At 39.8% G+C, this 144,179-nt stretch overlaps 1 pseudogene across 1 annotated transcript; it reads left to right on the forward strand.

The window, feature by feature from the left end:
• The first annotated feature begins 34,942 nt into the window (after positions 1-34,942).
• LOC308240153 (regulatory solute carrier protein family 1 member 1-like) lies at positions 34,943-110,998 on the forward strand (annotated as a pseudogene). Its single transcript has 2 exons — positions 34,943-35,106; positions 109,772-110,998. The product of its transcript is annotated as a regulatory solute carrier protein family 1 member 1-like (transcript).
• Positions 110,999-144,179: the final 33,181 nt, after the last annotated feature.

The following is a 144,179-nucleotide window of genomic DNA, read 5'->3' on the forward strand; positions in this document are numbered from 1 at the left end:
TCAGAAAGATTCTAAAAATCTCAATAGGCTGATAACTATGGAAGAAAATGAAGCCGTTATCAAAAAGCTTCCAGCAAACAAAAGCCTGGGGCCAGACGGCTTCACAGGGGAGTTTTACCAAACACTCAAGAAAGAACTAAAACCTATCCTCTTCAAACTCTTCCAAAAAATTCAAGACACAGGAATACTTCCAAGCTCATTCTATGAAGCCAGCATTACCCTAATACCAAAACCAGATAAAGCAACACAATGAAAGAGAATTACAGACCAATATCCCTCATGAACATAAATGCCAAAATCCTCAACAAAATTCTAGCAAATCGGATCCAGTATTACATCAGGAAGATCATATACCGTGACCAAGTAGGATTTATTCCGGGGATGCAAGGATGGTACAATATCTGCAAACCAATAAATGTGATACATCACATAAACAAACTGAGAGACAAAAATCACATAATCATATCAATTGATGCAGAAAAAGATTTAGAGAAAATCCAACACCATTTCTTGATAAAAACCCTCAGCAAAATGGGAATAGAGGGACCATACCTCAACATAATAAAAGCCTTATATGACAAACCTACAGCCAACATCATACTCAATGGGCAAAAACTAAAACCATTTCATCTAAGAACAGGAATGAGACAGGGATGCTCACTGTCACCACTCCTGTTTGACATAGTTCTGGAAGTGCTTTCCATAGCAATTAGACAAGAAGAAGAAATAAAAGGTATCCAAATTGGAAGAGACGTAAAACTCTTATATTCACAGATGACATGATACTGTGCATAGAAAACACTAAAGACTCCATCAAAAAATTATTAGACTTAATAAATGAATTCGGCAATGTAGCAGGATACAAAATTAATGCTAAGACATCAATGGCATTTCTATACACCAATAGTGAACTTACAGAAAGAGAGATTAAAAAAAAAATCCCATTTACCATTGCACCAAAAAAATTAAGATACCTAACTTAAATAAGGAGGTAAAAGACCTGTACTCAGAAAACTACAGGACACTGAAAAAAGAGACAGAGGAAGATATAAACAAATGGAAGAACATACCATGTTCATGGATTGGTAGAATCAACATCATTAAAATGTCTATACTACCAAAAGCAATCTATAGATTCAATGCACTCACCATTAAAATACCAAAGGCATATTCCACAGACCTAGAACACACTGCACAAAAATTCAGCTGTAATAAAAAAAGACCCTGAATAGCTGCAGCAATCCTGAAAAGAAGAACAAAGTAGGAGGGATCTCAATACCAGATATCAAGCTGTATTACAAAGCCACTGTTTTCAAAACTGCCTGGTACTGGCACAAGAACAGACATATAGATCAATGGAATAGAATAGAGAACCCAGAAATCGACCCAAACCACTATGCTCAATTAATATTTGACAAAGGAGGCAAGACATACAATGGAGACAAGACAGTCTCTTCAATAAATGGTCTTGGGAAAATTGGACAGATACTTGCAAAAAAAAAAAATGAAACTAGACCACCAACTTACACCACATACAAAAATATACTCAATATGGATAAAGTACTTAAACATAAGATGGGAAATCATAAAAATATTAGAGTAATCCACTGGCAGCAAAATCTCAGAAATGTCGAAGCAATTGCTTTACCGATACAGTTCCTAGGGCAATGGAAACTAAAGAGAAAATAAACAAATGGGACTACCTCAAAATAAAAAGCTTTTGTACAGCAAAAGAAACCATCAACAAAACAACAAGAAAGCCTACTGCATGGGAGAACATATTTGCCAATGTTATCACCGACAAGGGTTTAATCTCCAACATTTACAGGGAACTCATACAACTTAACAATAGGAAGATAAACAACCCAATCAAAAAATGGGCAATGGACCTAAACAGATACTTTTCGAAAGAAGACAGAAGGAAGGCCAAGAGACATATGAAAACATGCTCAAAGTCACTAATCATCGGAGAAATGCAAATCAAAACAACAATGAGGTACCATTTCACACCTGTCAGAATGGTTGTCATCAATTCAACAAAGGACAAGTGCTGGTGAGGATGTGGAGAAAAAGGAACCTTCATGCACTCCTGGTGGGAATGCAGACTGTTGCAACCACTTTGGAGAAAAGTATGGAATTTCCTCAAAAAACTAAAAATGGAACTCCCATTTAACCCAGTAATACCACTTCTAGCAATATATCCCAAGAAACTAGAAACACCAATCAGAAAGGACATATGCACCCCTATGTTCATAGCAGCACAATTCACCATAGCTAAGATTTGGAAACAGCCTAAATACCCATCAGCAGATAAGTGGATTAAAAAAACTGTGGTATAACTACACAATGGAATACTACGCTGCGGTAAAAAAAGAAGGAATTCTTACCATTTGCAACATCATGGATGGAACTGGAGAGCATTATGCTAAGTGAAATAAGCCAGTCAGAGAAAGATAAATATCACATGATCTCACTCATTTTTGGAAATAATTAACAACATAAACTGATGAACAAAAACAGACCCAGAGACAGAGAAGCATGGATCAGACCATCAAACCTCAGAGGGAAGGTAGGGGATGGTGGGGGTAAGGGGGAGAGATCAACCAAAGGACTTGCGTGCATGCATGTAAGCCTAACCAATGAACACAGACAACAGGGGGTGGTGGGGTCATGAGTGGTGGGCTTGGGGGGATAATGGATGGATAAGTACACAGATGTAATACCTTAATCAATAAAGAAATTAAAAAATAGTAAAAAAAATAAAAAGTCTTTAAAAAAAAGAAAGTAAATGAAATCAGTATGTTGAAGAAATATCTCCATTCCTGTGTTCTTTACAGCATTTTTCACCATAGCTAAGATATGGTTGTAATCTAAATGTCTGTCAATGTGTGAATTGATAAAAAATGCTTTTATGTATAACATATAAATAGAATATTATTCAAGCTATTAAAAATTAGGATGTCCTGCCTTTGTGACAATGTGAATGAGAGCCTGGAGGATATTGTGCTAAATGAAGTAAAACAAATGCAGAAAGATAAGTACTGCATGATCTCGTTATAAGTGCAATCCTAAAATAGTCAAAATCACAGAAACAGAGAGTAGAATTGTGTTTACTTGGGACTGGAGGGAGGGTTTTATAGGGATATGTTGGTCAAGAGGAACTAAGTTTCAGTTATTTTGATTAATAAGTACTGGAGATCTAATGTACAATAGTGACTATAATTAACAATACTCTCTTGTATACTTGAATTTTTCTAAGAGAATACATCTTAAGTGTTCTCACCACAAAAAAGTGGTACATATGTAAAAAGATGGATATGGTAATTAGTTTGAATGTGGTGATAATATAATAATGCATATGTACATTAAATCATCAAATTGGATATAATTCTTAACTGTCAAATATACCTCAATTTAAAAAACTAAATAAAAAAAATTGAAATATTTTTGTGTCTGACTTTGAGAGGCTTGATGTTTGCAGTTATTTTCCACCTATTGCAAGAAATTTATCTCCCCTTTATGCAATAGTGTTTTCAAATAAAGGATCTCTTTATCTAAGCCTGGATTTGTTTTGTTTTGTTTTGTTTTGGTGATAGTTACATGTTTCATTAAGGAACTGGCTTTCAGTGATTACCACTATAGCATCTGTTTAAAAGCAAAAAATTTAGTCAACCCTGCAATAGCCCAGGCTTCCCATCATTTTGATAAGCTACACTTTCTCCTTAAACTGTCTATCTGGAACAAAACTGGTTCTTCAGTCAGGTTCCTGTGAAGAGAAATAGCCTATTATTAAGGACTTGGCTCAACTTATATAAGTATGGCAGAGTGGTTTTAATAATAGTAAAACTATTGCTGGTAGAGGCCTAGATGAAACCACACAAAAATAAATATTCTGGTTTTCAGGTGAAAAATGTATAGTTGGTTTTATGCTTTTTGTTTTTCTTCTATATGATAAAATTCTTATTTTTCTACTTTAATACTGTCTAATTATCTTATGAAGCAATATTCTTATGAAGAAATGGATTACTTAAGAAAAATATTGTGATAACTTGAATGACCCAATTGTTTAGAACTGCGGATTTCTTTATTTATAGTGTACAGCAAGCTTTCAACATTATTTTAGTACTAGAGGCCCGGTGCATGAAAATTCATGCTCTGTAGGGGGTGCCCCTCAGCCTGGCCTGCCCTCTCTCACATTCTGGGAGCCCTCAGGGGTGGGAGGCGACCAGGCGATCAGGGGAAGGCGATGCCCCCATCACACTTCTGCTGCTGCCGCTGCCGGCAGCACAAGCCTTGGCCGGTTTTGGTTACCTGAGCCTCGGGTGGCCCTGGGCAGCTGTGCAGCTGCCATCCAAGGCTTGTCTGCGCCTCAGGGCATTGGCTGGGCAGCTGACATCCGAGGCTTGCCTGTGCCTCGGGCTGGCCCTAGGCACCTGGGGGGCTGAGGGCAGGTCCGGCCACACCCACACTGTGCGCCTGCCGCCCCCCCAGCTGGGCTGAAAGGACTGTGGGACTCTGGAGGCAGGCGCAAGGAGCAGCCGGACCTGCCTGAGGGCCGGTATGGCTGCACCGTGCGCCTGCCACACCCCCAGCAGGGCTGAAAGGACTGGGGGACACTGGTGGGGCTGAGGGGACTGGGTGCTGCCATCTCTGTGGGAATATTATCTAATAAATACATTTATATATGCTTTTTTCTTTTGAGTGTCCAGAATTTTATCATATTCTCAAAAACACAAGTGACTCAAAAGTACAGAAAGCACTACCATATAGGAATTTGGCTTGTATCCAAAATATCTCTCAATGTTTTGTCCAGCATCAATTATTTAATTATTAGACTAGATTCTAGCCACTAGAACACTGGAAATAAACCCTACCGAGAAATTTTCAGAATATATTATGGCAATTCACATAGGAAAATGAGTTGTGGCCTACAATCAATAATGATAGGGAAACCATTGCAGAACTATATTAAATTACCAGTTTCCCCAGAGGAAACTATTTTACAACTTCTTTTTTTTTTCACTTTGACACAGCTAACAAAATAACTATCTAGGAGAAAAAACAATTTCTTAGTGATAACTAAATGCTAAGATTCCTTAGTATAGTTAGGACAAACAGGAAGAGGACATATGCTTGCATACATCAGAAGGAAGGGCCAAAGAACAAATCAAATTAACAGCAGTGAACCTAGGCTTCTAGTTTCTACTCTAATATGTAAATATCTAGGAAGCCATCCCCTTTTTCTAGAAAACAAGAAAAAAACTCACAAACAAAAAAAAATTCACTTTTCTTGGAACCATACAAAAACTGAGTTTACTAGTATAGGGCAAACTGCCACTTTGAATTACTGAGAAAAATGCTCATCTAGAGAGATAAAGCATCTAAGCCTTTGCTTACCTAGAACATAAGTTTCTAAGAGTCATCATCAGTGACCACTTACTTGACTAGTAATTGTGATTAATTCCTGGAGATTGATTGTTAGATTAGAAGAGAGTGAGAAAATAATCTCAACAGGTTCCACAACTCCAGTACTTTTCCAGACATTTCCCTTCAAGAACCTCACCAGTTTCTCACTGTAAAAATCAGAGAAAGATCTGCTTAGGGCCCTGGCAGAGGGTGTGGGAGAGTATCCGTTGTGAAAGCTTACTAGATCATTCCCTGTAACAAAAGCCTACCCTCCAGAAAAGACTTCCATAGAGTGCAATACTAAACCTTTTTTTCCCCCACATGGGGTCAGGGAATTCCTCACAATTCTAGTATAAACTTCCCAATTGAGATGCAAAGACAAAAAAAGGCTTAAGAATAAAAATGAGAAAAAAAATCCCACAGAACATCTAAGAACTGGGGACAGCATCAAAGGTGTAATATATGTCTAATTGAATAAGAAGAAAGAGAGAACTGTGACAAAGAAATATTTAAAGCCAAATAATCTTAATCAGTTTTTTAAAAGCCCTAGTCATTTCTTTTGTCCATTCATTTATTATTTTATCAATTAATTTAACATATATATTAATCACTATGTGTTGACACTGGTGAAACGAGTAAAGAAGATATACACTATTTTCAGGAACAGTAACAAAACATGTCAAAAATGAAATAAAAGAAACTCAAGGTGTAAATAATGTGACATAAAGGAATCTAACAAGGCAATAAAGTAGAGAGAAGAGTGAAGAAAATATTTTATTTTGAGTGATTAGAAAAGACTCATCAGAATATCTGACTTTTAGCTGAGATTTGAAGGATAAGATGGAGCTACCGGTAGTTGGATGGAGCATGGTAGAATGGAACATAAAAATTCTAAGTGTTCATTAGTATCAATTATGCTAGGTTAAATCTTCACCGGATACAAGTCAAATTCCTATATGGTAGTGCTTTCTGTACTTTTGAGTCACTTGTGTTTTTGAGAATATGATAAAAGTTCTGGGCACAAAAAAAAGCATATATAAATGTCTATAAAGTTTGATTTCTGATACAAATACAGATACAATATCCTAGGTCATCAGTTGTTATGGACTGACTATCTGTGGTCCTCCAAAATCCACATGTTGAGACTCTACTCCCCAAATGTGATGACATTTGGAGATGACAACTTTCGGAAGTAATCAGTGTTAGATGATGATGGGGCCTCAGTACAATGGGATTATTGCCCCTAAAAGAAGACACACCAGAGAGCTTTCTGTGTGCATGTATGTATGCATGTGTTATGTGAAGTCATAGCAAAAACATGGCCATCTGAAAGCCAAGAAGAGGGACCTCATCTGAAATTGAATTGGCCAGCACCTTGATGTTGTACCTCTCAGCTTCTGAAACTGTAAGAAAATACATTTCTGTTGATTAAGCCACCCAGTCTATGATATTTTTGTTATGGCAGCGCAAACTGACTAATACACGAGTCAAACTTTCTAGTAGAAGAAATCTTAGGGAGAAAGAGAGAATGCATTCTAGGTATAATTTGTCACCTTAAAATATTGAGGACTAGTACATAGCCTTTCAAAAATTACTTGTATTTCTACCACAATTATTTTGATATAGCTATTTAGAAACCATACAAATTATCATTACAACTAAAAAATATTGAGAATATACTTTTAAATGACTATTCTCTAACGGTATGTTTGTTTTTCCCATCCCATGAGGAGGCAATATTTTACCTCTCTTACCCTCATTGACTAAATATGTTTGAACAATAATGACAAATAACCAGTTATTTTCCCTCATTTGTATCTTGAATTTTCATGATTCACTGCCTATTCAAAGGCTATTTATCCTGCCTATATTGAATTCCCCTCTATTCTTTACTTGAAGAATCCTACTTATTTTTGAAAGTCCAGCAAATGCCAACTTTAGTGTGAGATCTTCATTAGGTCTGCTTCAGTCAGAATTAACTAACCTTTCTTTTTATTTCCACAATAATTTCCTTATTCCTCTGCTGTAGTACCTACATTAGGCTTTGGTTTACAGTAATTTGATGTTCTTTTACTATACTGTAAACATTATGCCTCCATTCTTTTTCAATCCCCAGTGGATACAGTAATGCATTGTAATGAAGTGAGCGAAAAATAAATGCTTGCTGAATGAATGTACCTATGTACATATGGATGAATGAAGAAATATGCTACATATAAATTACTGAAAATAACAAATTTCCATGTAAAGTATTTGTTTTCCTATTTTTTAATAATTTATGCTTGAATTATTTAAAACAGCAGGCTATTATGTTTATAATCAATAAGACATTGCTCTCCATTAGTATCTCAAAAATAGCTTCTTAGTTTTTATAACTTGGGTACAGGTAAATGTTTTTTTGTTGTTTTTTTGTTTTTGTTTTTTTTTTTTGTTAATCTTCACCCAAGGGTATTTTTTCCCCATTGATTTTTAGAGGGAGTGTAAGGGAGGGAGAGAGAGAGAAACATCTATGTGAGAGAGACACATCAATTGGTTGCCTCCCAAACACACCCCAGATAAGGGGAAGAACCTGCAACCCAGTTATGTGCCTTTGATCAGGAATGAAACCTACAAGCCTTCATTGCACTGACTGACTCTCTAACCACTTAGCAACACTGTGCAGGGCAGGTAAATATTTTAACAAGCCTAATTAATACCATTTTAAGGGAAAAACAGAGAGTACAGGTTATTTTCATGGTCATGTTCAAACATATGTACTTCCTAAAGAAAATTTTTATTCCAAAATAGTTATATCATTTTTCTGCTCTCACTGTCTTGGCCTTAAATATTATAAAAAGAAAAAATTAGGTAAATAAAACAAATTAAAATCTGTTTGTTATTCAGAAATGAAAGGTTTATATCTTTAAGGGAATTCAGACTTCAGATTTCACAATTAGCTAATTACATTTTCTAACTGCTGAATTTGGCATGTGCAGTAAGTCAGTATATTATTTTTTACAGCTTTGATACTATTCAAGAACATTTTATATATAGAACAGTTTAAACTTCTCCCATTTAATGTGTTTTAACCACATAGCTTGATCATAAGTTAGTCAGGAGGGTCTATCAGATAATTCTGTGATGCAAACAAAGTTCTACCAGGCATTGGAGTGAGACTACCAATTCACATTACTTAGTCTCTGAATAATTAACATCATGATATGATTTACTAAGGATATGACTCTGGGCATCACCGCATACAAATGTGCTCAGCAGATGATTTGCCATATGACTTTGTCTTTTTCCACAATGAATAATGTCCATATGAATCATCAGAAGTCATAGAAGCAGCTCATATTTAATCAATCCTCACTAAATGAATAATATGCAGTCTTTAACTATAGCCAGTTTTCCATTAGTCATCTTCAAAAAGAAATAGAAATGCACGAACCCATCATTTTGCATGTATTTTATTAGCTATAGCCATGTATAGGTGACATGACTTTAAAAAATATATTAGCTTCTAATAAATTATCTATAAATGGTGGTAGTTACAGTTTAATTAAGCAGAGCCTTGTCACTGCTCTGCCTAATAAAGTCTTAAGAACCATTTACAAATATACATTAAAAATTGAAATGAAATATTTTTTGAATGAAAACCTGCTGAGTGGGCTAAAGCAATAAAGAAAACAAAGCAAAACCACCACTTTACATTTGCATTAATTAAAAATCAAATAATAAAACCATCCATGTGTCAATTAAAATACTTTTAAAAATTGCTTCAACATAAAAACATTAAAAATTATTTTCAAAATATAACGTAAAAAGCAAAATATAACTTAAAAAGCAAACTTTACTTTTAAAGTTTTACCTTGTAAAAGTAAAATAAAATATAAAGTAAAAATAAAATAACTTCTTGCTCTACTATCTAATACTAGAGGCCCGGTGCATGAAATTCATGCATGGGGGGGGGGGAGGATGATATAGATAGATAGATATCACGCATAGACATGGACAACAGTGTGGTGATAACCAGAGGAAAAGGGGGTTGGGAGTCAATGGAGCCAGACAAAGGTGGGGTAAATGGGGATGGAGAAATACTTTGCTTTGCCTGATGACTGCATTATGCAGTATGAAGATGTTGTTTTATTGAGGTGTAAACTTAAAACCTGTATGGTTTTGTGAACCAATGTTACCCAAGTAAATTCAATTAAAAAACCAATAATAATAATAAATAAATAACTTAATCTATTGATATAAAAATTTTACTACTTTTAGTAAAATATGGAAATATTTTCAGTTAGGTTCCTTTATCCTCCCCACTTTTAAATATCATTGAGTAGATATGATTTTTATAATTCATGATAAAACCAATAATTCATTTATTTATCTACTAGAGGCCCAGTGCACAATTTCATGCATGAGTAGGGTCCCAAGGGGGGTGGGGAGAAGGACTTGATTGGCCCTCTGGGTGGGCAGTGAGATGCCCTTGCAGGCCTGGGATCCAGATCCGTCTCACAGACATTCCTGCCAGTTGTCAGAAGCCACCTGGCAGCCGCTTTTTTTTTTTTGACACTTCAACTGTTTATTCCATAATCAGAAATGGATCTACATTACCACAGAGGATGAAACCCCACTGTAAATAGATTGAAAGCAGAAAATAGGTAATTTCACACAATGTCCCAGGTATCAACCCAGATGGGTGCACAGGTACAATAACACATGAATGAGGGAAATCTAACAGGCTGAGGGGTTCAAGATGAATGTCACATGGTAACAAAATCTAAGTGCTCTAGAAACCAACACCAGGCCTGCCACAGGCCGCACTTCACAGGATGGCCCTAACATGCACGGGGTAGTGGGCTCTATAATTGTTGTGTATCTTTCTGTGTAGTTGTCTGTGGGCCAACTGTTCTCTTCCTCCTCTCTTAGGGCGAGCAGCATGTGAGGGCAGAGCGTGCTGTCATGGAATGCAGAGGGCTGCCTGGAGCTGAGGGGAGTGGCCGGGCCCATGGGGTGAGAAGTGGACACAGAGGACGCTATCTCATCCAACTGTGGGGAGGGCTGGCCAGCCTTCATCTGCCTGACCTCACCCAGCGAGGGACTGAGCAAGGTGTCTCACCTCATGGTGACTGATCGCTTGGTCATCACAGTAATCATGGACACTGGCTTTTTATATATAAAGCTATTTCCTCTCTTTCAATTGTTCCTGATGCTCCAAAATTATAACTTTTATCATCTCCTCTCTATTTGACACACTTTCTTTAGCTTTTAAGGGTAGGTATAGTAGAGACAATTTATTTTAGTTTTCTTTAATATGATGTTTTTATTTCTCCTTCATCCACAAAGAATAGTTTCATTGAATATGGAATTCAGAATTAACAGTTTTTTTCTTTTTTTTTTTTAATATATTTTATTGATATTTTACAGAGAGGAAGGGAGAGGGATAGAGAGCTAGAAACATCGATGAGAGAGAAACATCGATCAGCTGCCTCCTGCACACCTCCCACTGGGGATGTGCCCGCAACCAAGGTACATGCCCTTGACCGGAATTGAACCCGGGACCCTTCAGTCCGCAGGCCGACGCTCTATCCACTGAGCCAAACCGGTTTCGGCAACAGTTTTTTTCTTTATAAATGTTTTTATTTTATATATATTTAAATGTATAAATATATACATGTGTATAGAGATATAAAATAGAAAATTTGTATATATTTAAATAAATATAAAATATATTTTTAAATTAATATATAGTTCATATATAATATTCTTCAGTTGTTCAATATAGTGATTCATCATTTATGTCTTATGATGTGTCCATCACACTAAATCTAGTAACAATCTGTCACCTTGCAAAGCTATCACACTTTTATTGACTATATTCCCCCTTCACCTTTTCACCCATCCTTCTATGCCATCTCCCTGGCAAGCATCAGTTTGTTCTTTGTTTTTATGAGTCTGGTTTTGTTTCATTTGGCTTGGTTGTTTGTTTTGATTTTTTAATTCCACATATAAGTGAAATTTTGTGGTAATTGTTTTGCTCTGTTAATACCCTGTAAGTCCATACATCTTGTCATGAATGACAGGATTTCATTCTTTTTTATTGCTGAGTAATATTCTACTGTGTATATATACCACATCTTCTCTATCCATTTATCTATTGATGGATACCTGCATTGCTTCCATATCTTGGCTATTATAAATAATGCTGCATTGAACATAGTGGTGTATATATATTTTTGAATTTGTGTTTTCATTTTATTCAGATAAAAACCCAGAATTGGAATTGCTCAGTTGTAGGGAAGTTCTATTTTAAAATATTTTAGAAATCCCCATATTGTTTTCTGTGGCTGCACCAGTTTTAAGTCCCACCAACAGTGCATGAGGGTTCCCTTTTATTCACGTCCTCATCAACACTTATTATTTGTTAACTATTTAATAATTCTGATAGGTGTGTGCTTTTTTTTTCAGAACTTCAAGACAGTTGTGACACTTTACTTTTTGCCTTCATGATTTATGATGAGAAATCCACTGTCATTAGCATTGGTGTTCTCCTATCAGTAATGATTTTTTTTTTTCTGGCTGCTTTCAAGGTATCTTTTAGCTTTAGTTCTCTTTCATTTTCAGAAGTTTAATTATTATATGTGGATTTTTGGACATTATCCTATTAGAGTTCAGTCATCCTCTTGAATCTGTAAGTTCCTCTAACGGTGATTTTTAAAGCCATTATATCTATACACACTCTTTCAGCATCACATTTTCCCAGTTTGGGGGACCCAAATGATATAAATATTGGATCTTTCTTTTTTCCCCACAGGGCACTGATGTTATGTTATATTTTTCAGTCTGTTTTCTATTTTTCATAAAGGTGAATTCTATTTACCTATTCTTAAGTTTACTGACTCCTTCATAAAGTCTATCCAAAGAGTTTTTCTCTGTCATTATATATTTTTTCTGTTCTACAATTTCTATTTTGCTTTTCAGGACTTCTATTTCTTTTAAAAAATATTCTATTTTTCATGTTTCAAGAGAATTTTTAATTTACTGTTGAAGTATTTTTATGACTGTCAAAAATTGTCAGATAGCTTAATAATTATCAGTGGCTAATGCATCTCAATGTTGGCATTAGTTGATTGTCTTTTCTCATTCAAGTTGTAATTTTTTTGATTCTTAGTATGAATAGTGATTTTCAATTGGATATTACTTCTATATGATAACAGTGGCTTTAGGAATGGCCACACACTGTGGTTCGGTCCTTCTTGAGGGCTGTGTTGGCCTGCCAGCTTGTCTCCCAGCAGGGGAAGGCAGTTTCAGGCCTGTAGGGCAGTATCTCTAGTTCAGTTCTTATTTTAAGAAGGATCTTCTTTGCTTGGGGACACTGAAGAAAGTGTCCAGCGCCAGGCTACTTGATATACTGGGATCCTCTACCTGTGTCCCATAGTTTTCTTGGTTTCCCTAAGAAAGTAATGGGAATCTCAGACACAAAGGGACAGAGAGACTTTCTGGATTGAAGCACTGGTTTTTGCAGGGTTCCTCTAACCTGTGTCTCTTAAGTATCTTTCAGTGGGGGAAACTAATTCCAGAACACTTCCCTGAGCTGCTTATTATTGGCAGGTTGCCAATCTATTCCCCTTGCTGCTGTTGGCAGGCTCACCTTATCTTGGATGGAGCAATTAGCCTATCTGAACTGCTTTTTATTAGTAGGTCTGGGGTTGAGAAATGTTGGTTCTAGGTCACCTTCTTCTGTAGTGTTGTTGGAGGCAAGATGACTTGCTGTTGTGTTGTTCTTCTAGTCTTTGGGTCTCAAACCAATACACCTTCTTACCACCTTTTCAGAGTTCTTTGGTTGCCTCTCACACCATGTCCATAGTTTATATTAGGACTTAGTAAAAGAAAAGCAAGAAAAATATGGATTTACACCATCTTATCTAGACTGGAAGTTGGTGTCATAATATTTTAATTTACATTTCTTCAGTAAAATTAAAATTACATATGTGTGCATATGCATTTCTTTTTCTCATTTGTATCTCTTTGTGAACTGTTTGCCACTATTAGGCACCATTCCTGTGAGCTTGTATCCCTATCATAGCCCTTGATTATACTATTTTGTAATTTGCAAATTATTTCTTTGAATTTTCTACTAATACTCTAATTGGCAGAAAACATATCTATTTTTCTTTTGAGGTTAAACCTAGATCTTAGACTACTTTCTGTATATAATATGCACTCATTAATTATTTTGTCAATGAATCAATGAATGAATGAATGGTGATTTGTTCTTGTTTTAATGACTGTAATGTGAGGACATTTTTTAACACATGTAAAAAAAAATTAATAAAGAAGACCTCAACCAAGTTTGGGATCAAGAGGACCTGCATGGGGAGCTCTCACATATACATCAACTGTAAAGCCCTATAGGCATAACTCTTTTTTTAAATTAATATTTAAGTGATGTAAAGCAAGGGACTGAATCCAAGAATCCTCATTCAGCAAGGCTATCATTCAAAATTGAAGGGGAAATAAGAAGCTTCACTGACAAAAAAAAAAAAAAAAAAGGCTAAGGAAATTTATCACTACCAAGCCAGCAATGCAAGAAATGCTAAAGGGACTGGTGTAAAAAGAAGAAATAAAAAGGTAAGAAAGAACACAGGCACACAAAAAAAATGGCTACAAATAATTCCCTTTCAATAATAACTTTAAACTTAAACGGACTAAATGCTCCAATCAAAAGACATCGAGTGAGTGAATGGATAAAAAAAAAAAAACATATATGCTGTCTACAAGAGACCCACCTCAGAACAAGAGACTCACACCGACTGAAGGTGAAGAGATGGAAAAATATATTTCAGGCAAAAGGAAATGAAAAGAAAAAAAAAAGCTGGGTAGCAATACTTATATCTGACAAAATAGACATCAAAGTGAAAGCCATAACAAGAGATACAGAAGGCCATTTCATAATACTAAAGGGATTGATACAACAAGAGGATATAACCCTGATAAACATATATGCACCCAATACAGGAGCACCCAAATACATAAAAAACTCCTGGAAGATATCAAGGGAGAGATCGACAATAATACAATCATAGTAGGGGACTTTAATACACCACTGACATCACTGGATATATCCTCTAGACCAGCCTTGGGCAAACTACGGCCCGCGGGCCAGATCCGGCTGTTCTATCTGGTTCTCTTGATCTCCCCTCTGCTCCTTTACTTTGAATTTATATTAGTTCACACAAACACTCCATCCATGCTTTTGTTCTGGCCCTCTGGTCCAATTTAAGAACCCATTGTGGCCCTCGAGTTAAAAAGTTTGCCCACCCCAGCTCTAGACAAAAAATCAACAAAGAAACAGCAATCCTAAATGACTCCCTAGATCAATGGAATTAATTGACAACTTCAGAACATTTCACGCCAAATCCACGAAATATATGTTCCTCTCAAGTGCACATTGGGCATTTTCAAAAATAGACCACATATTGGGTCAGAAGCAAAGTCTCCTAAATTCAAGAAGATTGAAATCATATCAAGCATTTTCTCAGACCACAATGGCATAATATTACAAATAAACTACAATAAAAACAGCCCAAAAAATTCAAACACTTAGAAGCTGAATAGCATGCTATTAAACAGTGATTGGGTTACCAAAGAGATCGAGGAAGGAATTAAAAACATCCTGGAAACTAATAACAATAAAAACAAAAAAATCCAAAATCTATGGGATACAATGAAAGCAGTCCTGAGAGGGAAGTTTATAGCGTTATAGGCCTACCTCAAAAAAAAAGAAAAAAATGGTAATAAATCATCTAACTCAACAACTCAAACAATTAGAAAGAGAGCAACAAGAAAAGCCCAGAGTGAGCAAAATGAAGGTGATGATAAAGATCAGAGCAGAAGTAAATGACACAGAGACCAAAAACTATACAAAAGGTCAACAAAACCAAGAGCTGGTTTTTTGAAAGGATAAACAAGATTGTTAAACCTCTAGCCAGGCTCACCAAGAAGCAAAAAGAGAGGACCCAAATAAACAAAATCAGAAATGAAAGAGGAAAAATAACAACAGACCCCACAGAAATACAAAGGATTGTTAAAAATACTATGAACAACTCTATTCGAACAAACTGGACAACCTGGAGGAAATGGATATATTCCTAGAAAAATACAACCTTCCAAATTCAATCAGGAAGAATCTAAACATCTCAATAGGCTGATACTTATGGGAAAAAATGAAGGAGACATCCAAAAGCTTCCAGCAAAGAAAAGCCCGGGGCCAGACCGCTTCACAGGGGAGTTTTACCAAACATTCAAGGAAGAACTAAAACCTATCCTCCTCAGACTATTCAAAAAAATTCAAGAGGAAGGGATACTTCCAACCTCATTCTATGAGCCAGCATCACCCTAATATCAAAACCAGATAAAGACAACACAATGAAAGAGAATTACAGGCCAATATCCCTCATGAATATAGATGCCAAAATCCTCAACAAAATTATAGCAAATCGGATCCAGCAGTACATCAGAAAGATCATCCACCATGACCAAGTAGGATTAATCTTGTGGATGCAAAGATGGTACAATATCTGCAAATCAATAAACGTGATACATCAAATAAAAAAATTGAGAGATAAAAATCATATAGTAATATCAATTGACACAGAAAAGCATTTGACAAATCCCAAAACCCTTTCTTCATAAAAACTCTCAGCAAGGTGGGAATAGAAGGATCATACCTCAACATAATAAAAGCCATTTACGACAAACCCACAGCCAACATCATACTCAATGGGCAAAAACTAAAAACACTTCCCCTAAAAACAGTAACAAGACAGGGATGCCCACTCTCACCACTCCTGTTCAACATAGTACTGGAAGTACTAGCCATTGTGATTAGACAAGAAGAAGAAATAAAAGTCATCCAAATTGGAAAAGAAGAAGTAAAACTGTCCCTATTCGCAGATGACATGATATTGTATATAGAAAACCCTAAAGACTCCATCAAAACATTGTTAGACTTAATAAATGAATTCAGCAATGTAGCAGGATACAAAATTAACGACAAGAAATATATGGCATTTCTATACATCAATAATGAACTTACAGAAAGAGAGACTAAAAAAGCAATCCCATTTACCATCGGACCAAAAAAATTAAGATACCTATGAATAAACTTAAATAAGGAGGTAAAAGACCTATACGTGGGAAACTACATGACACTGAAAAAAGAGATAGAGGAAGACATAAATAGATGGAAGAACATACTCTGTTCATGGATTGGTAGAATCAACATCATTAAAATGTCTGTACTACCCAAGCAATCTATAGATTCAATGCACTCCCCATTAAAATACCAACAGCATGTTTTACAGACCTAGAATGAACTCTCCAAAAATTGATCTGGGATTAAAAAAAAAATCCCTAATAGCTGAAGCGTTCCTGAGAAAGAATAAAAAAGTAGGAGGGATCTCAAGATCAGATATCAAGATGTTTTACAAAGCCACTGTTCTCAAAACTGCCTGGTACTGGCACAAGAACAGACATATAGACCAATGGAATAGAATAGAGAACTGCAATATCAACCCAAACCACTATGCCCAATTAACATTTGACAAAGGACGCAAGAACATACAATGAAGTCAAGACAGTCTCTTAAATAAATCAACCTGGGAAATTTGGTCAGAAACATGCAAGAAAATAAAACTAGACCACCAACCTACACCATACACAAAAATAAACTCAAAATAGATGAAGTACTTAAGCATAAGATGGGAAACCATAAAAATATTAGAGGAATCCACAGGCAGCAAAATCTCAGACATTTGCCAAAGCAGTTTCTTTACTGATACAGCTCCTCGGGCAATGGAAACTAAAGAGAAAATAAACAAGTGGTACTACATCAAAATAAAAAGCTTTTTCACAGCAAAAGAAACCATCAGCAAAACAACAAGAAAGCCCACTGCATGGGACAACATATTTGCCAATGTTATCACCGATAAGGGTTTAATCTCCAACATTTACAGAGAACTCACACAACTTATCAAAAGGAAGATAAACAGCCCAATCAAAAAATTGGCAAGGACCTAAACAGATACTTAAAGAAGACAGAAGGAAGGCCAAGAGGCATATGAAAACATGCTCAAAGTCACTAATTATCTGACAGATGCAAATCAAAACGACAATGCGGTAGCATCTCACACCTGTCAGAATGGCTATCATCAACAAATCAAAAAACGACAAGAGCTGGTGAGGATGCAGAGAAAAAGGAACCTCCTGCACTCTTGGTGGGAATGCAGACTGGTTCAGCCACTGTAGAAAACAGTATGGTGTTTCCTCACAAAACTAAAAATGGAACTCCCATTTGACCCAGTGATCCCACTTCTAGGAATATATCCCAAGAAACTAGAAACACCAATTAGAAAGGATATATGCACCCCTATGTTCATAGCAGAATAATTTACAATAGCTAAGATTTGGAAACAGCCTAAGTGCCCATCAGCAAATGAGTGGATTAAAACCTGTGATACATCTACACAATGGAATACTAAGCTGCGGTAAAAAAGAAGTTCTTACCATTTGCAACAGCATGGATGGGACTGGAGAGCATTATGCTAAGTGAAATAAGCCAGTCAGAGAAAGATAAATATCACATGATGTCAATATAATGAACAATATAAACTGATGAACAAAAACAGATCCAGAGACAGAGAAACATCGATCAGACCATAAAACCTCAGAAGGAAGGTAGGGGAAGGTGGGGGTACGTGGAAGAGATCAACCAAAGTCCATTGGTTAGGCTTATATGCATGTATGCATGCATATAAGCCTAACCAATGGACACAGACAACAGGAAGGTGAGGGCATGAGTGGGGGGGGGGATGGGGGAGGTAATGGGGGAATAAGGACACATATGTAACACCTTAATCAATAAAGAAATTAAAAAAAAATAATAAAAAGATTTATAACCCCCACAAATATAAATAAAATTAATTTTATTGTTGAGATTATTACATATGTCCCTCTTTTTTTCCTCCCATAGCTCACCTCCACATGGTTCCCACCCCACCCCAGGCCCTCGCCACCCTATTATCTGTGTCCATAAGTAATGCATACATGTATATATAATAAGATATTTATCTAATATCTTCCTGCCCCCCACACACACTCCCTTTCCTCTGAGAATCATCAATCTATTCAATTTCCATGCCCCTGATTCTATTCCATTCACCAGTTTATTCTGTTCATCAGATTGTTTATTCATTTGATTTTTAGATATACTTGTTGGTAGATATCTATTGGTTGTTCATATTTTTTATCTTTACATTTTCTTCCTCTTCCTCTTCTTAAAAATACCCTACAGCATTTCATATAATACTGGTTTGGAGACAGGGGCACAAGATGGTGGCGAGCAGGACAGAGGTGAGGGAGACGATGTGAGTGAGGGCGTGAAAGGAGAGTGTGTGGATGTGTGGTGTGTGTGAGAGAGTGAGTGAGGAACAGTTTAATCCGGCAGGAGTAGCAGAGGCTGGCAGACCAGGCCCTCCTGGACAGGGAGCACCTACCACCACTGTGGACACTGCCCGGGCTGCGGGACTCAGGCACGGAGCCCATGCCATTTTGAAGGGGAGAAGAGCCTCTTCTAGGAACTCATCAACACCACCACCCAGACAGGCCTTGGACACTGCCTGTGACCTGGCAGGCACTCTAGCCAAAATCCTGCTGCCCCACCCACAGACCCACGGACCCTGGGACCTCCACCTCCAAGGGTGCATGCTCCTGCAGCAGTAAGGGCAACTTCCCCCCTCCCCAGCGGCAGAACTCTGGACACCACAGTGACAATCACGTTTCCAGAGCGTAGGCCTCCTGAGGCCATCACTCCACAGACTGCTCTTGGGTGCTGATGTTAGCCCCTGCTGGGTGCATTCCTATACAAACAAGGACACATTGCCCCGGCAGTAGAAATTCTGAATTCCCTCTTCCTGGATACCTGCCCACAGACACCTCGGTCATGCGACTTCAGTGCCAGGGCACCTCAGAGTGTGTCAGTGCGCCATGCTGGCAAAGGCACCACCACAGTTGTGCTTTCCCAGATCGCAGGCCTCCTGAGCCCATGGTTCCACAGGCCACTCTTCGGTGCCGCTGTGAGCCCCCACTGGGCATACTCTTGAGCTCCCTGAGCCCACTGCCCCAGCAATAAAAATTGAGAATTCCCTCTTCCAGGATACCTGCCCACAGACACCTCGGTCACATAGCTTCAACGCCAGGGCGCTTCAGAGTGCATCAGTGCGCCACACTGGCAAATGCACCACGGGTGCCCCTGTGAGCCACCACTGGGCGCAGGCATATCCCACCATGGATGCAGCAGCAAAAACTGAGTCTCCTCACCCCATAGCTGCAGAACTCTGGACACCACAGTAACACTTTTCCAGCATGCAGGCCTCTTGAGCCCACCGCTCCACAGGCAGCTCTTGGGTGCCGCTGTGAGCCCCCGCTGGGTGCGCTCTTATACAAACAAGGACATACTGCCCTGACAGTAGAAATTCTGAATTCCTTCTTCCTGGATACCTGCCCACAGACACCTCGGTCATGCGCCTTCAGCACCAGAGCCCCTCAGAGTGGATCAGTGCACCCCGCTGGCAAACACTCTGCTGGTGCCCCTGTGAGTCAACACTGGGGGCGCACGTATCCAACCACAGATGTAGCAGTAAAAATTGAGTCTTCCCACCCCACAGCTACAGAACTCTGGACACCACAGTCATGCCTTTCCAGAGCGCAGGCCTCCTGAGCCCCACCACCCTGACAGACAGCTCTGAGGTGCCTCTGTGAGGCCTTGCTGGGCACACGCAATTTCAACCAAGTGTGCAAGGCAGCAAAAATTGGGACAACCCCATCTCTGGCTGCTGACTTCTGGACACCGCAGTTGCACCTTTCCAGCATGCAGGCCTACTGAGCCTGCTGTCCCTATAGGCAGCTCCTTGGTGCCTCCTTGAGCCCAGGCTGGATGTGCTCATATCCAAACAAAGGTGCATGGCCCAGGCAGTAGAAATTTGAATTTTCCTCTTCCCGGCTGCCTACTACAGTCATGTGGTTTCAGCACGCTGGCCCCCTGAGGCCACTGGCTCTGCAGGTGACTCCTGGGTGCCCCTGTGAGCTTCCACTAGATGCACTCGTATCCAACCAAGGGCTCAAGGCCCCGGCAGCAGAAACTCGGACTTCCTCCTCCTCAACTGCCGACCTCTGGTCACTGAATCCTGCGCACAAGCCCCCTGAGCCCGCTGTCCCTGCAGGTGGCCCCAGTATGCTTCTCTGAGCCACTGCAAGGCACAACTCGGGCCGCAGGCATCCAGTCCCTGCAGTAGCGTCACTCCAGCACAAGAGCCCCCTGAGCCCACTGCCAAAGCAGAGGGCTCCTGGGCACATCTGTAAGCAGCCATTGAGCATGCATATCCAACTAAGGGTGCACATCCCCCAAAGCAGAAACTGGGACTTCTCCCTCCATGGGCCAGTGGCACACCACAATCACCCCAATGCAGCATGTGAGTCCTACGAGCAAACACCCCTTGAAGACAGTTCCTGGGCCCCTCTGTGTGCTGCCACTGGGCATGTGCCTCTCCAACCAAGGACACAGGGCTCTCTCAGTAGGATCCACAACATCCCACTCCTGGCTACCTACCTCTGACCAGCCTGCTGCTGGATCCTGAACCCCTTCATGATTTAGAAAGGGAAATCACTTTGGCCAGAGTGCCACTGCCTCAACCACAGACTACAAGACACTTGCCCCTCACTGTTATAGGCCCGGGCCCCTCATAGTGAGTTGCAGAGTGACGCCAACCCAGCAAGAGTCACACCACACCAGACAAAGTCACAGTTCCTAAGTCCCAGGCCCCAAGATTACTTCCTCCCAGGCCGTGGACTCTGGGAACCCATAGTGAGCACATACCACTGAGACCTCAGACAACCTTTTCCATAAGAGCTGGAACCACAATAATATCCTGTTGGGAGCGACCTCAGTTGACAAAGTCCTGAGAGGGCAGGCTTCACAAAGTGGCCTGCCTGTTCCCAAGGTTAGTCATGCATCCTGCCCCCCTTAGGCTTAGAGACCCTTAAGCACAATAGTTTAGTAATCACACATTCTGCCCCCTAGAGCTTAGTTAATCTTCAAGCACAGTTTACATATAAGCGTAATTATCCTTTAGCAAGAAGCATAGCTAGATTATCTCATGGAAAGGAACTTAGGTGGCGTCAAAGGTGTATGTACAGGTATAGCCATTGGAATCTTAGCCAAGATAAGGAACTTTGTGTAAAGGTCAGTAGGAAACCTAAAACAAAGGGGTATAATTATGTTTACCACATAACAGGAATGATGTATTGTATGGAATGTAACTGACCCTGTATAAATGTATGGTGAAAAATAAACTCGGGACTGTAAGCGGGAAGTGCTACAGTCCTCCCGATCTTATTCTGTTTTCTGTCTGTCTTTTCTCATCCTCTCCCCCACTTGCAGGTACTGTTCGACTGATGCCGGCAGGCTCCGGCATTTTCTGGCACCCAAACAGGAGATCTGATATAGGGGGAAACGGTGAAGGACACTGCAATTTAAGAAGAAGGTGCACCGAGTAAGGTAAGTGGAGCAGTGAGTTTATAGTCGGGAGAGATAAATTATGGGACAAAGTAATAGTAAAGAGTTGTTTGTACATGTGCTTAAAAATATGCTTCGCGCTTGGGGAACTAGGGTAGGGCATAAACAGCTTGAGCGTTTTCTGGCTTTTGTGGTAGAAGTTTGTCCTTGGTTTCCAGAAGAAGGGACTGTGAATCTTGAGACCTGGATTAGGGTTGGAAAAAGAATACAAGATTATTATTCTGCTCATGGCCCGAAGAAGGTGCCTGTGGATACATTTTCTTTGTGGAATCTTATTCGGGATTGTCTTGACCCCCACCATGAAGGGAAAAGGTGGAATGAGGGAATGAGGCAAAGAAGTCCATCATGTCCTAGTCTAGAGAGGCTGTCTTTAAAAGACAAGAACCTTTCTTGCCCCAGCCTAGAAAAGTTATCCCTTCCTGAAGTGTTTAATAAATCTCCTGAGCCTTCAGCACCGCTAGAATGGCTGCTGTCTGAAAACCCTCACTTAAAATCAGAGAATAAAGAGCAGGAAGTGCTGCTAGCACAGAAAGAGGAAAACCCTTAGGATGATGAGCCTTGGGATCTTCTTCCTCCTGAGGAAGAAGAGGCTTTAGAAGATGCAGCCGCTCATTATCATGATAATGATAACGGTTGGCTCTTCTTTCAGAGGGTGTTGGCAACAGTAACTGAACCAGCCCCCAGTCGTATGGAGAAAATTGAGGAGGAATTAGCTGAGATAAAAAGGGAATTAACACGGCTAAACTGTTCAGAGAAATTGGGAGAAGAGGTAGAAATGAAAGAGGGACTTAAAGAAATTAAGGAAGAACTGTTACGACTGGCCTCCAAGCTAAAGAATTGTGAGTTAATGTCACCACCTGAGGAAAAAACAATTAAGCTGCAAAGTAGATGTCCTACGCCTTCCTCTGGCAGAGGAACGCCTCAGGAGCCCTCCGTCCTAAAAGTAGAAAAACCGGATGAAGGGGAACCGCGCCCAATATGGGTCCCTCCATCAGAAAATAAAGAGCTATCCTGGGGACCTAGCAAGCTAGGTTTAAATTCCCCTCTGCAGCAGACGTTACAGAGAGCAGCAGAAAAGGATGAGGACACAGGAGGATTTCATATGGCGTTTCCCATACTGGAACGGCCAGATGATCAGGGGCAAATGCAGAGATATCACTCTCCCATTCCATTTAAACAACTAAAGAAACTTAAAGTAGCTTGTTCCCAGTATGGGCCAACAGCACCTTTTACTGAGGCGCTGCTGGACACTTTAGCTACAGATGCTCTGCCTCCTAATGATTGGAAGAACATGGCAAGAGCTTGCTTGGGAGGAGGAGATTATCTGTTGTGGAAATCAGAATTTATAGAACAGTGTCAAGCTACAGCAGAAATAAACAGAGGCCAAAATATTCCTTTTACTTTTGAGATGCTAGCAGGAGAAGGACCTTATGGAGGACTGAACAACCAACTTCAGTATCCTCCTGGGGCTTATGCTCAGGTCAATGCAGCTGCCACTAAGGCATGGAGAAAATTGCCTTCTACAGGAAGGCAAACAGAGGACTTATCTAAAATCAGGCAAGGACCTGATGAGCCTTTTCAGGATTTTGTATCCCGCCTGCTGCAAACAGCAGGACGGCTCATTGGTGATGGAGAATCAGGAATGTTACTGGTAAAACAACTGGCATTTGAGAATGCTAACATGGCCTGCCAGGCTGCGATAAGACCTTTTAGGAAGAAAGGGAATTTATCAGGTTACATCCGGTTGTGCTCAGACATAGGACCATCCTATGTTCAAGGCTTAACTATAGCCACAGCACTCCAAGGAAAAACTTTAAAGGATGTCCTCTTCCAACAAGGAAAGGCAGGGAGTCGTAATGCTCCCAGTAAAAAGGGAAGTTGTTTTGGATGTGGACAAATGGGCCATCAAATTAAACAGTGCCCTCAGAGGCAAGGGAATTCCAGACAGCCAGGTTTATGTCCCAGGTGTAAAAGAGGAAATCACTGGGCCAAGGAATGCAAATCTAAGAAAGATATTCAAGGGAACATGCTGCCTCCCCAGCAGGGAAACGGGAGGTGCGGCCAGCCCCAGGCCCCTCAACAATGCTTTGGGGCACTGCAGAGCGGACCCAACCAACAACAGGGAAATCCGTTCAGGACTTATACAGAGCAACCTCAGGGAGCGCAGGACTGGACCTCTGTGCCGCCTCCTACACAGTATTAACACCTGAAATGGGAGTACAGCTCTGCCTACAGGGGTTCATGGGCCTTTGCCTCCAGGTACTATGGGACTAATTCTGGGACGCAGTAGCTCTACCATAAAGGGTTTATTCATAGCACCTGGAGTCATAGATGAAGACTATACAAGAGAAATAAAAATCATGACTCATTCACCATCTACTATTTCTGTGATACAATCCGGACAAAGGATTGCTCAATTAATTCTATTGCCCTATGTCAGGACAGGTCATACAGCCACTAGCACCCAGAGAGGAACAGAGGGTTTCGGATCCTCTGACTTATACTGGGTTCAAGCTATTAAGGCTCAACGCCCAGAGTTAACACTTACAGTTAATGGAAGAAAATTAACAGGGGTACTGGATACTGGAGCAGATGTTTCGGTTATTACCCAAGAACAATGGCCTTTATCCTGGCCAAAGCAGCCTGCTCTTACACAACTTCAAGGCATTGGCCAAGCTACTAGTCCAGAACAAAGTAGTAATCAATTACATTGGCAGGATAATGAAGGTCACAAGGGAATATTTCAACCATATGTTATTCCTAAGCTCCCTGTGAACTTATGGGGTAGAGATGTTATGCAAGAAATGGGAGTTTATATTTATAGTCCCAGCGCCCCAGTAACTAAGCAAATGCTTAATCAAGGACTGCTGCCAGGCCAGGGGTTAGGAAAAGAGGGCCAAGGAAAAATAGAACCAATCATGCCAGAGCCCAGACCTCTTAGAGCAGGGTTAGGGTATTTTTAGGGGGGGCCTTTGATTATCCTGCAACCCATGCATGTCCAATTCAATGGAAATCAGATAATCCAGTATGGGTTGATCAATGGCCCCTAGCATCTGAAAAAATACAGGCCGCCGAGCAGCTGGTGCAGGAACAGCTGGACAAAGGCCACATTGCACCCTCTAACTCCCCCTGGAATTCTCCTATATTTGTCATCAAGAAAAAATCAGGAAAGTGGAGATTACTACAGGACTTAAGAAAGGTTAATGAGACAATGGAACTTATGGGAGCCTTACAATCAGGACTTCCCTCACCTTCTGCCATTCCAGCAGGTACTTACTGTTGTAGAGCGAACGCGAGTAAAGACCACTGGAGTCCAGACCAAATTAAAATTTAGGGAGCCTTTATTGCCGGCCGGCGACTGTCCCCTCTCCACTCAGGGAGATCAGAGAGCAGCCCCGACCCTTTGTGTCCGACCGTATTTAAACCCACTCACTACATCCTGTTTGTTTTTTTTTTTTGCAGAGCAAACAGTCTAAAACAATTTAAAACAAAGCAGTTTTCCTTAATTAAAGAGCCAGCCCTATGTGTGCTTAGTGGTTATCTCGCTGCTGGCCTTGAAAACAACACAGTTCTATCCAATTAAAAAATGCACCTGGCATGGCATTGAGAGTATGGGCATCTCTAGCCTCTGGCCTACAAGGTCAGACAGCTAAGTTTATCTTCCTCATTATTCAAGCAGGCTAGAAAGCAAAGTTATTTTTTAGAATAAGAGTTCGTCTAAAAAAACAGCAGAGAATTCCAAACAGTAGTTTTACAAAATAGGCATTAGCCTTCTCACTAGGAGGAAGCATGCTCAAAAATTCCCACTCTCCAACATTCCCCACTGGTTTTATGTACATGAGTCAAATCATTGACTCTTTGGGGTCCTTGTTGGTGAGGGAGTTATATTGACCCATTAGGACTGTAAGCTTGATCTTAAGCCAGGTGTGTTGAAGCCATGTCGGGATCCTGTGGACCTTGGCTGCTGTGGAGGTGGTCCTTTCCAGGTAGGAGTCAGTCCTTGTGTGGCAAATTTCTTTACCCAAACAGAGTCACCAGGGTGAAAGGAATGAACCGGATCAGAAGTTGGTATAGGCAGAGCGTCTCAGATGTGCTTCTGGATTGCTTCCTGGGTAGACTGTAAAGCCTGTAAGAACTTGAATAAAGACTGGTTATGGATTTCAGCTTTTCTAGATTAGGTAGATCAGGTTCTGGAAGAGTCACTAGAATCTGTAGAGGCCCCACTGGTTTTAGGGCAGCCTCCTGGGCAGCTTCATCTGTGGCCCAGTTCCCTCTTGCTTCTGTGGAGAACCCTTACCTTGTAAATGCGTACCTGCTATCAGTATAAATTGTTACTGATTTTCTTTTGTCTACCAGAGAGCCTGAAACTGGGTGACTCGAGTGTTTGACATCCAGTGCTCTAGTGTGTTCTAGAGTAAAACCTCGACCTCATGTGGGGCAGTTAGGATTAGTTACTGCCCTAGGGTTAACTTATTTGCTTTTTCAATAAGCATAGCTGTGGCTGCTACCACCTGGAAGCAAGTATGTCACCCAAATGCAAAGGGGTCAAGTTTTTTTTTGGACAAATAGGCTACCAGCCTTTTCTAGGGGCTGAGACTTTGGTGAGTACCTCTTTGCCTATGCCCCTTGTCTCACATACGTAGAGGTGGAAAGACTTAGTTACATCCTATAGCGCTAGTTGGCCCATCGTCCTTGCTCTGCTCATGTCTGTCTAACTGCCTAATATATTACCTCAAGGATCCTGGCTCTGAATTCTTTTAGGGAAAATGGACGTTGAATTTCTTCTGTAGCTGCTTCGTGCTGAAGAGGGATGGAGTTTTATCTCAGAGCCAAGAGATCCTTGCTATCTGTCAAGGGACGATGAGGCCTGGGCCCAGAAGGAGGTGGGCTTGTGACCTGGCAGAGACAAACTGTAACAAATGGTCCAGTGGAAGGGAAAGAAAACATTTCAGTTTTAATGACCTCTATTGAAATAGAATTTTTCTCCTCAAAATTACCTCTATGTTTATCAAAAGAGCCAGCTAAAGACTAATTTACCTATTGTATTTAATTTGGCCTGATTGTTTGCATAAACACAACAAGAATGATAACTGACTACCTTTGCTGGAATTTCATGATTGAATCATATTGTGCCCCGTAGGGCCAGGAAGCCACGCCAATCAGCTGCCATCAGGCCTGCCTGTAGTATCCGCTGAGTTAGGTGAATCCCTCACCTGTAGTTGCTCTACCCGGGCCCATGCCCTAGGCTTCAAGGCCCATCTCAGCTCTCCTACTCATCACGGCTCAGAGTGCGTGGGGGTCCCGCAGGGACGCAGAGGCGCCCTTATTGCTCCCCTTGTACTCTGACCAACTGCCAGTGATGGTAGGGCATGGGCCTGATGCTCTAGCACCAGGTATTTTCAGGGCTACCAAGCAGGATACCAGACTTTCTCCTTGGCACTCTTATTGGCTTCAAGTCTTCAGAGTTCAGGCAGGGCTCTTTAAAACATGATACTCCAGTCAAAGTTTCTGGTTAATAAAACTACTATTAGAAACCAGTCTTATTGAATTTATGTAAAGAAATGTATTGCCATGATTTATTAAACATTGCCAAATTTCAGAGGAATTATATAGGAGAAAAATATACTTCTGATTTTCCTTGTCAGTCCTTTCTATGGATTCTTCAGAGTAATATAACTGTCTTCAAATGACAAGGAGAAATTTAAAATGTGTCTATATTCAAGTAGACAATTATAGCTTTTCTTGTAGTAGGGTTCCCCCTACTTGACTTGTCCTTAAAATCTTATATGGTCTCTCGGGGGTGGGGGGGTGACATGCCCTCTCAGAAAGGACTAAGGGAGCTTTATTCCTTTACAGGGTCTCACATGTCACAGGACCTCACGGGGTCTGTAATTCCTGTAACAAAGGACTGGTACTCACCACTTCCCTCTGTTCCAAACAGGCCTTCCCTAGTTTCCTAAAGTTGAGGTTTGTGCCACAACTGACATGGGCATGGTCACACAGGCCTGCAAGACAGTATACAGGCTGCCAACTGTCTTTTAATAGAGACCAAAACCAGATGGGTATTTTCCTTGCCCATTTGGGTACCTGCCCTTTTGGCAACTGCATTCAAATCTGTAAGGTTAATGCAATATTATTAACACAATGAAGTACAATATTGGCACTGTGGCCACCTTAGGTAGCCAAATCTTCTGCTACCATATATGATACATGGTAGGGCTATACAAATACCTTAGGGAGGTGACTAAAGTCTATTATTGACCTTTGCACACAAAGCAAAATTGTCCTTGTCTTTCTCTAGTCATGTCCATGAAGACGCAGGCATCATCTAAGTCTATTATACAGTTTTCTGCAGGCCACTGTCAGGGCTGTGCATGGTAGCCAGTTCTTCTTTCTAGCCACAAACACAGCCTGTCTAATTTCCCTAAAATTTATTCTGGCACGGGAGAAAGTTGTTTTTTTGTAAACAGGCAGCTTAACCCCTACATAACTGGGCTTGGACATCTGCCTAGAAAGCCGAAATTTATAAGTTTAACATGTGGCCTTAGGTCCTTCCAACCCAGCAGGGTCTCTGCCATCCCTCAGTCAGACTCCTCCTCTCTTGGAGAATCTCAAAGTCCTGAAGGCTCCCCGGTCCAGGGAGAGTGCCTTTCCTTTGCTCTTTGACTTTAAACTGCCAGTCCAAAACAGCCAGAGTTGCAGTTAGAAACAGCTCTGCATACTGCAAAGCGCTTCTGTGGCAGTGGCTTGGGTATTAGACCCCTTGTCTTCCCGCCAGTCCCCTTTGTGACAGAGCAGGGACCAGGCCTCTCCCAAGGTAGTGCACTGCAAGGGGATCTCAGCCCCTCCTCTTCCAGCAGCAACAGGTACTGAACCCTTTCAGTACATTTGCAAACAGGGAGCTTTCACTAGCTCTATCTGCTGCTTTACAGATCCCGGGCTCGCTGCTCTATTCCTGGGGCTGCAGGAAGGCCAGTAGCAGTCACTGGCTCTGGTTTAACTGCTGTAGCCAGCAAGCCAAAGGCCTAAGTCTTGTATTGCTTGTTGTAAAACACTCATTACTCACTGGGCAGCAGCAGGGTAGCTCTAGTGTCAGGTAAATGTCTGCTGTCTCCCGCTTTTCTCACTGCTGCGGCTTCTTCTAGGGCCACTGCAGGCAGCTCCGGCATCCAGCCCCCCTTCTTTCACCTGGCTCTCGGGGGCTGAGTCTGCCTAGCAACCAGTTTTAAATCACCAGGGCAGCTGCGGACTTCAGCTCCGTTTCTCCTCCGCTTGGCTCCTGGGAATTTAGTTTTTTTAATGTATTAATTATACTTGCAGAAAACTTGCGACCTTGAATCTAGTGAAGTTCTGATAAGACACCTGGACCAGACCCCTACGCCACCAGAGCGGTCTGCAGCCAGTAAAAATCAACAAAAACCTATCTCTCCCTGCTTCATAATTAACTGCTGACCCCCCCCTTTTTTTCCGCATTAACAACTTACTCTGTCCTGAAACAAGGCAAATGGTCTGAGATCCTGTATATTTAGGCTTTTTACATTTAAGGATACTTTTTTCTTTCTGTAACTGTTGTTTTCCCTCATAGATTTTTCCTTTTTACCTTAAGCCCCTAGAGCAGGGGTGGGCAAACTTTTTGACTCGAGGGCCACAATGGGTTCTTAAACTGGACCGGAGGGCCGGAACAAAAGCATGGATGGAGTGTTTGTGTGAACTAATAAAAATTCAAAGTAAAGGAGCGGAGGGGAGACCAAGAGAACCGGATAGAACAGCCGGCCCGCAGGCCGTAGTTTGCCCACGGCTGCCCTAGAGGATCTTAAATCCTCCTCCTTTACCATTCTTGATTTCTCCGACCATCCCCTCCCCACCCCGTCCAGTCCCCAGTCCAGTTGCTTGTCGCTCTTTCCAATTGTGAGTCAGAGGAAGACAATTCCTACAGAGGGGAGAAATAGAAACAGTGGGAGTTTCAGAGAAAACTACAGACTACCGCTGTAGCTAGCAGTCCTCCCTTTCGAAGATTGAGGCCCAACCTGTGGGGAAAAATGACTCTTAGCCTGGAAAGATAGGGAGGAGGAAGATAAGGGTGTGTAGGGAGATTTCTTGCGAACTGAAAGCCTGGATGGCCTCCTGAAAGAAAAGATCTTTAATGCAGTTACAGATGCTATTAGAATCAGGATGAGAGAGGAAGGGAAACCCAGGTTATGTCCTCTATGAGGATCCTAATAACTGAAAACAGCAAGTCAAACAAATGTTGGACTATGATGCCACAGGCAGGGACAGAGCCTGTAAATCTCTCCGCCCCGCGGAGCTGTAAGCCCTGCCCCTGGAAGTCTCCAACCACCAAAAGAGGTAAGAAAGCCATAAATAAAAGTTCTTTGCTCTTTGAAATATCATAAATTTATACCTTTAAATTAACCCTATGACTTTAAAATTTCAATTTAATACAGCAAATTCACAAATCAGAGCAAACTGATACCCTTACTTATACAAACAGAGAGAAAATTTTTTATTAGTTAAATGGGCTGATTCCCTCCTACTGTGATAGAGAGCAAACATCTCTGAGAAAAATAACTCAGCAGCGCTGCTTAAGACGTTTGCAGACCATCACAGCGGGTCCGCCCTATCTTTAACAAATTAAACAATAGAAAGATATAACAAATACTCTCCTGTGTACAGCCAGAAGGCACAAAGTGGCTTTTGCTTCACACAGACCAGTTAATGAGCAGATAATTATATCAAGACAGACAAACATCCATACTCACACTCTCTCAGTAGACTAGCCCAGACTGGAGCTGAGCAGATAAACGAAACAATGCCCAACTCCCCAGACGGGAATGGGGGCACTCCCGGCACCCGTGCCCCAGAACAGAATTCTCGACCATCGACCACCGTCTTGGTGAGAACCTACCGGAGGAGCTAAGACTGTGTCCAGTCCCCCTTCTCTTTAGCAAATTGGCTAGTCCCCCACAAACAAACAGCAGAGTGAACTCATAATTCCTACATTCACCTCCAGAGTCCCACATTTATATACTAGCTAGTCCGAGTTTTTTTACTTCTACCAGATATTTGCTCAGAGTTTAAACAGTCCACCTGATTCCTGATTAATTTGCCTGAGGAAGCCACATGGCTTCCAGGGAGGTGATCAAGCTCCCCCTTCCACTCACTGGGATATGGGGAAGTTGGCCATTCTTGCTCACAAAATTTCTGTAAATCAAAAGCATTAACGGAGGCTCCGTAATCATCTGCTCGCCGCTTGAATTCCTGAAAATTTTTCAAAAGACATTGCAGGGGAGTACAGACAGAAGCACATGAAGCAGACTGACCCATTCTAATGCTAGAGACAATTAGACCAGAACAACAAAGACAAAGACAACTGACTGAGGATCGCCGGGCACCATCGTGCACCGGGATCTGGTCTCGGAAGTAGCGCTGCGTCCAGCCTTCCAGAGACCCCAGGGGCGCCCACAGAACAGAACCAGAACCAGAAATAAGTTTCTTACCGGTAAGAACCAGGTCCAGGTGGCTCCAATCGGAGTCAATCAGGAAATTTAGCAGGCGGGGTCTCCGACCTCTACCAGTCCCGGGGCTGAGGAACGTCTCTCAGAGATCTCCCCCTGGGATGAGAGTCCGGGGACCCCGGTGGGCTCCGGTCACAGGACCAGGCAAAGGCTGGTGATCTCGCTGGGGCCTCCAAATGTTGTAGAGCGAACGCGAGTAAAGACCACTGGAGTCCAGACCAAATTAAAATTTAGGGAGCCTTTATTGCCGGCCGGCGACTGTCCCCTCTCCACTCAGGGAGATCAGAGAGCAGCCCCGACCCTTTGTGTCCGACCGTATTTAAACCCACTCACTACATCCTGTTTTTTTTTTTTTTTTTTTGCAGAGCAAACAGTCTAAAACAATTTAAAACAAAGCAGTTTTCCTTAATTAAAGAGCCAGCCCTATGTGTGCTTAGTGGTTATCTCGCTGCTGGCCTTGAAAACAACACAGTTCTATCCAATTAAAAAATGCACCTGGCATGGCATTGAGAGTATGGGCATCTCTAGCCTCTGGCCTACAAGGTCAGACAGCTAAGTTTATCTTCCTCATTATTCAAGCAGGCTAGAAAGCAAAGTTATTTTTTAGAATAAGAGTTCGTCTAAAAAAACAGCAGAGAATTCCAAACAGTAGTTTTACAAAATAAGCGTTAGCCTTCTCACTAGGAGGAAGCATGCTCAAAAATTCCCACTCTCCAACACTTACAAAATAATTCTTGATCTTAAGGACTGTTTTTATACTATTCCCCTAGCACCTCAAGATTGTAAAAGATTTGCTTTTAGTATACCATCCACTAATTTTCAGGAACCTATGAGGAGATATCGTTGGCTAGTTCTCCCCCAAGGGATGGCCAATAGTCCCATATTATGTCAAAAGTTTGTTGCTCAAGCTCTTATTAGTACTAGAAAGAAATTTCCTCAAGTTTATATTATACATTATATGGATGATATTCTGTTAGCTTATCAGAATGAAGGCATATTGCTAGCTGCATATGCTCAACTGCAAGAAGGGCTTAAAGAAAAGGGACTGGTCATTGCCCCTGAGAAAGTACAGAGACAGTCTCCTTTCTCTTACTTGGGATATACTTTACATCAGAATTGTATTACCCCTCAGAAAATACAGCTAAGAAAGGATGGGTTAAAAACACTTAATGATTTTCAGAAACCACTAGGAGACATTAATTGGCTAAGACCTTATCTTAAAATCACCACAGGACAACTTAAGCCTCTTTTTGAAGTCCTCAAGGGAGATTCTAATCCTAACTCTCCCAGAGAGCTATCAGAAGAAGCCAGACAGGCTTTACAGATAGTAGAAACAGCTATTGGTCAACAGCAGGTTTCATATTTAGACTATTCTCAGCCATGGGGAGCTTACATTCTTGCTACTCAACACACCCCCATGGCAGTATTATGGCAGGAAGGCCCTTTATTATGGATTCACCTACCTGTATCGCCTGCAGAAGTACTTACACCTTACTATGATCAAGTAGCTACTCTTATCCACATGGTAAGGACTGAAGCTTGCAAATTAATTGGACGTGGGCCGCCTTATATCTGTCTTCCTTACTCTAAACAGCAAGTAGATTGGTTGTTACAACATAGTAACAACTGGGGAGCGGCTATGGCTAATTACCCTGGTCAAACAGATAATCATTACCCTCACAATAAACTTTTACAGTTTGCAAGCCAGCATGCTTTTGTATTCCCAAAATAGTACAAAAAGAACCTGTTACAGAGGCTTTGTTAATTTTTACTGATGGTTCATCTAATGGTAATGCAGCCTACAGTATTCAGGGTAAAGTAACAACTTTTCAAACTACCTATACATCTGCGCAGGTAGTAGAACTGTGTGCCATCTTAGCAGTATTACAATGTGTTCCAAATCAAGCATTTAACCTGTATTCAGACAGTCAGAATGTAGTAAAAGCAATGGAAGTAATTGAAACTGTTCCCTTTATTGGGACAACTCATTCCATAGTAGAAAGTATATTTAGAGACATACAGCACGCCCTACAGCAGCGCATCCAGCCATGTTTCTTTGGTCATCTCAGAGCTCATACTGGACTATCTGGACCGTTATCAAAAGGGAATGAACAGGTAGACATTGCGACTAGAATAATATTATATACCCAGGAACAATTGGCTGAGCAATCTCACGCGCTGCATCATCAAAATAGTAATAGTCTCAGGCAGCAATTTAAAATTACCAGGGAAGCTGCCAGACAAATAGTGAAACAATGTACAAATTGTCCTACTACTCAATCAGTGCCTCATTATGGGGTTAACCCAAGGGGACTAAAAGCTAATCATTTGTGGCAAATGGATGTGACTCATATCTCCAGTTTTGGGCAGGTAAAGTATGTACATGTCACTGTAGATACTTTTTCTGGCTTTATTATGGCTACAGCTCAGACTGGTGAAGCAAGTAAGCACTGTATAGCCCACTGTTTAAAGTGTTTTGCAGTTATAGGACAGCCAAAATGTATTAAAACTGACAATGGCACAGGCTATACTGGAAAAAGTTTTCAACAGTTTTGCCAGAAGCTAAATATGACCCATAAAACAGGAATTCCATATAATCCCCAAGGACAGGGGATAGTAGAAAGAGCTCATAGCACTCTAAAGCTACAATTACAAAAAATAAAAAGGGGGGAGTTATATCCCCTGACACCACAGAACTTATTACATCATACTCTATTTATTCTTAATTTTTTAATTTTGGATGTGCATGGGCGATCAGCTGCACAGCGTTTCTGGAATACAGGAACTGCATCCACCTATGCTCAGGTCAGGTGGAAGGACCCTTTAACTGGACAATGGCATGGACCAGACCCGGTGCTCATTTGGGGACGAGGGCATGTTTGTGTTTTTCCCCAGGATGCCGAAAGTGCGAGGTGGCTTCCAGAGAGGCTTGTGCGCTTCGCAGGAGATGGGCGAGCTGGTCAAGGGAGTTCGACAACTGACTCTCCAAGAGCAACCCTACAACCTGGCTCAGATGACGCGGACAGCAGCGGTGCCCACCTGGGGACAGATAAAGAAGTTGGCGGTTGAAGCAGAACAGACGCTGATACAGACTTCTACTTCAAAGACAGGAGTCTCAATGTTCCTGGCAATGATGGCTATCCTAAGCTGCCAAGTACCTAGCGTCTGAGGAGACATCCACTGGGCCTACATTCCTGACCCTCCTTTACTTCATCCAGCTGAATGGGGCGGACCATCAGTTCCGGTATATGTGAATGACACTCACACCCTGGGGATACCTTCTAATGGACATATACGACCAGAACTACATGTGGGTTTTGACTATTTTGGACAAGGGAATGGAATGCCTATTTGTTAGTCATTAGAGGGTGATGTAACGGGATGTCTACAAATGGACTCTGTAGCAATGGCATCTCCCGGCTGGACAGTGTTTCTTAAAGGACTGAGCGGAAAGAAGGGAAAGGTAATCAACATCACTCCACCCCAGGACTTGCCCCCTTGTGAAAAAGAATCCCTGACTGCCAAGTACGCTGTGCCATGGAAACGCTGTCATGGTACTCAGGCAGTACAGTATGTACTCCCAGGAACTAATTTTTCCATTTATGACTGGTCTCAACCCAATAGGACAGACTCCTTAGAACTGGGAATGTATAAAGGAATATGGGGATTAAGTAATGGGAAATTCCAATATGGGTTATGGAAATTAGGAGCAAGTATGGGTACTCCTCTGATTCAGAAAGATAATAAGGACATCTATTTCCTACCTTATGCGTAGAGTAGGTAAAGGCATTCTTGCATTGCGCACTGGGCTACATGAACTAAAATTAAAAGCCCAACCTACTTAATTTTTTAAGGAGGGGGGAATTGTTGGGAGCGACCTCAGTTGACAAAGTCCTGAGAGGGCAGGCTTCACAAAGTGGCCTGCCTGTTCCTACGGTTAGTCATGCATCCTGCCCCCCTTAGGCTTAGAGACCCTTAAGCACAATAGTTTAGTAATCACACATTCTGCCCCCTAGAGCTTAGTTAACCTTCAAGCACAGTTTATGTATAAGCGTAATTATCCTTTAGCAAGAAGCATAGCTAGATTATCTCATGGAAAGGAACATAGGTGGCGTCAAAGGTGTATGTACAGGTATAGTCGTTGGAATCTTAGCCAAGATAAGGAACTTTGTGTAAAGGTCAGTAGGAAACCTAAAACAAAGGGGTATAATTATGTTTACCACATAATAGGAATGATGTATTGTATGGAATGTAACTGACCCTGTATAAATGTATGGTGAAAAATAAACTCAGGACTGTAAGTGGGTAGTGCTACAGTCCTCCCGATCCCATTCTGTTTTCTGTCTGTCTTTTCTCATCCTCTCCCCCCGTTGTAGGCACTGTTCGACTGATGCTGGCAGGCTCCGGCAATATCCAAAACAGCTTGCACAACAAAGTTATAGGTGAGTCACATTGCTAACCCAAGATGAGACTTCATCCACGAATAAGAAACTTATATTCAAGATACAACTACATCAAGATAACCCAAATAGCACAAGGAGGGAGCAGTGCTGGATCACCAAGCCCAGGAGAGCTGAGAGATCACACCAGTAGCAACACCCCCAAAAGAACCTGGGTAGCAAAGCAGTTGGATCTGGGACACAGAAACAATTAAAACATTACAGCAAAACATGGGGAGACAAAAAAAGCAATCCCCAAAGGAAGAAAAAAGAGGAATCACAAGAAAGGGAGTTAAATGAAATGGAGGCAAGGAACATGTCACTGAAAGAATTCAGAGTAATGGTTATAAGGATGCTCAAACAGCTGGATGACACATACACACAACTCAATGACAAATACACACAACTCAGTGAGAATTATAAGGAGCTGAATGAGAATGTCACCAACACGAAAATGAACCAAGAGTAAATGAAGAATGACATAGCTGCAATAAAGAACACAATGGAAGGCTTAAACAGTAGACTAGCACAGGCTGAGGACCGCATCAGTGAATCAGAAGACAAGATAGGAAAAAAACACACAAACACAGCAGCAACTGGAAAGAAAACTTTAAAAGCAAGAGGAGAGCCTAAGTGAGCTTTGGGACAACACAAAATGAACAACATCCACATAATAGGGGTACCAGAAGGAGAGGAAGCAAAATAAGGAATAGAAAACCTGTTTGAAGAAATAATGACAGTAAACTTCCCTGATATTAGCAACAATAAAAAAAAAAACTTTGCAAGTCCAAGAAGCACATAGAGTCCCAAACAAGATAAAACCAAAAGACCAACACCAAGACACATCATAATTAAATTGGCAAACATCAATGACAAAGTAAGAATCTTAAAGGCTGCCAGAGAGAGACAGAAATTTATCTATAAGGGAACTCCCATTAGAATATCAACTGATGTCTCAACAGAAACACACCAGGCCCGAAAAGAATGGAATGACATATACAAAATGATGCAAAGCAGGGGTCTGAATCCAAGAATACAATACCCAGCAAGGCTATCATTCAAAATTGAAGGTGGAATCAGGAGCTTGACAGACAAAAAGAGGCTAAGAGAGTTTATTACCACCAAGCCAGCAATGCAAGAAAAGCTAAAGTAAATGCTGTAAAAAGAAGAAAGAGAAAGGCAAGAAGAAACAAAAACATTAAGAATAAAAATGAGGACAAACCACTAGTTATAAATAATATTAAATGTAAATTGATTAAATGCTCCAATCAAAAGACACAAGTAGCTCTTTTGAGTGGATAAGAAAATATGACCCATATATTTGCTGTCTGGAAGAGACCCACCTCAGAACAAAGGATTCACAAAGACTGATAGTGAAGGGATGGAAAAAAAAATTTTTCAGGCAAATGGAAATGAGAAAAAAGCTGGGGTTGCAATACTTATATCTGACAAAATAGATTTCATAGTAAAGACCATAAAAAGAGATAAGGAAGGCCACTACATAATACTAAAGGGAGCAATTCAACAAGAGGATATAACTCTGGTAAACATGTTTGCACCCAATACAGTAGCACCCAAATACATAAAACAACTTCTGGAAGATACCAAGGGAGAGATTGATAGCAATACAGTCATAGTAGGGGAATTTAATACCCCACTGACACCACTGGATAAATCCTCTAAACAAAAAATCAGCAAAGAAACAGCAATCCTAACTGACTCACTAGATCAGATGGGCTTAATTGACATCTTTGGGGTGACATTTCACCCCAAAGCTACAGAATATACATTCTTCTCCAGTGCACATAGGACATTTTCAAAGATAGGCCACATATTGGGACACAGGCAAAGTTTCTTCAAATTCAAGAGGATAGAAATCATAACAGGCATCTTCTCAGATCACAATGGCATAAACCTAGAAACCAACTGCAAAATAAACATTGAAAAAAATCAAACACTTGGAGGTTAAATAGCATACTATTAAACAATGACTGCATTACCAAAGAGCTCAAAGAAGAAATAAAAAGGATCCTAGAAACAAATGACAATGAAAATGCAACAATCCAAAATCTATGGGAAACAGTGAATGCAGTCCTGAGAGGGAAGTTCATAGCCCTACAGGCCTACCTCAAAAATCAAGAAAAAAAGTAATAAATTATCTAACCATACAACTCAAAGAGTTAAAAAGAGAGCAACAAGAAAAACCCAGCATAAGTGGAAGGAAGGAAATGATAAAGATCAGAGTGGAAATAAACAACATAGAAACCAAAAACACAACACAAAAGATCAATGAAACTAAGATGTGGTTCTTTGAAAGGATAAACAAGATTGATGAACCTCTAGCCAAGCTTACAAAGAAGCAAAGAGAGAGGACCCAAATAAACAAAATCAAAAATGAAAGAGGTGAAGTAACAACTGACCCCACAGATATAAAAAGGATTGTAAAATTAATACTGTGAACAACTCTACTACAACATACTGGACAACCTTGATGAAATGGACACATTCCTAGAAAAATACAAGCTTCCAAAACTCAATCAGCAAGAATAAAGAAACCTGAATAGGCCAATAACTACTGATGAAATAGAAGTAGTAATAAAAATGTTTCCAGCAAACAAAAGCCCTGAACTAGATGGCTTCACATGGGAGTTTTACCGAACATTCAAAGAACTAAAACCAATCTTTCTCAAACTATTCCAAAAAAATTCAAGAGGAGGCACACTTACAAGCTCTTTCCATGAAGCCAGCATTACCCTAATCCCAAAACCAGATAAAGACACCACAAAGAAAGAATTACAGGCCAATATTCCTCATGAACATAGATGCAAAATACTCAACAAAATTCTAGTAAACCAGATCCAGCATTGCATTAGAAAGATCATACACTGTGACCAAGTGCGATTTCTTCCAGGGATGCAAGGCTGGTAAAATATCTGCAAATCAACAAATGCGATACATCACATAAACAAATTGAGAGACAAAAAAAATCACATAGTCATATCAATTGATGCAGAAAAGACTTTTGATAAAGTCCTATACTCTTTTCTGATAAAAACGCTCAGGAAAGTGGGAATAGAAAGATCATGCCTCAACAAAATAAAATCCTTATATGACAAACCCACAGCCAACAGCATACTCAATGGGCAAAAAATAAAACCATTTCCCTTAAGAACAGGAACAAGACAGGGATGCCTGCTTTCACCACTCCTGTTCAATAGTACTGGAACTGCTAGCCACAGTGATCAGACAAAAAGGAGAAATAAGAGGCTTCCCAATTGGAAAAGACGAAGTAAAATTGTCCTTATTCACAGATGACATGATATTGTACATAGAAAACCCTAAAGACTCCATCAAAAATTGTTAGACTTAATAAATGAATTCGGCAATGTAGCAGGATACAAAATTAACGCCAATAAATCTATGGCATTTTAATACACCAATAGTGAACTTATAGAAAGATAGATTAAAAAAACAATCCCATTTACCATTGAACAACAAAAAAAAATTAAGATACCTAGGAATAAACTTAATTGAGGAGGTAAAAGACCTCAGAAAACTACAGGACATTGAAAAAATAGATAGAGGAAGATATAAATAGATGGAAAAACATACCGTGTTCATGGATTGGTAGAATCAACATTTTTAAATGTATATACTACCAAAAGCAATCTATAGATTGAATGCACTCCACATTAAAATACCAACAGCATATTTCACAGACCTAGAATGAACTCTCCAAAAATTCATCTAGAATAAAAAAAGACCCAAATAGCTACAGCGATCCTGAGAAAGAAGAACAAAGTAGGGGGGATCTCAATGCCAGATATCAAGCTGTATTACAAAGCCACTATTCTCAAAACTGCCTGGTACTGGCACTAAAACAGACATATAGACCAATGGAATAGAATAAAGAACCCAGAAATCAACCCAAACCACTATGCCGAATTATAATTTGAAAAAGGAGGCAAGAGCATACAATGGAGACAAGACAGTCTCTTCAATAAATGGTGTTGGGAAAATTGGACAGATACATGCAAAAAAATGAAACTAGACCATCAACTTACACCATACACAAAAATAAACTCAAAATGGATAAAGGACTTAAACATTAAGACAGGGAACCATAAAAATATTAGAGGAATCCACAGGCAGCAAAATTTCAGACATTTGCCAAAGCAATTTCTTCACCGATACAGCTCCTAAGGCAGTGATTGGCAAACTCATTAGTCAACAAAGCCAAATATCAACATTACAACAATTGAAATTTCTTTTGAGAGCCAAATTTTTTAAACTTAAACTTCTTCTAATGCCACTTCTTCAAAATAGACTCACCCAGGCCGTGGTATTTTGTGGAAGAGCCACACTCAAGGGGCCAAAGAGTCGCATGTGGCTCGTGTGCCGCAGTTTGCCAACCACGTTCCTAGGGCAATGGAAACTAAACAGAAAACAAACAAATGGGACTGACTACATCAAAATCAAAAGCTTTTTCACAGCAAAAGAAACCATCAACAAAACAACAAGAAAGCCCACTGCATGGAAGAACATATTTGCCAATTTTATCTCTGATAAGGGTTTAATCAACATTTCCAGGAAACTCATACAACTTAACAAAAGGAAAATAAACAAACGAATCAAAAAATGGGAAATGGACCTAAATAGATACTTTTCAAAAGAAGACTTAAGGAAGGCCAAGAGACATATGAAAACATGCTCAAAATAAAAAATCACCTGAGAGATGCAATGAGTTACCATTTCACACCTGTCAGAATGGCTATCATCAACAAATCAAGGAATGACAAGTGGTAGTGAAGATGCAGAGAAAAAGGAACCCTCGTCCAATGTTGGTGCAAATGCAGACTGGTGCAGCCAGTGTGGGGTTTCCTCAAAAAACTAAAAATGGAACTTCTATTTGACCCAGTGATCCCACTTCTAGGAATATATCCCAAGAAACTAGAAACACCAATCAGAAAGAATATCCACCCACATGTTCATAGCAGCACAATTTACAATAGCTAAAATTTAGAAACAGCCTAAATGCTTATCAGCAGATGAGTGGATTAAAAAACTGTGGTACATCTACACAATGGAATACTATGCTGCGGTAAAAAAGAAGTAACTCCTACCATTTGCAGCAGCATGGATGGAGCTGGAGAGCATTATGTCAAGCGAAGTAAGTCAGTCAGAGAAAGATAAATATCACATGATCTCACTCATTTGTGAAATATAATGATCAACATAAACTGATGAACAAAAATAGATCCAGAGACAGAGAAGCATTGATCAGGTGCTCAAAATGAGAGGGAAGGTAGGTGAGGGTGGGGATAACGGGAGAGATCAACCAAATGACTTGTATGCATGCATATAAGCATAACCATTGGACGCAGACAACAGGGGCTGAGGGTGAGGGCATGATTTTTGAGGTGGGGGGTAATGGTGGGATAACGACACTTATGTAATACCTTAATCAATGAAAAAAAAGTACTGGTTTGGTGGTGATGAACTCCTTTAGCTTTTTCTTGTCTGTGAATCTCTTTATCTGACCTTCAATTCTAAATGATAGCTTTGCTGGGTAGAGTATTCTTTGTTGTAGGTTTTTGCTATTCATCACTTTGAATATTTGTTGCCACTCCCTTCTGGTCTGCATAGTTTTTGTTGAGAAATCAGCTGACAGTCATATGGGCATTCCCTTGTAGGTAACTAACTGTTTTTCTCTTGCTGCTCTTAAGATTCTCTCTTTGTCTTTTGCCCTTGGCATTTTAATTATGATGTGTCTTGGTGTGGTCCTCTTTGGACTCCTCTTGTTTGGGGTTCTCTGTACTTCCTGGACTTGAAAGTCTATTTCTTTCACCAGGTGGGGGAAGTTTTCTTTCATTATTTCTTCAAATAGGTTTTCAGTATCTTGCTCTCTCTCTTCTTCTGTCACCCCCATAATTTGTATGTTGGTATGCTTAAAGTTCTCCCAGAGGCTGCTTACACTATCTTCATATTTTTTGGATTCTTTTTTCTTTTTGCTCTTATGGTTGGGTGTTTTTTGCTTCCTCATGTTTCAAATCATTGATTTGATTCTCGGGATTCTCTAATCTACTGTTGAATTCCTGTAAATTATTCTTTATTTCAATCAGTGTATGCTTAATTTCTAACTGGACCTTTTCTATTTTTTGGGGGGCATTCTCACTAAGATCCTTGAAAGTCTCACTATGTTCCTCAGAGGTTTCTAGAAGATTCTTGAGTAACCTTATAATCGTGGTTTTGAACTCTATATTCAGTAGTTTGCTTTCTTCCATTTCTTTCATTTGTGACATGTTTCTTTGTCTCCACATTTTGGCTGCTTCCCTGTGTTTGTTTATATGAATTGGGTAGCTTCTACGTCTCCTTGAGTTGATAGAATGGCCTTGTGTAGTAGGTGTCCTATAGGGCCCAGTGGTTCAGCCTCCCCAATCACCTGAGGTGGACACTCTTTGTGCACCCCTTTGTGGGCTGTGTGCACAGTTTTGTTGCAGTTGAGCCTTGATTGCTGTTGGTGTCACTGGGCGGAATTAACCTCCAGGCCAATTGACTGTGGGGACCAGCTGAGACTGCAGTGGGAGAGTTGCTGTGCAGGAGACACCCTTAAAAAGCAGGACTTGCTTCAGTGTGGCTCTGGTGCACACTGAGTCTGCCCTTTGAGTGTGTCGCTTATGGATGTAGAGTTGTAATCTGATAAGGTCTCACACTGACCACTGGTACATTGGCTCTTGGGTCTCCAGGGCGGTGCAAAGTCAGCCCCTGCCTGGGGCCACCCAGCAGGAGCTACAGAGAAATCTGCAGGTTCCTCCTCTTTGTATCAGGTTTGGAAGTGCCCAGATGAGGCCCAGCTGTGAAGCAAGGCAGGGTGTTGCTGGTTTTTGGGCCTTTTATTGACAGTTTTGTGGTGACCTGACCCAGCTGCAGCTTGTTTGACAGGTTTTACCCTGAGAAAGGACAGACAATACATATGCAAAAGCCGCTGCACACAGTTTGGGTGGGGTTGTAAATTGGCTGTGGGGGGGATCTGAGGGAATCACCAGGGAAGAGCAAACAGAAATGGCTGCCAGTCAGCCCTGCACTGGGAAGGTACCAGCACAGGATCAATGACTGCTGCAAGCACCTCTGTCTGGTAGAAAGCTGCCCCCGTGCTCCTGCCCCGATGCCAGAAAGTCCAGTTTCTCCCCATATGTGTTTTGGTCCCCCAGAGCCTTGCCTGGCACTGGAGCGCAGAGGAAGTGGGAGCTTGTAAATTCAGTTCATGGTGCTGGCCTTTTAAGAGGAGTTGCTGGGTCTCTGACAGCCTGTGTGTCACTCAGCCCCAATCCACACTAGTTTTTACAGTCCATAGTTCTTATGGCCCATAGGGATTTCTTTCTCCAGCTCTGGAACCCTGGACTGGGGGTCTGGCGTGGGGCTGGGACTCCTTGCTCCTCCAGGCAGCCTCCAAAGAGGCAATCTCCCTGTTGATTAAAAAAGCAGCACACTCGGGTGCAGGACCAGTCCGTTCCGTGCCTCTGCACCTCCTACCAGTCTCAGTGTGCTTTCTACTTTACCTCTCTAGTTGTAGTACTTCCACTCAGCCAGCTTTCCCATGGTTCTGGATGATAGTTGGTTTTTCCTCCAAGAACTCTTTTTATAACAACCTTCTTAACATCCTGTTCCCCTCTACTAGTATACAATAATTTCCTTTTCTATGTTCTAACAAACTTGCATGTGGCTCACCTTAATTGTATATTCCAGATCACAATTCTTTTTCTCAAACCCTTTGTGTTGAAATATCTAGTTGAGTTTTTATTTAATGTCAACACACTACTTGGTGCCCTGTATTATGGCGATAAGAATTATTTTACCAAAATGTATGCCAACAAAATAAAAAGGATCATTAATTATTTTTCTTTCAAAATAAAAGGAAAAGCAAAGCTTGTACCTTCATTCTATGGCCATTACAATAAAACTTATAATAGTACATTGCATATTTATGTAATATCCATGATGTTTACTTGATGAACACATGTTTAGTAGCAAGTTGAAGAACAAGAAGTCCCATTCTTATAAAGCAGGGGTGGGGAACATCTGGCCTGTGGGCCATACCAGGCCCACGAAATCTTTTGGTCTGGCCCTGCTTTAGGGGTAAGTTCATTAAATGTTTGACCAAATATAGCAGGCTAATTTTTAACTTGATAACTTTGTGTGGCCCGCAAATGATGTTATAAATATCCAAATGGCCCTTGGGAGAGAAAAAGGTCCCCCACCCCTGTTCTAAAGGCTAAATTATCACATATATTGACTCCCACTGTGACAACATGAGGAGGTCAGAGGACTCACTTTCCAGTGAATCTAAAAAAAAAACATATTTTGAAAACACTTGCAACCATTTAAAGCTTCTGGAAATGTTCCTAAGAGTAAACAGTAAATAAAGGTTCATTTATTCAAGAAAATCTATGTAATATAATTATAATGATAAGAGTCTGTAGTTTTTATTCACAATGGCTTCCTCCTGCCTACTCACCCCTAAGTGAGGCAGACACTCTCCTCCAGACCACTGCAGCCATGAACACAGGGCTATCTCTTCCCCAGGTCCCATCTCAGACATTTTTTCTAGGAAGGAAGAGAATGCCAGCATTTCTTATCCTGTCCCAACTGCTGGTTGCTGAGGTTAATCCCTGGGTGAGTTAATTCAAAAGGTAGGGATTCCCTTCACCTACTGGTGAAATGGAGCCTTGGGTGTGGCATGTTAGCTCTTCCCCAACTGGTGAGACAATAGTTTCACACCAATAGAAGCAAACCAAGAGTATCTCAGGCTACTGCTCCTTTCTCCACTGAGCCCTTAGCTCCTAAAGTGGAGGTCTCACTCAGAGAAAAGTTAAACTTATCCTCACTCCCAGATTCAGAACTTTGGTTCAGTGATTTTTCCTGGGGGGAGAAGCATGATGTAAAATAGGTAGTTCCTCATCTTTTCTCTAAGACTAACCTCATTTGCAACAGAGTTTGGAGAAGTTTAAACCTACAGGTGATCTCAAAAACAGGAGAGGTTTTGGTGAAAAACAATTAAGTGCAGACTCATGGATTTATTGATTTAAAAAAAATAAAAAGAAAGTGTAATAACAATTTTGCATCAAATAAAGAATATCAGTAAAGAAATAGGTATTAACAAAAATTACCAATAAAAATTATAGAGTAGAAAAGCACAATAAATATTCACTCAGAGGAAAGAAAATCAATAAAGGAGAATAAGAGAAAAACAAAAAATGGGACACATAGAAAACAAAAAGTAAAATGCCAGATGTAAATCCAATTATATTAATGATAACATAAAATGTAAATAAAATAAATAATCCAATCAAAAGGGAGAGATTGTAATTGAGATTAAAATTATTAACTAACTATACATAAAACACTTTGTATTAAAAGGTATGAAGAAACTGAAAGTAAAATCATGGAAACAAATATACAATAGCAAACACAAGAAAGCTGGAGTGAGTATACTATTATCAAGAAAAAATACATTTTAAAACACTCTACCAAACAACAAAATAGAAATTTACCTTTTTCTTCTGAGTTTTATATTTTTGCTGTTACATTTAGAGTTTGATGTATTTTGAGTTATTTTTTGTGGTATGAATTAAGGGTCGAACTTCATTCTTTTACCTGTAGCTACCCAATTGTACTAGCACTGTTAACTTAAAAGATGATTCCCTATTGAACAATCTTGACACTCATTAAATATCAGTCTATCACAAAATATGGGTTTATTTCTGAACACTCAGTTATTATATTAATTTATATGACTATCCTTATGCCAGTACCACTGCTTTGTGTTAAGTTTTGAAATATAAGAGTGAATCATCTTATTTTTTTTTCTTTATTCTAGGATTGGTGATTCTAGATCCCTTGAAATTGCATATGAATTTTAGAATCAACTTGTCAATTCCTACAAAGAAGTCAACTGAGATTCTGATTGCTTTGAATCTGTAGATCATTTGGGGAGCATTGCCACCTTAACAACATTGATTTTTTATAGTTTTCGGAGTAAATTTTGCATTTCTTTTTTTAAATGTACTCCTAAGTATTTTATAATTTTTGGTGCTTTAGTGATTTTTTTCTCAAATTCACTTCAGATTATTCATTGCAAGTATATAGAAATAAAATTGATTTTTGCATTATTATCTTGAAATCCAAATTATTTAGGACTTTAACTGCTATCTGTTAATAGAGATACCGTAGTTCTGCCTTTCCAATCTGGACTCATTTTCTTTCTTTTCCCCACTTAATTTCCTTGGCTCAAACCTTCATTAAAATGTTGAAGAGAAGGTTGTTGCAATGAACAGTTATTCCATTTTTCTTAAGGAATCAGCTGAAGTTACTGGGAAGAGAAACCACTTTAAAAAAAATAATGAAAAACCTTAAAGTAAAAAATAGAGATAGTTAGGGAACAATATCAAATATACATTTATATACATATTATATCTACATCATAGATTTCCATGATATTCAAAGATGGCAAAATTCCTATTACAACTTTTAGTGATAAAAAGTAAATGATTAATAAATAAATAACTAAACAAGAGAGTAAACAGATTGAAATGAATAGTTATTTAATCATTTTACATATATGGAAAATCTAAGAAGAATTTTTTGAATCTAGTTTTAAAAATTATTCAGTGAGCATACTAAATAATTAAATGACCATAATCTCTATATATAAAAGGCTAATTTGCAAAGTGTCCCCTCGGGAGTTTGACTGGGAGAACAGGAGTCTGATCACTAACTATGACATGCACTGACCACCAGGGGGAAGTGTGGAACATGGCAGGTGACCAGTGGCAGCAGTGGGGTGCTGAGGGAGCTAGGGAAGGAGGAGGTGGGGAGGCAGGGAGGTGGGGGAAACCATGCAGTGGTGGTGTGTGGGTGGTGAGGGAAGGAGGAGGTAGGGAAGTTGGGAGGCAGGGAGGTGGAGAACCTTATTGGCCCTGATTGCCGGCCAAGCCTAGGGACCCTACCCGTGCATGGATTTCTTGCACCAGGCCTCTAGTTAATAATAAGAATTTGTAGCTTATTTGAAAATTACTGCAAGTTTATGCAGTAAGAAATAATCATTAACAACAAATTAAATGTAATTAAATCAATGTTTGATATTCAGTATAATCCCACAATAGCTTTGGAATGTTGTTATCCTATATAATAAAAGCCTAGTATGCAAATAGGCCAAACAGCAGAACAACCAGCGGAATGACCAGTTGCTATGATGCACACTGACCACCAGGGGGCAGACACTCAACACAGGAGCTGCCCCTAGCCCGCAGGCCCCAGGCCAGCCAAGGAGGGTGTGAGCAGGGGCCCCTGATCGCCCCACCAGTGGCCCCACAGAGGGAGGTGACCTGGCGGTGGCAGCGAAGGGGCAGGGCCAGCGAACAGGTGGCACCAGGCAGGCCAAGGCAGGTGCCAGCAGGGGGCCCCCCATTGCCCTGCCAGTCACCACACAGATTGGCCCTGATAGCCAGCCAGGCCTAAGGACCTTACCTGTGCAAGAATTTTGTGCACCGGGCCTGTAGTTATAAATAAAAGTTAAATACAAAGTGTTCTCTGATATTTCCCTTTTCCTTACTCCTTTTCAGAAAAAAACACCACCACCATAATTATTTTATGTTATTCAGAGAATTACAACAATATTATCTAGTCATCAAGCCCTCCTGATTTTTTTTCAAAGTATCTCTCAGGTTTCCTTTCATTGTTATTCTACTAGTAATACTTTATATCAGACTTCCAGCATTTCTTTAGGAGTCTCCTGACTATTCTTTCTTCCTACTAACTTCTTTTCACCCTAATTCCTATAATTCACCCTGGAGAATACCAGCATAAATACAATTTTATTATGCAACACACACTATAATTCTTCCATTGCTTCTTGTTGTCTTTTAGAAAACATGTAAACTCTTTACTGTCACATCCTAGATTCTCTATGATTTCTCCCAATTTTTATTCTATTTGAACATTCCCTTTCCCTGCATTTCTCAAAATGTCTTAATCATTCTCTTTCTCCAAATCATACCACCTCCTGCAAGGGTCACATGCATTTGAAAGTGGAGTAGTACAAATGTGTTGGACTATTCCATAGCTGAACTAATAAAAACACAAAAGGATCATATAGAAGGAAAATGGGTTTTGGAGTCAGGAAGACGAACACTTCCACTTACTGTTTGGCTTTGGGGTACAGATGGCCAAGAGACATGAAAAATGCTCAAAGTCATTAATCATCAGAAAGATGGCAAAGCAAAACGACAATGAGGTATCAACTCACAGCTTCAGAATGGCTATCATCAACAAATCAACAAATGATAAGTGCTGGTGAGAAAGTGAAGAAAGGGAAACCTTAGACAAGCTGGTGAGAATGCAGACTGATGCAGCCATTGTGGAAAACAGTATGGAATTTCCTCAAAAAATTAACAATGAAACTGCCATTTGACCCAGTGATCCCACTTCTAGAAATATGTTCTAAGAAACCCAAAACACCAATCAGAAAGAATATATGCACCCTTACATTCATAGCAGTGCAATTTATAATAGCTAAGATCTGGAAAACAGCCCAAGTGCCCATCAGTAGATCAGTGGATAAAAAAACTATGGTACATTTACACCATGGAATATTATGCAGCAGCAAAAAAAAGAAGAATATCTTACCCTTTGAGACAGCATGGAGGGACCTGGAGAGTATTATATTAAGTGAAATAAGTCAGTCAGAGAAAGACAAGTATCATATAATCTCACCCATAAGTGGAATCTAATGAAGAAAACAGATCCAGAGACATAGAAGCATGGAACAGACTGTTGAATCTCAGAGGGAAGAGGGGTGGGTGAGTGAGTGGGAAGAAATCAACCAAAAAACTTGTATGCATATATTCATAACCCATGGACACAGACAAAAGGGTACTGAAGGCTTGGAGCAGGGGGCAGCTGTGGGCTAGAAGGGGTCAATGGGGGAAAATAGGGGACATATGTAATACTTTCAACAATAAAGATTTAAAAATGATCTAATTTCTCAGAGTTTCCATGTCACCAACTACAAAATTGGCATGATAATAATACCTACCTTTGCATGAAAGTTGTGAGGATTAAATAAAATAAGTAAATGTGCCTACTACACAGTATCCATCTAGTAAATGTCAGTGGCTGCTGATATTATTATTAGCATTAGTATTAATAAAAGAGGTTTTAATTAATAAGTTTCATCCTTAAAGTGTTTAAAATTTTACAATCTAGATACTAAGTACAGGGCTCTTGACATTAGAGAAATCAGAGAAAGACAGAAACAAAACAGACTGGGTGAGTGTGAATGTTGGGTCTTAATTCCATTCTTCTGAGGTATCTACTTTAAGAGCAATCATGCTTTGAGGCTTGGGATCAGAATCTAAGAACTAGGTGCACATTATGATTTTCATTTTTTTAATTCAAGTAATTCTCTTTTTAGATGATTGTAATAAAAACTGAAATGCATAATTGACCAAGTATTAACAGTATTGTCAATTAATGGTGTGCATTGTTATTTGACTTGAAGCATTTTACCAAGTCAGCTGTATTGAAACTCCTTGAGCACATGAACAATGTCTTCTATGCACCCACATAACTCAGTATCTCATTTGACTGTGGCATTTGCTCTCTAAAAGCCTTATTTATCAAAAGTTATCTCTTGTGGGCTTATTTGAAAGCTTTTATAGCTAACTAAAATTATCATGATTATGTTTGTCTACTTTTTAACAGTTTATGACCCCCCCCCCAATAGTTCCAATTTCTTACTCTTTATGCTTAATGATACATTTGATAATTTTATGTGCATTTTACTTTAACTCACTAATTTTGTCGTCTTATAAACAAATAATAAAATATAAAAATAAAACAAACGTTTTACATAAAATTTTCAATCCATCTAGTTTTTCACAGTAATTATTTAAGCTGGTGAAATATTATGCTTAATTTTATTTATTTTTTAAAATATATTTTATTGATTTCAGAGAGGAAGGGAGAGGGAGAGAGAGATAGAAACATCAATGATGAGAGAGAATCATTGATCGGCTGCTTCCTGTGTGCCCCCAACTGGGGATCAAGCCCGCAACCCGGACATGTGACCTTGGCTGGAATCAAACCTGGGACCCTTCAGTCTGCAGTCCAACGCTCTATCCACTGAGCAAAACCAGCTAGGGCTATGCTTAATTTTAAATAAAAGTTATTGGTTTGGTAATTGATTGAGCAAATGATTTATAGATGGCATTTCACATTTTCCTCTTGTCAAATCACCCCTTCCACCGGCCTATAGTAGAGAATATGAGGGACTTTGTTGGTTTTCTACTTTATGTTTGAATCATATTTCTTTTCATCCTATATAATAAAAGCCTAATATGCAAATTGTCCCCTTGAATGGAGTTCCTCTGGGAGTTCGACCGCTGGACCAGTCGCTATGATGTGCACTGATCACCAGGGGGCAGATGCTCCAACCAATAGGTTAGCTTGCTGTGGGCACTGGTGGGCTGGACTGGAAAGTGAGGTGTGAGGTGAGAGTCATCAGGAAGTTCCCAGGGTTTGGCCTGAGCCCCCAGCGGAGGCAGGCAGGGGTGGGAGCCAAGCGGGACTGGGTGGTGTGGGAGGCTGCTACATATGAACTGAGACCCAAGGGCTGGGCAGCCCTCTACAGCCTGTGGCGTTCTCAGTGAACAATTTATAATCTTCAGAACTGCTTTTTATTTGTTAAGTTTCACTAACAACTCCAGGAGAGTGGGTAACACCATTACGGGGAGGGGGGCAGTCCAGGTGTGCAGGCCCAAGGCCGAGGGCAGCCACGGGCTCCTGGGGATGCAGCAGAGAGGGGGGGTGGGGCTGAGTCAGAGAAACTGAGTCCAAAACTTGAAAGGACGTAGGAGGCAGTGAGAGGCGGAAGGTGACAGCTGCACAGGGGCCTAGAAAAGCTGCTGGGCGGGGGCAGCCAAGGAGCCCGGTGCCTATCCCATGGGACAAGGCTCCATGCTCTCCCTCCTCCTCCCTGTGACCTGTCACCCCAGCTCTCCTCGGAGGCCCTGCCTGGGCTCCCCCCACACAGCTCTGCACAGCAGCACGGCCCACACAGCCCTGCCTGCACTACCTCACCTGCACAGTCTCACCCGCCCTGCACAACCTGTCCCGCCCACACTGCCTCACCTAGCACAGCCCTGCCCCACCCTGCAAGCCTTTGGGGAGCTCTGCCCCTGGAGGAGAAAGGGGGAGGCTGCAGACAGGAGGTCGCAGGAGGGAGAAGAGCAGGGCCCACCAAGTTAGAATGAGGGGAGAGAGAGAGAGACCCCACAGGACTGGAGACAGAGATGGGTGGGGAAGGATGACCATGAGGAAGCTCACCCTTGGTTGAAGTAGAAATCTTGACCCCATTTTACAGACCCCAGCAGAGTGTGTGTGTGGCGGGGGTGAAGACAAAAGAGGGTGGAGGGGACTGGGTGGATGGAGAGCAGCAATGTTTGATTCATGGCCTATTTCTTCTTATTTTTGTTAATATATTTTTATTGATTTCAGAGAGGAAGGCAGAGGGAGATAGAGATAGAAACACCAATGATGAGAGAGAATCGATCTGCTGCCTCCCACACGCCCCCTACTGGGGTTTGAGCCTGCAACCCAGGAATGTGCCCACGACCAAAATCAAACCCAGGATGCTTGAGTCCAAAGGCTGGGGTTCTATCCACTGAGCCAAACCATCTAGGGCAACACATGGCCTATTTAAAACCACTGAAGTAGGCTGAGCAGGCGTCTTACCACCATGGTGTTACCTGATAGTGAGGGTGTCTCTCCTTATGTTGAGGTTATCAGAACTACATTGAAGTAAAGATACACTCATGGTGCCTGCAAAGGGTTTCCACACACAGGATGCAATTTACTTTGTGTGACAGCTGAAGAGGGTGAGCAGAGCCTTGGAAGGACATGAGGTCTCCAAGACCAGGGGCTGGAGGCAAAGTGCGTGCCATGCATTCTGTGCCATGAGTTATAATCTATAGATATAAAAGTCTAATATGCTAAGTGTCTAACTGAGTGGTTGATCAACCAGTTGCTATGATGTGCACTGACCACCAGGGGGCAAATGCTCCCACTGGTAGGTTAGCTTGCTGCTGGGGTCTGGCTGATCAGACTGGGCAAGACAGTGCTAGACATGCCATGGAGAGCTCCTGTGGTCCCTCCTGCAGTCCCTCCCCAGCCACCAGCACCGAACCGCCCTGATCAGGACTGGGTGAGATAGCCCTGATTGGCCCCAATCGCCGGCCAGGCAGGGGGTACCCAGCTGTGCATATATTATATGCACTGGGCCTCTAGTATATACATATGAACTTAATTTATTTTCCAGTAATCTATACTAATAAAAGCCTAGGTGGCCCTCACGTGCGACGTCATCACAAGATGGCCACCATAAGATGGCCGCGCGCACAGTGGAGTTGGGGCCCAGCAGTCACTCCGTGCAGTGTGGCCTGGGGATCCCACAGAGGAGGCCCGTCCCAGTGTCTCTGCCCCCTCACGTGGAGGAGGTGGGTCCTGGCAGAGAAGGTGGGTTGCAGCAGGGGAGGGCAGTTGGGGGAATCAGACTGGCAGGGGAGGGAAGTTGGGGGTGATGGGGCTGGAAGGGGAGCAGTTAGGCGTCAATCAGGCCAGCAGGGGAGCGATTAGGGGATGATCAAGCTGGCAGGCAGAAGAAGTTAGGGGCAATCAGGCAGGCAGGCAGGCAAGTGGTTAAGAGCCAGCAGTACCAGATTGCAAGAGGGGTGTCCCACAAGGATCGGGCCTAAATCAGCAGTCAGACATCCCCTGAGGGGTCCCAGATTGGAGACAGTGCAGGCCGGACTGAGGGACACCCCCCCTCCCATGCATTAATTTCATGCACAGGGCCACAAGTCCTATATAATAAAAGGATAATAGGCAAATTGACCTTAACGGCAGAATGACTGGTCACTATGATGTGCACTGACCACCAGGCAGCAGACGCTCAACATAGGAGCTGCCCCAGTGGTCAGTGTGCTCCCACAGGGTGAGATCTGCTCAGCCACAAGCTGGGCTGATGGCTGCAAACACAGCAGTGGTGGCGGGAGCATCTCTCACTTCCTTGACAGCACTAAGGATGTCTGACTGAGGCAGGTGGACATCCCTGAGGGCTCCTGGGCTGCCAGAGGGATGTCTGACTGCCAGCTTAGGCCCGATCCCCCAGAGAGTGGGCCTACGCTGGAAGTTGGATATCCCTCGAGGGGTCCCGGACTGCGAGATGCTGTAGGCCAGGCTGAAGGACCCCCTGCCCCCGAGTGCACAAATTTCATGCACCAGGCCTCTGGTAAATAAATAGAGTTTTAAAATGGAATGTTTCCCTTCTGAGTGCATTTGAACTTTCTTTTACTCTGAAAAGCCTTTAATAAAGCACTAATATTCTTGGCCTTTCTATTTTTATAAAAATATTTAAAAAGATATGTGTAAGATAACATTTTTGAAAAAGCACAGTGCACTTTAAAGCTTTTACTGAGATGCTCAAGATAGTGTCTTTAAGCACCTTGGATGAATCATTTCAGGCAGCAGTTCTAAAATCATATATAAAAAGTGAAATAAGCTAGTCAGAGAAAGACAAATATTGCATTATCTCACTTATTTGTGGAATCTAATGAACAAAATAAATTGACCAACAAAATAAATCCAGAGACATGGAACAGACTGATATGTCCCAGAGGGGAGGGGCAGGTGAATGGGAAGAGATTAACCAAAGAACTTACATACTGACTAGAGGTCTGGTGCACCGATTCATGCACTGGTGGGGTCCCTTGCCATGGCCTGCAGGGATTGGGCTGAAACCAGCAATTAAATGCCGCCTGCCGCACCAGCCTTCAGCTTCTGCTCATTGTGGCCCTGCTGCACCTGCCCCAGGCTTGCACCCAGTCAGTCCCAAAGTGGGAGAGGCCTCCGCTGCCTCAGCAGCGCTCCCCAGCTGTGAGCCCTGCATCTGGTGCCTGTCTGCCAGCTGAGTGGCATTCCCACTGTGGGAGCGCACTGACCACCAGGGTCAGCTTCTGTATTGAGTGTATGCCCCCTGGTGGTAAGCATGCATAATAGTGACCAGTCGATGGGTTGGTCAGTTGTTTGGTCACTTAGGCTTTTATAGATGTCTATAAAAATTCGTGCACAGAGGGGGGGGGGTTCCTCAGCCTGGCTTGCACCCTCTCCAATCTGGGATTCCTCCGGGGATGTCCAACAGCTGGTTTAGGCCCAATCCCTTAAGTATTATTGTGCATTTTAATTTATTTTATTATTTTTTTGTTGGATTATTATTTTATTTTATTTTTATTTATTTATTTTTTATTTTTTTAATATATTTTATTGATATTTTACAGAGAGGAAGGGAGAGGGATAGAGAGCTAGAAACATCGATGAGAGAGAAACATCGATCAGCTGCCTCCTGCACACCTCCCACTGGGGATGTGCCCGCAACCAAGGTACATGCCCTTGACCAGAATCAAACCCGAGACCCTTCAGTCCGCAGGCTGATGCTCTATCCACTGAGCCAAACCGGATTCAGCTATTTATTTTTTTAATTGTTTGAAGTAGTACAAATAGTACATATGTCTCTTTTTTTTTCCTATTGACCTCCCCCCAGCCTCCCCTTACCCCAAGTACATGCCTTTACCTGCCCCCGCCCCCAGTGTCTTGTATCCATTGGTTATGCTTATATGCATGCGTACAAGTCCTTCGGTTTATGTCTTACAGCACCCCCGCAAAAAAAAACCTCCTCTTCCTTCCCGCTGTAGTTTGACAGTCTGTTCAATGTTTCTTTGCCTCTGTATCTATTTTTTCCCCTTTTCGTTCCTTTAAAAAATCTTGCCTCTGCAGACTAGAAATAAACGTATAATAACAAAAAATGTTTGAGTCCCAATTTCAATGCCCAACAGTTCTGAGTCCCCATTTCAATGTCAAACAGTTCCTTAAGTGTACATGTCAGCAATGATATCTGGATGGTGGGCACATGGTGGCAATGCAGGTCTGACCCTCTCTGGTTTGGTCCTAGGCAAGTTGCTGCGTCGCACAGCTTCTGACTGCAAGCGTGGCAAGGCGTCGTCAGCGTCTTCCATCTCTGGACTGTTTCTCCTCTTGTCTTCGTGGTTGGAGCAGACCTGTCAATTCCTCTCTATTGCAGGAATCCACATGGTCTTGGAGTTGTTTTCTGAAAATATACAAACATATTGTCGACCAAAAGTTAATAAAGGAATCTTTTCTATATAATTGATTTGGGATCCTTTTTATTTTTGCCCAAACGATTTTCCTTTGTCTTATTTAGACACCATGTGTGTTTTTTCATGGGTGTCTTGCTGTTAGCATTACAAATGAAAATTAATTTTGTAAAGTAAAAATTTTCTAGATGTAATTTACTTATAGGATATTTTTTCTTACATGATATTACCCTACTATCCCCCCTTTTTTTGATTAATGGAGGCTTTTGTAAATTTTATAATGCAGTCTTGATAACTTTAAATTTTAATTTTTTGCACAAAAATATGACTGCTTTAGTTTCATTGCATGTTCAGGAATTTTACCATGAGATGAACTGCCAATAGAAATTTTAGTTACCACTTTAGGAACAGCTTTTTGTCCAGTACAATTAAATTTTCTTGAATATTCACTTATTTGAATTAACCTATTAAATTTAATCTGAAAATTTGATTATTATTTTACTGTCAAATTTAATAATCTACCAACAATCTTAGTTTACCCTGTAAATATTAGTGGAAAGGATTATTTGCATTCTTGAGTAGGCCCTGAGCATTCCTGGTGCTAGGCTGGACTTAGATATAGGGCAGCTGCTGTCGGCCAAGTCTCTGTCTGTTACCTGGGTCCCAATCTGAGCTGGGCCAAGTCACACTGTCTGTCACCTGTGTCACGATCTGAGCTGGGCGTGGGAAGCAAAGCAGCCATGGGAGCAGGAGACCTCTCTCAGACGGGGTGAGGGTTCAGGCCCAGCAAGGTTGGGGGGATGAGGGACTGTGCCCACCTCTGATGATCCCCAAGTTCTCTCCTGATGGCCCCTCTGCGACTGTGCTGGTCTTAGGTTATTCCTTCCCTGAGGAATCTGACCCGTCTCTGGCTAACCAGTCATCCTCCGGGGCCAAGCAGGGTGATGTGAGGTTCAGTTCTGTCTCCTTGGTAGCCTATGCCCCCGTGGCCTCCACGCCCAGCACCTGCCTTGGGATCCCCTGGCCTGCTGGCGGGGCCCTAGCACTGATCACATATCTCGGGGAACTCAGGTTTCTTTTCCAGGGAGGGCCCAGCTCACACGATTGGGCGAGAGACAGATCCATGGTACCAGCCACCACGAGGCTTCAAGCTCAGCATGAACAGAAAGCTCAGGCAACAGCTGAGGACAATTGGATTGTGAGAAGAGGGTCCCTCTTGGCACAAAAGGCAAGAGGGGCCAATAGAGAATGCTCAAGTGCCTTCCCAGGGCTCTAATTCCTTCTGAAAGGGATTATATCCTTTCATGTCCTCTTTTTTTTTTTTTAAATTGCTACCAAACATTCCAAGAATTAGTTTGTAAGTTTGTTTGGGATAATTGTACAATATGCTGTTGTAAAATATCTAAAATTATAATGACATTGTAGAATAATATCATGTAAGCATATTCTTTGCTCTAGGCCATGGCAATTCAATTTCAAACTGGCTGTCAATTTCTTTTTGGAACTTTATATAAACTTTGTCAGGGAGGCAAAAACACAAAGTATTCCCCCATACCCCCCACCCCCCACCTATGCCCCACCCCCTTGTTGTCTGTGTCTATTGATTAGGCTCATATGCATGCACACAAGTCCTTTGGTTGATCTCTCTCCCTTATCCCCACCCTCCCCTACCTTCCCTGAGGTATGACGTGATGTTCAACGTTTCACAATCTCTGGATCTGTTCTTGTTCATCAGTCTATGCCATTCATTATATTCCACAAATGATTGAGATCATGTGATATTTATCTTTCTCTGCCTGGCTTATTTCACTTAACATAATACTCTCCAACTCCATCCATGTTGTTGCAAATGCTAGGAACTCCTTCTTTTTTACTTCAGCGTAGTATTCCATTGTGTAGATATACCTCAGTTTTTTAATCCACTCATCTGCTGATGGGCATTTAGGCTGTTTCCAAATCTTAGCTATGGTGAATTGTGCTGCTATGAACATATAGGAGTGCATATATCCTTTCTGATTCGTGTTTCTAGTTTCTTGGGATATATTCCTAGAAGTAGGATCACTGGGTCAAATGGGAGTTCCATTTTTACTTTTGTGAGGAAACTCCATACTGTTCTCCACAGTGGCTGCACCAGTCTGCACTTCCACCAGCAGTGCACGAGGGTTCCTTTTTCTACGCATCCTCTCCAGCACTTGTCATTTGTTGATTTGTTGATAATAGCCATTCTGACAGGTGTGAGATGGTACCGCATTGTTGTTTTGATTTGCATCTCTCTGATGATTAGTGACTTTGAGCAGGTTTTCATGTTTCTTGGCCTTCCTTCTGTCTTCTTTCGAAAAGTGTCTATTTAGATCAGATGCCCATTTTTTTATTGGATTGTTCATCTTCCTTTTGTTAAGTTGTATGAGTTCCCTGTAAATGTTGGAGATTAAAACCTTATCGTTGATATCATTGGCAAATATGTTCTCCCATGCAGTGGGCTTTCTTGTTGTTTTATTGATGGTTTCAGTTGTTGTGCAAAAGCTTTTTATTTTGATGTAATCCCATTTGTTTATTTTCTCTTTAGATTCCATTGCCGTAGGGGCAATATCAGTGAAGAAGATCCTTCGGCATATGTCTGAGATTTTTCTGCCTGTGGATTCCTCTAGTATTTTTATGGTTTCCCTTCTTATGTTGAAGTCCTTTATCCATTTTGAGTTTAATTTTTGTGTATGGTGTAAGTTGGTGATCTAGCTTTATTTTTTTTTTTGCATGTATCTGTCCAATTTTCCCAACACCATTTGTTGAAGAGACTGTCTTTACTCCATTGTATGTTCGTGCCTCCTTTGTCAAATATTAATTGAGCATAGTGATTTGGGTCAATTTCTGGGTTCTCTATTCTATTCCATTGATCTATATGTCTGTTCTTGTGCCAGTACAAGGCTGTTTTGAGGACAGTGGCTTTGTAATACAGCTTGATATCCAGTATTGAGATCCCACCTACTTTGTTCTTCTTTCTCAGGATTGCTGCAGCTATTCGGGGTCTTTTTTTATTCCAGATCAATTTTTGGAAAGTTCGTTCTAGGTCCGTGAAATATGTCGTTGGTATTTTAATGGGAAGTGCACTGAATTTATAGATTGCTTTGGGTAGTATGGACATTTTGATGATATTGATTCTACCAATCCATGAACATGGTATGTTCTTCCATCTGTTTAGGTCTTCCTCTATCTCTTTTTTCAGTGTCGTGTAGTTTTTCACGTATAGGTCTTTTACCTCCTTAGTTAAGTTTATTCCTAGGTATCTTAATTTTTTTTTGTGCGATGGTAAATAGGATTGCTTTTTTAGTCTCTCTTTCTGTAAGTTCATTATTGGTGTATAGAAATGCCATAGATTTCTTGGCGTTAATTTTGTATCGTGCTACATTGCCGAATTCATTTATTAACTCTAGTAATTTTTTGATGGAGTCTTTAGGGTTTTCTATGTACAGTATCATGTCATCTACGTATAAGGACAGTTTTACTTTTTCTTTTCCAATTTGGATGCATTTTCTTTCTTCTTCTTGTCTGATCGCAATGGCTAATAATGCCAGCACTATATTGAACAGGAGTGGTGAGAGTGGGCATCCCTGTCTTGTTCCTGTTCTTAGGGGAAATGGTTTTAGTTTTTGCCCATTGAGTATGATGTTGGCTGTGGGTTTGTCATATATGGCTTTTATTATGTTCAGGTATGATCCTTCTATTCCCACCTTGCTGAGAGTTGATATCAAGAAAGGGTGTTGGATTTTGTCAAATGCTTTTTCTGCATCAATTTATATGAGTATGTGGTTTTTATCTCTCAATTTGTTTATGTGATGTATCACGTTTATTGATTTTTGAATATTGTACCATCCTTGCATCCCCGGGATAAATCCTACTTGGTCATGGTGTGTGATCTTTCTGATGTACTGTTGGATTCAATTTGCTAGAATTTTGTTGAGGATTTTGGCATCTACATTCATGAGGGATATTGGCCTGTAATTCTCTTTCATTGTGTTATCTTTATCTGGTTTTGGTATTAGGGTGATGCTGGCTTCATAGAAGGAGCTTGGAAGTGTTCCTTCCTCTTGAATTTTCTGAAATAGTCTGAGGAGGATAGGTTTTAGTTCTTCCTTGAATGTTTGGTAAAACTCCCCTGTGAAGCCATCTGGCCCCAGACTTTTGTTTGCTGGAAGTTTTTGATGACTGCTTCAATTTCTTCCATAGTTATTGGCCTATTGAGATGTTTAGATTCTTCCTGATTGAGTTTTGGAAGGTTATATTTTTCTAGGAATATGTCGATTTCCTCCAGGTTGTCCAGTTTGTTGCAATAGAGTTGTTCATAAAATTTTTTAACAATCCTTTGTATTTCGGTGGGGTCTGTTGTTATTTCTCCTCTTTCATTTCTGATTTTTTTTTTTATTTGGGTGGTCTCTCTTTGCTTCTTGGTGAGCCTGGCTAGAGGTTCATTAATCTTGTTTATCCTTTCAAAGAACCAGCTCTTGGTTTTTTTTTTTATCTTTTGTATTGTTTTTTTGGTCTCTATGTCATTCATTTCTGCCCTGATCTTTATTATTTCCTTCCTTCTGCTCACTGTAGTCTTTTCTTGTTGCTCTCTTTCTAATTCTTTGAGTTTTTGAGTTAGATCATTTATTAGAATTTTTTCTTGTGTTTTTTGAGGTAGGCCTGTAGAGCTATAAACTTCCCTCTCAGGACTGTTTTCATTGTGTCCCATAGCAATTGCATTGTTGTGTTTTTATTGTCATTAGTCTACAGGATGTTTTTAATTTCTACTTTGATCTCATTGATCACCCAATCATTGTTTAATAGCATGCTATTCAGCTTCCAAGTGTTTGAATTTTTTGGAATGTTTTTATTATAGTTTATTTCTAATATTATGCCATTGTGGTCTGAGAAAATGCTTGATATGATTTCAATCTTTTTGAATTTGGGGAGACTTTTCTTGTGATCCAGTATGTGGTCTATTTTTGAAAATGTCCCATGTGCACTTGAGAAAAACGCATATTCCGTGGCTTTGGGGTGAAATGCTCTGAAGATGTCAATTAGGTCCATCTGATCTAGTGTGTCATTTAGAATGCTGTTTCTTGGCAGCTTTTTTTTCTAGAGGATTTATCCAGTGATGTCAGTGGTGTATTAAAGTCTCCTACTATGATTGTATTGTTGTCGATCATTCCCTTGATATCTTCTAGGGGTTTTTTATGTATTTTGGTGCTCCTGCATTGGGTGCATATATGTTTACCAGAGTTATATCTTCTTGTTGAATTGCTCCCTTTAGTATTATGTAGTGGCCTTCCTTATCTCTTGTTATGGCCTTTACTTTGAGGTCTATTTTATCAGAGATAAGTATCGCAACCCCAGCTTTTTTCTGATTTTCATTTGCCTGAAAAATGTTTTTCCATCCCTTCACTCTCAGTCTGTGTGAATCCTTTGCTCTGAGGTGGGTCTCTTGTAGACAGCAAATATATGTATCATATTTTTTTATCCATTCAGCTACCCTGTGTCTTTTGATTGGTGCATTTAATCCATTTACGTTTAATGTTATTATTGAGTAGTTCATGTTTGTTGTCATTTTTTTCCTTAGTGTTTGTGTTTCTTCTTGCCTTTCTCTTTCTTCTTTTTACAGCAGTCCCTTTAGCATTTCTTGCATTGCTGGCTTGGTAGTGATAAACTCTCTTAGCCCTTTTTTGTCTGTGAAGCTCCTGATTCCACCTTCAATTTTGAATGATAGCCTTGCTGGGTATAGTATTCTTGGATTCAGACCCTTGCTTTGCATCACTGTATATTTCATTCCATTCCTTTCTGGCCTGGTGTGTTTCTGTTGAGAAATCAGTTGATATTCTAATAGGAGATCCCTTGTAGGTATCTTTCTGTCTCTGTCTGGCAGCCTTTAAAATTCTTACTTTGTCGTAAGTGTTTGCCCATTTAATATGATGTGTCTTGGTGTCGGTCTTTTGGGGTTCAACCTGTTTGGGACTCTATGTACTTCTTGGACTTGCATAGTTTTTTTCTTGCCAATATCAGGGAAGTTTTCTGTCATTATTTCTTCAAACAGGTTTTCTATTCCCTGCGTCTCTTCCTCTCCTTCTGGTATCCCTATTATTCTAATATTGTTTCGTTTTGTGTTGTCCCAAAGCTCCCTTAGGCTCTCCTCTTGCTTTTTAAGTCTTCTTTCCAATTGCTGATGTTTGTTTGTTTTTTCCTACCTTGTCTTCTAATTCGCTGATGTGGTCCTCAGCCTCGTCTAGTCTACTGTTTAAGCCTTCCAATGTGTTCTTTATTGCAGCTATGTCATTCTTCATCTCTTCTTGGTTTCTTTTCATGTTGGTGACATTCTCATTCAGCTCCTTATAGATCTTATTGAGTTGTGTGTATTTGTCATCCATCCGTTTAAACATCCTTATAACCATTACTCTGAATTCTTTCTATTTAAGCTACTAGCCTCAATTTCATTTAACTCCCTTTCTGGTGGTTCCTATTTTTCTTTCCTTTGGGAGTTTCATTTTTGTCTCCCCATGTTTTCCTGTAATGTTTTAATTGTAGATCCAATTGCTTTGCTACCCAGGTTCTTTTGGTGATGGTGCTACTGGTGCAATCTCTCAGTTCTCCTGGGCTTGGTAATCTGGTGTAGCTCCCTACTTGATCTATTTGGGTTCTCTTGATGTAGACCTGCGAGCTTGAGAGGCACAACTGCGGTGTCTAGAAGTCAGCAGCCATGGAGGGGAGTATCCCAGTTTTTGCTGTCTTGCACCCTTAATTGAAATCACGCGTGCCCAGTGGGGACTCACAGTGGCAGCAAGGAACTGTCTGTCGGGGTGATGTGGCTCAGGGGGCCTGCACTATGGACAGGTGTGACTGTGATGCCCAGAGTTCTGTAGTTTTGGGGTGGGCAGACTCAACTTTCACTGCTGCACCTGTGGTGGATAGGCGCTTACTCTCAGTGGTGGCTCACAGGAGCACCCGTGGTAAGTTTGCCAGCGAGGCACACTGAAGCATTCTGAAGGGCCCTGGCAGTGTAGCTGTGTAATTGAGGTGCTTAACTTCTAAAGATTTCTCTTTAGGGCAGATCCTATGTCCTCAGGGAGTATTCATATTCCATGGTGTTAATCAGTGTGGGATCTGGGTGTGGCTATATTGGTTGCCTGGAGACTGGAGGGAGGGGCTATCTCTCAGGAGAAAATGGCGATGGGGCCTAGATATGACTCAGCACCAGACTTGCTTCCACCTCTCCTGGACCATCCGCTGCCTACTCTCCCCAGATTCCACAACCCCACTCCCTCTTCTGCACCTCAACCACAGCTAAGCGTCTGTATCCTAAGGGTCCTACGAATCAGGTTCAGTGGAGAAAGGCACAGGCCGCAGTGCGAGGAGGGACCGCATCTCTGCAAGTTCCTCTCTTGCCAGCACTGCGCGGTCCAGCAGCTCTTCAGGGCTGCCTTAGAGCTCAGATCCCAAATCCAGACTCCAAGGTCTAAAATCGCCTACCTCCTGCAGTCCCGTGGACCCATTTTTTTTTTTTTTTCAGTCAGACGCTTTGCCTGTCCTCAGGGACAGGGCTTGGTGCTGTGTAGTTACTCCCTGACCTTCTGGGCTCAGAGGTCTGGCAGATTCTACTGCCTAGATCAGCCTTGGGCAAACTGCAGCCCACGGGCCGGATCCGCCTGTTCTATCTGGTTCTCTTGCTCTCCCCTCCACTCCTTTACTTTGAATTTATATTAGTTCACACAAACACTCCATCCATGCTTTTGTTCCGGCCCTCCGGTCCAGTTTAAGAACCCATTGTGGCCCTCGAGTCAAAAAGTTTGTCCACCTTTGGCCTAGATCTTTGACTTTACCTTTATCAGGGGGATCTCTGCCCTTCCCGGCTGCAAATTGTCTCACCAGCTGCACCTCCTTCACCAATTCAGGCTGGATTCCACTCGTTTCAGCTGCTCCCTCTATCTGCTCCGGGACAAGGCTCAGGACACGTCCGTCTATTCTGCCGCCATTTTGTCTCTCCTTATTGTGCATTTTAAAGGAACTAAAAAGCTAAGAGAAAAAATAATATGTACCCACATATTTACAAAAGATATTTTTAAAAAGTTATTCTGAGAGAAAAAATAATATGGGTTATTTACTCATTTCTACATAAAAATATACAGCATTCTAGAAAGAACTAGAGGCTTCTTGCAATCTGGGATGACTGGCTCCTAACTACTCGCCTGCCTGCCTGTCTGATCGCCCCTAACCCCTCTGCCTGCCGGCCTGATTGCCCCTACCTTGCCCCCTGCTGGCCTGATTGCCCCTACTTTGCCCCCCTGCTGGCCTGATTGCCCGTACCTTGACCCCTGCTGGCCTGATCACCCCTAACCTCTCTGCCTGCCTGCCTAATCTCCCCTAACTGCCTCTGCCTGCCTGCCTGATCTCACCTCTAACTGCCCTCCCCTGCCAGCCTGATCTCACCCCCAACTTCCCTCCCCTGCTGGCCTGGTCACCCCCAACTGCCCTCCCCTGCTAGCCTGATCTTGCCCCCAACTGCCCTCCCCTGCTGTCCTGATCTCACCCTCAACTGCCCTCCCCTTCAGGCCTGATCACCCCTAACTACCACTGCCTTGGCCCCCACCACCATGGCTTTGTCGGGAAAGAAGTCGGATGTCTGGAAGATGTCTGGTCGATCCGGTCATATTAGCATATTAGCCTTTTATTAGTATAGATAGATTATATAGGATAGGATTGCTTAAATGGGTTGGGAGAAGCCTTTTTCAGCAGGAGGAGATGCTCTTGGCAGACAAAAACACATAATCCCTATATCTGGACTGATAGCCAGCCATATGCACTATACTGTCAAACTGGTTATTAAAAAATTAAAAAATTGAATCACTTTCTTACACGTTACACCAAACAGCTGTTGCCCTTAAAACTCCTCCTCAGCCCCCACCTTAGTTTCTGCCTTCGTAGTTTACCGAGAATAGGTTCTGATTGGTCAGTTTCTATGCCAGTCAGCATCAAAAGCTCTGCCTCCTAGGCAGCCATTGGTTCCTCGCAGTTCACCCAGATTTGGTTCTGATTGGTTGGTTTCTATGCCAGTCAGCATCAAAAGCCCCACCTCCTAGGCAGCCATTGGCTCCTCGCAATTCACTGAGATTTGGTTCTGATTGGTCAGTTTCTATGCAAGTCAGCGTCAAAAGCCCTGCCTCCTAGTCAGCCATTGGCTCCTAACAATTCCCCCAGATTTGGTTCTGATTGGTCAGTTTCTAGGCCTGTTAGCATCTCCAGGCCTATCTCTGAGCCTGATCATAGAGGTGGGACTGATCAGCAGCTGCCCCAGGCTGCTGGTGAGCGGGCTGAACTGCTGACCTCTGGGAGAGAGAGAGGCTTGGCTGTGGGCAAGGCCCAGAGAGAGAAGCAGGGGCCTGGAGAGAGAAGCAGGGTCTGATCACCCTGCTTCTCTCTCCAGGCCTCTCTAGCAGCTGCTGCCACTGCTGATCAGCCCCGCCTCTCTCTCTCTCCCAGAGGTCAGCAGTTCAGCCTGCTTGCCTGCTGCACATGCAGCCTGGTGTTTGGTCAAGCCTTCAGTCATTTTGGATATTACAACCCTGGCTCATACATATATATATATATATATATATATATATATATATATATATATATATATATATATAGATGTGCATGGCCCATTGACGCAGACAATAGTGTGGCAAAGGCTTGGGATAGGGTAGCAGCTGGGTAGAGGTGGGCAAAGGGGGTGAAAAGGGACATATGTCATATTGTCAATAATAAAATAATAAATATTTTTAAAAGTGTCTATAAAGCTAATTTTCTTCCCCTTTGAAATAAATATATATTTCCCCCTTCTCCCAGCTGTATTAAACATAGTTTCAGAGGTCACACACTATTACTTAAGTTCAGTAATGGCAAAGGATTGGTAATGGCTGACAAACGTAAAGGAATATGACCATCAGGCTTTCCATTATACTAATTTTCTATTACTACCAGCACATTTTCAACCATCACTCAGTGTAGTAAATTCAGCAGTGTCACACTTTTCTTCTTCAAATTCGTTATCATCAGAGATTCAAGAAAGGGATTAGCAGCTAGGAGATGAGATGGATAAAATACTGGATTATAATCACAAATTTTTGTCTTTTTAATAAAGAATTTTAAGGAACTACAATACATGCAAGTCCCAGTTAATTGTAAACTCTATGCATGTGTCTGGCTTGTTCACTATTGTATCCCAAGCCCCTGGAATAGTTCCTAGCATAAAGTAGATTTTATGTAACAATTGTCAATGAAATAATCCATAATAGCCAACCCTAAATTTTATTCATCCTTTGCCAAACCCAGAAAATATAAGACAGCACTTGCTAAGATTCTTTAAGTAAAAAATTGTAGGCTTTTAGAACAATTCAGAGAAGAGTCACCTACTAAGGAAAGAACTGAAAATAATAGGGAAAAAAAGACCTGTTTAAAATTTTGCAATTATTAAGCCTGGAGATAAAAAAAAAAATAAGTAGCACAATATTTATCATCATGATCAAAGGAAAAATGATCACCAGTAGAAAATTATAAATTCTTTTTAATTCCAATGAAGATAGTTTAAGACTGCAATTATAGCATGACACCTTAACTGATTCTCATTCTTCCTAAAATGTATCCATTTTCTAGTACTTTTGAAAACAGACTAATGTTTGCACTAATTTGGATTCAAGTGTGGGACCAGGTGGGGGGAGACTAGAAGTATTCTTAAGTAAACTCATCTTTGTGTGTGTGTGTGTGTGTGTGTGTGTGCGCGCGCGCGCGCGTGCATGCACGTGTGCACACTCACATGCTTTAATAAATCAGAAGAATGTAAACAGCCTGCTGAAATATTTATATTCTGTATTGTTTGGTCAGAGCCTAAACTTGGCTATATTATTTTGCAGAATGACTTTTACTCAAGAATTCTTACTTTCTCACAAAAATAAGCCCTTGTGAGTGATTTAAGGAAATATACTTTGACACCTGTATAATTGGATAATTTTGAGACTGTCCATTATACACAAGAGAAATTGATTAAAGCACTAAAAAATAGGCTTTCTGATTATGCTTTAAGTCTGTCCAAGCCTGAGGAGTCAACAATGTTATGAAGGCTTTTTTACTTAACAATTTGCTGAATTAGTTGCATAATAATTGCCTAAATAAATAATTTTATTTAAATCAATGAAATATTTTCATGGTTTAGCTCAAGAATAAAACATTTCAAGTAGCTCCACTTGTAGTGAAGCTTACTTCACTTAATAAAACAGTATAAATAATCATATTAAAGGTTCTATTGGCTTTCTAAACAGATTGAACTCTATGATGAGTTATTTACTTTAAATATGTAAATGAAGGCCCTTTGTGATATAAGTCTAATTGCATCTCTTTTGAGATTCTATGTGTCTGATAGGTTACCTTAGCAGGAACAGTCCTGAGGAAAGAAAAACATGATTTCTATATTTGTTATTTGAGTAGTCACTGGTATTCTTGTGTGCTTTAATTAATCTCTTTCATGGGAGTGCATGAAAAGGGAAAATACATTGTCAATCTTAGAAAAATTTATTTGTGTTAGAAATGTTACGTGCATCTATATTTCTGTTTACTTATTTCTTTAAGCATGATCAAGTAAAATACTAAAAGAATAATAATTAATAAATTCAGAAAATCAAAAAAGATAGTTGATAATAAGTATTTAAATGACTTGACCATTTTCACCCCACTAATACTTTTATAATAAAGGGTTACCTGGGACTGACATAAAAAATGTTCCCTACTCTATTCAATTCCAGCAAACATTGGGAAATTGCTATAATTAGCAGGTACTGTTTTAGATTTAGTCAATATCTTACTTAGAAATGCTAAATATACTCAATGACTTTCCTCTGTAATATGGAAAAAACTATATAATGTCAAATATATTAATTATGTTTAATTTAACTTCATAATTATAGAACTTTTATTGATGACTTTTTAAATATTCATTTGCTAATTCTTCTGTTCATCCTGAACACTATACTGATCACTGTTCATAAATCTCAGCTTACAGAATTACAATTATAATCAGAACTATAGTAAAAAGAATGTCACACACTTAGTATTATAATATAACTTCCTAAGCATGCAAGACAAGAAGATGAATTAAGAGACAAAGAAATGAAGAACTAGAACTTTCAGAATGAAAAAAAAATTTGGTAGAGAGTCTAATGACAAGATTAAAGTTAAAATATAGCCTTGGGCATAATTCTCATAACATGGCTTAACAATTTAAAAATGTTAATTTACAAGTTTCCAAGTCTAGCCCACTCCTGCCAACCATGATAGGAATCTATTTCCTATTAAGTGGAGTCTAATCTTGGTTCTGGTGGATGTATTCCAGAAAAAAGTTTATAGTACTGAGTATATTCTTATAACTTACTACATGTTATTCACACAAGTGATTTGGATCAAAGTGGTTACTTGCCTGAAGATAGTGAGTTTATTGAGGAGATATTCTATGTCTTGAATCACCAACACTCCATACATAAACCCACATATTATTTGCTCTTAATTACTAAAAAATGTAATATCAATAATGCAAGTCAAAAGAGATAGATCAGTTAAGGGTTGCTCCTGGAGCATTCGCTTCCTGGTACTTAAAGCCTGTGACCTTCAGAGAGTACCCTCAAATAAGAAGATGCTGCAGGAAGCCATGGTGGTAAATGGGAACTGTCTGCAAGTGACCTCTGGGTGAGAAAACTGAAGTGGGAAGCATTTTGTTAAAGGAGGTATCTCAACCACAATTCTATGCAGTGGTTCTGAGGTGTTGCTTTATCCACCTGGGTTACAGAATGAAGCTGATACAGAGAAGAGCCACAGTTGGCTGTGATGATCATGTTGCAAGAGTGAAGAAACATTCTTTGTGGTAATATTCAGCACCATCAAAGGAGAGATTTGAAGCCTACATAGTGACTGATGCACAGAACAATGCCTTCCAGCCTTATAATCTTGAGAATTGTAACCATATGTTTGGAGTGCCTGTTCTTGGCAATGCCACAATACCTCAGGAGACCTGAGTCCTAAGTTTGCATGTTCCATTCCAGGCCAACTGAACAAGATCCGAAGAAGTCTCAAGAAACCAGCTCAGTTCAGACACATGTGTGAAACTTCCAGCATATTGTTGTCCCTTCTTTTATCAAATGAGTCTATAAAGATAAGAAAGTCAATATTTGCAGGAGAGGATTCTCCAAATGTCTGAAAGATCCTGGAGTTAAAGCTTCAAATTTGGTGTTGGGATGTACCCTGTGGAGATATAAGACTGTTGGGGACTGGTGGACCAGGCTCCCCTAGCCAGGCAGCCTCTGCTACTGCTGAAATCTCTCCTGGGGCAGCCGGCTCTGCAGCAGAGACTGCACCATCTTAAAAGGGAGAGCAGCTGTGACAGGGAGCCCAGTCTCACCTTCACCTGGGGAGACCTCGGACAACACCTGGGACCCTATACCCACATTGGCCAGGGACCAGCTACCTCAGCTGCAAACTCACAAACACCAAGACTCCAGCCTTCTTGGCTGCAGGCTCCTAAAAAGTTTGTCCAGGGTGGAGGCAAAATGGTGGCCGAATAGGTGGATGGGTCTGGTGCCTTCTCACGGAACAGATAGAAGAAATAGCTGAATCGAATAGCATCCACCAGAAATTGGCAAATTAAACACAGCTGGTGAGGCAATCCATGGACAGAAAGGTCAGAAATAGCTGGGAGACCAGTGGGATTGGGGACCTGGGTTGGAGGGAGAAATGCGCACAGCTGGGACTAGAGTATCAGAGGGAAACTGTGCTGCACCAAGTCCCCATACATTGGGGACATGTATAGCACTTGACTGTGGAAGGGGGTTCACAGGGCTGATGGCAGTGTGGGACTCCAGATCTAAGCCAACAGCCTTGGGAGGCTGCATCCAGAAAGGCAGCCTGAAGTTCTGCACCAGCTGTGCAGTGCTGGGGGGAAAGAAACATGCAGCTGCGCGGTTGTTTTGTCTTTATAATTTCCTTGCTTTTACTGGCTAAACCCAGGATCTTTCAATAAAAAACACTCACTTAGGCTGCAGTGCAGAGGAAGGTGGCGTTGTGGAAGCTGGAGAACAAAATAGGGAGAGGCGATCCGGAAGACAGTACTGGGACAGTCTGATCCCTCCAACCCTGAACAGACATTTTTCTCCTGGAGACCAGGCCCCTCCCAGCAGCACAGCTGCACACAGCCTTGAGCTCAGTAGGGAAACAAAGATTCAAAATACCCACAGGGAGCTCTCGGGGACTGAGTTGGGGGGCCATTTGGTCCTGGAAACTAATGCAGAAAAACCTCCACCTAGAGGCCATGTCAGCAATAAACGCTTGTGTAAATACGAATAAAAACAGGCAGAAAAACAAAGCAGGCAGATTGATCCATCCTGCCTGAAACCAAGGCTGTGGACTCTGACACAGAGGAGTGGTGGATCCCTTGGTGATTCAACATGGTGCTGACTATGTAGGAGGAAGTTGAGACGTGTTAGACAGAACAGTGGAGAGGTATCTTAGACCAGCCCCCTTGAGACATTAAATACTCAGTGGAAGCACAAGAACTTCACTTTTTAAACCCTTTTACTTAAGAAACTATTTTTTCTTTTCTTTATTTTATTGTTTTAATTATTTTAAATTTTATTATCATTATTAATAGAGGACTGGTGCACAGATTCATGCACTGGTGGGGTCCCTCAGCCTGGCATGTGGGGATCAAGCTGAGGCTAGCAGTCTGATATTCCCCCAGGGATCCCAGACTGTGAGAGGGCACTCTGTAAAGTTGCTGTCACTTGGCAGCTCCAGCGTTGAGGATTTACCCCCTGGTGGTCAGTGTGTGACATAGCTACTGGCCGGTTGGCTGGTCACATGCTTGGACAGTCACTTAGGCTTTTATATATATATATAAAATATATATATAAAATATATATATAATATATATATTTATATAATATATAATATATATATTTATATAATATATATATCATATATATATATAATTTGTTTTTTATTTTTTATTTTCTTGGATTAGTGTTCTATATTCTATTTTTATTTTCTTATTTTTTTCATTATTTTACTCTATCTCATTTTTTTTCCTTTAGCCAACCCTTTCTTCATCACTTCCCTTTTTTGATCCTGTTTCTCTTCTCCTGTTCCTGCTTTAGTTTTTCTCTCTCTTTTTACCCCTTGATAAAAATTGATCTTCTTTATCTGCTCTATTAACGCATTACTATTATAGTAGTCTCTGTTGGCTTACTCATATATCTAATTTCTCCACCTCTGATCCAAGTCCATGCACCCTTCTCTTTTCTCTTTCTTTGCTAGCCAATTTTATTCTTGTTGTTTCTTAGGGGGTTTATTATTTTATTTTATGCTTTTGATTTTCCTCTCCTCACTTGTTCTCTTCTTCTACTAATAGCTTAATTAGTTTCACTCACCAAACTCAGGCCTATCTTCTCCCTTTTCTATTCTTTTTCCAAAAATAGATGAATATATAGATAGATAGATAGATTATAGAAAGGGGAAATATTTTTTATTGAGTATTTTGTTTTTTACTTTCCTTATTATACACGCATTCTGTTTCTACCTCCTCTACATTGAACTGTGGCCATTCCCCCATTCATTCAATTCCTTTATAACACCTTATGGAAATAAGCTCTGTCTCTTCAGATTCACCTCTGCTCCTTTTATTCTGGGTGTTTATTGTTTGTATTTTCTGGTTTAGTTGTTGGTTTTGTGGAGCGTTCTATATATATTCGTATGTATTTCCCCTTATTATTTCTCTCTTACCCTTTTTCCTTTTCTCAATATCATTTTTGTGTTATTTCTCTCACCTAAGACTCTTTTCTTTGATGGTCACCTTTATTTGGGGTTATCGGTGTCGTGAATACACTCATGTTTTTGTTCCCTCTGTGTTGTGTATTGTTGAGTTGTATTTTGTGCTTTTTGGTCAACTTGGTAGAGAGTGAGCCACATAACCAGACACCCAGAGAGGAGCAAAAATGGGAAGACAAAGAAACAGACCCCCATATGAAAGAAAAGGAGGAATCACCGGAAAAGCAAGTAAACAAAATGGAGGCAAGAAATTAGTCAGAAAAATAGCAATGCAAAGAATGCTAAAGGGAATGCTGTAAAAAGAAGAAATAGGAAGGGAAGAAGGAACACAGGCATGAATAATAAAAATGCCAACAAACAAGTAACCATCAATACTAACCTTAAATGTAAATGAATTAAATGCTCCCATCAAAACATATAGGGTAGCGATCCACAACTGCGGCACCCACGGAACAGCTGCAAGCCCCAGAACAACGCTCTTCAATTGGCGCAAACACACAGGTTCAGAGGAGCTCTACACTCCACCACGGAAAGGTCAGATTTCGCCTGGGATAAGGAGAGAGAGAACTACATAACCAGACACCCAGAGAAGAGAGACCATGGGGAGACAAAGACAAAGCCCGCATATGAAAGAAAAGCAGGCATCACCAGAAAAGGAAGTAAACGAAATGGAGGCAAGCAATCTTCCAGAAAAAGAATTCAGAGAAATGGTCATAAGGTGGCTGAAAAGAATGGAAGACAAATTCGACAATATGAGCAAGAACCAAGAGGAAATGAAGAAGAACCAAGAAGAAATGAAAAATGACATCGCTGCTGTAAAGAACTCAATAGAAAGCATCAAGAGTAGACTAGAAGAAGCAGAGGACCGCATCAGTGAGCTAGAAGACAAGATGGGAAAAAATACCCAAGTAGAGCAACTTCTAGAAAAATAAAAATTAAAAAGCAGGAGGAGAGCCTAAGGGAACTTTGGGACAACACGAAACAAAACAACATCCGCATAATAGGGGTACCAGAAGGAAAGGAAGCTGAGCAAGGAATAGAAAACCTCTTTGAAGAAATAATGACAGAAAATTTCCCTGATATAGAGAAGAAAAAACCCACACAAATCTAAGAAGCTAACAGAGTCCCAAGCAAAATGAACCCCAAAAGACCGACACCAAGGCACATTATAATTAAATTGGCAAACACCAACGACAAAGTAAGAATCTTAAAAGCGGCAAGAGAGAAACAGAAAGTTACATACAAAGGAACCCCCATCAGACTAGCAACTGATTTCTCAACAGAAACTCATCAGGCCAGAAGGGAATGGAATGAAATATACAAAGTCATGCAAAGGAAGGGTCTGAATCCAAGAATACTGTACCCAGCAAGGCTATCAATCAAAATTGAAGGTGAAATCAGGAGCTTCACAGACAAAAAAGGACTAAGGGAATTTATTACCACCAAACCAGCAATGCAAGAAATGCTAAAGGGTCTGCTGTAAAAAAAAAAGAAATAGGAAGCAAAGAAGGAACACAGGTGTAAAGAATAGGAATGGCAACAAATAAGTACCTATCAATAATAACTTTAAATGTAAACGGATTAAATGCCCCAATCAAAAGACATAGGGTAATGGACTGGATAAGAAAACATGACCCATATATCTGCTGTCTACAAGAAACCTACCTCAGAAAAAAAGACGCACACAGACTGAGGGTGAAGGGATGGAAAAAGGTTTTCCAGGCAAATGGAACTGAAAAAAAAGCTGGGGTAGCAATACTTATATCTGACAAATTAGATCTTAAACTGAAGGACATAACAAGAGATAAGGAAGGCCACTTCATAATACTAAAGGGAGCAATCCAACAAGAAGAAATAACTCTGGTAAACATATATGCACCCAATACAGGAGCACCCAAATACATAAAAAAAACTCCTGGAGGATATCAAGGCAGAGATTGACAGCAATACAATCATAGTAGGAGACTTTAATACCCCACTATCACCATTGGACAAATCCTCTAAACAAAATATCAGCAAAGAAACATCAATCCTAAATGACTCACTAGACCAGATGGAATTAATTGACATCTTCAGAACATTTCACCCAAAAGCCACAGAATATACATTCTTCTCAAGTGCACATGGGTTATTTTCAAAGATAGACCATATGTTGGGACATAGGCAAAGTCTCTTCAAATTCAAGAAGATAGAAATCATATCAAGCATCTTCTCAGACCACAGTGGCATAAAACTGGAAATCAACTACAATAAAAACAACCCAAAGAAATCAAACACATGGAGGCTAAACAACATGCTATTAAACCATGACTGGGTTACCAGAGAGATCAAAGAAGAAATAAAAAACATCATGGCAACAAATGACAATGAAAACACTACAATCCAAAATCTATTGGACACAGCAAAAGCAGTCTTGAGAGGGAAGTTCATAGCTCTACAAGCCTACTGCAAAAAACAAGAAACAATGGTAATAAATTACCTAACCCAACAACTCAAAGAGTTAGAAAAAGAGCAACAAGAAAAGCCCAGTGTAAGAAGAAGGAAGGAAATAATAAAGATCAGAGCACAGATAAACGACATAGAGACCAAAGAAACAATACAAAAGATCAACAAAACCAAGAGCTGGTTCTCTGAATGGATAAACAAGATTGATGAACCTCTAGCCAGGCTCACCAAGAAGCAAAGAGAGAGTACCAAAATAAACAAAATCAGAAATGAAAGAGGTGAAATAACAACAGATCCTGCCGAAATACCAAGGATTGTTAAAAAATACTATGAACAACTCTATTCCAACAAACTGGACAACCTGGAGGAAATGGACATATTCCTAGAAAAATATAACCTTCCAAAACTCAATCAGGAAGAATCTAAACAGCTCAATATGCCAGTAACTATGGAAGAAATTGAAACCGTCATCAAAGAGCTTCCGGCAAACAAAAGCCCGGGGCCAGACGGCTTCACAGGAGAGTTTTACCAAACATTCAAGGAAGAACTAAAACCTATCCTCCTCAGACTATTCTAAAAAATTCAAGAGGAAGGAACACTTCCAAGCTCCTTCTATGAAGCCAGCATCACCCTAATACCAAAACCAGATAAAGACAACACAATGAAGGAGAATTACAGGCCAATATCCCTCATGAATGTAGATGCCAAAATCCTCAACAAAATTCTAGCAAATAGGATCCAGCAGTACATCAGAAAGATCATACACCATGACCAAGTAGGGTTTATCCCAGGAATGCAAGGATGGTACAATATTCGAAAATCAATAACCGTGATACATCACATAAACAAATTGAGAGATAAAAATCACATAGTCATATCAATTGATGCAGAAAAAGCATTTGACAAAATCCAACACCCTTTCTTGATAAAAACTCTCAACAAGGTGGGAATAGAAGGATCATACCTCAACATAATAAAAGCTATATATGATAAACCCATAGCTAACATCATACTCAATGGGCAAAAACTAAAACCATTTCCCCTAAGAACAGGAACAAGACAAGGATGCCCACACTCACCACTCCTGTTTGACATCGTACTGGAAGTATTAGCCATTGCAATTAGACAAGAAGAAGAAATAAAAGGCATCCAAATTGGAAAAGAAGAAGTAAAGCTGTCCTTATTTGCAGATGACATGATATTGTATATAAAAAACCCGAAAGACTCCATTAAAAAACTAACAGACTTAATAAATGAATTCGGAAATGTAGCAGGATACAAAATTAATGCCAAGAAATCTATGGCATTTCTATACACCAACAGTGAACTTACAGAAAGAGAGACTAAAAAAGCAACCCCATTTTCCATCGCACCAAAAAAATTAAGATACTTAGGAATAAACCTAACCAAGGAGGTAAAAGACCTATATGCGGAAAACTACAGGACACTGAAAAAAGAGATAGAGGAAGATGTAAACAGATGGAAGATATGTTCATGGATTGGTAGAATCAACATCATCAAAATGTCCATACGACCCAAAGCAATCTATAGATTCAATGCACTCCCCATTAAAATACCAACAGCAGCCAAAACCGATTTGGCTCAGTGGATAGAGCGTCAGCATGCGGACTGTAAGGTCCCGGGTTCGATTCCGGTCAAGGGCATGTACCGTGGTTGCGGGCACATCCCCAGTGGGAGGTGTGCAGGAGGCAGCTGATCGATGTTTCTCTCATCGATGTTTCTAGCTCTCTATCCCTCTCCCTTCCTCTCTGTGAAATATCAATAAAATATATTTAAAAAAAATACCAACAGCATATTTCACAGACCTAGAAAGAACTCTCCAAAAATACATCTGGAATAAAAAAAGACCCCGAATAGCCACAGCAATCCTGAGAAAGAAGAATAAAGTAGGAGGGATCTCAATACCAGATTTCAAGCTGTATTACAAAGCCACTGTCCTCAAAACAGCCTGGTACTGGCACAAGAACAGACATATAGATCAATGGAATAGAATAGAGAATCCAGATATCGACCCAAACCACTATGCGCAATTAATATTTGACAAAGGAGGCATGAGCATACAATGGAGTCAAGACAGTCTCATCAATAAATGGTGTTGGGAAAATTGGACAGATACATGCAAAAAAATGAAACTAGATCACCAACTTACACCATACACAGAAATAAACTCAAAATGGATACAGGACTTAAATATAAGACGGGAAACCATAAAAATACTAGAGGAATCCACAGGCAGCAAAATCTCAGACATATGCCAAAAGAACTTTTTCAGTGATACTGCCCCTAGGGCAATGGAAGCTAAAGAGAAAATAAACAAATGGGACTACATCAAAATAAAAAGCTTTTGCACAGCAAAAGAAACCATCAACAAAACAATAAGAAACCCCACTGTATGGGAGAACATATTTGCAAATGGTATCACTGATAAAGGTTTAATTTCCAACATCTACAGGCAGCTTATACAACTTAATAAAAGGAAGATAAATGATCCGATAAAAAAATGGGCAAAGGACCTAAATAGAATATTTTCGAAAGAAGACAGAAGGAAGGCCAAGAGACACATGAAAACATGCTCAAAGTCACTAATTATCCGAGAGATGCAAATCAAAACGACAATGCGACACCATCTCACACCTATCAGAATGGCTATAATCAACAAATCAACAAACAACAAGTGTTGGCGAGGATGCGGAGAAAAAGGAACCCTCGTGCACTGCTGGTGGGAATGCAGACTGGTGCAGCCACTGTGGAGAACAGTATGGAGTTTCCTCAAAAAACTGAAAATGGAACTCCCATTTGACCCAGTAATCCCACTCCTAGGAATATATCCTAAGAAACCAGAAACACCAATCAGAAAGGATATATGCACCCCTATGTTCATAGCAGCACAATTTACAATAGCTAAGATTTGGAAACAGCCTAGGTGCCCGTCAGCAGATGACTGGATAAGAAAACTATGGTAAATCTACACAATGGAATACTATGCTGCCATAAAAAAGAAGGAATTACTACCATTTGTAAGCACCTGGATGGAATTAGAGAACATTATGTTAAGTGAAATAAGCCAGTCAATGAAAGAAAAATACCACATGATCCCACTCATTTGGGGATAATGAAAAACATTATAAACTGATGAACCAAAAGATAGTTACAGAGGCATTAAAGCATCAGACTGTCTAATTACAGCGGTAAGGTTAGGGAGAGGTTGGGGAAATAAGAGATCAACTGAAGGACTTGTATGCATGCATATAAGAGTAACCAACGGATGCAAAACATTGGGGGGTGAGGGCATGTATGGGAGTGGGGTGGGGGGGCAATGGTAAGATATGTACACATATACCTTAATAAAAATTTGAAAAAAGAAAAAAAAACAACAAAAAAAAAAACATATAGGGTAGCTAAATGGCTAAGAAACTATGACCCATACATCTGCTGTCTACAAGAGATCCACCTCAGAACAAAGGACTCACACAGACTGATAGTGAAGGGATGGAAATAATTCTTCAGAAGAATGGAAATGAAAAAAAGCTGGGGTAGCAATAGTTATATCTGACAAACTAGACTTCAAAGTGAAGGCCATAACAAGAGATAAGGAAGGCCATTTCATATACTAAAGGGAGCAATTCACCAAGAGGGTATAACCCTGGAAAACATATATGCACCCAAGGCAGGAGCACACAAATACGTAAAAGAACTTCTGAAAGATATCAAGGGAGAGATAGACAGCAACACAGTCATAATAGGGGACATTAATATCTCTTTGACACCACAGAATAAATCCTCTAACCAAAAAATCAACAAATAAACATCAATCCTAAATGACTCACTATATCAGATGGACTTAATTGACATATTCAGAACATTTCACCGCAAAGGTACAGACTATACAATCTTCTCAAGGCACATGGGTAATTTTCAAAGATAGACCACATATAGGGATTTAGGCAAAGTCTCTTCAAATTCAAAAAGATAGAAATCATATCAAGCATCTTCTCAAACAACAATGGCATAAAATTAGAAGTCAACTACAATAAAAACAATGGGGAAAAAAGCAAACACTTAGAGGCTAAATAGCATGCTATTAAACAATGAATGGGTTACCAAAGAGATAAAAGAGGAAATAAAAAGCACCGTGTTATCAAATAACAATGAAAACACAACAATCCAAAATTTATGGGACACAGTGAAAGTAGTCTTGAGAGGGAAGTTCATATCTCTACAGGCCTACCTAAAAAAATAATAATAAAAATAAAAGAAAAAATGAGATTAAATCATTTAACTCTACAAGTTAAAGAATTAGAAAGAGAGCAACAAGGAAAGCCCAGAGTGAGCAGAATGAAGGAGATAATAAAGATCAGAGCTGGAATAAATAAAATAGAGACATTAAGAAAGTACAAAACATCAATGAAACCAAGATCTTGTTCATTGAAAGGATAAACAAGATTGATGAACCTCTAGCCAGGCTCAACAAGAAGCAAAGAGAGAGGACCCCCCCCAAAAAAAATGAGAAAAGACAGAGGCAAAATAACAACAGACACCACAGAAATACAAAGGATTGTTTAAAAATACCATGAACAACTCTATTCCAAAAAAAAAACAAACTAGAAAACCTAGAGGAAATGGACATATACCTAGAAAAATACAACCTTCCAAAACTCAATCAGGAAGAATCTAAAAAATCAATAGGCTGATAACTATGGAGGAAATTGAAGCAGTAATCAAAAAGCTTCTAGCATACAAATGCCTGGGGCCATATGGCTTCACAGGGGAGTTTTACCAAACATTCAAGGAAGAACTACAACCTATCCTCCTCAGAATATTCCAAAAAATTCAAGAGTAAGGAAAATATCCAAGCTCATTCTATGAAACCAGCATTACCCTAATACTAAAACTAGAAAAAAACAACATAATGAAAGAGAACTACAGGCCAATATCCCTCCTGAACATAGATGCCAAAATCCTCAACAAAATTCTAGCAAATCAGATCCAGCAGTACATCAGAAAGATCATCCACCATGACCAAGTAGGATTTAACTCAGGGATGCAAGGATGGTACAATATCCGCAAATCAATAAATGTGATACATCACATAAACAAATTGAGAGATAAAAATCATATATCCTTATCAATTGATGCAGAAAAAGCATTTGACAAAATCTAACACCATTTCTTGATAAAAACCCTCAGCAAAATGGGAATAGAGGGATCATACCTCCACATAATAAAAGCCTTATATGACAAACCTATAGCCAACATCATACTCAGTGGGAAAATCTAAAACCATTTAACCTAAGAATAGGAACAAGACAGGGATTTCCACTTTCACCACTCCTGTTCGACATAGTTCTGGAAGTGCTTGCCGTAGCAATTAAAAAAGAAGAAATAAAAGGTATCGAAATTGGAAAAGAAGATGTGAAACTCATTATTTGCAGATGACATGATACTGTACATAGAAAACCCTGACTCCAGCAAAAAATTATTAGGCTTAATAAATTAACTCAGTAAAGTAGCAGGATACAAAATTAATGCCAAGAAATCTATGGCATTTTTATACACCAAGAGTGAACATACAGAAATAGAGACTTTAAAAAAATCCCACTTGCCATTGCACCCAAAAAAATAAGATACCTAGGAATAAACTTAACTAAGGAGGTAAAAGACCTGTACTCAGAATACTACAGGACACTAAAAAAGTGATAGAGGAAGACATAAACAGATGGAAGAACATACTGTGTTCATGGATTGGTAGAATCAACATCATTAAAATGTCCATACTACCCAAAGCAATCTATAGATTCAATGCACTTCCCATTAAAATACTAATGGCATATTTCACAGACTTAGAATGAACTCTCCAAAAATTCAACTGGAATGTAAAAAGACCGCGAAAAGCTGTAGCAATCCTGAGAATGAAGACCAAAGTTTGAGGGATCACAATACCAGATATCAAGCTATATTACAAAGCCATAATTCTCAAAACTGCCTGGTACTGGCACGAGAACAGACATATAGACCAATGGAACAGAACAGAGAATGCATAAATAGACCCAAGCCATTATTCTCAATTAATATTTGACAAAGGAGGCAAGAGCATACAATGGAGTCAAGACAGTCTCTTCAATAAATGATGCTGGGAAATTTGGTCAGATACATGCAAAAAAATGAAATTATATCACCAACTTACACCATACACAAAAACAAACTCAAAATGGTTAAAGGACTTAAATATAAGATGGGATATCATAAAAATCTTAGAAGACTCCATAGTGAGCAAAATATTAGACATATGTGGTAGCAATATCTTTACGGATACAGTGGCTAAGGCAATGGAAACCAAAGAGAAAATAAACAAATAGGACTACATGAAAATAAAAAAGCTTCTGCACAGCAAAAGAAACCATCAACAAAACAACAAGAAAGCCCACTGCATGGGAGAACGTATTTGCCAATGCTATCTCAGATAAGGGTTTAATCTCCAAAATTCACAGGGAACTCATACAACTTAACAAAAGGAAGATAAATAATCCAGTCAAAAAATGGGCAAATTATCTAAATAGACACTTTTCAAAAGAGGACATACAGAAGGCCATGAGACATATGAAAACATGCTTAAAGTCACTAATCATGTAAATCAAAACAACAATGAGGTCCCATCTCACACCTGTCAGAACTGCTAGCATCAACAAATCAACGGAGGACAAGTGCTGGCAAGGATGTGAAGAAAAAGGACCCCTTGTGCAGTGCTGATGGGAATTCAGACTGGTGCAGCCACTGTGGAGAACAGTATGGCATTTCCTCAAAAAACTAAAAATGGAACTCCCATTTGACCCAGTGATCCCACTTCTAGAACTATATCCCAAGAAATCAGGAACACCAATCAGAAAGGATATATGCACCCCTATGTTCATAGCAGCACAGTTCACCATAGCTAAGATTTGGAAACAGCTTAAATGCCCATCAGCAGATGAGTGGATTAAAAAACCATGGTACATCTACATTGCTATAAAAAAGAAAGAATTTCTATCATTTGCAACAGCATGGATGGAACTGAAGAGCTATATGCTAAGTGAAATAAGCCAGTCAGAGAAAGATAAATATCACATGATCTCACTCATATATGAGATATAATCAACATAAACTGATGAACAAAAATAGATCCCGAGACAAGGTAGCACTGAACAGACTGTCCAACCTCAGAGAGAAGGCAGGGGCACGGGTGTAAAAGATCAACCAAAGGATGTGTATGCATACATATTAGCATAACCAATGGACACAGACACTGGGTTAATGGGGACTTGCCCTCGTGGGTGTGAGTGGCTGTGTGGGGATCAATCGGGAAAAAAGGAGACATGTAATACTTTAAACAATAACAAAATTCAGAACTAGTACTAAAAAGGCAAAGGAATCCCTTTTCTTTCTTACCTATCTCTATTTTTATGCCTCCTAATATTATGGAAACAATGAATTTCATTGTTTAGCTCGGTAACATAAAAATTGAAATATTCCCATTAGTAGTGAAACTGGACTCAGCTCAAGTTCCTAAGGCCTAAGAGAACTCTGATCCAACTTAAAGTAAGTCCGATGTTCATATCATTTCTTTTCACATAAATATTATCTGAGCCATCAGCCATGTCAAGTCTAGGATATAATGGGTATTGCATTTGGAAATTTGTTTACAGGCTGAATAATTTTCCTCCTGCAATATCAACAAAGTGAATACTTTCAGATGTATTTGTATGCTAAGAAAAAGAAATACTAAATAAAGAAATAAATGCACCACTAGATCTGAGATTCTTCCTTTTACCAATCTCAGAAAAATTGCATTTAAATACAGAATTCATTTCAGCTCTGAAAAAATATTACTTAGTAGGTAGAAAAAGTGCTAGCCCTATGAAGGGAATTGTTGTGCTATATTTGCATACTTCTTAACAATGATAAGAAATGCTTATAATATATATTTTTGACAGTTTGACAGTTTCACTGTTCAGAGTTGACATTCGACATCTAAAAGGCAAGTAATTGAAATTCCTATTACTGTGCTAAACAGAGTTCATGAGCTACTGTTGTGGATTTTCATAGAGGTGAGAGAGTTGACATTTTCATAAACTTCACTATCAGTCTGTATAAAATGCTAAGAATAATAATGTAGTTACTTTTCTTCATGGTAAATGTGTTATGATACACCCTTAACATGCTTATAGTAAACATAATAGTTTCCTACTTATGTCATAGATGCCTTGATTAATAATACAATGACCTCACTAACATTTAATATAAGAATACATAAGTGCTTTGTTTGCATTGTGATGTAGCCTTAGCAACATTTCTGTGAAATTTATAGAAAATATTTCTGTATAATTTTAAAAATATGAAATTACATGTAAAATTAAATATACATAGATATATTAAATGGCTATTCTTTTACATTTTGTTTAGTTAGCATGGTAGTATGTTAAAATTGCATACCATTAAGACATAATTTGGTTATATATCACCATATTATTTTATTTACAGATAATATACTTGTGGGTACTTACAGCAGAAGCATAAAGAATAAACTAGGTATAAGATTTGAGGATATGATCTTTATTTAAATCAAACTATGTAAACTTTGCTTCAGTAACAAATGTGAAATTCACTCTTGAAGAATTATTTTTAAATATCTTGAATATACATAAATTTCACTAGTTTTTTTCTCTAGAATAAACCTGTAACAGTATAATGAATAAGTGGAAATGCTACAAGAACAAAAGGGACATACTATTCTTTAGTTAACATTTTCTTTAATGGCATAGGTTTTGTATGCCATCTTTACCAAGTTCTTAAATAGAGCTTTCAATAAAATCACGTTTTCGAAAACAGTTTGTATTGTAATTTTATGTCATAATTATTGCTGAAACTCTAGTTTGCATTTATTACTGCAAATGCCATTTACAACCAATCAGCACAGTAAAATTACTTCAGTAATCTGGGGGCTTATTTGCATTAATTTGCTATAAACTTAGTGTTTCAACTGTTTAAGAATAAATATATTTGTTATTTTGTAGATTATACTGAGAAGTATACCCATTTTTTAACTACACACTTATTTATAAATAAAATAGTTTTCACAAATATACTATTTGGTAAGAGAAAAAACAATATTCTATAATTCAAACTATCAATCTCTAGCTAACTAGCAGATTGTTTCATTAAAAAAGAAACATTTGTTTATTTATTACTTTTTTGAATAATGATTTTATGTGGCTAATAGAAGAAATTTGGTAGAGCAAAGTACAAGACACAAAAAGAACAAAGGGCAGAAAAAGAGGAAGAAAGAGAGAGAAGAAAAAAGGGTAAAGAAGACGGAAGAAAAACAAATTGTTGGTTTAGGTGCACTATCAGAAAAATTATTTTCTAATCAGATTCAAAGATGTTAGCTTAAAGCAATTTGTAACATTTATAACTACTGTAAAGTATTAGCTATGCACAATATATATTATATATATATGTATATATATATATATACATATATATATATATAATATTGTTCTCATGACAACAATCAACGTATTATTTTTAATTTTATATGCCACTATATGTACTACCACAAAAATTAAGAATATAATAATTTAACAAAGCAACAAAAACAAAAACCAACAAGTGGGACTACATAAAACTAAAAAGCATCTGCACAGCAAAAGAAAACAAGGAGTGATGTCAGCATCATGGGTCTTTTTATCTCCTTTTTTGAGCAATAAATTAGACATCCTTCAAAACAGAAGGAGTTTTGTGAGTGTTCTGAGATCTAGCACCATACACCAATAAACCTAGGAGGAGTCTCTTCTACCTGTGCATACAGTAAGCAGACAGACATTGATACAAATTGCACAACCAACAGAGCCAGCAAAACTGCCCAGACCTCTCTTGATGTGGTTGGGGAAAAACACTAGAGAGTACTGACCTTGGCAAATATGCATGCTCAAGAACAAATTTACAGAAGCCCAGTCTTCCTAAAGTAAGATTCCAGAATGTTTTAGAAAAAATAATAAATAAATAAATAAATAAATAAATACAGTAAATATGCATTTTCTAGCAGCAGAGGTGATGATTACACAAACTTTCCCAGTGTTGACACTGCCCCTCTTCCTGCAGTGACCTATCTCATGAGGTACAAAGATAGCTGTGATCAAATATCAGGTTATCTCAGTGGTGTGGAATGAGGTTTGAAAAACCCATTCCTTTTTTTTTTTAATTTCTTTATTGATTAAGGTATCACATATTTCTCCTCATTCCCCCATTCCCATCCCAAACCCCTCCCCATGCATGCCCCCACCCCCCTGTTGTCCCTGACCACTGGTTAGGCTTATATGCATGCGCACAAGTCCTTTTGTTGATCTCTCCCCCTTATCCCCACCCTCCCCTATTTCCCTCTGAGGTTTGACAGTCTGATCGATGCTTGCCTGTCTCTGGGTCCGTTTTTGTTCATCAGTTTATGTTGCTCATCATTTCCCCTAGTTGAGTGAGATCATGTGACACTAGAAATACAATTATAAGAACCGGAAATGAGACAAGCAATAATGGTTGTGCTGAGAGGTAAATGAATCAGTCTGTAGTGAGTTTCTTTCTGGGCCAACAGTTCTTTGAATCCCAATTTCAATGTCAAGCAGTTCCTTATGTGTACATGTCAGCAATGATATTTCAGTTCTGGATGGTGGACAAATGGTGGTAATGCAGGTCCGACCCTCTCTGGTTTGGTCCTGGGCAACCTGCAGAGACGCACAGCTGCTGACTGCTAGTATGGAAAGGTGTTGTCAGCATCTTCCATCTCTGGACTGTTTCTCTTCTGTCTTCATGGCTGGAGCAATTCCTCTCTGTTGCAGGAGTCCACATGGTCTTGGAGTTGTTTTCTGAAAATATACAAACATATTCCCAAACAAAAGTTAATAAAGGAATTTTTCTTTTTTTCTTTTTTAAATATATTTTATTGATATTTTACAGAGAGGAAGGGAGAGGGATAGAGAGCTAGAAACATCGATGAGAGAGAAACATTGACCAGCTGCCTCCTGCACACCTCCCACTGGGGATGTGCCCGCAACCAAGGTACATGCCCTTGACCGGAATTGAACCCGGGACCCTTCAGTCCGCAGGCCGATGCTCTATCCACTGAGCCAAACCGGTTTCGGCCAAAAGGAATGTTTTCTATAAATTTGACTTGGGAACCTTTTTCATTTTTTGCCCAAATGATTTTCCTTTGGCTTGTTTTGATACCATGTGTGTTTTTTATGGGTGTCTTGCTGTTAGCATTACAAAGGAAAGTTAATTTTCTAAAGTAAAAATTTTATAGATGTAATTTACTTACAGGATATTTTTCCTTACATGATATTCTTCTACTATCCCCCCTTTTTTAATTTAAATATTAAGAGGCTTTTGGAAATTTTATAATGCAGTCTTGATAGCTTTTAAATTTTAATTTCTTGCACTAAAATATGACTGCTTTAGGTTCATTACATGTTACACAATTTTACCATGAGATGAACTACCAATAAAAATTTTAGTTAACACTTTAGGAACAGCTTTTTGTCCAGTACCATTAATTTTTCTAGAATATTTGCTTATTTCAATTAGCCAATTTAAATTAGTCTGATAACGTGACTACTATTTTACTGTCAAATTTAATACTCTATCAACAATCTTATTTTACCCTGAAAATATTAGTGGGAAGGATTATTTGCCTTCTTGAGTTGGCCCTGAGCATTCCTGGTGCTTCGCTGGATTTAGATATCAAAACCCACTTCCCCACACTATGGGTTCAAGACAACTCAAACAAGTCTTGTTGCAGTGAGAGGGCAGCTGCTGTCAGCCAAGTCTCTGTCTGTTACCTGGGTCCCGATTTGAGCTGGGCATGGGAAGCGAAGCAGTCATGGGGGCAGGAGACCTCCCTCAGAAGGGGTGAGGGTTCAGGTCCCTGCAAGGTTGGGGGGGTAAGGGTCTGTGTCCCACCTCTGTTGACCCCCAAGTTCTCTCCTGATGGCCGCTCTGTGACTGTGCCTGTCTTAGGTTGCTCCTTCCCTGAGGAATCTTACCCGTCTCTGGCTAACCAGCCATCCTCCGGGGCCAAGCAGGGTGATGTGAGGTTCAGTTCTGACTCTTTGGTAGCCTATGACCCCGTGGCCTCCACACCCAGCACCTGATATGGGATCCCCTCGCCTGCTTAGGGGCCTGGCACTGATCACATATCTTGGGGAACCCAGGCTTCTTATCCAGAGAGGGCCCAGCTCTCCCCACTGGGCAAGAGACAGATCCATGATACCAGCCACCACGAGGCTTCTACCTCAACATGAATAGAAAGCTCAGGCAACAGCTGTGGGCAGTTGGATTGTGAGAAGCGGGTCCCTCTTGGCCAAAAGGACAAGAGGGGCCAATATAGAATGCTCAGGTGCCTTCCCAGGGGCCCTCTACACAGTGGAAGGGATTAAATCCTTTCATGTCCTTTTTAAATTGCTGCCAGACAATCAAAGAATTAGTTTGTAAGTTTGTTTGGGATAATTGTACATTATGCTGTTGTAATTCTAAAATATCAAGAGATGTGTTACCTTTGTCTGCAAGCACCAAAAAGATGATTTTTTATTGATTTCCAAGGGTGTGAGGTACTATTATAGGTAATGGGGGTAATACAAAACTGGGAAAAATTATAATGACATTATAGAATAATATCATGTAAGGATATTCTTTGCTCTAGGCCATGGCAATTCCATTTCAAACTGGCTGTCAATTTCTTTTTGTATAGACAAGGTCTTAGTTACATTTTCTGCACCTCTCCCAGGAGCAAGTAGTGATAGACCCTTCCTTTGGTGTCCACGCAAGCCAGAAACCTCTCTTTAACTTTACACACAAAGGAGAAGTGTTTTGATTTTGTTTCATACAAAAGGGAAGCTGGGTGGTGACCCCTGTGTAATTATACTTCCTTGCACCACCCATTGTCCTCCTGGATGACCAAGGTGTTTGGTATTATTGGTGACTACATTAGGCGGGTGATCAGCCCACATAAGGGCTCTTACCCATGAAGGTTCAGGAACATAAGTCCAAAAATCTTTCCATTTGCCCCAGATAATATTACTGTACAGCTGATGACTGCTAGCATGGCAAGAAAGATGTTCTCAGGCGTTCTTGGAGTCCTGGTTACCTCACAATTTCTTTTCTATTTTTTTTATTTTTATTTTTTATTATTTTTATTATTTTTTTTTACATATGTGTCCTTATTCCCCCCCACCCCCACTAATGCCCCACCCCCCTGTTGTCTGTGTCCTTTGATTAGACTCATATGCCTGCACACAAGTCTCTTGGTTGATCTCTTGCTCTTACTCCCACCGACCCCCTCCTTCACTGAGGTTTGAGGTTCTGAAAAATATTTCTCAGTCTCTGGACCTGTTCTTGTTCACCAGTCTATGCCATTCATTATATTCCACAAATGAGGGAGATCATGTGATATTTATCTTTCTCTGTGTGGCTTATTTCACTTAGCATAATACTCTCCATCTCCATCCATGTTGTTGCAAATGGTAAGAACTCCTTCTTTTTTACCGCAGCATAGTATTCCATTGTGTAGATATACCACAGTTTTTTGATCCATTCATCTGCTGATGGGCATTTGGGGTGTTTCCACGTCTTAGCTATGGTGAATTGTGCTGCTATGAACATAGGGGTGCATATATCCTTTCTGATTCGTGTTTCTAGTTTATTGGGGTATATTCCTAGAAGTGGGATCACTGGGTCAAATGGGAGTTCCATTTTCAGTTTTTTGAGGAAACTCCATGCTGTTCTCCAAAGTGGCTGCACCAGTCTGCATTCCCACCAGCAGTGCAAAAGAGTTCCTTTTTCTCCGCATCCTTGCCAACACTTGTTGTTTGTTGATTTGTTGATGATAGCCCTTCTTACAGGTGTAACATTGTTGTTTTAATGTGCATCTCTCTGATGATTAGTGACTTTGAGCAGGTTTTCATATGTCTCTTGGCCTTCCTTCTGTCTTCTTTTGAAAAGTGTCTATTTAGATCAGTTGCCCATTTTTTGATTGGGTTATCTTCTTTTTGTTAAGTTGTATGAGTTCTCTGTAAATGTTGGAGATTAAACACTTATCGTTAATATCATTGGCAAATATGTTAACCCATGCAGTGGGCTTTCTTGTTGTTTTATTGATTGTTTCCTTTGCTGTGCAAAAGCTTTTTATTTTGATGTAGTCCCATTTGTTTATTTTCTCTTTAGTTTACATTGCCCTAGGAGCAGTATTAGTGAAGAAGTTCCTTCGGCATATGTCTGAGATTTTTCTGCCTGTTGATTCCTCTAGTATTTTTATGGATTCCCGTCTTATGTTTAAGTCCTTTATCCATTTTGAGTTTATTTTTGTTTATGGTGAAAGATGGTGATCTAGTTTCATTTTTTTGCATGTATCTGTCAAATTTTCCCAACACCATTTGTTGAAGAGACTGTCTTGACTCCATTGTATGTTCATGCCTCCTTTGTCAAATATTAACTTGGCATAGTGGTTTGGGTCGATTTCTGGGTTCTCTATTCTATTCCATTCATCTATATCTCTGTTCTTGTGCCAGTACCAGGCTGTTTTAGGAACAGTGGCTTTGTAATACAGCTTGATATCTGGTATTGAGATCCCCCCTACTTTGTTCCTCTTAATCAGGATTGCTGTGGCTATCCGGTGTCTTTTTTTTTATTCCAGATGAATTTGTGGGGAGTTCTTTCTATGTCTGTGAAATATGCCTTTGGTATTTTAATGGGAGGTGCATTGAATTTATAGATTGCTTTGGGTAGTAGGGACATTTCGATGATGTTGATTCTACCAATCCATGAAGATGGTATGTTCTAACATCTGTTTATCTTCCTCTATCTCTTTTTTCAGTGTCGTGTAGTTTTCCACATATAGGTCTTTTACCTCCTTATATAAGTTTATTCCTAGGTATCTTAATTTTTTTGGTGCGATCATAAATGGGATTGCTTTTTAGTCTCTCTTTCTGTAAGTTCATTATTGGTGTATAGAAATGCCATAGATTTCTTGGCATTAATTTTGTATCCTGCTACAATGCCAAATTCATTTATTAAGTCTAATAATTTTTTGATGGAGTCTTTAGGGTTTTCTATGTACCGTATCATGTCATCTGTGAATAAGGACAGTTTTACTTCTTCTTTTCCAATTTGGATGCCTTTTATTTCTTCTTCTTGTCTGATCGCAATGTCTAGTACATCCAGCACTATGTTGAACAGGAATGGTGAGAGTGGGCATCCCTGTCTTGTTCCTGTTCTCAGGGGAAATGGTTTTAGTTTTTGCCCACTGAGTATGATGTGTGCTGTGGGTTTATCATATATGGCTTTTATTATGTTGAGATATGATCCTTCTATTCCCACCTTGCTGAGAGTTGTTATCAAGAAAGGGTGTTGGATTTTGTCAAATGTTGTTTTTTCTGCATCAATCGACATGACTATATGATTTTTATCTCTCAATTTGTTTATGTGATGTATCACGTTTATTGATTTGCAAATATTGTACCATCCTTGCATACCCAGAATAAATCCTACTTGGTCATGTTGTATGATCTGATGTACTGCTGGATTCGATTTGCTAGAATTTTGTTGAGGATTTTGGCATCTATGTTCATGAGGGATATGGCCTGTAATTCTCTTTCATTGTGCTATCTTTATCTGTTTTTGGTATTAGGGTGATGCTGGCTTAATATAAGGAGCCTTGAAGTATTTGTTCCTCTTGAATTTTCTGGAATAGTCTGAGGAGCATAGGTTTTAGTTCTTCCTTGAATGTTTGGTAAAACTCCCCTGTGAAGCCATCTGGCCCCAGACTTTTGTTTGCTGGAAGTTTTTCGATGACTGCTTCAATTTTTTCCATAGTTATAGGCCTATTGAGATTTTTAGAATCTTCCTGAGTAAGTTTCGGAAGGTTGTATTTTTCTAGGAATGTGTCCATTTCCTCCAGGTTGTGTAGTTTGTTAGAATAGAGTTGTTCATAGTATTTTTTAACAATCCTTTGTATTTCTGTGGGGTCTATTGTCATTTCACCTCTTTCATTTCTGATTTTTTTTTTATTTGGGTCCTCTCTCTTTGCTTCTTGGTGAGCCTGGCTAGAGGTTCATCAATCTTGTTTATCCTTTCAAAGAACCAGCTCTTGGTCTTGTTGATCTTTTGTATTGTTTTTTTGGTCTCTATGTCATTCATTTCTGCTCTGATTTTTATTATATCCTTCCTTCTGCTCACTGTGGGCTTTTCTTGTTGCTCTCTTTCTAATTCTTTGAGTTGTTGAGTTAGATGATTTATTACCATGTTTTCTTGTTTTTTGAGGTTGGCCTGTAGAGCTATAAACTTCACTCTCAGAACTTCTTTCATTGTGTCCCATAGGATTTGCAATGTTGTTTTTTTATTGTCATTATTCTCCAGGATGTTTTTAATTTCTTCTTTGATCTCATTGATAATCCAATCATTGTTTAGTAGCATGCTATTCAGCTTCCAAGTGTTTGAATTTTTTGCAATGTTTTTACTGTAGTTTATTTCTAATATTATGCCATTGTGGTCTGAGAAAATGCTTGATATGATTTCAATCTTTTTGAATTTGGGGAGACTTTGCTTGTGACCCAATATGTGGTCTATTTTTGAAAATGTCCATGTGCACTTGAGAAGAATGTATATTGCGTGGCTTTGGGGTGAAATGTTCTGAAGATGTCAATTAGGTCCATCTGATCTAGTGTGTCATTTAGAATGCTGTTTCTTTGCTGATTTTTTGTCTAGAAGATTTCTCCAGTGATGTCAGTGGTGTATTAAAGTCTCCTATGATGGTATTGTTGTTGATCTCTTCCTTGATATCTTCCAGGAGATGTTTTATGTATTTGGGTGCTCCTGCATTGGGTACATATATGTTTACCAGAGTTATGTCTTCTTCTTGAATTGCTCCCTTTAGTATTATGTTGTGGCCTTCCTTATCTCTTATTATGGCCTTTACTTTGAGGTCTATTTTATCAGATATAAGTATTGCAACCCCAGCTTTTTTCTCATTTCCATTTGCCTGAAAAATATTTTTCCATCCTTTTGCTCTCAGTCTGTGTGAATCCTTGGCTCTGAGGTGGGTCTCTTGTAGACAGCAAATATATGGGTCATGTTTTCTTATCCATTCAGCTACCCTATGTCTTTTTATTGGTGCATTTAATCCATTTATGATTAATATTATTATTGACAAGTACATGTTTGTTTTCATATTTTTCCTTAGTGTTTGTGTTTCTTCTTGCCTTTCTCTTTCTTCTTTTTACAGCAGTCCCTTTAGCATTTCTTGCATTGCTGGCTTGGTAGTGATAAACTCTCTTAGCCCTTTTTTGTCTGTGAAGCTCGTGATTCCACCTTCAATTTTGAATGATAGCCTTGCTGGGTATAGTATTCTTGGATTCAGTCCCTTGCTTTGCATCACTTTGTATATTTCATTCCATTCCCTTCTGGCCTGGTGTGTTTCTGTTGAGAAATCACTTGATATTCTAATAGGATATCCCTTGCAAGTAACTTTCTGTCTCTCTCTGGCAGCCTTTAAGATTGTTACTTTGTCGTTGGTGTTTGCCAATCTATTTATGATGTGTCTTGGTGTCGGTCTTTTGCGGTTCAACTTGTTTGGGAATCTATGTACTTCTTAGACTTTCATATTTTTTTTTCTTGCCAATATCAGGGAAGTTTTCTGTCATTATTTCTTCAAGCAAGTTTTTTTTTTTAATTTTTTATTAAGGTATTATATGTGTACATATCTTACCATTGCCCTCCCACCCCACTCCCATACATGCCCTCACCCTCCAATGTTTTGCATCTGTTGGTTACTCTTATATGCATGCGTACAAGTCCTTCGGTTGATCTCTTATTTCCCCCACCTCTCCCTAACCTTACCGCTGTAATTTGAGAGTCTGATCATTTACTGCCTCTGTATCTATCTTTTTGTTCATCAGTTTATACTGTTTTTCATTATTTCCAAATGAGTGAGACCATGTGGTATTTTTCTTTCATTGACTGTCTTATTTCACTCAGCATAATGTTCTCTAATTCCATCCAGGTGCCTATAAATGATAATAATTCCTTCTTTTTTATGGCAGCATAGTATTCCATTGTGTAGATGTACTATAGTTTTCTGATCCAGTCATCTGCTGACGGGCACCTAGGCTGTTTCCAAATCTTAGCTATTGCAAATTGTGCTGCTATGAACATAGGGGTGCATATATCCTTTCTGATTGGTGTTTCTAGTTTCTTAGGATATATTCCTAGGAGTTGGATTACTGGGTCAAATGGGAGTTCCATTTTCAGTTTTTTGAGGAAACTCCATACTGTTCTCCACAGTGGCTGCACTAGTCTGCATTCCCACCAGCAGTGCACGAGGGTTCCTTTTTCTCCGCATCCTCGCCAACACTTGTTGTTTGTTGATTTGTTGATGATAGCCACTCTGACAGGTGTGAGATGGTATCGCATTGTCGTTTTGATTTGCATCTCTTGAATAATTAGTGACATTGAGCATGTTTTCATGTGTCTCTTGGCCTTCCTTCTGTCTCCTTTCGAAAAGATTCTATTTAGGTCTGTTGCCCATATTTTATTGGATCATTTATCTTCCTTTTACTAAGGTGTATAAGCTGCCTGTAGATGTTGGAGATTAAACCTTTATCAGTGATAACATTTGCAAATATGTTCTCCCATTCAGTGGGGTTTCTTCTTGTTTTGTTGATGGTGTCTTTTGCTGTGCAAAAGCTTTTTATATTGATGTAGTCCCATTTGTTTATTTTCTCTTTGGCTTCCGTTGCCCTAGGGGCAGTATCAGTGAAGAAGTTCTTTTGGCATATGTCTGAGATTTTGCTTCCTGTGGATTCCTCTAGTATTTTTATGGGTTCCTGTCTTATATTTAAGTCCTGTATCCATTTTGAGTTTATTTCTGTGTATGGTGTAAGTTGGTGGTCTAGTTTCATTTTTCTGCATGTATCTGTCCAATTTTCCCAACACCATTTATTGAAGAGACTGTCTTGACTCCACTGTATGTTCATGCCTCCTTTGTCAAACATTAATTGTGCATAGTGGTTTGGGTCAATATCTGGGTTCTCTATTCTATTCCATTTGTCTATATGTCTGTCCTTGTGCCAGTACCAGGCTGTTTTGAGGACAGTGGCTTTGTAATAAAGCTTGAAATCTGGTATTGAGATCCCTCCTACTTTATTCTTCTTTCTCAGGATTGCTGTGGATATTCAGGGTCTTTTTTTATTCCAGATGAATTTTTCGAGAGTTCTTTCTAGGTCTGTGAAATATGCCATTGGTATTTTAATGGGGTGTGCATTGAATCTATAGATTGCTTTGGGTAGTATGGACATTTTCATGATGTTGATTCTACCAATCCATGACAATGGTATGTTCTTCCATCTGTTTACATCTTCCTCTATTGCTTTTTTCAGTGTCCTGTAGTTTTCCGTGTATAGGTATTTTACCTCCTTGGTTAGGTTTATTCCTAAGTATCTTAATATTTTTGGTGCTATGGTAAATGGGATTGCTTTTTTAGTCTCTCTTTCTGTAAGTTCACTATTGGTGTGCTACATTGCCAAATTCATTTATTAAGTCTGTTAATTTTTTGATGGAGTCTTTTGGGTTTTTTATGTACAATATCATGTCATCTGCAAATAAGAACAGCTTTACTTCTTCTTTTCCAATTTGGATGCCTTTTATTTATTCGTCTTGTCTAATTGCAATGGCTAATACTTCCAGTACAATGTCAAACAGGAGTGGTGAGAGTGGGCATCCCTGTCTTGTTCCTGTTCTTAGGGGAAATGGTTTTAGTTTTTGCCCATTCAGTACGATGTTAGCTGTGGATTTATCATATATAGCTTTTATTATGTTGAGGTATGATCGTTCTATTCCGACCTTGTTGAGAGATTTTATCAAGAAAGGGTGTTGGATTTTGTCAAATGCTTTTTCTGCATCAATTGATATGAGAATGTGATTTTTATCCCTCAATTTGTTTATGTGATATTTTACATTTATTGATTTGCCGATATTGTACCATCCTTGCATTCCTGGGATAAACCCTACTTGGTCATGGTGTATGATCTTTCTGATGTACTGCTGGATCCTATTTGCTAGAATTTTGTTGAGGATTTTGGCATCTACGTTCATGAGGGATATTGGCCTGTAATTCGCCTTCACTGTGTTTTCTTTATCTGGTTTTGGTATTAGGGTGATGATGGCTTCATAGAAGGAGCTTGGAAGTGTACCTTCCTCTTGAATTTTTTGGAATAGTCTGAGGAGGATAGGTTTTAGTTCTTCCTTGAATGTTTCGTAAAACTCTCCTGTGAAGCCGTCTGGCCCCGGGCTTTTGTTTGCTGGAAGCTTTTTGATGACTGATTCAATTTCTTCCATAGTTACTGGCATATTGAGCTGTTTAGATTCTTCCTGATTGAGTTTTGGAAGGTTATATTTTTCTAGGAATATGTCCATTTCCTCCTGGTTGTTCAGTTTGTTGGTATAGGGTTGTTTGTAGTATTTTTTAACAGTCCTTTTTATTTCTGCGGGATCTGTTGTTATTTCACCTCTTTCATTTCTGATTTTGTTTATTTGGGTCGTCCCTTTGCTTCTTGGTGAGCCTGGCTAGAGGTTCATCAATCTTGTTTATCATTTCAAAGAACCAGCTCTTGGTTTTGTTGATCTTTTGTATTGTTTCATTGGTTTCTAGGTCGTTTATCTCCGCCCTGATCTTTATTATTTCCTTCCTTCTGCTTACACTGGGCTTTTCTTGTTGCTCTTTTTCTAACTCTTTCAGTTGTTGGGTTAGGTAATTTATTACCATTGTTTCTTGTTTTTTGCAGTAGGCTTGTAGAGCTATGAACTTCCCTCTCAAGACTGCTTTTGCTGTGTCCAATAGATTTTGGATTGTAGTGTTTTCATTGTCATTTGTTGCCATGATGTTTTTTATTTCTTCCTTCATCTCTCTGGTAACCCAATCATTGTTTAATAGCATGCTGTTTAGCCTCCATGTGTTTGATTTCTTTGGGTTGTTTTTATTGTAGTTGATTTCCAGTTTTATGCCACTGTGGTCTGAGAAGATGCTTGATATGATTTCTATCTTCTTGAATTTGAAGAGACTTTGCCTATGTCCCAACATATGGTCTATCTTTGAAAATGACCCATATGCTCTTGAGCAGAATGTATATTCTGTGGCTTTGGGTGAAATGTTATGAAGATGTCAATTAATTCCATCTGGTCTACTGAGTCATTTAGGATTTATGTTTCTTTGCTGATTTTTTGTTTAGAGGATTTGTCCATTGGTGATAGTGGGATATTAAAGTGTCCTACTATGATTGTATTGCTGTCAATCTCTCCCTTGATATCCTCCAGGAGTTTTTTTTTTATTATTTATTTGTGTGCTCCTGTATTGGGTGCATATATGTTTTCCAGAGTTATTTCTTCTTGTTGGATTGCTCCCTTTAGTATTATGAATTGGCCTTCCTTATCTCTTGTTAGGTCCTTCACTTTGAGATCTAATTTGTCAGATATAAGTATTGCTACCCCAGCTTTTTTTTCAGTTCCATTTGTCTGGAAAACCTTTTTCCATCCCTTCACCTTCAGTCTGTGTGCGTCTTTTTTTTTTTTTTTTGAGGTGGGTTTCTTGTAGACAGCAGGACAGCAGATATATGTTTTTTTTTTTTTTCTTATCCAATCCGTTACCCTATGTCATTTGATTGGGGCATTTAATCCATTTACATTTAAAGTTATTATTGATAGGTACTTATTTGTCGCCATTTTTATTCTTTACCCCTGTGTTCCTTCTTCGCTTCCGATTTTTTTTTTTTTTTTTTTTTTTACAGCAGACCCTTTAGCATTTCTTGCATTGCTGGTTTGGTGGTAATAAATTCCCTTAGTCCTTTTTTGTCTGTGAAGCTCCTGATTTCACCTTCAATTTTGATTGATAGCCTTGCTGGGTACAGTATTCTTGGATTCAGACCCTTCCTTTGCATGACTTTGTATATTTCATTCCATTCCCTTCTGGCCTGATGAGTTTCTGTTGAGAAATCAGTTGCTAGTCTGATGGGGGTTCCTTTGTATGTAACTTTCTGTTTCTCTCTTGCCGCTTTTAAGATTCTTACTTTGTCGTTGGTGTTTGCCAATTTTATTATAATGTGCCTTGGCGTTGGTCTTTTGGGGTTCATTTTGCTTGGAACTCTGTTAGCTTCTTGGATTTGTGTGGGTTTTTTCTTCCCTATATCAGGGAAATTTTCTGTCATTATTTCTTCAAACAGGTTTTCTATTCCTTGCTCAGCTTCCTTTCCTTCTGGTACCCCTATTATGCGGATGTTGTGGTTTTTTTTGTGTGTGTGTTATCCCAAAGTTCCCTTAGGCTCTCCTCCTGCCTTTTAATTTTTTTTTCTAGAAGTTGCTCTACTTGGGTATTTTTTCCCATCTTGTCTTCTAGCTCACTGATACGGTCCTCTGCTTCTTCTAGTCTACTCTTGATGCTTTCTATTGAGTTCTTTACAGCAGCGATGTCATTTTTCATTTCTTCTTGGTTCTTCTTCATTTCCTCTTGGTTCTTCCTCATATTGTCGAATTTGTCTTCCATTCTTTTCAGCCACCTTATGACCATTTCTTTGAATTCTTTCTCTGGAAGGTTGCTTGCCTCCATTTCGTTTACTTCCTTTTCTGGTGATGCCTGCTTTTCTTTCATATGCGGGCTGTTTCTTTGTCTCCCCATGGTCTCTCTTCTCTGGATGTCTGGTTATGTAGTTCTCTCTGTCCTTATCCCAGGCGAAATCTGACCTTTCCGTGGTGGTGTGTAGGGCTCCTCTGAATCCCTGTGTTTGCGCCAATTGGGCACCGGTGTTCTGGGGCTCGCAGCTGTTCTTTGGGTGCCTCAGTTGTAGATTCTCAGGCTTCCGTTAAGCTCCACTTTCCCATTCAAGTTGGCGCAGATTCCACGTCCAAGCCCGCAGCTCTGGGAGGGGACCCAGCCGCAATGGGGGCTGTCAGGTCAGGGGAACCCAAATAGGTTTTCTATTCCTTGCTCTCTTCCTCTCCTTCTGGTATCCCTATCAAGCGAATGTTGTTTTGTTTTTTGTTTCCCAAAGCTTTCTTTGGCTCTCCTCTTGCTTTTTAAATTTTCTTTCCAGTTATTGCTGTGTTTGTGTGTTTTTTCCTACCTTGTCTTCTAATTCACTGATGTAGTTCTCAGCCTCTTCTAGTCTACTGTTTAAGCCTTCCATTGTGTTCTTTATTGCAGCTATGTCGTTCTTCATCTCCTCTTGGTTTCTTTTCATGTTGGTGACATTCTCCTTCAGCTCCTTATAGTTCTCATTGAGTTGTGTGTATTTGTCATTGAGTTGTGTATATTTGTCATCCATCCATTTAAACATCCTTATAACCATTACTCTGAATTCTATCTCTGATAAGCTGCTAGCCTCAAATTCATTTAACTCCCTTTCTGGTGGTTCCTATTTTTCTTTCCTTTGGGGATTGCTCTTTTGTCTCTCCATGTTTTCCTGTAATGTTTTAATTGTAGATCCAATTGCTTTGCTACCCAGGTTCTTTTGGTGATGGTGCTACTGGTGTAATATCTCAGTTCTCCTGGGCTTGTTAATCTAGTGTAGCTCCCTACTTGAGCTATTTGGGTTCTCTTGATGTAGACCTGCGAGCTTGAGAGTCACAACTGTGGTGTCTAGAAGTCAGCTTCTGTGGAGGGGAGTGTCCCAATTTTTGCTGTCTTCCACCCTTAATTGAAATCATGTGTGCCCAGCAGGTCTCACAGTGGCACCCAGGAACCATCTGTTGGAGTGATGGAGCTCAGGGGGCCTGCTCTCTGGAAAGGCGTGACTGTGGTGCCCAGAGTTCTGCAGTATTGGGGTGGGCAGACCCAGCTTTTGCTGTTGCCCTTGTGGTGGATAGGTGCTTACTCCCAGTGATGGCTCACAGGATCACCTGAGGTAAGTTTGCCAGCGAGGCACACTGAAGGACTCTGAAGGGCCCTGGCAGTGTAGCTGCACAATTGAGGCACCTGTGGGCCAGTATCCAGGATGAGTGAATTCAAAACTCCTACTGCTGGGGGGAGGGCGCCTCCACTTGTTCAAGATCGCACCCAGGGAGAACTCACAGTGGCTCCCACTACTGCCCTGTGGGTAGATGGACTCAGGGTGCCTGCCTGTTGGAATGTTGCCTCTGTGGAGGTGCGCTTGCCGGGCGCACCGTTCTGATGCACTCTGAGGGGTCCTGGCACTGCGGTTGAGCCACGGGGGTGAATGTGGGCAGTTATCCAGGAAGAGGGAATTCAGAATTTCTTCTGCAGGGCTGCGTGCCCTTATCTGTGCAGAGTCACACCCTCGGGGGCTCTCAGGGGCTCCCAAGAGCTGCCTAAGGAGTGGAGTGCCCTGGCTGCTGGCTGGAAACACAGGAATCCGGCTGGAAATGTGCAAATCTGGAGTTCTGCCTCTGGGGAGGGGGAGGTTGCACTTACTGCTGCAGAGCAGTGCACATTTGGATGTGGAGGTCCCAGGGTCTGTGGGTCTGCAGCTGGAGTAGCAGGATTTTGGTTGGAGTGGCTGCTGGGTCGTGGGGATTTTCCAAGGCCTGTCTGGTTGGTGGTGTTGATGAGTTCTTAAAAAAGGCCATTCTCCCCTTCAAGATGGCTTGGGCTCTGTGCTGGAGTCTCTCCGTCTGGGGAGTGCCCGCAGTGGTGGTAGTCTCTCCTTGTCAAGGAGAGCCTATCTGCCAGCTCCTGCTGCTTGTGAGAGATTTAACTTTCCCTCACTCACTCACACACACACCAGGCACATCCACACCCTCTCCTTTCATACCCTCACTCACTCACTTCCTCTCCCTCTCCTCCGTCCTGCCAACCTCCATCTTTTTGACCTCAAAAAATCCATTTCTTTACAGCAGCACCCAGAGTACTTAGGCAGGATCCCCACAACTTGGTGAGTCGGGGAGGAGACTGGGAAAGTAGCAGATAAGAATTTCAAAGTGCATTAAAGGGATTGCAGCAGGATGTTTGCCTAATAGCCTCCGAGTGTATCACACATGAAGAATCTGCTTACCAGGTCCACAGTAATGAATACACAATATAAAAAAGAAGTAAATGATGATGTCAAAATATGAAAAGGGTAATGATTTTTTAGATGATCAAAGTCAACTTGATATCAGCTAAAAATTGACTTGTTAATCTATGAGATGTCTTATGTAAGCCTCATAGTAGCACAAAGCACTTAGGGAATATTTTTAAATAAAATAAGGGTTACTTGAACACAATCACTACTATACCACAACAGTTAATCTGATCATTGAGATGACTACTAAGTAACTAATGAATAGGTAATTATACAGTGTTAATGTGCTGGACAAAAAGGTGATTTACATCCTGGTTGATATAAAGATGGTGTGAGATTTCATCAAACTACTCAAAATGACATGCAAATTAAAACCTATGAATTTTTTATTTCTGAAATTTTTCATTTAATATTCTGGATCTCAGTTAACCATGTGTAACTAAAATTGTGGAAAATGAAACTGCAAATAAGTGGTAAGTGTTATATTAACAAAACAGAAAGATAGCAAATAAACAACCTGACTTTACATATCAAGAAACTATGAAAAGAACAAATTAAATCCAAAGTTAGCAGAAGGAAGGAACAAAGATCAGAACAAAACTAAATACAGACCAGAATAAAACAATAGAACAAATAAACAATTGTAAGACCTATTTTTAAAACAGATTAACATAACTGACAAAACTTTACCTTCACTACCTAAAGAGAAAAGAGTGAAACAAATATAATCATAAATGAAAGAGGAGACACACAACTTAGTCCACAGAAATGAATAGGACCATAAGAGATTCCCATGAAAAAAAATATATGCCAACAAATTTTATAACCTAGTAGAAATAGATAAGATCCTAGAACAGGGGTGGGCAAACTTTTTGACTCGAGGGCCACAATGGGTTCTTAAACTGAACCAGAGGGCCGGAACAAAAGCATGGATGGAGTGTTTGTGTTAACTAATATAAATTCAAAGTAAAGGAGTGGAGGGGAGAGCAAGAGAACTGGATAGAACAGGCGGATCTGGCCCGCGGGCCGTAGATTGCCCAAGGCTGTCCTAGAAGCATACAATCTCTCAAGACTGACTTAGAGAAAAAAAAAACAAAACAAAAAAACCAGAAAACCTGAATAGGACAATAATGAGTAAGAAGATTGAATCAGCAATCAAAAGCCTTTTAACCCAGTAAATCCAGTATACATGGCTTCACGTGTGAATTATTCCAAACATTTTTAAAATATGTAATGTCAATCGTTCTCAAACTTTTCCTAAAAATTGAAAGCAAGGGATACTCTCAATCCCATTTTATAAGGCCAGCATTATCCTGAATCCAGATAGAACACTAGAAGGAAAGAAAGTTATAGGCCAGTATCTTTGATGAATATAGATACAAAAATTCTTAACAAATATTAGGAAACTAAATTCATCAACACATTGAAAGAATTATATGACCATATTGTATTTTTCCTGGGATGAAAGGTTAGTTCGACACACACAAATCAATAAATGTGATACATCATAATCAAAGGTTGTAAATGGTGAAGATATAGAAAAACTGAAACTCTCAAACATTGCTGGTGAGGATGTAAAATGGTGCAGTCAGTTGGAAAACAGTTTGGAGTTTCTTAGAAAGGTCAATAAACAAACTTAACACATCAACCAATAATTCCACTCCTAGTTATCTACCCGAAAGAAATAAAAACATATACCTACAGAGATTAAAAATGATGGCAGGGTAAGTGGATGCTGCACGGACATGCTCCCAGGAACAAACTGGAATTACAACTAAAATACAGAAAAACTGCCTGAATAATCAACGGAAGACTTGCTGGAGAGAACTCTGGTAACCGAGGACCGAAAGTGGAGACCACATAGAGATTAGTAGAAGGGGCAGATGCATGCAAGGGCTGGCCTGGCACCAACAGCAACTGAAGTTCCAAAGAGCTATCTCAGCTGTGGGGGATTGCCACTGAGAACTCTGGGGTCTAATCCCCAAGCTGGGACTCTCAGTAGAGAGCACCAGAATTGAGAAGGGTACCCACATAACATCTGGCTGTGAAAAGCAGCTGTGTTGCTGTTTGCCAGGGAGAAATGGCTGGAAATTCAGACACCCTCTTAAAGGGCCAAAACACAAAATTCCCTGTGGAGCCACTCACCTTGTGCTCTGGCAGAGGGAGGGCCAAGTGGATTGCAGCTGTTGGAGCAGAAGCCAGGATCAGGGATTCTGGGGTTAGAGCTCAGAAGGCACACACCATGGTTTCCTTTGCTGAGTCAGTCCCTCAAAAAAAAGAGGATATCTTTCCCACACAGACAATTGCTATATAGGAGGCCTTGCCTGGGGGGAAGACAGTGGACCCATACTATTGGAAACACCTTGCCCCATGGTGCTGAGTTCCTGAGGACACTTAAGAGACTAAAAATAGCAATTAGCCTCAAGACAGAAGCAACTGCCCCATCCTGTTGAAAAAGCTCTCCCACACCTGAGAATAATTGACTGAGGGCAATTCAAGTTGTAATCCTATCAGTCTGTACGCAGATTTGGTCACTGGAGGCTTTGAGTCTTTGTCTGATCTAAATAGTCAGAAACAGTGTTTGACAATGTCCTGAACTAGAGATTGAGAGGCATAGCAAATCTACCTAATACATAGTCACAAACCCAGAGAGGCAGCCAAAATGAGGAAACAAAGATAAAGAATGACATAGCACAAACAAAGAACACATTGGAAGGAATACACAGGAGATTAAGGGAAGGTGAGAATCAAATCAGTGAATTAGAAGACAAGGTTAAAAAAAATCACTCAATCAGAGAAAAAAAAAGAAAAAAAAAAAAAACAAGAAAGAGGAGGACAGCTTAAAGGAGCTGTGGGACAATGTGAAACATAACAATATTTGAATAGCAAGTGTTCCAGAAGAGGCAAAAAGGGAGAAAGGAATAGAGAATGTGTTTGAAAAAATAATGGCAGAAAACATCCCCAAGCTGGTAAAGGAAAAAGTCACACATGTTCAGGAGGTACAGAGAAAACCAAGCAAGAAGAGTCGAAACAGTCCCATGCCCAGACACATCGTAGTTAAAATGAAAATAATTAAAGACAAAGAGAGAATCTTAAAGGCAGCAAGAGAAAAGAAAAGTGTTACTACAAAGGAGCTCCAATAAGGCTGACACCTGATTTCTCATAGGAAACTTTATAGGCCAGAAGAGAATGGCATGAAGTACTCAAGGTAATGGAAAGCAAGATTCTGAAACCAAGATTACTATATCCAAGAAGGCTGTCATTCAAAATAGATGGTCAAATAAAGAGCTTTCTGGAAAAAAAAAAAAAAAAAAAAAAAAAAAAAGGCTAAAGGAGTACATCACCACCAAGCCAGCATTCCAAGAAATGCTAAAGGGACTTGTGTAATGAGAAGAAGAAATAGAAAGAGAAACCTAGCCATACAGAATTAAAATGGCAATAAATAAGTACCCATCAATAATAACCTTTGGAGGAAAAAAGATGGCAGCTGGCAGGATGGAGGTGAGGGAGAGGATGTGAGTGAGTGAGGGGATGAAAGGAGAGTGTGTGGATGTGTGTGGTGTGTGTGTGAGTGAGGGAGGGACAGTTAAAACCAGCAAGAGCAGCAGGGGCTGGCAGACCAGTCCCTCTTTGACAGGGAGAATCTACCACCACTGCGGGCATTCCCCAGACTACGGGACTCGTCAAGGAGCCCACACCATCTTGAAGGGAAGAGTGGCCTCTTCTAGGAACTCATCAGTACCACCACCTAGACAGGCCTTTTACTCTGCCTGCGACCTGGCAGCCACTCCAGCCAAAATCCTGCTGTCCCACTTGCAGACCCGTGGACCCTGGGACCTCCACCTCCAAAGGTGCCCTGCTCCCACAGCAGTAAGTGCAACTTCCCCCTCCCCAGTGGCAGACCTCCAGACACCACAGTCACACGCATGATTCCAGCACACAAGCCTCCAGGGCACACCACTCCACAGGCTTCTCTTGGGAGCCACTGTGAGCCTGCACTGGGTGTGATTTTGTACAGACAAGGATGTGCTGCCCCGCAATAGAAATTCTGAATTTCTTCTTGAATAACTGCCCACAGACACCCCAGCTGCACAACTTCAGTGCCAGGACCCATCATAGTGTGTCAGAGCTCTGCACCGGCAAACGCACTGCCACAGTCATGCATTTCCAGAAAGCAGGCCCCCTGAGCCCATGGATCCACAGGGCACTCTTGGGAGCCATGGTGAGCCCCCACTGGGTGTTATCTTGGACAAACAGGGATACACTCCAGCAGTAGAAATTCTGAATTCACTCATCCTGGATACCTGCCCACAGACACCTCAATTGCGCGGTTTCAGTGCCAGGGCCCTTCAGAGTGCTTCAGTGTGCAGTGCTGGCAAACACACTGCCGGTGCCCCTGTGAGTTGCCACTGGGAGCTTGTGTATTCAACCACAGGTACAGCAGCAAAAACTGAGTTTTCCTACCCCACAGCTGCAGAACTCTGGACACTACAGTCACACGCTTTTCCAGCGTGCAGGCCTCCCAAGCCCACTGCTCTACAGGCAGCCCTTGGGCACCACTGTGAGCCCCAGTTGTGTGCACACTTATACAAACATGGGTTCACTGCTGGGCTGTAGAAACTCTGAATTCCCTCTTCTGAGATACCTGCCCACAGACACTGTGATGCTGTGGCTTCAGCGCCAGGGCCCCTCAGAGTGCATCAGTACACCCTGCTGGAAACACACTGTGGGTGCCCTTGTGAGCTGCCATTGGGGGCATGTGTATCCAACCACAAGGGCAGTAGCAAAAGCTGAGCTGCCCACCCCACAACTACAGAACTCCAGACACCACAGTCACACCTTTTCAGAGCATAGGCCTCCTGAGCCCCACCACCCCAACAGACAGCTCCTGGGTGCCATTGCGAGTCTGCACTGGGCACTCTCAACTTCAACAAAGGGCGCAAGACAGCAAAAATTGGGACATCTCCCTCCATGGCTGCTGAACTCTAGACACTGCAATTGCACCTTTCCAGCTCGCAGGCCTACATCAAGAGCACCCAAATAGCTCAAGTAGGGAGCTACACTAGATTACCAAGCCCAGGAGACTTCAGAGATCACACCAGTAGTACCATCCCCAAAAGAACTTGGGTAGCAAAGCAGTTGGACCTACAATTAAAAAGTTACAGCAAAACATGTGAAGACAAAAAAAGCAATCACTGAAGTAAAGAAAACCAGAAATCACCAGAAAGGCAGTTAAATGAAATTGAGGCTAGCAGCATATCAGAGAAAGAATTCAGAGTAATGGTTATAAGGATGTTTAAATGGCTGGATGACAAATACACACAATTCAATGACAAATACACACAACTCAATGAGAATTATAAGGAGCTGAATGAGAATGTCACCAACATGAAAAGGAACCAAGAGGAAATGAAGAATGACATAGCTGCAATAAAGTACACAATGGAAGGCTTAAACAGTAGACTAGAAGAGGCTGAGGACTGCATCAGCGAATTAGAAGACAAGGTAGGAAAAAGCACACAAACACAGCAATAACTGGAAAGAGAATTTAAAAAGCAAGAGGAGAGCCTAAGAAAGCTTTGGGAAAACACAGTGAAACAACATTTGCATAGTAGGGTTATCAGAAGGAAAGGAAGAGAGCAAGAAATAGAAAACCTGTTTGAAGAAATAATGACAGAAAAACTTCCCTGATATTGGCAACAAAAAAAACTACGCAGGTCCAAGAAGCACATAGAGTCCCAAACAAGATGAACCCCAATACACCAACACAAAGACGCAACATAATTAAATTGGCAAACACCAATGACAAAGTAAGAACCTTAAAGGCTTCCAGAGAGAGACAGAAAGTTACCAACAAGGGATTTCCTATTAGAATATCAACTGATTTCTCAACAGAAACACAACAGGCCAGAAGGGAATGGAATGACATATATAAAGTGATGCAAAACAAGAAACTGAATCCAAGAATACTATACCCAGCAAGGCTATCGTTTAAAACTGAAGGTGAAATCAGGAGATTCACAGACAAAAAAAGGGCTAAGTGAGTTTATTACCACCAAGCCAGCAATGCAAGAAATGCTAAAGGTACTGCTGTAAAAATAAAAAAAAAAACAGAAAGGCAAGAACAAACACAAACATTAATAAAAAAATGATGACAAACAAGTACTTATCAATAATAATATTAAATGTAAATTGATTAAATGCTCCAATCAAAAAACACAAAGTAACTAAATGGATAAGAAAACATGACCCATATATTTGCTGTCTGCAAGAGACCCACCTCCTAACAAAGGATTCTCACAGACTGAAAGTGAAGGGATGGAAAAAAAAATTTCAGGCAAATGGAAATGAGAAAAAAGCTGGGGTTGCAATACTTGACAAAATAGACCTCAAAGTAAAGGTGATAAGAGGAGATAAGGAAGGCCACTATGTAATACCAAAGGGAACAATTCAAGAAGAAGATATAACTCTGGTAAACATATATGCACCCAATACAGGAGCACCCAAGTACATAAAACAACTTCTGGAAGATATCAAGGGAGAGATCAATAGCAATACAGTCATAGTAGGGGAATTTAATAGCCCACTGACACTACTGGATAAATCCTCTAAACAAAAAATCAGCAAAGAAACAGCAATCCTAACTGACTCACTAGATCAGATAGACTTAATTGACATCTTTGGGGTGACATTTCACCCCAAACCTACAGAATATACATTCTTCTCTAGTGCACATGGGACGTTTTCAAAGATAGAACACATATAAAGACACAGGCAAAGTTTCTTCAAATTCAAGAAGATAGAAATCATAACAAGTATCTTCTCAGATCACAATGGCAAAAAACTGGAAATCAACTACAATAAAAACAATAAAAAACCAAACACTTGGAGGCTAAATAGCACGCTATTAAACAATGACTGGTTTACCAAAGAGATCAAAGAGGAAATAAAAAGCATCTTGGAAAAAATGACATTGAAAACAAAACAATCCAAAATCTATGGGACACAATGAAAGCAGTCCCGAGAAGGAAGTAAATAGCTCTACAGGCCTACCTCAAAAAAACAAGAAACAATGGTAATAAATTATCTAACCTTGCAACTTAATTAGAAAGAGAGCAACAAGAAAAGCCCACAGTATCCAGAAGGAAGGAAATAATAAAAATCAGAGCAGAAATAAACAACCTAGAGACCAAAAGAAAACAATACAAAAGACCAATGAAACCAAGAGCTGGTTCTTTGAAAGGATGAACAAGATTGATGAATCTCTAACCAGGCTCACCAAGAAACAAAGAGAAGCTGAAACCGGTTTGGCTCAGTGGATAGAGCGTCAGCCTGCAGACTGAAGGGTCCCAGGTTCGATTCCGGTCAAGGGCATGTACCTTGGTTGCGGGCACATCCCCAGTGGGAGGTGTGCAGGAGGCAGCTGATCGATGTTTTTCTCTCATCGATGTTTCTAGCTCTCTATCCCTCTCCCTTCCTCTCTGTAAAATATCAATAAAATATATTTTAAAAAAAAGAAACAAAGAGAAAGGACCCAAATAAACCAAACCAGAAATGTAAGAAGCTAAATAACAGACCCCACAATAATACAAAGGATTGTAAAAAAAAAAAAAAAAGTACTATGAACAACTGTACTGCAACAAACTGGACACCCTCGATGAAATTGACACATTCCTAGAAAAATACAAGATTCCAAAAGTCAATCAGGAAGAATCAAAACACCTGAATAGGCTGATAACTACTGGTGATATTGAAACAGTAATCAAAAAGCTTCCAGGAAACAAAAACCCTGGACCCAGATGCCTTCACATGGGAGTTTTATCAAACATTCAAAGAGCTAAAACCAATCTTTCTCAGACTATTCCAAAAATTTCAAGAGGAAGGCACACTTCCAAGCTCTTTCTATGAAGCCAGCATTACCCTTATCCCAAAACCAGATAAAGACATCACAAAGAAAGCAAACTACAGGCCAATATCCCTCCTGAACATAGATGCTAAAATCCTCAACAAAATTCTAGCAAACCAGATCCAGCATTACATTAGAAAGATCATACACCATGACCAAGTGGGATTTATGTCAGGGATGTAAGGCTGGTACAATATCCGCAAATCAATAAATGTGATACATCACATAAACTGAGAGACAAAAATCACATAATCAAATCAATTGATGCAGAAAAAGCATTTGACAAATTCCAACACCCTTTTCTGAAAAAAACTCTCAGCGAAGTGCGAATAGAAGGATCACACGTCAACATAATAAAAGCCATATATGACAAACCTACAGCCAACATCATACTCAATGGACAAAAACTAAAACCATTTCCCTTAAGTACAGGAACAAGACAGGGATGCCCAATCTCACCACTCCTGTTCAACATAGTACTGGGAGTTCTAACTAAAGCAATCAGACGAAAAGAAAAAATAAAAGGCATCCAAATTGGAAAAGAAGATGAAAAATTCTCATTACTCACAGATGACATGATACTGTACATAGAAAACCCTAAAGACTCCATCAAAAAATTATTAGACTTAATAAATGAATTCGGCAATGTAGCAGGATACAAAATTAACGCCAAGAAATCTGTGGCATTTTTTATATACCAATACTGAACGTACAGAAAGAGTGATTAAAAAAACAATCCAAATTACCATTGTACAAAAAAATAAGATACCTAGGAATAAACTTAACTAAGGAGGTAAGAGACCTCTACTTATAATACTACAGGACATTGAAAAAAGAGATAGAGGAAGACATAAACAGATGGAAGAACATACTGTTTTCATGGATTAGTAGAATCAACATCATTAAAATGTCCATACAACCCAAAGTAATCTATAGATTCAATGCACTCTCCATTAAAATACCAATAGCATATTTCACAGATCTAGAAAGAATTCTCCAAAATTTCATCTGGAATTAAAAAAATCCCAAATAGCTGCAGCGTTCCTGAGAAAGAACAAAGTAGGAGGGATATCAATATCAGATATCAAGATGTATTACAAAGCCACTGTTCTCAAAACTGCCTGTTACTGGCACAAGAACAGACATATAGACCAATAAAAAAGAATAGAGAATAGAATGGAGAACCCTGAAATCGACCCAAACCACCATGCTCAATTAATATTTGACAAAGGAGGCAAGAACATATAATGGAGTCAAGACAGTCTCTTCAATAAATCACCCTGGGAAATTTGGTCAGACACATGCAAGAAAATTAAACTAGACTACAAATTACACCATCCACAAAAATAAACTCAAAATGGATAAAGGACTTAAATGTAAGATGGGAAACCATAAAAATATTAGAGGAATACACAGGCAGCAAAATTGCAGACATATGCCAAAGAAATATCTTCACCGACACAGCTCCTAGGGCAATGGAAACTAAAGAGAAAATAAACAAATGGGACTACATCAAAATAAAAAGCTTCTTCACTGCAAAAGAAACCATCAACAAAACAACAAGAAAGCCCACTGTATGGGAGAACATATTTGCTAACGATGTCTCCAATAACTATTTAATCTCCAACATTTACAGGGAACTCATACAACTTAACAAAAGGAAGACAAACAACCCAATCAAAAAATGGGCAAAGGACCTAAATAGATACTTTTTGAAAGAAGACATAAAAGAAGACATAAGGAAGGACAAGAGACATATGAAAACATGCTCAAAGTCACTAACCATCCAAGAGATGCAAATGAAATCAACAATGAGGTACCATCTCACACCTGTTAGAATGGCTATCATCAACAAATCAACAAGTGACAAATGCTGGCGAGGATACAAAGAAAAAGGAACCCTCTTGAACTGCTGGTGGGAATGCAGACTGGTGCAGCCACTGTGTAGAACAGTATGGAGTTTCCTCAAAAAACTAAAATGGCACTCCCATTTGACCCAGTGATCCCACTTCTAGGAATATGTCCCAAGAAACTAGAAACACCAATCAGAAAGGACATATGCACCCCAATGTTCATAGCAGCACAATTTACAATAGCTTAGATTTGGGATCAGCCTAAGTGCCCAACAGCAGATGAGTGGATTAAAAAACTTTGGCACATCTACACAATGGATTACTATTTTACTGTAGAAAGGAAGGAACTCCTACCATTTGCAAAAGCATGAATGGAGCTGGAGAGCATTGTGCTAAGTGAAATAAGTCAGTGAGAGGAAGATAAATATCACATGATCTCACTCATTTGTGGATTATAATGAACAACATAAACCGATGAACAAAAACAGATCTAGAGTCAGAGAAGCATTGGTCAGATGTTCAAACCTCAGAGGGAAGGTAGGGGAGGTTGAGGTAAGGAGGAGAGATCAACCAAAGGACGTGTACGCGTGCATATATGCATAAGACAACAGGGGGTGAGGGTGAGGGCAAGACTGAGGGGTGGGGGGAGAATGGGGGGGATAAGGACACATATGTAATACCTTAATCAATAAAGAAAAAAAATAAAAAATAATAATAAACTAAAATTAAAATGGATCTAATGCTCCAATCAAAAGGCATGGGTGTTCTTGGTCATGAGGTGCATTCTCCTGCACAACCTCATGCTGTCCATTTCCTGGTTCCTCGTGCTGCCCAAGGCCATTCACCTGACTCAGATTCTGATATTCTGGATGCCAACTCTTTTCACCTAGAAACCTCTGTGTTTCTTGCATCATAGTCGCTGTCACAGACACTTCCTGTCTTGGGTGGAGATGAGAGATGAGGCCCTGAGTGTTTCTTTCAGCAGTAGATGACTCCAGATTATCTGCAAAAGTGTCTTCCTCTGGTGAATTCTGCCAAGGCATAGCCGGAATCCAGTCTGCTAGAGAAGCATGACCAGAGAGATCCTGTAGAGGAAGATGCTCTTTCTTTTCAGAGGGTATCTGGAATTCAGTGGTAGCCTTTGAAGCCTTCACAGCTTTCAGTGTGATGCTGTCTGGGTCACTGGGATTGATAAGGCAGACTGAAGCAGAGACAGAGTGAGCGAGACCCGCAGGATAACCTATTTCAAGACTCTGTCCTGAGGGACAGGCCTGATGGTTTAATCCATCTGAAGTTGGTAATGATGACATTCCCAATTGACATAGTTTCTTCACCGCTTTTCTCTGGTCTGGGGCCCATTCCAGCTGCAGTGCACAGGGGACCTTGAATTTCTTGGATAAAGGCAACAGAATCAACCAAAAAGTGTTGATGTGGAAGCTGCAATGAAAGGAAACAGGCTGCAGCAGAATATGTATTCCCAGGTGCACAGAACAGTCTACCCTCAGGGTGCTCTGACTGCTCCAATTCAGAAACACTTATGGAAGTAGATGTAGTTGAACAGCCCCTACTTGCTGTGCTTAGTTCGGGAGATGGTCAGAATGCCAATGTAAAGAACGTCAATGCATCTGATCTCACCTGAGATAATCCCTTGATGGAAGACGAAACATCAAAATGTAGCCCTTCATCTGAAATCTTCAGTAGTTCCAGTTCCACTCAGAATTTCCTGCTCCCAGAAAGTAATATGGAAATGTCTGGAACAAAGGAAGACTATGGGAATTGATCCCCCACTGTAAGTCTCTGTGGAAGTTGTCAGCCCTCTGTAGAGTCAGTGGAGAAATCTTGCTCCTCCATCATAACAGCCTTGAAGGCACTTCAAGGACTTCTGGTCACTAGTAGTAAACCAGCTTCAGAAATTACATCTGAAGAAGTTATTTGTCAATCAGAAACAGTAACTGAGGGCCAAATAAGTTTGGGGGTCCTTTCTGAAAGATGAATCCAGAGTGAACAGTGTTCACAAGTCTCTTTTAATCAGGCCACATCTGTTTCAGTAAAGACAGAAAAATTAGTGGACACTTCAACTGGAAGTGGAATGTAAGATGTAGAGGAGAGTAACTTCAGGGGTCCAGCTGATGGCCTAGTAACTAACACAGAAGGTGTTCCCCGGTCTACTGAATCAGTAAATGAGAGCAGTTCTGTCATTTTAGCCTCAGCTAAAATGTCTAATCAATTACACTGTACCTTGGATATAGAAATTTCCCCTAAAATTCTAGCAGGAGAGGAGGATGCACTTAATCAGACTTTGGAGCACTAAGTCCTTGTCATTAGATCTCTTATTGCTTAAATATTTGGGTCATGGCACACAGAATCCAGTAACAGATGGGCCTGAGACCAGAGAAGATGTCCGTCCTGATGCTCAGGGCCACTTGTTGAATTTGAGCCACCTGCCAGCTATCCATCATCAAGTCCCTTCATTCTTCCACCATTTCTTTTTCCTGTTGCAGACATTGACCTAATTCTCCATGCCAGCTTTACTTTTCAGGAAGCCCTTGGGGCTTTGTAACAAATTTGTGGAAATGCAGACCTTACACTTCTTATTTTGCTAACAAAGAACATTGTAGTTCCTATATAACCATGGAAAAGTGGGATAGACCATATTCCATTTTCTTGGGGGGGGGGGAAGTTACTATATACACATATAAACACTTACCACATATACAGTATATGTAGAAGCCTGCAAGCAGAATGTTGAGCCAGATTTTTTTTTCAGTCAAAGTAAAAAAAAAGGCATAGGGTAGCTGAATGGTACAAAAACATGACCCAACTATATAATGTCTTCAAGAAACCAACATAAGAATAAAAGACACACACAGGATAAGAGTGAAGGGATGGACAAATTTTTTCCATGCAAATGGAAAAGAAAAAGTTGCAGGAGTAGCAATACTCATATTCGACAAAATAGACTTCAAAATGAAGGCCATCACAAGAGACAAAAAAGTTCACTACATAATACTAAAGGGATCAGTTCAACAAGAGGATATAACCCTGGTAAATATATACGTATATGCACCCACCATAGCAGTATATATATATATATATATATATATATATATATATATATATGAACTTCTAGAGGACTTTAAGGGAGAGATAGACAAGAATACAGTCACAGTAGGACAGTAGGGGACTTTAACACCCATCTGACTTCACTGGATAGATCTACCAGACAAAAACTTAACAAGGAAAGGGTGACTCTAAAGGACACACTGGATCAGATGGATTTAATTGACATTATAGAACAATTCACCCCAAAGCAGCAGAATATACATTCTTCTCAAGTGCACATAGTTCATTCACAAAGATAGACCACATGTTAGGATGCAAAACAAGTAACTACAAATTCAAGAAGGTTGAAATCATATCAAGCATCTCAGATCACAGTGGAATGAAATTAGATATCAGCTACAGTAAAAACACCCAAAACATTCAAATACATGGAGGTTAAATAGCATGTTATTAAACAACTAGTGGTCCGGTGCACTGATTCATGCACATTGAAAGGAAATTAATTAGAAGGTGGCTGTGGAGTGGTATTGGGCGAGACAGGCTAGACAGGCCCTGGAGCCAACCTCCCCCAGTCCCTCCCTGGCAAGCTACACCTCAGGCAAGGCTGTGGCTCAAAGGGCTTCTGTGGAGTGAGCAGACTCCCTCTGGCAGGTGGAGTCACTCAGCCTGGCCTGAGGGGATCAGGTCAAAACTGGCTCTCCAAGATCCCCTGAGGGGTCCCAAATAGTGAGAGGGTGGTTCTCAGGTGATGCACCCCAGAATTGGGCTCCCTCCTCTCTGGTTCCAGGTGTGTCACCTGAGAACTGCCACTGCCAAGTCAACATAGTTTGGTAGCTCCTGCATTGAGAATCTGCCTCCTAGTGGTCAGTGCGCATCATACCTACCAGCTGGTCAGACAGTCGGACAGTCGCTTAGCCTTTTATATATGTTACCAATGACATCAAGAAAGATATAAAAAAAATTCCTGTAAACAAATGAAAATGAACACACAACAACCCAAAATCTCTGGGACACAGCAAAAGCAGGGCTGAGAGGAAAGTTCATAGCTCTATAGGCCTACCTAAAAAAAAAAAAAATAAAAATCAACAACAAGCTATTTAACCCTGCAACTTAAAGAACTAGAAAGAGAAAAAAGAACAAATGCCCAGAGTGAGTACAAGGAAAGAAATAATAAAGATTAGAGCAGAAAAAAACATAGAGACTAAAAAAAAAAATGAACAAATCAATGAAACCAAGAGCTGGTTCTTTGAAAGGATAAACAAAATTGATGAACCATTAAACAGACTCATCAAGAAAGAAAGAGAGAGGACCCAAATAATTAAAATGAGAAAGGAAAGTGGAGAGGTAAACACTGACACCACAGAAATACAGAGGATTGTAAGAAGTTACTATGAACAACTATATGCCAACAAGCTGGACAATGTAGACAAAATGGAAAAATTCCTAGAAAAATAAAATCTCCCTAAACTAAATCAGGAAGAATGAGAAAACCTGAGTAGGCCAACAACAGCTTATGAAATAGAAGCAATAATCAAAAAAAAAAAAAAATCCCAGCGAACAAAAGCCCAAGTCCAGAAGGCTTCACAGGGGAGTTTTACCAGATATTCAAAGAAGAACTAACACCTATACTCCTCAAACTATTCCAAAAAACCTAAGAGGAAGGGACATTTCTAAAATCTTTTTAGATGCTAGAATTATCCTAATTCCAAAATCAGATAAAGACACTACAAAGAAAGAGAATTACAGGCCAATATCCCTGATGAACATAGACATTAAAATCCTCAACAAAATATTAGCAAAACAAATCCAGTAATGTATTAAAAAAATTACACATCATGACCAAGTGTAATTTATTCCAGGGATGAAAGGCGGGTACAATATTATCAGATCAGTAGACATGATACATCACATAAAAAAATTGAAAGATAAAAATCACATGATCATATCAATAGACCAAGAAAAATCATTCAACAAAATCCAATACCCTTTTTTTATAAAAACTCTTAGCAAAATGGGCATTGAGGGAGCATATCTCAACATGATAAAGGCCATATATGAGAAACCTACAGCGAACATCATACTAAATGGGCAAAACCTAAAACCATTTCCCCTAAGAACAGGAACAAGACAGAGAGGTCCACTTTCACCTCTCTTATTCAACATTGTACTGGAAGTTCTAGCCACAGCAAACAGTCAAGAAGAAAAAATAAAAGGTATCCAAATTGGAAAGGAGAAAGTAAAACTCTCATTATTCACAGATGATATGATATGTACATAGAAAACCCTAAAGACTCCATAAAAATACTACTAGATTTAATAAATTATTTTGGCAATGTAGCAAGATACAAAATCAATACACAAAAATCAATGGCTTTTTTATATACCAATAATGAATCCTCAGCAAGAGAAACTAAGCAAGCAATCCCATTTACCATTGCAACAAAAAAATTAAGATACTTAGGAATAAACTTACCAAAGGAAGCAAAAGACCCATATTCAGAAAACTACAGGACACTGAAAAAATAGAAAATATAAACAAGTGGAATAATATGCTGTGTTCATGGATTGGTAAAATTAACATCATTAAAATGTCCATACTACCCAAAGCAATCTATAGATTCAATGAAATCCCTATTAAAATACCAACAGCATATCTCACAGATCTAGAATGAATACTCCAAAAATTTATATAGAATCAAAAAGAACCCGAATAGTTGCAGCAATCTTGAGAAAGAAAAACAAAGTTGGAGGAATCACAATACAAGATTTCAAGTTATACTATAAAACCACCATAATCAAAACAGCCTGGTACTGGCATAAGAACAGGCATATAGATCAATGGAACAGAACAGAGATCCCAGAAATCAATCCAAGCCATTATGCTTAATAGATATTCGACACAGGAGGCAAGAGTGTACAATGGTGTAAAGAGAGTCTCTTTAATGGTGTTGGGAAAATTAGACAGATACTTGCAAAAACATTAAACTTGACCACCAACTTATACCATACACAAGAATAAACTCAAAATGGGTAAAAGACTTAAATTTATGTCTTGAAACCATAAAAATCCTAGAAGGAATGATAGGCAGCAAAATTTCAGACATCTCTCATAGCAATATGTTACGGATACATCTCCTAGGCCAAAGGAAACTAAAGAGAAAATAAACAAATAGGACTACATCAAAATAAAAAGGTTTTGCACAGCAAAAGAAACCTTCAACAAAATTAAAAGTGATCCCACTATATGAGAGAACATATTTGTCAATGATAAATCTGATAAAGGGTTAATATCCAAAATATATAAGGAACTGATACAACTTAATAAAAGGAAGACAAACAATCCAATTAAAATATGGGCAAAGGACCTAAACATAAAATTCTCCAAAGTGGACATACAGATGGCCAAGAGAAAAAAGAAAAAATTCTCAAAGTAACTGATCATCAGAGAGTTTCAAATTAAAACAACAATGAGGTATCACCTCATACCTGTCAGAATGCCTACCATCAACAAATCAACAAATGATAAGTGCTGGTAAGGATGTGGAGAAAAGGGAACCCTAGTACACTGCTGGTGGGAATGCAGACTGATAGAGCCATTATGGAAAACAGTATGGAGTTTCCTTAAAAAATTAAAAATGGAACTGCCATTTGATCCATTGATTCCACTTCTAGGAATATATCCTAAGAAACCCAAAACACCAATTAAAAAGAATGCATGCACCCCTATTTTCATAGCAGCACAATTTACAATAGCTAAGATATGAAAACAGCCCAAGTGCCCATCAGTAGATGAGTGGATAAAAAAAAGCTGTGGCCCTAACCGGTTTGGCTCAGTGGATAGAGCGTTGGCCTGCGGACTGAAGGGTCCCGGGTTCGATTCCGGTCAAGGGCATGTACCTTGGTTGCGGGCACATCCCCAGTAGGGAGTGTGCAGGAGGCAGCTGAATCGATGTTTCTCTCTCATCGATGTTTCTAACTCTCTATACCTCTCCTTTCCTCTCTGTAAAAAAATCAATAAAATATATTTAAAAAAAAAAAAAAAGCTGTGGTACATTTATGCCATGGAATACTAGGCAGCAGTAAAAAAGAAGTATCTCTTACCCTTTGAGACAGCATGGAAGGACTCAGAGAATATCATGCAAAGTGATCTCACTCATATGTGGAATCTAAGTAATAAAATAAACTGATGAATGGAGTGGATCCAGAGTAATGGAAGCATGGAACAGAGTGCAGAATCTCTGAGAGAAGGCAAGGGAGGGTGGGTGGGAAACAATCAGCCAAGAACCTTGTATACATACAAGAGGCCTGGTGCACGACATTTGTGCACTGGGGGGTGGGGGGTTTGCCTCAGCCAAGCCAGGGCCCTTTCACAGTACAAGAACCCTCAGGGAATGTCTGATTGCAGCCGCAGAGGCCGGCCACTGCACTTGTCCCCTGGTGGTCAGAGTGTGTCATAGCGACCGGTCGCTCCCTGGTTCAGTCAATCTGCATATTACCTTTTATTATATAGGACTAGAGGCCTAGTGCACAAAATTCGTGCACAGCAGGGGGTGTCCCTCAGCCCAGCCTGCACCCTCTCCAATCTGGGACCCCATGAGGGATGTCCGAGTGCCCGTTTAGACACGATCCTACTAGGAACGTGTCTAAACGGGCAGTCGGACATCCCTCTCACAATCCAGGACTACTGGCTCCCCACTGCTTGCCTGCCTGCCTTCCTGATTTCCCCTAACAGCTTCTGCATGCCAGCCTGATCACCCCCTAACCACTCCCCTGACAGACTGATTGATGCCTAACTGCTCCCCTGCCAGCCTGATTGCCCCTAACTGCCCTCCCCTGCAGGCCTGGTACCCCTCCCAACTGCCCTTCCCTGCAGGCCTAGTTGCCCCCAACTTCCCTCCTCTGCTGGCCTTGTCACCCCTAACTGCCCTCCCCTGGGGGCTAGATTGCCCACAACTGCACTCCCTTGCAGGCCTGGTCCCTCCCAACTGCCCTCCCCTGCTGGCCATCTTGTGGTGGCCATCTTCTGTCCACATGGGGGCAGCCATCTTTGACCACATGGGGGCAGCCATCTTGTGTGTTGGAGTGATAGTCAATTTGCATATTACTCTTTTATTAGCTAGGATAGAGGCCTTGTGCACGAGTGGAGGCTAGCTGGTTTGCCCTGAAGGGTGTCCTGGATCAGGGTGGGGGTTCCCTTGGGGTGCGGGGTGGCCTGGGCAAGGGGCCTGTGGTAGTTTGCATGCTGGCCATGCGCCCCAGTGACCCAAGCATAGGCCCTGGTATCTAAGATTTATTTATCTTCTATAATTGAAACTTTGCAGCCTTCAGCAGAGGCCAGGGCAGGCCAGGAATTTGGCTTCCTCCATTGCCAGGGAAACACAAGCCTCCTGCTCGCTCCGTGGCTGCAGCCATTTTTTGGGGGATTTATTTATCTTCTATAATTGAAACTTTGTAGCCTTGAGTGGAGTCCATGGCCTACCAGAGTGTGCGGGGAAGCTTGGCTTCCTCCATTGCCAGGGAAACCCAAGCCTCCTGCTCACTTCATGGCTGCAGCCATCTTGGTTGGGTTAATTTGCATACTTGCTCCTGATTGGCTGGTGAGCGTGGCTTTTTGGGTGTAGCAGAAGTACAGTCAATTTGCATATTACTCTTTTATTAGATAGGATATGCATGGCCCATGGCCACAAACAATGGGACTATGAGGGCCTGGGGTGGCTTCGGGGGGCAAGCTGGAGTGAGTCAATGGGGGAAACAGAGGGCATATGTAATAGTTTGAATAAAAAAGAATTTAAAAAACATATGCCTACATAAAAGTAAATAAATAAATGTTGTATATCGAATTAATGGAATAAAAGATAAAAATCTTTTTTTCCATTAATTTGAGGTAGTCCTTCAAAATAATCTAATGGTTGGGGGCAAAAGAAGGTGGGGGAGATTAGATGAAACTATATGGGCATGTATTAATAACTGTTCAAAGGATTCATGAGTACACTGAGTTTCACAACATATTTATTCACTTATGTACATTTGAAATATTATATAAAAATGTTAACAAAAAGAAAATAAATAGATGTAGAAAAAGTATTTTACAAAAAAAATCCACATTTCATGATTAAAACCTTCAATAAATTGGGTAAAAAAAGATAACTCAACATAATAAAGGCCATATATGACAAACCCACAGCTAATGTTATATTCAACATTTTGAAATTGAAAGCTCTTTTCTCTAAGATTAGTAAAAAGACAAGTGTGTCCATTCTCACTACTCTTATTCAGTATACTACTGAACATCCTAGCTAAAGCAATTAAAAATACCCAAATAAATGAAAGGCATCCAGATCAGAAAGGAAAAAGTAAAATTGTTTTTTATTTGCAGATGTTATCCTATCTCATAAAGAGGGAATATGCTAATTGACCATCACTCCATCACAAAGATGGCTGCACCCACAGCTGAGGCCAAGTTCCCATAAGGAGCCTTAATAAGCAATCAGCAGGGACCTGAGGCTATGCCCTCCTGAGGCTTGACAGGGGACCTCAGGCCGTGCCCCCCTCCCTGGTGCCAGGCCAGGGGACCTGAGGCCACACTCCACCCGGCGGGGCTTGATGGGGGACCTCAAGGTGCACTTCTGGTCCTGGTGCTGGACTAGGGGACCTCAGGCTGCTCCCCCTGCCCCAGTGCCAGGCCGGGGGACCTCAGGTTGTGCCCCCCACCAAGTAGGGCTTGACAGGGGACTTCAGGCCACGCCCTCCCCCCCAGCACCAGGCCAGGGGACCTGAGGCTGTGCCCCCCCTGCCTGGCTGGGCTTGACAGGGGACTTCAGGCCGCACCCCCCACCCGGCAGGGCTTGACAGGGGACCTCAAGGTGCATTTCCTGTCCTGGTGCTGGGCTAGGGTACCTCAGGCTGCTCTCCCTTCCCCAGCGCCAGTCTGAGGGACCTCAGTCCCCGCCCCCACCCCCACCAGGTGGGGCTTGATAGGGGACCTCAGGCCGTGCCCCCCACCCGGCAGGGCTTGACAGGGGACCTCAAGGTGCACTTCCTGTCCTGGTGCTGGGCTAGGGAAACTCAGGCTGCTCCCCCTGCCTCAGCGCCAGGCCAGGGGACCTCAGGCCACGTCCCCCACCAGGTGGGGCTTGACAGGGGAACTCAGGCCTCACCCCCACCCAGCGGGACTTCACGGGGGACCTGAGGCTGTACCCCCCTCCTGGTGCTGGGCTGGGGGACCTGAGGCTGCGCCCCATTGCCTGGCGGGGCTTGACGGGGAACCTCAGGCCATGCCCCCCACCCAGCGGGGCTTGACAGGGGATCTCAAGCCATGTACCCCACCTGGCGGGGCTTGACGGAGGACCTCAAGGCATAGCTTCCACCCCGGTCTGGGCTGGGGGACCTCAGGCCATGCTCCCCGTCCTGGCGCCGGGCTATGCCCCCTGCCTGGCAGGGCTTAACAAGGGTGGGACTGGCCTGGTCTGGATCTAGCCCAATGATGGGGGGCTGGCCGGGTCTGGGTCTCACGCAATTTTGAGGTGCATGTGGGTGGCAAGGAGTTGACTCTGAGTCCTGTGGTGAGCCCCAGACTCTGACAGGAGGAAGTTTTTCATATACATTTTACTAATTTTCTTTCATCTCTGACACTTCTATTATAGAGAAAGGGCAAATAGCAATATTAAATTATTTCCTCTAGTTAATTCCCTTTTAATGTGCACGAATTTCGTGCACCAGGTCACTAGTGTTCTTATATAGAGAAAAATCCTAAAGAGTCAACCAAAAAAAATGTTGGAAGTGATCAATGAATTCAGTAAAGTTAGAGGATATAAAATCACCATACAGTAATTAATTGCATTTTTATACACTGACAACAAAACATTTGACAAGAAAATAAAGAAAACTATCCAGTAAAATAGCTATAAAAACAATAAAATACATAAGAATCAATTCAATCAAATAAGTGAAAAATATATACAATGAAAACTACAAGACTCTGATGAAGGAAATTGAAGAAGACACAAACAAATGGAAAGATATCCCATCTTCATGAATCTGAATTTTTAATATTTAAATATCCATACTACCAAAAGCCATCTACAGATTCAATGTAATCCCTATCAAATTCCAATTCCTATCAAATTCCAATGACCTTTTTCACAGAAATAGAATAACAATCCTAAAAATTTATGTCACCACAAAAGATCTCCAATAGTTAAAACAATCATGAGAAAAAAGGAATAAATCCAGAGGCATCACACTTTTTATTTTCAAAGTATACTACAAAGCTCTAGTAACTAAGATAGTATAGTACTGGCATAAAAATAGACACATAGACAATTAGCAAAGAATCAAGAGCTCAGAAATAATTATAGATTCAACTGTTTGACAAGATAATCAAGGACAGTCAATGTGGTAAGAATGGTTTCTTCAAAAAATTATATTGGGAAAAAGAGACAACCATATGCAGAAAAAGGAAATTAGACCCCTATCATACACAAATTGTATACATTAACTCAAAATTAATTAAGACCTTAAAATCTAATAACTTAAAACTCCTACAAGAAAACAGGGAATAAATTCCTTGACTTTGGATTCGCCAGTGATTTCTTTGGAGTATGTCAAAAGCACACACAATAAAAGCAAAAAATAAAAAGTGGTATTTTAAAAGAGCTAAACTTAAAGAAGCAATTCATAGAATGGTGGCTACTAGAAGCTGGGGGTGAGGGAATTGGAGAGATGATGGTCAAAGTGTACTAACTTGAAGTTAGATGTTCTAGAGAATAAATTTTGGAGATCTAATACCCAGCATTGTGATTACAGTTAATACTGTAGTATATGCTTGAAAGTTGCCAAAGAGTAAATGTTAAATGTGCTCACCACAAAAATAAATGGTAGTTATGTGATGTGATGGATGTGGTAATCATATTACAAAATATAAATGTATCAAACCAACATGCTATACACCTTAATCTTACACAATGTTATATATAAATTAGAGGCCCAGCATGTGAAATCGAGCATGGTAGCCCACCGCTGCTTACAGCTCTGCCCACCCGCCCGCCACCCCACCTCGCTCACAGCCAAGCCCACCCGCCCGCCACCCCTCTGCACTTGCAGCCCCACCCACCTGCCCACCCACCACTGCTCCTTGCATTTACAGCCCCACCCACCCATCTGATGTATTAGCAGCCCTGCCCACCCACTGCCTGCCTTGCTGCGATTGGAGCCTGTGGGATGCGGGGGAGGGACCAGGAAGTACTCAATGCACCTCATTGTGACCGATAGTTTGGTCGTCACAGTTGTCACAGACACTGGCTTTTTATATATATAGATTATATCCCAATTAAAAATTATTTAATAATTTATAAATGAAGAACTAGATCTGACAAGTATAAATTTAGAGTTCCTTTACTTTTTTATTCTTTCAGTTTTTTTGTTTAATTTGTTATGTAAGCAGTTTCTGACATTTCAAAAGAGTTAATAGTGCTATGAAGGCTACATGATGAGGCTGGGATTATATACATCTACAAAACTGAAAGCAAAATTCTGATTAGAATAGGGCAGTCTTGTCCTCTCTCAATTTGGGACACCCACTCACACTCCAATTTTACCAACAAAATTTGTCTTAAATAGAATATTTAGGAAATTTTTTCTAACAGCTTCAATGCAGGCATTCGCCCCTCCCCTGTGTACTTCTTTCCTCTCTTAATAGAAATAAAATAGAATTTGCTCATTATGAATCTAGATCTAAATTTGTATTGCTTTCTATTTCAATTTTTCTTAAACTTGGAGCACTTTCCATGCCAAAACAAACACATTTATAGCTTTTATTTAAAATATGTTTTCATTTGTTGTATTTTGTGTATGTCACAAATTATCAACTTAAAAGACACTGTCATGTACTCTTTTTCAGTAATTTTTAATATATTTCCCTTTTTGGTTCTATGTACTTTTTAAAATTACTTTTTCTAACTCAATTTCTGAAATCTGCTCTTGTCACTTAACTTTAGCTTTTCTATATGTATTTTTCATTGAGAAAATTCTTTTTGGAAGTTGAACAATATATACATCGAAACTGTTCTTCTTAGACATATTACTAATGACTAGCATCAAGTTACTATCTCCTATTAATCTTCAAATATAATATAACTACATTTTAGAATAAAGTACATTATAATAAGTTGTTAGTTTAAGTAAAATTTTTTTAGAGTTGAAATTTTATTCTCTCATGAAAGTCACCATCATATTTTTCTTCCTCATTAAATGCAGGGCTATCATTAGCAAACTGGTTTTCTTTCCACAGGTTAGTGATTCCATTATGAGAAGGGTTATATGACTATTCATTTGTTTTCTGTGTGCATGTGTATGTGTGTAATATGACTGTTACCTCTCACACAATTTAAACTTTAGCACTAATTTAGAAATATCTTTGACCCTTTGGTTTCAGTTTGGTTTAGTCCAAGTGATCATACCAAAATATGAATAACACTAAATGATATAATCCCTATATTATTACTATAGGGAGAGGGGAGGAGATGATAGATAGAAAGAAAGAAAGAAGAAAGAAAGAAAGAAAGAGAGAAAGAAAGAAAGAAAGAAAGAAAGAAAGAAAGAAAGAAAGAAAGAAAGAAAGGAAGGAAGGAAGGAAGGAAGGAAGGAAGGAAGGAAGGAAGGAAGGAAGGAAGGAAGAAATAGCTGATAGCAAAAGAGCCCAAAAGAAAGCAAACAGCCTTTTTCTTTCTTTTTTTATTAATTTCTTTATTGATTAAGATATCACATATTTGTCCTCATCCCCCCATTCCCACCCTAAACCCCTCCCCACGCATGCCCCCACCCCCCTGTTGTCCGTGACCACTGGTTAGGCTTATATGCATGAATACAAGTCCTTTGGTTGATCTCTCCCCCTTACCCCCACCCTCCCCTACCTTCCCTCTGAGGTTTGACGGTCTGGTTGATGCTTCCCTGTCTCTGGGTCTGTTTTTATTCATCAATTTATGTTGTTCATTATTTCCCCTAGATGAGTGAGATCACGTGATACTAGAAATACACTTAGAAGAACCGAAAATGAGACAAGAAAGCAAACAGCCTTTTTCTTCTAAAGAGATCACTAACATATGTTTAACCTGCGACTTCAGTTTTGTTTTTGCCACAAGCGTCAGTATAATAAGAAATGTTTATAGAATGGAATGCCAAGTTTTAAAAAAGTTATGCAATTACCATTGATGGTAAACATTGCGAAGACTTTAGTAATTAAGATATTTTAAACTTATAATGTTTTATTTACACCCTTCAGTTATGTATTCAGAACCTAATTAAAGAATAATATTATAACAGAAGTCTGGGCCATTAGTAATAAAATTGTAATACTTCATATTTTAAAACATAAAACTGTTCTATTGTTGTATTTCAGAATTTCATTCAATGATGATGAATTTCAACATTGACCAAATACTGACTTTAATACTTGGCTATTTTGGATTCAACTAAAATATGTATTCAGTGTTATGTACTGTGAAAACAGTTTCAAGAGTGGTATACCTTATTTGATCACCAACTTCCCAAAATTTGTATCCCATGCCATAGGAATAAGTTCCTTACTATAAACTTTCTATTTAAAAATTTTCACTTTAAAAATGTTAGGTATGAAAACTTTGTTTCTTAGACCTAAAACTTGATTCTCTCTGAGCATCACCCTGATTTCAGATGGCAATTACCAATTCCTTTAAATTCTGAAGAGCATGCTCAAAGATTTATTCTGAGCTCTCAAGATTAAAGAATGTGAGTTAACATTGATGCCTATGAGCCTTAGAAAAGGCAAATGCGAATTCAGCTCATTTTAAACCATCCCACTTTTCTGTTTCTAAGTAGCTATGCACATGGACTATGCAGGTAAAAGGACCAGGGTTGGAATTTCAGCTCTTGGAGAAACCTTGGTGTAATCTTGGGTAAGTGATAATTCAATGAGATAAGACAAATTTAAAGAGAGGAAAACTGTCAGAAGATGACAGCTATCATCATTTCCCCATAACAAATCATCTCCAGGAGAGGATGTGGGGCAAGACAAGACCTCAATATTTTAAGATGAGCTTAAAATCATCTTGCTTCCTTTGAATATTATTTTAAGAGCTAATATGAACTACTCAATTACTGATTTTTCAACTTAAATACTACAGAAATAATTTGACTTCCTCATTCGCTATAACTAAATGCCTTTCGAGTCTCTTTTTCTTCCTGTATAAGATGAAAAAATTCTAAAAGGTATTTGAGAGATAAAATAGCCATATTTCCAACCAGAAGCATAAGAAAACCAAAGATGCCCTTTCATGTTAAATTATAGGTATTTGCTAAAGAATAAATGCATGGTGAATGAATGAAGGTTCAGTTTTGTCAAAGCTAATATGTTATGTTTCCCACTATCTTTCAATCAATAGATTTACATAAAAAGTAACATATACTGTTTTCTCTGATTCTCACAATGTCCTGTAAAATTATAAGACAGGTATTGTTATTTCTAGTTTACCAAAGCGAAAAAAAAAAAAAAAGCCTCAACAATATTAAATGCTTACCCAAGGTAAATTGAGGACTTGAGGTCTGTTAACACTTAAGGCAGAATCCTCTCCACATTACCATTCTGCGTCCTTGTCACTGCAGCATGGTGAAGGGAGGCTGAGAAACATCTTCCCAGGGAGTTTCCTTACTTCCATTTAGTCCCTAAAAATGCACTTCGCAGTTAAAACAAACAAACTTGGAGCACATCAGCCTCTAGGCTAAAACAGATTTGAGCTGCAATATCAAGTTGTAGACTGTGTATTAGGCATGACTTTGACAATTACTGTCTCTCAAAGTATCACAGGTAATTTACAGAGTATTTTCTAAATCTCACTACTGAACCATAGTGGGAACTAAAGCTCAACCTGCCCTGCAGAAGGCACTACCCAGGACAAATTTTCACCTGCTACAGATTTTCAAAAATGATTGCAATCCTAACTAGATAAGGGTATCTGGTCACTTTACTCCAGGATTTCTTAACTTGGGTCTATCTCTGCCCTAGGAATCCATGGAAGAGTTTTAAGAGGGCCCACACGGATAATCGAAAATATATGCAAAAATGTATGTATATGTATCTAATTTTTCTAGAGATGTGAACATTTGTTTTCATCAGATTCTCAGAATGTTTTCCCCAAAGTTAAGCTCCCACAAGAAGTTCTAGAATAGTAGAAATTAGACCTTATTATTTAATTTTTAAAAACGAATGTTCTATTTATGTTGCAATTTTTTCTTATGCTGCATCCTTTTAATAAAACTATATAATTTCACCAAATCTTCCCAAATATATTTTGGATTCCTATGAGACTCCTGATGGCACATTTCAAAGCAAGAGACTATTATATTCTATATCAATTTAAAGTGCTTGTTAATGCCTGCTACTACTAAAGACTGGGTAGTAGCAGGAATTTACTTATATACTATTTGTTAATGGTTTCCCAGTGTTTATCAGATAGTTATTTAAAATTTGTTTATGGTCTACTGCTTTAAAAAATTTATGTATGCTTTATATATGGATCTATTTATATATATTTCATATATACACTCATATATTATCTGATTTTCATCTCAATGTCATAAATATCAGTTTTATTTTGTACTATTATAGATGGTTCAGTATTTTTCATGATTTACTCCATTACTGCCAAAGTACTAGGAAATTTGCCACATTTTTATTATAATTTCTCTATTGGCTATCTTTATCTTCTGATGGTTACAATTGAAAAGTGAAAATCAATTATTATTTATTTCATTTATTAAAAAAACATATTTCCACTTAATCTGCATTTCTCCAGTTGGCTTTTGCAATCTGTGAAATCTTCATTAAAAATAATAAGTCAATATGTTAATGCATCACCTGTCTCAATGAGCACAAAATAATCAGCGTTCAAGAATTCCAAGTCATTTCTCTTACTGTGTACCACTAGCCTCACAATTCATTGTCATTCTAAAATATGTTGCTGTGTCTAATGCAAGTAAAAGAATGGAATGTAATGACAAGAATGCCCAACACAAGAGAAGGCTTAATTCTTTCAATATTTTATAACACTGTGTTCCAGCATTTGGGATGATTCCATAACATGCTCACCTAGCAGCCTGGTTTCCTCTTGTTTAGATCAAGGCAATACTAATATGGAGGCCAAAAGATTTTGAAATTTGTTCCAGGACTTATTCTGACCAGGTGTTTTGGACAAATATCTCCTTTTACTGTGTAATTCAGTATGACCCAAGGTGATGGTAAAACCCCTGTTACTGCAAAACACACAGACACAGCCTGAGTTTGTTTGAATGCTATCCAAGAGCACATGAGTTTTATATTTCTTGCAGAAGCAGGAAGTTCCTCAACTTTTACTTCTCTATTTGGATATGTGAATTTTAACTTTGAGCATAGGTAAGAAATGTTTCTGATACTGAAAACAGGAAGGAAAAAAAACCCACAGCTATGCAGTTTATTTTTTTTTTAATTTATAGATTTGTTTCCTTCAGCATGCAGATGGTTGAATAAAATGCATAATTTTCTTTTTACACACTCCTTTCCACTTTAATTTACACAATACCTAAATGCAATGGGTTGTAAGCTCTATAGAGAAGGAAATAAAGATCATCATCAAAAAGGGCTCATTCCTGCCCTGGTAGGTGTGGCTTAGTCAATAGGAGTTTTGTCCTGTACACCTAAAGGTTATGACTTGGATTTCTGGTCAGGGCACATGCCCAGGTTGTGGGTTTGATCCCTGGAGGCAACACACCATCACATCGATTCTCTCTCTCTCTCTCTCTCTCTCTCTCTCTCTCTCAGTCTCTCTCTCTCTCTCCCTCCCTCACTCACTCCCTCCCTTTCCCTCTGTCTAAAAAAATTAATAAAAATATCATCTGGTGAGTTTTTTTAAGGGCTCATTCCTCTCACAGACCAATCAATTGCATTACACTCCATGATAGTAAACAATGACTGTGCCAAACATGTAGATGACCTAAAGATAAAACAAAAATATAAACTGGACAGATAATTCAATATATACATGATCTATTAATCCTTTTGTCACTGTTAAATAACTCATTTATTAAAACTAATATTTAAAAGGAATAATATATTTCAAGCCATGTGTACACTGTGCAAAATGAGGTTAGAAAGTATGAGTTGAATAGACCAAACATTCATTGTGTTCACTGTTCTATCTTATACCATATTAAAAAAGGTAAGATTTTAGTTAAGCCTTAAATACTTATTGTATTAGACACCACTTCCACCACTTGTAATTAAATGACCTTTGGTTTGAAAAAACATGGACAGCTGGATAGCTCAACAAAAATGCATTTTATCTTCTCAGTTATTATATAGAAAATTTATATATACATTTCCTATTTCTTGCTACATCCCTAGCAGCTGTACTAATTTAAAAATGCCTTTTATAATTTTTATGATGCTTTGAAATCTCTACAATCACTTTAAACTATTGTTATGAATCCAGTTATTGTTGTATACTATTTATCACACTAATTATACTAAACCACTTTTTTTTGCCTATTGTTTGAAATTATACATGCTATTGTTTTCTGGGATTGTATGACTATCAAGACATTACTATTGATATAATCCAAGTTTTAAAGGAGAGGGAATTTTTAATTTGTTTTTTATTCATTTTAGAGAGAGAGGAATAGAGAGGGAGAGAAAGAGAAACATCTATGAGAGAGAAACATTGGCTGCCTCCTGCATGCCTTCTACTGGGATCGAGCCTGCAACCTGGGCATGTGTCCTGATTGGGAATTGTACCAGTGACCTGTCGATGCATAGGAAGGCAACCGACTGAGCCACACCAACCAGGAAAGAGAGGGGATGTTTTAATGACTATTTTTTACTTATTTAACTGCAATGTATTTTTCCAGGAATTAAGGCATAGTGAGTACTTTGGAGGATTCAAAGAGAACTAGAATATTAAACTGCCTTTAATATCAAAGAGGTGCTACAATAGCTTGGTAATTAAAATTATCATGTTCATAATATTTTCAAGTTATATGACAATTTCATAGCTGCAATGATTTTACAAGGGGTCACTGATCATCCTATATAATAAAAGCCTAATATGCAAATTGTCCCCTCAACTGGGAGTTTGACCAGGGGGTGGGGCCAGCAGTGGATGGTTCTCCCCCATCCATCCCCTTGGGTGGCTGGTTAGGGACCCTCCCCATGAACGAATTTTGTGCACTGGGCCTCTAGTGTCAGAATAAAATGATTGGAAGGAACCCACTTTTATGAGAGAAAAATAAAAGATTGTCAAGACTGTCCTAGAGATGTTAAACATAATATGAGATGACTTTAGCACTGATGCAGAGTGTGATGATACTCCATCATAGATCCTAAGTAGAAAGACTGGATCAAGAGTTCTTCAAATTTCAAAGGGGATTTCTATAGTCCTTACAGCTAAGTCTGTGGTCTAAAGCTTTTAACTGCCTTAATAATTGGCACCCAAAAGCCCTCTTGGTTCTTGGCTCTTGAATTTTAACCCCAATGAGTCATTTTACACCTCTTTCCTAGTTGCTTTTTTTAAGGTATTATATGTGTACATATCTTACCATTGCCCCCCCACCCCACTCCCATACATGCCCTCACCCCCCAATGTTTTGTGTCCATTGGTTATGCTTATATGCATGCATACAAGTCCTTCAGTTGAAAAAAAATATGGAACGCTTCACGAATTTGCGTGTCATCCTTGCACAGGGGCCATGCTAATCTTCTCTGTATTGTTCCAATTTTAGTATATGTGCTGCCGAAGCGAGCACTTTCCTATTTTTATAGATGAGGAAAATGATGCTCAGTGCTTAAATTTCTTTTCTAATATCACCATAAAGATAAATGAAAATGAGAATGGGATTTGAACACAACTTCTTTTTTTCTGTCCCTGAGCTTGGTCAATGAATCAAAAAAAAACTCAGTTCTGACATTAACTAACCCTAGTATCCTTAGCTAAGTTACTTATTTTCTTTGAGACTCAAGCATAAAAGTAGGGTGAAGGCAGTTTAGAAGGGTCATGAATTCAGCCACAAATTTGTTGAGCACCAATTATTTATCAGGCAATTTAGGAGCAATGGAGTTGTACTAATCAATGAAAGATACACTGTCAATTACTTCATGGAGCTTAGATTCTAGTAAGGAAAGAGACCAGCAGACAGAAATGTATAAATAGACAAAATGTATAAATGTACAAAATATGTTGGTAATAATAAGTAGTATGCTGATAATAAAATAAATATTAAGGGTTGAATGAGTAGCTACTCCAGATTGGGTGGTCAAAGAAGACCTCATTGAGAAACTGACATTTAAAAATATCAAATATATACATATACATATACATATACATATACATATACATATATATATACATATATATATATATATATATATATATATATATATATATATATCTCCATTCATTGCATCCTAATGTTAACAAATGTAAACACCTAAACATTTTCATGTGGTACATACGACTGTGAACATTTTATAGATGAAGAAGTTGAAATGCATGGAACTGAATTGACCTTCCCAAGGTCATATAGCTAAGCAAGTGTCACAGCAAAGTTTTGAGTCCAGGCTGCACAGGACTCAATGCTCTGTTACCTTTTATTTTCCCACTGAAATATAGCTGACCTATAACATTGTGTAAGTTTAAGGTATATAATATGATACCTTTATATAGTGCAATATGATTATTACCATAAGGTTAACTAATACCACTGTCACAATATTTTTTTTTTCATTTTTGTGTTGGGAAGAATTAAGATTTAATGCCTAGGCAACACTGAAATTTATGAGACAGTATTGTTGACTACAATTTTGAAAAAGATGACATCTAATAGCAAGAAAGATTGAGCCATATAAAGATTAGAGGAAGACCATTCCAAAAAAAAAGAAAACAGCTGGAAGGAGACTTGACTTGGTGTAGAAAAAAAAATACAATATACAGATGATGTATTGAAGAATCATATATCTGAAACCTATATAATTTTATTAAACTATGTAAACCCAATAAATTCAGTTTAAAAATAAAAGTAAAGGGGATCCAAGATGGCTGCTGATGGGATGGCAAGCTGCAAGATAATGTGTGAGTGAAAGGAGAGTGCATGGATGTGCGGGAAGTGTCTGTATTTGTGAGTGAGGGACAGTTATATTCCAAGGAATTGTTGAGGACTGCCGGACAGGGATCCCCTGCCCGGGCAGCCTCTACTGCTGCTGAAATCTCTCCCGCAGTGGCTGGCTCTGCCTCAGAGACAGCGCCATCTTAAAGGGGATAGTGGCGGTGATCTGAAGCCCAGCCTTACATTCAACCAGGGACCTCGGTTACCTCCCGGGACACTACAACCACAACCCCCAGGGACCAGCTACCTCAGCTGCAAACTCAGTCTCTCTGACCATCCAGGCTAGAGGGAGAAGCACGCAAAACATTCTGCAAAAGCGTGCAGCGGGAACTAAAATCTCAGAGAAAGACTGTGCCCCATGAAATCCGTGGCTGCTGGGGTCAGTGTAGACCTCGAATGTGGAAGGGGGTCCACAGGGATGCTGGCAGAAAGAGAATACAGAAATTAACCCATAGCAGGGCTGGGCCCAGAAAGGCAGCCTGAAGTTCTACCAGTATACCAGCTGCGGAGTGCCAGGGGAAAAAGACACACATCTGCCTGTGTCCTGTGGATTTTTTTTTCTTCTTTTTCTTTTTAAGTCCTTGCTTTTGATTGCTAAGTCCAGTACATAGGATCTTCAAATTAAAAAACACTCACCAAGACTGGAGGGGAAAGCTGTTTTTGTGGAACCTGGGGTTCAGAGCAGGGAGAGACAAGCAGAAAACCAGCTCTAGGGCAGTCTATCCCACCAACCCAGTATTGAGTGCTACAGGGAAAGCAATCTAAACACTTGGTAGGGGAGGGGCCTTTTAGCACAGGATATCAATTACAGAAACACTACCATCCAGGGGTTATATCAGAAATTGACTCTTGTGTAAATACAACTAAAGGCAGGCTGAGAAACAAAGAGCTCCTGACTGCTTGAAAACAGGGTTGGGGCTTATGACACAGAGACTGGTGGAGCACAGGGAACTTCAATAATGTGCTGTCTACCTGACAGGAAACAGACCTAACAAGCAGAACAGTAGAGGAAGTGAATGACCTTCACTACTTCACATTTTTATTTTTTATCTTTTACTTGAGAAACTAATTTTTTCTCACTTTATTTTACCTCTTCATTATATTTTGATTTTTAATTATTACTTTTGCTACTATTAATTTCCCTTTATTAAGTTTTATTTTATTTTTTCTTTATTTTATTTTATTTTATATTGGGATTAGTGTTCTACATTCTATTTTTATTTTTCCTTTAGCATTAATTTACTCTATCTCAATTTTTCCTTTATGCCAATGCTCTCTTCCTCACTTTCCTCTTTTGTCCTGTTTCTCTTACCCTGTTCCTGCTTTAGTTTTTCTCTATCCATTCTCTTTACTCCTTGTTATAAATTGATCTTCCTCATATATCTAATTTCTGCTCCCCTGCTCCAAGTCCATACACATTTCTCTCTTCTCTTTCTTCACTATCCAAATTTTCTTTTTCTTCTTTTTTTGCCTCTTTCTTTCTATCTGTCTTGTTGCTTGATTTATTGTTGATTAGTTTGGTTTTTATTGCATTTTTTTTTGCTCTTTTTGTTTTGCTTTGTTTTTTTGTGTGTTTTATTTTTTTTCCTTCTGTTTTTCCTCTCCTCGCTTGTTCTCGTCTACTAATACCTTCACTAATTCCAATCACAAACGCAGGCCTATCTACTCTTTAATCTCCTTTTCCAATAGTAAATGAATACATAGATAGAATTAAGAAAGGGAAAAGTTATATATTTCCTTTTGTATATATACTTTAATATACATAATTTTTTTTCTTTTTCATATTTAGTTTTTTTAAATTTTATTTTATAGTTTAAAGGTATAACAAATAATAATACATATGTCTCCTTTTTTCCCCACTGACAGAACCCCAGTCTTCCCTACCCCCTGGCACATGTCCTCACCACCCTCCCAAGTGCCTTGCATCCATTGGTTATGCTTATATGCATGCATATGAGTCCTTTGGTTGATCTCTTACTTCCCCCCGCCAACCCTCCCCAGCCTTCCCGCTATAATTTGACAGTCTGTTTGATGCTTTTCTGCCTCTGTATCTATCTTTTTGTTCATCAGGTTATAATGTTCTTTATTATCCATAAATGAGTGAGATCATGTGGTATTTTTCACTCACTGACAGGCATATTTCACTAAGCATAGTGCTCTCCAGTTCCATCCATGCTGCTGCAAATGGTAAGAATTCCTTCTTTTTTATAGCAACATAGTATTCCATTGTGTAGATGTACCATAGATTTCTAATACACTCATCTGCTGATGGGTATTTAGGCTGTTTCCAAATCTTAGTTATTGTAAATTGTGCTGCTATGAACATAGGGGTACATATATCTTTCCTGATTGGTATTTCTGTTTTCTTGGGATATATTCCTAGATGTGGTATTACTGGGACAAATGGCAGTTCCATTTTTAAATTTTGAGGAAATGCCACACTGTTTTCCATAATGGCTGCACCAGTCTGCATTCCGACCAGCAGTGAAGGAGGGTTCCTTTTTCTATGCATCCTCTCCAGCACTTGTCATTTGTTGATTTGTTGATGACAGCCATTCTGACAGGTGTGAGGTGGTACCTCATTGACGTTTTAATTTGCATCTCTCAGATGATTAGTGACTTTGAGCATGTTTTCATATGTCTCTTGGCTTTCTGAATGTCCTCTTTTGAAAACCGTTTATTTAGGTCCTTTGCCCATTTTTTTATTGGATTGTTCATCTTCCTTTTGTTAAGTTGTATGAGTTCCCTGTAAATGTTGGAGATTAAACACTTATCACAGATAACATTGCAAATATGTTCTCCCATGCAGTGGGCTTTCATGTTATTATGTTGATAGTTTCTTTTGATGTGCAGAAGCTTTTTTATTTTTATGTAGTCCCATTTGTTTATTTTCTCCTTAGTCTCTCTTGCCCTAGGATCTGTATCTGTAAAGATATTGCTATGACATATGTCTGCAATTTTGCTGCCTATGGAGTCTTGTAGGATTTTTATGGTTTCCCATCTTACATTCAAGTCCTTTAGCCATTTTGAGTTCGTTTTTGTGTATGGTGTAAGATGGTCTCTAGTTTCTTTTTTTTTTTTTTTTTTGCATGTATCTGACCAAATTCCCAAGTACCATTTATTAAAGAGACTGTTTTGACTCCATTGTATGCTCTTGCCTCCTTTGTCAAATATTAATTGAGTGTAATGGCTTGGGTAAATTTTTGTGTTTTCTATTCTGTTCCATTTGTCTATATGTCTGTTCTTGTGCCAGTACCAGGCAGTTTTGAGAGAGTCGTGGTTTGGTAATATAGCTTGATGTCTGGTACTGTGATACCTCCAACTTTGTTCTTCTTTCTCAGGATAGCTGTGGCTATTTAGGATATTTGTTTATTCCAGATGAATTTTGTAAAGTTTGTTCTAGATCTTTGAAATGTGCCATTGTTATTTTAATAGGTATTGCATTGAATTTATAGATTGCTTTAGGTAGTATGGACATTTTAATGATGTTGATTCTACCAATCCATGAACATGGTATGTTCTTCCATTTGTTTATGTCTTTCTCTATCTCTTTTTTCAATATCCTGTAGTTTTTCGAGTACAGGTCTTTTACATCCTTAGTTAAGTTTATTCCTAGTTATCTTAATTTTTTTGGTACAATGGTAAATGGGATTGTTTTTTTCACTTCTCTTTCTGGGAGTTCATTATTGGTGTATAAAAGGCCATAGATTTCTGGGTATTAATTTTGTATCCTGCTACATTTCCAAGTTCATTTATTAGGTCTGGTAGTTTTTTTGATGGAGTCTTTTGGGTTTTCTATGTATAGTATCATGTCATCTGCGAATAAGAACAGTTTTACTTCTTCTTTTCCAGTTTGGATGCCATTTATTTCTTCTTCTTGTCTGATCACTATGGCTAGTACTTCTAGTACTATGTCGAACAGGAATGGTGAGAGTGGGCTTCCTTGTCTTATTCCTGTACTTAGGAGAAATGAATTTAGTTTTTGCCACCTCCTCTAAACTGAATTGTGACTATTTTCTCATTCATTCAATTCCTTGACCTTACCTTCTGGAAATAAGTTCTGCTTCATAAAATACATATGGGTTTTTGTTGTTTGTGGGTTTGTAGTTTATATATTTTGGATTATTTGTTGTTTGTAGTTTGAATTCATCTCTGGGTGTTTGTTGTTTGCATTTTTGGATTATTGTTATTTTATTGGAGTTGTTTTATGTATATATATACATTTCCTCCCCCCATTCTTTTTTCTTCTCTTTCTTTCCTCTCTTACATTTTTTTCCTTTTCTCAATATCATTTTGCACTCTTTTCTATCTCCTAACACTCTTTTCCCTGGTGGTCACTTTTATTTGGGTTTATGAGTATTCTGAATACATTTTTGTTTGGTGCCCTGTGTGTTGTGTCCTGTTGTGTTGCATTTTGTGCCTATAGGTCAACGTAGGAGAGAGGAGCTACATAACCTGACATCCAGAGAGGAGCGATCATGGGGAGACAAAGAAAAAGACCACATACAAAAGAAAAGGAGGAATAACCAGAAAAGGAACTAAATAAAATGGAGGCAAGCAATATGTCAGAGAAATAATTCAGAGCAATGGTCAGAAGGTTGCTTAAAAGGATGGAAGACAAATTCAACAACATGTGTAAGAACCATGAGGAAATGAAGAAGAACCAAGAAGAAATGAAAAATGACATCACTGCTATGAATAACTCAATAGAAAGCATCAACAGTAGACTAGAAGAAGCAGAGGACCACATCAGTGAGCTAGAAGACAAAGCAGGAAAAATACCCAAGCAGAGCAGCATAAAGAAAAAAACAAAAACTTAAAAAAACAGGAGGATCGCCAAAGGGAACTTTGGGACAACAAGAAATGAAACAAAATCCATGTAATGGGGGAGCCAGAAGGAGAGGAAACTGAGCAAGGGATAGAAAACATGTTTGAAGAAATAATAACAGAAAACTTCCCTTATATCGGGAAGAAAAAACTCACAAAAATCCAAGAAGCTCACAGAGTCCCAAACAAGATGAACCCAAAAGGCCAACACCAAGAAACATAATTATTTTTTAAAATTTTATTTTATTGTTTAAAGTATTACACATAGTAGAACATATATCTCCTTTTTTCCCCATTGACATTCTTCCAGGCTCCCCTACCCCCTATCCCATGCCCTCATCCCACCCTGCCCCCAGAGTCATGTCCATTGGTTGTGCATAAATGCATGCATACAAGTCCTTCTGTTGATCTCTTTCCCTGTTCCCCAACACTCCGCAGCATTCCAGCTGTAATTTGACTGTTTGATGCTTTAATGCCTCTGTATCTATCTTTTTTTTTTTTTTCATCAGGTTATAATGTTCTTTATTTTCCATAAATGAGATAATGTGGTATTTTTCTTTCATTGCCTGGCTTATTTCACTTAGCAGAGTGCTCTCTAGTTCCATTCATGCTGCTGCAAATGGTAAAAATTCCTTCTTTTTTATAGCAGTGTAGTATTCCATTGTGTAGATGTACCATAGTTTTCTAATCCACTCATCTGCTGATGGGCATTTAGGATGTTTCCAAATCTTAGCTATGGTGAATTCTGCTGCTATGAACATAGGGGTGCATATGTCCTTTCTGATTGGTGTTTCAAGTTTCTTGGGATATATTCCTAGAAGTGGGATTACTGGGTCAAATGGGAGTTCCATTTTTAGTTTTTTGAGGAAACTCCATACTGTTCTCCACAGTGGCTGCACCAGTCTGCATTCCCACAAGGAGTGCACGAGGGTTCCTTTTTCTCCACATCCTCCCCAGCACTTGTTTGTTGATTTGTTGATGACAGCCATCCGACAGGTGTGAGATGGAACCACATTGTCATTTTGATTTGCATTTCTCGGGTAATTAGTGACTTTGAGCATGTTTTCATATGTCTCTCGGACTTCCTTATGTCTTCTTTTGAAAAGTATCTATTTAGGTCCGTTGCCCATTTTTTTATTGGATCATTTATCTTCCTTTTATTGAGTTGTATGAGTTCTCTGTAAATGTTGGAGATTAAACCTTTCCTTTAGCAGTGATAACATTTGCAAATATGTTCTCCCATACAGTGGGCTTTCTTGTTGTTTTCTTGAAGGTTTCTTTTGCTGTTTAAAAGCTTTTTATTTTGATGGAGTCCCACTTGTTAATTTTCTCTTTAGCTTCCATTGCCCTAAGAGTAGTATTGGTGAAGAAATTGATTTGGAATATGTCAGAGATTTCACTGCCTGTGGATTTCTCTAGTATTTTTATAGTTTCCTGTCTTATGTTTAAGTCCTTTATGCATTTTGAGTTTATTTTGTGTATGGTGTAAGTTGGTGGTCTAGTTTCATTTTTTTGCATGTATCTGTCCAATTTTCCCAACACCATTTATTGAAGTGACTGTCTTGAATCCATTGTGTGTTCATGTCTCCATTGTCAAATATTAATTGAGCATAGTGGTTTGGGTCAATATCTGGGTTCTCTATTCTATTCCATTGGTCTATATGCCTGTTCTTGTGCCAGTACCAGGCTGTTTGGAGAACAGTGGCCTTGTAGTACAGGTTGAAATCTGGTATTGAGATCCCACCTACTTTGTTCTTTTTCTCAGGATTGCTGCAGCTATTCAGGGTCTTTTTTTATTCCGATGAAATTTTGGAGAGTTATTTCCAGGTCTGTGAAATATGCCGTTGGTATTTTAATGGGGATTGCATTGAATTTATAGATTGCTTTGGGTAGTATGGACATTTTAATGATGTTGATTCTACCAATCCATGAACATGCTATGTTCTTCCATCTGTTTACGTCTTCCTCTATCTCTTTTCTCAGTGTCCTGTAGTTTCCCACATATAGGTCTTTTACCTCCTTAGTTAGGTTTATTCCTAGGTATCTTAATTTTTTTGGTGCGATGGTAAATGGGATTGCTTTTTTAGTCTCTCTTTCTATAAGTTCACTATTGATGTATAGAAATGCTATAGATTTCTTGGTGTTAATTTTGTATCCTGCTACATTGCTGAATTCATTTATTAAGTCTAATAGTTTTTTGATGGAGTCTTTAGGGTTTTCTATGTACAATAGCATGGCATCTGAAAATAAGGACAGTTTTACTTCTTCTTTTCCAATTTGTGTAACTTTTATTTCTTCTTCTTGTCTAATTGCAATCGCTAATACTTCCAGTAATATGTAGAACAGGAGTGGTGAGAGTGGGCATCCCTGTCTTGTTCCTGTTCTTAGGGGAAATGATTTTAGTTTTTGTCTATTGAGTATGATGTTGGTTTTGGGTTTGTCATATATGTCTTTTATGATGTTGAGGTATGATCCTTCTATTCCCAACTTGCTGAGAGTTTTTATTTAAAATGGGTGTTGGATTTTGTCAAATGCTTTTTCTGCATCAATTGATATGACTATGTAGTTATTATCTCTTAATTTGTTTATGTGATGTATCAAGTTTTTTGATTTGCGGATATTGTACCATCCTTGCATTCCTGGGATAAATCCAACTTGGTCATGGTGTATGATCTTTCTGATGTACTGCTTAGTCTGATTTCTAGAATTTTGTTGAGGATTTTGGCATCTATGTTCATGAGTGATATTGGCCTGTAATTCTCTTTCATTGTGTTGTCTTTATCTGGTTTTGGTGTTAGGGTGATGCTGGCTTCATAGAATGAGTTTGGAAATGTTCTTTCCTCTTGAATTTTTTGGAATAGTGTAAGGAGGAGAGGTTTTAGTTCTTCCTTGAATGTTTGGTAGAACTCCCCTGTGAAGCCGTCTGGCCCTGGGCTTTTGTTTGCTGGACGTTTTTTGATGACTGCTGCAATTTCTTCCATAGTTATTGGCCTATTGAGATGTTTAGATTCTTCCTGACTGATTTTTGGAAGGTTATATTTTTCTAGGAATATGTCCATTTCGTCCAGGTTGTCCAGTTTGTTAGAATAGAGTTGTTCATAGTATTTTTTAACAATCCTTTGTATTTCGGTGGGGTCTGTTGTTATTTCTCCTCTTTCATTTCTGATTTTGTTTATTTGGGCCCTCTCTCTTTGCTTTTTGGTGAGCCTGGCTAGAGGTTCATCAATCTTGTTTATCCTTTCACAGAACCAGCTCTTGGTTTTGTTGATCTTTTGTATTGTTTTTTTTTGTTTGTTTGTTTTGTTTTGTTTTGTTTTTTTTGGTCTCTATGTCGTTTATCTCCACTCTGATCTTTATTATTTTCTTCCTTCTCTTTACACTGGGTTTTTCTTTTTTAAAAAATATATTTATATACATTTCAGAGAGGAAGGGTGAGGGATAAAAAGATAGAAACATCAATTATGAGAGAGAATCATTGATCAGCTGCCTCCTGCACAACCCTTGCTGGGGATCAACCCCTCAAACCCGGCATGTGCCCTTTACTGTAATCGAACACGGGACTCTTCAGTTCACAGGTTGACGCTTTATCCACTGAGCCAAACCTGTGAGGGCTACACTCAGCTTCTTGTGGTTCTTTTTCTAACTCTTTGAATTGTAGGTTTAGGTAATTTATTACTATAGATTTTTGTTTTTTGCAATAGGCTTGTAGAGCTATGAATTTCCCTCTTAAGATGGCTTTCGCTGTGTCCCATAGATTTTGGATTATTGTGTTTTCATTGTCCTTTGTTGTCATGATGTTTTTTATTTCCTCTTTGGTCTCTCTTGTTACCCAGTCATTGTTTAATAGGATGCTATTTAGTCTCCAGGTGTTTCATTTTTTTGGATTGTTTTTATTGTAGTTGATTTCCAGTTTTATGTCATTGTGATCTGAGAAGATGCTTGATATGATGTCTATCTTCCTCAATTTGAAGGGGTTTTTCTGTGACCAAATATATGTGTATCTTTGAAAACGACCCATGTGAACTTGAGAATGTATATTCTGTGGCTTTGGGGTGAAATGTTCTGAAGATGTCAATTATTTCCATCTGACCTAGCGAGTCATTTAGGATTGATGTTTCTTTACTGATTTTTTTTGTTTAGAGGATTTGTCCAATGGTGATAGTGGGGTATTAAAGTCCCCCAGTATGATTGTGTTGCTGTCAGTCTCTCCCTTGATATACTCCAGAAGTTTTTTTATGTATTTGGGTGCTCCTGTATTGGGTGTGTATATGTTTACCAGAGTTATTTCTCCTTGTTGAATTGCTCCCTTTAGTATTATAAAGTGGCCTTCCTTATCTCTTTTTATGTCCTTCACTTTGAAATCTAATTTGTCAGATATAACTATTGCTACCCCAACTTTTTTTTCATTTCCATTCTCCTGAAAACCCTTTTTCCATCCCTTCACCATCAGTCTGTATGCGTCTTTTTTTCTGTGGTGGGTTTCCTGTAGACAGCAGATATATGTGTCATGTTTTCTTATCCACTGAATTATTCTATGTCTTCTGATTGGGGCATTTAATCTATTTATATTTAAAGTTATTATTTATAGGTACTTTTTTGCATCCATTTTTATTCTTGACCACTGTGTTCCTTCTTTGCTTCCTATTTCTTCTTTTCACAGCAGACCCTTTAGCATTTCTTGCATTTCTGGTTTGGTGGTAATAAACTCCCGTAGTCCTTTTTTGTCTGTGAAGCTCTTGATTTCACCCTCAATTTTGATTGATAGCCTTGCTGGGTACAGTATTCTTGGATTCAGACCCGTCCTTTGCATGACTTTGTATATTTCATTCCATTCCCTTCTGGCCTGATGTGTTTCTGTTGAGAAATCAGTTGATAGTCTGATGGGGGATCCTTTGTAGGTAACTTTCTGTCTCTCTCTGGCCGCTTTTAGGATTCTTACTTTGTTGTTGGTGTTTGCCTATTTAATTATGATGTGCCTTGGCGTTGGTCTTTAGTGGTTCATTTTGTTTGGGACTCTGTGAGTTTCTTGGATTTGTGTGAGTTTTTTCTTCCCTATATCAGGGAAGTTTTCTGTCATTATTTCGTCAAACAGGTTTTCTATTCTTTTCTAGGTTTACTCTCCTTCTGGCACCCTTATTTTGCGGATGTTGTTTCGTTGCGTGTTGTCCCAAAGTTCCCTTAGGCTCTCCTCCTGCTTTTTAATTTTTTTTCTCGAAGCTGCTCTGCTTGGGTATTTTTTCCTACCTTGTCTTCTAGCTCACTGATGCAGTCCTCTGCTTTATCTAATCTAATGTTGATACTTTATATTTAGTTCTTTAGAGCAGCAATGTCATTTTTTAATTTTTTTTTAGTTTTTTTTTAATTTCTTCTTGGTTCTTACACATATTTTTAAATTTGTCTTCCATTTTTTTCATGCACCTTACGACCATTTCTCTGAATTCTTTTTCTGACAGGTTGCTAGCCTCCATTTCGTTTACTTCCTCTTCTAGTGATTCCTGCTTTTCTGTCATATGCGGGCTGTTTCTTTGGCTCCCTATGATCTCTCTTTTCCAGGTATTTGCTTATGTAGTTCTCTCTCTCCTACAGATGATACAGGTGCAAAAATTTCCAGCCTCACATTGCAGTAGAGAAGTCTCTAAGGCTCATCAAGGAGTCCCCATTCCTCTGTTCTGGATGTGGCTTCCTGGACTGCAGTAACTGAGAGGCGCCAGTCCCCAAGGGATCAGTGGGCTGAAGCCTGTGAGTCCTTGAAGAAACTGAAGAGGTCAAAATGACCGCCAGGGGGAGCTCATCATATTATTTTATATAGGCAGAGTATACAGAGAAACCAGTTCTTCCTTTGGTGAACTAGTCTGGCTATGACTAAAATGTGGGGATGCTCAATTAAACAAGGTCATAATCATGACTTGGTAATTAAGCTACTTGAGAAATATCCTGTGGTTAAACATTTGTCTCTGATTTAATAAACCTACCAGGGTAAGTATTGTAGTAAAATAACTAAAAGTATGACTCTCCTGCAATAGCTTTTAAGGGCAGCTGGGAAAAGATCACATTAAGATAATCAAAAGTTCTGTGAGTCAATGGGAAATACTGCTATGGAAGATAAAACGATACTCCTTTAGGTACAAATAATTATAATTTAGGTTGCTTGTTGAAACAACCCTCAACATATGAAGCAATCTATCCTATGTAATAAAGAGGCAATATGCTAATTGACCATCACACCCTCACAAAGATGGTGGCACCCACAGCCAAAAAGGTGGGAGTATGCTAATTTACTGCCATACCCCCAAATATGGCAGTGGCCACAGCCACAAGATGGCGGTGCCCAGTCCCCTCAGCCTCCCAGCTGCCTGGGGTTGGCCCCAGGCACAGGCAAGCCTCAGATGTCAGTTGCCCAGCTGCCCAGTCCCAGCCCAAGATTCAGGCAAGCCTCGGATGTCAGCTGCCCAGCCAAAGCCCGAGGCAAAGGCAAGCCTCGGATGGCGGCTGCCCAACCACCCAGGGCCACTGAGACTCAGGTAACCAGGGCTGGCTGAAGCTTGCACTGCAGCAGTGGCAGCAGCAGAGGTGTGATGGGGCATCGTCTTCCCCTGATCGCTGGGTCACGTCCTGCCCTTGAGGGCTCCCAGAATGTGAGAGGGGGCTGGCTGGTCTAAGGGACCCCCCCCCCTTCTATTGCATGAATTTTCATGCACTGGACCTCTAGTCCTATGTAATAAAGAGGTAATATGCAAATTGACCATCACTCCAACACACAAGTTGGCCGCACCCATGTGGTCAAAGATGGCCACCCCCATGTGGACACAAGATGGCTGCCACAAGATGGCCAACAGGGGAGGGCAGCTGTAGGCAATCAGGCCAGCAGGGGAGGGCAGTTAGGAGGGACCAAGCCTGCAAGGGAGGGCAGTTGGGGAGACCCAGGCCTGCAAGGGAGGGCAGTTGGGAGCGACCAGGCCGGCAGCAGAGGGCAGTTGGGGGTGACCAGGCTGGCAGGAGATGGCAGTTAGAGGAGACCAGGCCAGCAAGGGAGGGCAGCTGGGTGCGACCAGGCTGGCAGCGGAGGGTGATTGAGTGTGACAAGGCCTGCAGGGGAGGGCAGTTGGGGGTGACCAGGCCCGCAACGGAGGGCCGTTGGAGGTGACCAGCCAGCAGAGGAGGGAAGTTGGGGGGACTAGGTCAGCAAAGGAGGGCAGTTGGCGGGGACCAGGCCAGCAGAGGAGGGCAGTTGGGGGTAACAGGCCTTCAGGGGAGGGCAGTTGGAAAAAACGAGGCCTGCAGGGGAGGGCAGTTGCAGGGGAACCAGGCCTGCAGGGGAGGAGAGTTGGGGGGACCACGTCAGCAAGGGAGGGCAGGTGAGGGTGACCAGGTCTGCAGCAGAAGGCAGTTGGGGGCGACCAGGCCTGCAGGGGAGGGCACTTGTGGGGAACCAGGCCAGCAGAGGAGGGAAGTTGCGGGGGACCAGGCTGGTAGGAAATGGCAGTTAGGTGTGACCAGGCCAGCAGGGGAGGGAAGTTAGGGGTGACCAGGCTGGCAGAGGAGGGCAGTTGGGGGTGAACGAGCTGGCAGGGGATGCCATTTCGGGAGGACCAGGCTGGCAGGGGACGGCAGTTAGGGGTCACAGGGCTGGCAGGGGAGAGCATTTGGGGGGGACCAGGCCTGCAGGGGAGTGCAGTAAGGGGAGGGCGACTAGGCCTGCTGGGGAGGGCAGTTAGTGGTGACTGGGCTGGCAGGAGAGGGCAGTTGAGGGCAACCAGGCCGGTAGGAGAGGGCAGTTGGGGGCGACCAAGCCAGCAGGGGGGGCAGTTGGGTGCAATCTGGTTGGCAGGGGAGCAGTTAGGCATCGGTCAGGCTGGCAGGGGAGTGGTTAGGGGGTGATCAGGCTGGCAGGCAGGTAAGCAGTTGGGAACCAGCAGTCCTGGATTGTGAGAGGGATGTCCGACTGCCTGTGGGATTGGGCCTAAACCAGCGGTCAGTCATACCCCGAGGGGTCACAGATTCGAGAGAATGCAGACTGGGCTAAGGGATACCCCAAACCCAGTGCACAAATTTTGTGCATGAGACCTCTAATGTATATATAAAAGCCCAGTGACCAAACAGCAGAATGACCAGAATGACCAGTCGACCAGTCGCTATAATGCACACTGTCAGTGCACTCCCACAGTGGGATTGCCACTCAGCTGACTGGGATGAGCAGTGCATCCACAGTTGGCCAATATCTGCAGGCCACGGCCCCCACCAGTGCACGAATCCATACAACAGGCCTCTAGTAATATATAATCTAAATGAAGTTTATATTGTATGCCTCTTTTAATCTTTATTGGATAATTAAATGGTTGCTTGTATTGCAGCATGCAAAGAAACATCTGAGTTTTAAATTAAAATACTGCAAATGTTTGCACAGGCTTCTGACAAGCAAAGAGTATATAAAAATAAAAACAGTTTAGGGAAAGAAGAATTATGCTATTATGATTTATAAGGCACAAAATAATTTCATTTGATTAAAGTTCACTGGAATCAGTGTGTCTTTTATTCTTGATACTTAATGGATTGTGCAGTCTTAATTTTATATTGTATGAAATATTCAAACACAAAAACAAACATTGGAAAATTTCCAAACAATATACATATCATAAAACATTTATAAGCTTAAACATTTATAGTCTGTAAATAACCACAAAAATGTGTTTATATGTGTGTAGGGGAGTTTTCTTGCAATGGCTATTAAATTCCTCTCTCTTGTTTTCCGCAGAGGCACCTAATGTAAAATGGCATGCATTCACCATCATTTAAAATGTAATAGCTACTCTTGGTCATGTTCAAATAAAATAATTATCTCTAACCAATTTAAAAATGAAACCTTCATAAAAACCATCCAGTATATTAAAGCAATTGGCACATGAAGTTGCCCTAAAGGAAGGTAAAAATTCAGCTGTGCCACAAACTATTTTTCTCTGTACTGCCTAAATTTATATTCTTTTAATCTAGAAATTATGAATTTTTCAGCATTTTTGGTGTTCTGTTTTTTTTTCCTTTAAAGCAAAGATTGAGTTATCTTATTTTTCAGTGATTTTTCTAATGCTTTTTGATTAATGCCACAAGTACAGTAAGTTGTTACTAGATTTACCATATCTTCCTAAAATTTGAAGAATTATTATCAACATACACATGGCATGTCAATTTCAGTTTTATTCTATTTCTTCATTGTTTTGTCCCATTACAAACAAATATGGCTTCTAACCCCAAGGATGATAAATACATCTATGAGGTTCTATTTATTTTATCCTCATCTACTGCTATAAGTGTATTTTTTTATATTTCTTTTTTTGGTTCTGTATTAGATTAATTCCGAAGGTTGTCATCTTGCCATGACAAATGGGAAAATTGGACCATTTGTAATTCAAAAGTTGAAGTCAAGCAACCTTACTATTTTAGAAAACTATCATATCATTTTATTTTATTAAATCATTTGCAGCAGCCAACTTATTAAAAACAGAAATTTTATCATTTATCTAATATATAAAGTATTGTTTTAAAGAATATACAGCCCTGGTATGTGTGGTTCAGTTGTTTGGGCATCGTCCAGTGCACCAAATGGTTGCTGGTTTGATTCCAGGTCAGGGCATGCCACAACCTTTTGCATTAAGGATTCAGAATCTGGAGAAGGGGCCATGCACAAACAGATACACTGGATAAGAAATATAAATTTGGAAATCATTGGGGGAATCAAGTGGAGGCCCTTCTCTAGTGGAATGGCT

Source organism: Plecotus auritus (genome assembly GCF_963455305.1).
Source record: "Plecotus auritus genome assembly, chromosome: X".
NCBI lineage: Eukaryota > Metazoa > Chordata > Mammalia > Chiroptera > Vespertilionidae > Plecotus > Plecotus auritus.